General features: G+C 45.1%; 1 long non-coding RNA gene across 2 annotated transcripts; it reads left to right on the top strand.

Moving 5' to 3' along the window:
• Positions 1 to 7324: 7324 nt before the first annotated feature.
• Positions 7325 to 94562, top strand: LOC138666162 (uncharacterized). 2 transcript variants are annotated; one of them, XR_011318568.1, is made up of 5 exons: positions 7325 to 7399; positions 87187 to 87220; positions 90144 to 90413; positions 91106 to 91468; positions 91644 to 94562. It is a non-coding gene; the product is annotated as an uncharacterized lncRNA (long non-coding RNA). The 2 variants fall into 2 exon arrangements; XR_011318569.1 differs by lacking the exon at positions 7325 to 7399 and adding an exon at positions 81352 to 81482.
• Positions 94563 to 144179: the final 49617 nt, after the last annotated feature.

Raw genomic sequence — 144179 nt, forward strand, 5'->3', positions numbered from 1 at the left:
CGGTGCTTTTTTTAAAAAAAGGATCCCACATTGGGGAATTGGGCATGACATTACTTTGGGCCTACTTCTTAACTCGGTCTCCTGCAATCTGTCTTGTGCCTGCCAGTAGATCACCAGGGTGAACGTGCTTTGTACTGTTATAGGCCGGTGAAGTTTGGCCAAGGGGCCTGCGATGGCATTAGTCTATTTTTAAAAAAGGTACCCCCATTGGGGAATTGTTTGGCAGATCATGCACTGCATTACAAGTCTCAGAGACACACAACACTACACTGGGCCTGGTTCTTAACTCACTTGAATCACTGCCACTAGATCACAAGGGTGAACATGCTTTGTACTGTTATAGGCTGGTGAAGTTTGGGCAAAGGGCGCTGTGATGGCACTAGTATATTTTTTAAAAAGGTACCCCATATTGGTGAAACCACATCCTTGTTAGCAAACACTTCATAACATTTGTGTACATTAAAGAGCTCACTTGAAAAGCTCCTTTTTGTGTTGCCTGGTTGCTAACATTGGACACAATACACTTCATATAAATTTGATAAAGCAATGATGTTAGTTTGGCTGCCTCAAATGTACAAATGGCGAATATACAAATGGCGATTCGTAACCAAATTAAAAATACTGTACACCGAATGTATTCAGACAATCACATAGCTGCATTTGTTGCAAAACATTTACAGATGTGACAGACAATGCTCATAGTGACACAGTCTTGATAAATGTTTGTTTATTGACTTCACAAACAGTTCTAAGCCTCTATATGTTTGCTGCTGTTTGCCATTGTAAAACATTAAGGTTTACTGAAACCATGTCGGTGGTGGTTTGATCTAAATCCTTGTGGCTTTTATTTCCAGGGGTTCATGGCCCCTCGTCTGATGACTCCATGATATCTCAGTTTCATCCAACCTTGAAAAGCGGCCACTTGAAGGTGTGGGTTAAACTAGAGTTACTACATAGTGTTATTCACTATAAGACCAGAGAAACATGACTAAGGCAGATGCCAAAACTGGGGTACCTGTACATGTACAGTGTGCTGATACCTGCATAATTGGGGACACCCATGCAGTGTAGGTAATCTCCCAGAGATTCTCTGTCTTGGTGTTGATATTCCAGATGGATGATGTTTAAAAGCCTCTTGGTGATGATGTAAGTATACTGTATGTAGTTAATCTTCATATATAGCCAATTACTATATTTATTTAATAACTCCCCAAAGTCATTTCCATGGAGGATATCTCCAGGAAGTCCTCCCATAACTCCAATCCAACACAGTTTTTCTCCAAAACCATAATCCAAACATACAAAAGCTCGCTGTATATATTTGCAGACAAACCCTGCCAGGACAATGGGAATTCCCGGGCCCTGGTGAATTGCCTCAGGTCGAACCACACTGGGGTCAGTGATAGTCAGGAATGCCCCCATGCCTCTAAATCCCGACACTTTGTATCCATCATTTAAGACATCCCGCAGGTGGCAATGCCGTTGCTCTGTATTTCTGATGGACAAAGGCCGTAGTCTGTACACTCCAGGATGGGTATCTATGGTGCCGTGGTCGGTGGTCCACTCTGGTGGGGGTAGCTCTTCCTCAGGCGGGATGGAGTGCACAAGATGTACTGGACGAGGTGGGGCTGCGTGGGGCTCCCTCTGAATCCTTGAGCGACAAATGTCCAGATTGCCCACACCCATAACATCTCCTCTCTGTGATACCCCCAGGTCATGGTCGGAACTGTTGGGGCCCAGGATTGTGAGGTGTGACTGTCATCGGCTTGTGACTAGGTGGAAGGGCCGATATAATCGGAGGGGGGCAGGGTGTGGGAGAAGGCCGTAGTTCATTGTCCAGAAGTCTCCTACATTGCGGTCGGATAGTAAGGGCTTCATCGGCCAGGGCTGCAGCTCTATCCACTGTGCACGGCGTGCACTCCCGGACCCATTCCCATACCTCTGCGGGCACTTGGCAAGAAATTGTTCTATAAGAAACGCCTGTATAATATCTTCCACAGTAAAGGCGTTTTCTGCTTCCAGCCATCTCCAACATGCTTGGGACATCTTATGTGCATACATCCCAAACCATCCCCCCGTAGTGCATGGGAGGGAACTTGGCCCTATATGAGTCTGGGGTGGTAGCATAGTAATCCAGAATAGTCTGCTTTACAATGTAATAAACCCGATTCCCCCGTGAGTCAATGGTTCGGAAAGCCTCCGCCAGGCTACCATTCAGGAGTCCCACTAATAAAGGCATCCAGCCAGAGTGGGGCACCTCCATCACAGCACACTGCTGCTCAAAGTCCTTGAAGAACCCCTCCACATCTCCGGAAGCCTCATCAAATGGTTTAAACTCTGTCCGGGTGATCCGTACAAGCTCCCGGATAGTTGGGTTTACATTCCACATTGCGTTACTCCCTCTTTCAAGTTCCATTGCTTCTTGTCTCCACTGTGCCCGACGGGCAGCCTTCCTCCTTGTACTCCTGAGAGACGGCTGGGCCCAGAACCCCCATCTCTTCTTCGTACCACACCACCCACTGGCTTTTTGGGGTGGGGGTCCTCGTCTCCAGTGCTCGTCCTTCAGACATATGGGAGGAGGTGGCCGGGCTGGCACTCAACAGTAGGTCAATTAAGGCTCTCTCCTGTAAACTGGATACAGTCCAATTTCTGTACTCACTCTGTGTGTGGTTCTCCATTTGGTTACACTCTGTTGATCCCACTGCTTGCCACCAGTTGTCACGGGGTCCTTCTCCGGTACCACACAATCAACAGAGCAGAAGAAGAGTGAACAATCCCAAGACCTTTATTTAGGCAAAAATACGAAAGGTCCATATCCAATCCACCACACCAAGGATAAAATAGTCCAGAACACGAATGCAGTTCAGTAACAGGGTAAAAGTCCAACAATCCAGCAGACAGAGGATAGCATAGTCCATATACTCTTCTTTCTCTCTGAGATGCTGTGAACACATCATCATTCCACACAGGACTGATCTGTGTCTCACCTCCTCATTCACAGGTCAGGAGGGGGAAGGTCTTAGGGGCTCATTGTTTCAACAAGCTAGGTCAACATGTCATTAGCATATTAGCAAACAATACAGTGCTGTGGGGCTGATATCAGATGGCAGCAACAGAAATATACACAAAAATGATACCCACATAGCATATCACACCATCACAGGGAGTACAAAATGCATATTGTGAAGTGGATTTTCCTGGGCCCATCCAGTATGTGGGTTCCAAGGCCTAATGGGGTGTATATAACTGACTATGCAGCAGGGCTGGCTTTGCTGCCCATGTGTAAAACAAAGGAATACGGGAGTACAAAATGCATAATGTGAAGTGGATTTTCATGGGCCCATCCAGTATGTGGGTACCAAGACCTAATGGGGTGCATATGACTGACTATGCAGCAGGGCTGGCCTTGCTGCCAATATGTAAAACAAAGGAGTACAGGAGTACAAAATGCATATTGTGAAGTGGATTTTCATGGGACCATCCAGTATGTGGGTTCAAAGATTTATTGGGGTGCATATGATTTGGTAGCAGGGCAGGCCTTGAATTCAATGCAACATTTTTTCAGGAGGCCCTCCTGGACATCTTATGACGGGGGTATTGTGGTGCGTCGTAATTCTTGGCAGCCCATCCACTCACATCATAGGCTACAATAGTTTAGGAGACCCACTGTTTAATAATGTCCCTTTAAGAAGATTAATGCCGCCTGATGCACCAGTAATAATAGGCTCTGTGAAGAATCCTTCCTTCATAAATGAAACAAAATTGGTCTGCTTATGTGTCACACACCACATGGCCAGCTAGGGGTGTTAAATGTTACAATGACATTTCCCAATGCATTTGTAGTGGTTGAAAGCAATGTTAAAGTTAAAAAACACTTAAAAAATGCTGCATCTGAACTAAGCCTAAGTCGGGGAAGAACTTTTCGGTCTGGGGTTAAATATTTGGCCTTATAGGCAAGTCATTAACCTGCAAAGGATGTGCCTTGACATATTTCCCAGCAAAATCCGTTTTGGTTTCGTTTTAATGTGTTCTTTGTTGCACCGGGAAAAATGGCATGAATCTCGGAAAAAATTGATTAAAGCTGTGACCTAGGTGTCAGGAATGCTTCCAGAGGCGATCCCCATGATGTTCCTGTGTCATTTGAGCAGTGTTTCCATCATTTTCAGACGTTTTTAGACCTTTAAAGGACCCCCAGGGGGATTGCGGTAAAAATACTCTGGTCTCCCATAGACTTACATTTGGCTCGTTGTTCTGGCCGAGTACCTGAGTATTCCAATCTGCTCGACCCGAGCAACGAGCACCAGAGCATTTTAGTGCTCGCTCATCACTAATCTTCTCATCTTTTCTATTCATGGAAAATCTATAATATGATGACTGCAATATGTTAAGAGGATAAAAAATTTAATGGGAGTGCTTCTTTTGTAAACTTATACATTTTATTCCAGTCTTTTCTATACTGAGATTATCTTATAAAATGCTGGTCTTATTAAAAATGTCCCAATACTGTCTAATCATCAGATAGGATTAGTAAATCTGTATTTGAAAAAAAATTATAAAAAAAAAATACACAAGAAAATGCATGTACACAAAAAAAGAAAAGAAAAAATGTTAACGAAGGAAGTCTAAAATGTCACTAAATTAACAGAGTCTATGTGTGAATTAAAAATCACATTTCGGTAACAAGATAGCCAGTGCACCTTGCTCTTGTAGTTGGAAGTCTAGTCACTCTGTCGTCTATTGAGGTCAAATAAACTAAATACGACCACAATGCTGTTGCCCCCGTACAAATTCTCTGACATTACCCACTAGCCTCAGCATTTCTGCTGTTTAGCAGAAACTTTTAGGCCTTGGATATGAGAATGAAGTTTGTTTCCTGACTATTTACAAAAAAGAAAAGCTTTTTATTTGCCCATGACATTAAATAAGACACGTCTTTTAGCCTAGTGTGTATAATTCTGCTCTGTTGGACAGAACAGTTTCTGGGTGACCTTAACTCTTTACCTCATGTCATAGCTACTAAGAACAAAGATAAGGACAAAGTCCCAATATGTCAATAGACTAGTGAGTCTATTAACCCATCCTTATCTGAAAGTATCAAGACAGCTAAAGCTGAATGTAGATGGGAATTTGATCCTGATATTTCTTACTAATAGGATGCCATTCAATAAGGGAGCATACATGCACTACTATTTCAAAAGACAGGAATGCTGTGTCACCATTAAGCAAGTGGCACCAAACAACACCATGAAGACCAAAGAGATCTCCAAAAAAGTCAGGGACAAAGTTGTGGAGAAGTACAAGTCAGGGTTGGGTTATAAAAAATATCCCAATCTCTGATCCTCCCCCGGATCACCATCAAATCCATTATCATCAAATGGAAAGCACATGGTACCACAACAAACCTGCCAAGAGAGGGCCGCTGACCAAAACTGTCAACCCGGGCAAGGAAGGCATTAATCAGAGGCAACACATACACCAAAGGTAACTCTGAAGAAGCTGCAGAGTTCCTAAGCAGAGACTGGTGTATCTGTCCATATGCCCACAATAAGCCTCGCACTCCATAGAGATGGCCTTTATGGAAGTGTGGGCAGAAAAAAGCCTTTATTTACACACAAAAATTGTAAGGCTGCCGTCACACTAGCAGTATTTGGTCAGTATTTTACCTCAGTATCTGTAAGCCAAAACCAGGAGTGGGTGATGAATACAGAAGTGGTAACGTGTTTCTATTATACTTTTCATCTAATTGTTCCACTTCTGGTTTTGGCTTACAAATACTGATGTAAAATACTGACCAAATACTGCTAGTGTGATGGCAGCCTAAGGCTCGTTTGCCAAAAGACATGTGGGAGACTCAGTAGCGTAGCTCCCGGGGGGGCAGAGGGGGCTATCGCCCTGGGCCCCGCACTCTGGGGGGCCCACCAAGAGCTACACTAATGTAACTGCATTGGCGTGCATAGCATGCCATAGTTACATTCTGCGGGAGAGCAGGGAGAATCGATCTCCCTGCTCTGGCGCCCGGCCGCTATGAAGCCCCTGAGCAGGCGGGGGGGGGGGGCGGTGGGGGAGGGGGGGGCGCCCAGGGCACCCAGTGCCAGCAGTGGGCCCCCGCCCATCATCGCAGATTCAGCTGTTTCTGCATCTAGCCGATACAGCTCTCTCTCCCATCATCTCCCTGTCAGCGTCTGACGCCACTCATGTTTGCGGACACTCGGAGCAGCGCAGGAACCAGTAAAAAGAGAGGTGAGTATTGGATTTTTCTTTTTATGGAGGTGCATCATACTATCTACCTAAGGGGCTGCGTTATATTATAGAGTCTACCTAAGGGGGTACATTATACTATAGGGTCTACCTAAGGGGGTGCATTATACTATAGGGTCTACCTAAGGGGCTGCATTATACTAACGAGTCTACCAAAGGGGGTGCATTATACTATAGAGTCTACCTAAGGGGCTACATTATACTATAGAGTCTACCTAAGAGGCTGCATTATACTATAGAATCTACCTAAGGGGTTCATTATACTATAGAGTCTACCTAAGGGGCTGCATTATACTATAGGGTCTACCTATGGGGCTGCATTATACTATAGAGTATACCTAAGGGGCTGCATTATACTATATAGAGTCTACCTAAGGGGGTGCATTATACTATAGAAACTTCCTAAGGGGCTGCATTATACTATAGAGTCTACCTAAGGGGCTGCAATATACTATTGAGTCTACATAAGGGGGTGAATTATACTATAGAGTCTTCCTAAGAGGCTGCATTATACTATAGAGTCTACCTAAGGGGGTGCATTGTACTATAGAGTCTACCTATGAGAGTGCATTATACTATAGAGTCTACCTATGGGGCTGCATTATACTATAGAGTATACCTAAGTGGCTGCATTATACTATATAGAGTCTACCTAAGGAGGTGCATTATACTATAGAAACTACCTAAGGGGCTGCATTATACTATAGAGTCTACCTAAGGGGCTGCATTATACTATTGAGTCTAACTAAGGGGGTGCATTATACTATAGAGTCTAACTAAGAGGCTGCATTATACTATAGAGTCTTCGTTATACCAAGAAACAGAAAGATGATCGGCACAGAGCTTCACTATAGCGCAATTGGAGATTCGCTTAAACGATCTGTTTCAGAAGGACAGATGAGGTCTCCCTTGCTGTGAGCTGCGGGTGGTGCTATGCAATCGTCAGAGTTTTGTACAAGACCATATAATGAGAAGAAAAATGATGCAGCACTCACCCTTGCGCTTCTTCCAAGTGTGCTCTTTATTCAGCAAAACCGGTCTCTCCTCACTCCCGCTCCCTCACAGATCACTGCGTATGCCAGTTCATACTATGCATAGTATGTTTTGCTGAATAAAGAGCACACTTGGAAGAAGCGCAAGGGTGAGTGCTGCATCATTTTTCTTCTCATTATATGGTCTTATACTATAGAGTCTACCTAAGGGGCTACATTGTATTACAGTCTCCCTAAGGGGGTGCATTATATTACAGTCTCCCTATGGGGGTGCATTATATTACAGTCTACCTAAAGGGGTGCATTATATTACAGCCTGCCTAAGGGGGTGCATTATATTACAGTCTACCTAAGGGGGTCATTATATTACAGTCTGCCTAAGGGGTGTATTATATTACAGACTGCCTGAGGGGGTGCATTATATTACAGACTGCCTGAGGGGGTGCATTATATTACAGTCTGCCTAAGGGGTGTATTATATTACAGACTGCCTGAGGGGGTGCATTATATTACAGACTGCCTGAGGGGTGCTGTATATTACAGTTTCCCTAAGGGGGTGCATTATATTACAGTCTCCATAAGGGGGTGCATTATATTACAGTCTCACTAAGGGGGTGCATTATTTTACAGTCTGCCTAAGGGGGTGCATTATATTTCAGTTTGCCTATGGAGGTGCTGCATTACATTAGAGTCTGACTACTTGGGGCTGCATTATACTATATAGAGTCTGCCTATGGGGAGTGCATTTTAATATAAAGAGTCTGCCTATGGGGAGTGCATTACACTATATAGAGTCAGCCTATGGGGAGTGCATTATACTATACTAGATTGTGGCCCGATTCTAACGCATCGGGTATTCTAGAATATGCATGTCCCCATAGTATATGGACAATGATGATTCCAGAATTCGCGGCAGACTGTGCCCGTCGCTGATTGGTCGAGGCAACCTTTATGACATCATCGTTGCCATGGCAACCATTATGACATCATTGTCGCTGTGCCCGTTGCTGATTGGTCGAGGCCTGGCGGCCTCGACCAATCAGTTTCGCGGGATGTCTACGTCCTTTATGACATCATTGTCGCTTTGCCTAACGCATCGGGTATTCTAGAATATGCATGTCCCCGTAGTATATGCACAATGATGATTCCAGAATTCGCGGCAGACTGTGCCCGTCGCTGATTGGTCGAGGCAACCTTTATGACATCATCGTCGCCATGGCAACCATTATGACATCTACGTCGATACTGTGCCCGTCGCTGAATCAGAAACGTGAGATGTCTACGTCCTTTATGACATCATCGTCGCTGTGCCCGTTGCTGATTGGTCGAGGCCTGGCGGCCTCGACCAATCAGAGACGCGGGATTTCTACGTCCTTTATGACATCATCGTCGCTGTGCCCGTCGCTGATTGGTCGAGGCCTGGCGGCCTCGACCAATCAGAGACGCGGGATTTCTACGTCGATGCTGTGCCGGTCTCTGATTGGTCGAGGCCTGGCGGCCTCGACCAATCAGAGAGCCGGGATTTCCAGGACAGACAGACAGACAGAAAGACAGACAGAAAGACAGACAGACAGACAGACAGACGGAAAAACCCTTAGGCAATTATATATACAGATGGAGGCCTATGGGGAGTGCATTATACGATATTGAGGCCTATAGGGAGTGCATTATACTATATTGAGAACTATCTGGTGCATTATAGTATATGGAGGCTATCTAGGGCAGAGGTCCCCAACTCCAGTCCTCAAGGCCCACCAACAGGTCATGTTTTCAGGATTTCCTTTGCATTGCACACGTGATGCAATTATTACCTGGGCAAGACTAAGGAAATCCTGAAAACATGACCTGTTGGTGGGCCTTGAGGACTGGAGTTGGGGACCTCTGATCTAGGGGACCATCATAAAGTGTGGAGATTACAGTGACGGGGCCATCATACAGTGTTGGAGCCATCAGTTTGGTGGCTGCTAAGTGGACAGTATATTGTGTGGTACTATACAGTGAGGGGGCATTATACTGTGTATACGAGAGCATCATACTGTGTATAGGGGAGCTATACAGGGGGGGAGACTCGGGACACTATTAAATGTAAAGTGGGCACTCATTGTTATAGGGGAACTCAGGTTACTGTGACTATCAAAGGGTCACACACAGGGCATTATTATTAGGGGACAAAATATGGGCACTGTTTTCTAGGGCACTTGCACCCAGCATTACTACCGCATATACTTGAGTATAAGCTGACCCGAGTATAAGCCGAGACCCCTAATTTTGCCACAAAAAACTGGGAAAACTTAATGACTCGAGTGTGTGTAGGGTGGAAAATGCAGCAGCTACCGGTAAATGTCAAAAATAAAAGTAGATACCAATAAAAGTCAAATTAATTGAGACATCAGTAGGTTAAGTGTTTTTGAATACCCATATTGAATCAGGAGCCCCATATAATGCTCCATACAGTTCATGATGGGCCCCATAAGATGCTCCATACAAAATACGCCCCATATAATGCTCCATAAAGTTTATGAAGGGCCCCATAAGATGCTCCATATTAAAATATGCCCCACATAATGCTGCACAAATGTTGATTATGGCCCCATAAGATGCTCCATAGAGACATTTGCCCCATACAATGCTGCACAAATGTTGATTATGGCCCCATAAGATGCTCCATACAGACATTTGCCCCATATAATGCTGCACAAATGCTGATTATGGCCCCATAAGATGCTCCATAGAGATATTTGCCCCGTATAATGCTCTGTTGTGAGTTCTGTTTTTGGGCTCCCTCTGGTGGTTACTGATGGTACTGGGTGACTTGTCTTTCCTGGGTTTCTGGGTTCCACCTGTTCCATCAGCATATGGGAGTTTCCTATTTAACCTGGCTTTGCTGGCATTTCCTCGCCGGATATCAATGTATCCAGTGTGTCTTGTTACCTCTGCTCCCTGCTCCTAGTACCTTCTGGACAAGCTAGGTTTGGATTTTCCTGTGTTGTGTTTTGCTTAATTTGGTTTTTAGTCCAGCCTGCAGATATGTGATTCTCTGCTGCTGGTTGTTCTAGTGGGCTGAAATTGCTTTTCATGTACCATGAGTTGGCACATGAGTTCAAGTAATTTCAGGATGGTTTTTTGAAGGGTTTTTCGCTGACCGCGCAGTTCACTTTTGTATCCTCTGCTATCTAGCTTTAGCGGGCCTCATTTTGCTGAAACTGTTTTCATACTACGTATGTGCTTTCCTCTCATTTCACCGTCATTATATGTGGGGGGCTGCTATTTGCTGTGGGGTATTTCTCTGGAGGCAAGAGAGGTCTGTGTTTCTTCTGATAGGGGAAGTTAGATCTTCGGCTGGAGCGAGACGTCTAGGATCATCGTAGGCACGTTCCCCGGCTACTTTTATTTGTGTGTTAGGTTCAGGGTCTCGGTCAGCTCAGGTTCCATCGCCCTAGAGCTTGTTTGTATCTGTGCTTGTCCTTTTTGTGATCCCCTGCCATTGGGATCATGACAGTATAACCGGCCCTCAAAGTGTTAATTGTATTGGCTGAAGTAGGAGGATAAGTAGTCTGAGGAAGTTTTTTTTTTTTTTTTTCCCCTCAGAGTTTGCTGCCTAGCCTTATTGCAGCCTGGCTATTTCCTCCTCCTCTTAATCTTTGAATGGCTCTGATCTCAGCTGTTTATCATGGACGTCCAGAGTTTGGCTTCCAGCCTGAATAATCTTGCCACTAAGGTTCAAAATATACAGGATTTTGTTGTACATGCTCCTATGTCTGAACCTAGAATTCCTGTCCCAGAGTTTTTTTCTGGAGATAGATCTCGTTTTCTGAATTTTAGGAACAATTGCAAGTTGTTTCTTTCTTTGAAATCTCGCTCCTCTGGAGACCCTGCTCAGCAAGTCAAGATAATTATATCTTTCCTGCGGGGTGACCCTCAGGATTGGGCATTTGCATTGGCACCAGGGGACCCTGCGTTGCTTAATGCAGATGCGTTTTTTCTGGCATTGGGTTTGCTCTATGAGGAACCTAACCAAGAGATTCAGGCTGAAAAAGCTTTGTTGGCCCTCTCTCAGGGGCAAGATGAAGCAGAAATTTATTGTCAAAAATTTCGGAAGTGGTCGGTACTTACTCAGTGGAATGAGTGCGCTCTGGCTGCAAAGTTTAGAGATGGCCTTTCTGAGGCCATTAAAGATGTTATGGTGGGGTTCCCTGCGCCTGCTGGTCTGAATGAGTCTATGACTATGGCTGTTCAGATTGATCGGCGTTTACGGGAGCGCAAACCTGTGCATCATTTGGCGGTGTCGTCTGAACCGTCACCTGAGATAATGCAATGTGATAGAATTCAGTCCAGAAGTGAACGGCAAAAGTATAGGCGGAAAAAAGGGTTGTGCTTTTATTGTGGTGATTCAGCTCATGTTATATCAGCATGCTCTAAACGCACAAAAAAGGTTGATAAGTCTGTTGCCATTAGTACTTTACAGTCTAAGTTCATTCTGTCTGTGACTCTGATTTGTTCATTATCATCCATTTCCGTCGATGCCTATGTGGATTCAGGCGCTGCCCTGAGTCTTATGGATTGGTCATTTGCCAATCGCTGTGGGTTTAGTCTGGAGCCTCTGGAAGTCCCTATTCCTTTGAAGGGAATTGACTCTACACCTTTGGCTATGAATAAACCTCAGTACTGGACACAAGTGACCATTCGTATGACTCCCGTTCATCAGGAGGTGATTCGCTTCCTGGTACTGTATAATTTGCATGATGTTCTAGTACTTGGTCTGCCATGGTTACAAACTCATAATCCAGTCCTTGACTGGAAATCAGTGTCTGTGTTAAGCTGGGGTTGTCAGGGGGTTCATGATGATGCACCTCCGATTTCTATCGCTTCATCTACTCCTTCTGAGATTCCTGTGTTTTTGTCTGACTATCGGGATGTTTTTGAGGAGCCTAAGCTCAGTTCGCTTCCTCCTCACAGGGATTGCGATTGTGCTATAAATTTAATTCCGGGCAGTAAATTTCCTAAAGGTCATTTGTTCAATCTGTCAGTGCCAGAGCATACTGCTATGCGGGATTATGTTAAGGAGTCCTTGGAAAAGGGACATATCCGTCCATCTTTGTCCCCTTTGGGAGCAGGTTTTTTTTTCGTGGCCAAGAAAGATGGTTCCTTGAGGCCTTGTATAGATTATCGTCTTTTGAATAAGATTACCGTAAAATATCAGTATCCTTTGCCATTGTTGACTGATTTGTTTGCTCGCATTAAGGGGGCTAAATGGTTCACTAAGATTGATCTTCGGGGTGCGTATAATCTTATACGAATAAAGCAAGGTGATGAGTGGAAAACCGCATTTAATACGCCTGAGGGCCATTTTGAGTATTTGGTAATGCCTTTTGGACTTTCTAATGCTCCTTCAGTCTTCCAGTCCTTTATGCACGATATTTTCCGTGAATATCTGGATAAATTTATGATTGTGTATTTGGATGATATTTTGGTTTTTTCTGATGACTGGGAGTCTCATGTTCAGCAGGTCAGGAAGGTGTTTCAGGTCCTGCGGGCCAATTCCTTGTTTGTAAAAGGCTCAAAGTGTCTCTTTGGAGTCCAGAAGATTTCTTTCTTGGGGTATATTTTTTCCCCTTCTACTATTGAGATGGATCCCGTCAAGGTTCAGGCTATTTGTGACTGGACGCAGCCTACATCTCTTAAGAGTCTACAGAAGTTCTTGGGCTTTGCTAATTTCTATCGTCGTTTTATAACTAATTTTTCTAGTGTTGTTAAGCCTTTGACGGATTTGACTAAGAAGGGTGCTGATGTTGCTAATTGGTCTCCTGCGGCTGTGGAGGCCTTTCAGGAACTTAAGCGCCGGTTTTCTTCTGCTCCTGTGTTGCGTCAGCCAGATGTTTCGCTCCCTTTTCAGGTTGAGGTTGATGCTTCCGAGATTGGAGCGGGGGCGGTTTTGTCACAGAGAAGCTCCGATGGCTCAGTGATGAAGCCATGCGCATTTTTTTCTAGAAAGTTTTCGCCGGCTGAGCGGAATTATGATGTTGGTAATCGGGAACTTTTGGCCATGAAGTGGGCATTTGAGGAGTGGCGTCATTGGCTAGAGGGTGCTAGACATCGTGTGGTGGTCTTGACTGATCACAAAAATTTGATTTACCTTGAGTCTGCCAGGCGTCTGAATCCTAGACAGGCTCGTTGGTCACTGTTTTTCTCTCGTTTCAATTTTGTGGTTTCATACCTGCCAGGTTCAAAGAATGTGAAGGCGGATGCTCTTTCTAGGAGTTTTGTGCCTGACTCCCTTGGAAATTCTGAGCCCTCTGGTATCCTTAGGGATGGGGTGATTTTGTCTGCTGTCTCCCCAGACTTGCGACGTGCTTTGCAGGAGTTTCAGGTGGCTAAACCTGATCGTTGTCCGCCTGAGAGACTGTTTGTTCCGGATAATTGGACCAGTAGAGTCATCTCCGAGGTCCATTCTTATGCGTTGGCAGGTCATCCTGGAATATTTGGTACTAGAGACTTGGTGGCCAGGTCTTTTTGGTGGCCTTCCTTGTCGAGGGATGTGCGTTCTTTTGTGCAGTCTTGTGAGGTTTGTGCTCGGGCTAAGCCTTGCTGTTCTCGGGCCAGTGGATTGTTGTCACCTTTGCCTATCCCGAAGAGGCCTTGGACGCACATTTCCATGGACTTTATTTCGGATCTCCCTGTCTCTCAAAAAATGTCCGTCATCTGGGTTGTGTGTGATCGCTTTTCTAAAATGGTTCATCTGGTACCCTTGCCTAAGTTGCCTTCCTCCTCTGAGTTGGTCCCTCTGTTTTTTCAGAATGTGGTTCGTTTGCATGGGATTCCTGAGAACATCGTTTCTGACAGGGGATCCCAGTTTGTGTCTAGATTTTGGCGGACTTTCTGTGCTAAGATGGGCATTGATTTGTCCTTTTCGTCTGCATTCCATCCTCAGACGAATGGCCAGACTGAACGAACTAATCAGACCTTGGAAACTTATTTAAGGTGTTTTGTTTCTGCTGATCAGGATGACTGGGTTACCTTTTTGCCGCTGGCCGAGTTTGCGCTTAATAATCGGGCTAGTTCTGCTACCTTGGTTTCTCCTTTCTTTTGTAATTCGGGGTTTCATCCTCGTTTTTCCTCTGGTCAGGTGGAACCTTCTGATTGTCCTGGAGTGGACATGGTGGTGGATAGGTTGCATCGGATTTGGAGTCATGTGGTGGACAATTTGAAGTTGTCCCAGGAGAAGGCTCAGCAGTTTGCTAATCGCCGTCGCCGCGTGGGTCCTCGACTTCTTGTTGGTGACTTGGTGTGGTTGTCTTCTCGTTTTGTTCCTATGAAGGTCTCTTCTCCTAAGTTCAAGCCTCGGTTCATCGGTCCCTATAGGATCTTGGAAATTCTTAACCCTGTGTCGTTTCGTTTGGATCTCCCGGCATCGTTTGCTATTCATAATGTGTTTCATCGGTCGTTGTTGCGGAAGTATGAGGTACCTGTTGTTCCTTCTCTTGAGCCTCCTGCTCCAGTGCTGGTGGAGGGAGAATTGGAGTATGTTGTGGAGAAGATCTTGGATTCTCGTGTTTCCAGACGGAAACTCCAGTATTTGGTCAAGTGGAAGGGTTATGGTCAGGAGGATAATTCTTGGGTGGTTGCCTCGGATGTTCATGCTGATGATTTGGTTCGCGCTTTTCATAGGGCTCATCCTGGTCGCCCTGGTGGTTCTCGTGAGGGTTCGGTGACCCCTCCTCAAGGGGGGGGTACTGTTGTGAGTTCTGTTTTTGGGCTCCCTCTGGTGGTTACTGATGGTACTGGGTGACTTGTCTTTCCTGGGTTTCTGGGTTCCACCTGTTCCATCAGCATATGGGAGTTTCCTATTTAACCTGGCTTTGCTGGCATTTCCTCGCCGGTTATCAATGTATCCAGTGTGTCTTGTTACCTCTGCTCCCTGCTCCTAGTACCTTCTGGACAAGCTAAGTTTGGATTTTCCTGTGTTGTGTTTTGCTTAATTTGGTTTTTTGTCCAGCCTGCAGATATGTGATTCTCTGCTGCTGGTTGCTCTAGTGGGCTGAAATTGCTTTTCATGTACCATGAGTTGGCACATGAGTTCAAGTAATTTCAGGATGGTTTTTTGAAGGGTTTTTCGCTGACCGCGCAGTTCACTTTTGTATCCTCTGCTATCTAGCTTTAGCGGGCCTCATTTTGCTGAAACTGTTTTCATACTACGTATGTGCTTTCCTCTCATTTCACCGTCATTATATGTGGGGGGCTGCTATTTGCTGTGGGGTATTTCTCTGGAGGCAAGAGAGGTCTGTGTTTCTTCTGATAGGGGAAGTTAGATCTTCGGCTGGAGCGAGACGTCTAGGATCATCGTAGGTACGTTCCCCGGCTACTTTTATTTGTGTGTTAGGTTCAGGGTCGCGGTCAGCTCAGGTTCCATCGCCCTAGAGCTTGTTTGTATCTGTGCTTGTCCTTTTTGTGATCCCCTGCCATTGGGATCATGACAATGCTCCACAAATGCTGATTATGGCCCCATAAGATGATCCATAGACTATTATGCCCCATATTCTGTTGCTGTGATAAAAAAAAAAAAGACATACTCACCTCTCGTCACTCAGGCCCCCAACGCTTGCTATAGTCACCTTTCCCCGTTCCACCTCCGGTCGCCACTGTGTCTTCCCCGTCCTCCGCACTGACACTCAGGCAGAGGGTGCGCACTAACCACGTCATCGCGCCCTCTGACCTGAGTGTCACAGACAGATGACACGAATGATGGCGCCCGGCAGTGGAACGAGGAGAGGTGAATATCTCTGTGCTCCCCCTCCCCATTATACTCAAAGGCTCCTGACGCGGTCTCTGGCAGCTTCTCTGATGGACTCTCCGGGCACGGCAGCGCTTCCAGCTTTGAAAGGTCATTGGTACCGCTCATTACAGTAATGAATATGTGGCTCTATGGGAGTGGAGTCACGTCCATATTCATTACTGCAATGAGCGGTACCACGTGACCGCTCAAAGCTGGAATAGCTGCCGGTGCCTGGAGACCATCGGAGATGCAGGGTCCTCGCCAGGAGCAGGTGAGTATGTCACAGCCGCCACTCACCATCCCCCGCCGACCCCCAGGGACAATGACCCGAATATAAGCCGAGAGGGGCACTTTCAGCCTAAAAAAATGGGCTGAAAATCTCGGCTTATACTCAAGTATATACGGTATATTCTAGAGGGTTGTCTTAGAATTTAGAAGGCACATAGTGCCACACATCAGGTGCAGTAATAGGGAGACATACTGCAGCAGCGGCTCAGTATTGGGGTATCAGCAGGATGAGGAGTTTGTGCAGGTTGGGAATAGATGGTGATGGGGCTGGAATATGAGAAGTGAAATGTGTCTTTCTTGTAATCTCTGCAGCCGAGTCATGGCTGGAAGAAGTTGTCATGTCGGTCAGGGCCAGATGGAAAAGACGGGAAAAGTGAACGATTCCATCAGAAAGAACGTCAGCGGTAAGTCATCATCTGTAACTGTACTGTAATCTCTTATAAGGTCTGCCGGACCGGTATCTACCACTGACCATATGGCGGTAATATCAGTGTTGGTCGTTATATAGAGATTATTTTCAGTAACAGTGTGATCATCTGCTGAGGTTTTCCTCCACTATTAGGCCGCCGTCACACTAGGAGTATTTGGTCAGTATTTTACATCAGTATTTGTAAGCCAAAACCAGGAGTGGAACAAAAAAAAGGAAAGGTATAATAGAAACATATGCACCACTTCTGCATTTATCACCCACTCCTGGTTTTGACTTACAAATATTGATGTAAAAAACTGACCAAATACTCCTAGTGCGACGACAGCCTTAGGGTGCGTCACCCAGTTGTAATCAAGGTTACCTGGTCAGGGGTCCACTCAGAAGTTTTGCGCCCCTGAACCAACACCCTAGCTATGCCTCTGGGGCAGGGCCGGACAGGCCATCGGGCTGTTCTGGCAAATGCCAGAAGGGCCGGTGGCAGTCTCTGTCTGCTCCCCAGCGCCTACTCCCCCCCCCCGACTCACTGCCGCCGCCGACTCATCCCCCCGCCAGCGCTTCTGCATTCAACTGTACCGGCGTCTATGACGCCGGTACAGTTGAATGCAATGATGGAGGAGAGAGCGTCTGCTGATGCTCCCTCTCTCATCATTCCCCGCTCTGCCTGGCCCTGACACTGCGGGTGCGCGATGATGTCATATCATCGCGCACCTGCTGTGTGACCGGGCAGACTGCAGCTGCTGAGACTGGAGCCAGGAGCAGTGCTGGGCACGAGGAGAGGTGAGTGTTGTTTTTTTTTTCTTAAATATATCACTGAGTGATAACTGGATTGTGGGGCTATTTGGGGGGCTGCATTACATTCTATGGGGGCTGTGCTGCATTACATTCTATGGGGGCTGTGCTGCATTACATTCTATGAGGGCTGTGCTGTATTACATTCTATGGGGCTGTGCTGCATTACATTCTATGGGGGCTGTGCTACATTACATTCTATGGGCGCTGGCTGTATTACATTTTATGGGGCTGTGCTGTATGACATGCTATGGGGGCTGTGCTGCATTACATTCTATGGGGGCTGGCTGTATTACATTTTATGGGGCTGTGCTGTATTACATGCTATGGGGGCTGTGCTGCATTACATTCTATGGGGGCTGTGCTGTATTACATTCTATGGGGGCTGTGCTGTATGACATTCTATGGGGCTGTGCTGTATTACATTCTATGGGGGCTGTGCTGTATTACATTCCATGTGGGCTGTATTACATTCCGTGGGGGCTGTGCTGCATTACATTCTATGGGGACTGTGCTGTATTCCATTCCATTGGGGCTGTGCTGTATTACATTCCGTGGGGGCTGTGCTGTATTACATTCTATGGGGGCTGTGCTGTATTAAATTCTGTGGGGGCTGTGCTGTATTACATTTTATGGGGGCTGTGCTGCATTACATTCTATGGGGGCTGTGCTGAATTACATTCCATGCGGGCTGTGCTGTATTACATTCCGTGGGGGCTGTGCTGCATTACATTCTATGGGGGCTGTGCTGTATTACATTCTGTGGGGGCTGTGCTGTATTACATTCAATGGGGGCTGTGCTGCATTACATTCTATGGGGGCTGTGCTGAATTACATTCTATGGGGGCTGTGCTGCATTACATTCTATGGGGGCTGTGCTGTATTACATTCTGTGGGGGCTGTGCTGCACTGCATTACATTCTATGGGGGCTGTAATGCATTACATTCAATAGGGGCTGTGCTGTATTACATTCTAGAGGACCCTGCCCGCAAAGGCTCACAATCTACAAGGGATGGGTGAGGATACAGTAGGTGAGGATAGAGCTGATAGTGCAGCGGTTTGGTCAATCGGTGGTTACTGCAGGTTGTAGGCTTGTCGGAAGAGGTAGGTCTTCAGGTTCTTTTTGAAGGTTACATTCTGTGGCGGCTGTGCTGTATTACATTCTATGGGGGCTGTGCTGCATTACATTCTATGGGGGCTGTGCTGAATTACATTCCATGGGGGCTGTGCTGTATTACATTCCGTGGGGGCTGTGCTGCATTACATTCTATGGGGGCTGTGTTGTATTAAATTCTGTGGGGGCTGTGCTGTATTACATTCTATGGGGGCTGTGCTGCATTACATTCTATGGGGGCTGTGCTGAATTACATTCTATGGGGGCTGTGCTGCATTACATTCTGTAGGGGCTGTGCTGCATTACATTCTATGGGGGTTGGCTGTATTACATATTATGGGGGCTGTGCTGTATTACATGCTATGGGGGCTGTGCTGTAATACATTCTATGGGGGCTGTGCTGTATTACATTCTATGGGGGCTGTGCTGCATTACATTCTATGGGGGCTGTGCTGAATTACATTCTATGGGGGCTGTGCTGCATTACATTCTGTAGGGGCTGTGCTGCATTACATTCTATGGGGGTTGGCTGTATTACATATTATGGGGGCTGTGCTGTATTACATTCTATGGGGGCTGTGCTGTATTAAATTCTGTGGGGGCTGTGCTGCATTACATTCTATGGGGGCTGTGCTGCATTACATTCTATGGGGGCTGTGCTGCATCACATTCTGTAGGGGCTGTGCTGTATTACATTCTATGGGGGCTGTGCTGCATTACATTCTGTAGGGGCTGTGCTGCATTACATTCTATGGGGGTTGGCTGTATTACATATTATGGGGGCTGTGCTGTATTACATGCTATGGGGGCTATGCTGCATTACATTCTATGGGGGCTGTGCTGTATTACATTCTATGGGGGCTGTGCTGCATTACATTCTGTGGGGGCTGTACTGTATTACATTCTATGGGGGCTGTGCTGTATTACATTCTATGGGGGCTGTGCTGCATTACATTCTATGGGGGCTGTGCTGTATTACATTCCATGGGGGCTGTGCTGTATTACATTCCATGGGGGCTGTGCTGCATTACATTCTATGGAGGCTGTGCTGTATTACATTCTGTGGGGGCTGTGCTGTATTACATACTATGGGGGCTGCGCTGCATTACATTCTATGGGGGCTGTGCTGAATTACATTCTATGGGGGCTGTGCTGTATTACATTCTATGTGGGCTGTGCTGCATTACATTCTATGGGGGCTGTGGTGTATTACATTCTATGGGGCTGTGCTGTATTACATTCTATGGGGGCTGTGCTGTATTACATTCTATGGGGGCTGGCTGTATTACATTCAATGGGGGTTGTGCTGTATTACATTCTATAGGGGCTGTGCTGCATTACATTCTGTGGGGGCTGTGCTGCATTACATTCTGTGGGGGCTGTGCTGTACTACATTCTATGGGGGCTGGCTGTATTACATTCTATGGGGGCTGTGCTGTATTACATTCTATGGGGGCTGTGCTACATTACATTCTATGGGGGGCTGTGCCGTATTACATTCTATGGGGGCTGGCTGTATTACATTCCATGGGGGCTGTGCTGTATTACATTCTATTGGGCCTGTGCTGCATTACATTCTATGGGGGCTGTGCTGCATTACGTTCTATGGGGGCTGTGCTGTATTACATTCTGTGGGGGCTGTGCTGTATTACATTCTATGGGGGCTGTGCTGCATTGCATTTTATGGGGGCTGTGCTATATTACATTTTATGGGGGCTGTGCTGTATTACACTCTATGGGGGCTGGCTGTATTATATTCTATGGGGGTTGTGCTGCATTACATTATATGGGGGCTGTGCTGTATTACATTCTATGGGGGCTGTGCTGTATTACATTCTATGGGGGCTGGCTGTATTACATTCTAATGGGGCTGTGCTGCATTACATTCTATGGGGGCTGTGCTGTATTACATTCTATGGGGGCTGTGCTGTATTACATTCTATGGGGGTTGTGCTGTATTACATTCTATGGGGGCTGTGCTGTATTACATTCTGTGGGGGCTGTGCTGCATTACATTATACGGGGGCTGTGCTGCATTACATTCTAGGGGGGCTGTGCTGTATTACATTCTATGGGGGCTGTGCTGTATTACATTCTATGGGGGCTGTGCTGTATTACATTCTATGGGGGCTGGCTCTATTACATTCTATGGGGGCTGTGCTGTATTACATTCTATAGGGGCTGTGCTGCATTACATTCTATGGGGACTGTGCTGTATTACATTCTATGGGGTATGTGCTGTATTACATTCTATGGGGGCTGTGCTGTATTACATTCTATGGGGGCTGTGCTGCATTACATTGTATGGGGTATGTGCTGCATTACATTCTGTGGGGGCTGTGCTGTATGACATTCTATGGGGGCTGTGCTGAATTACATTCTATGGGGGCTGTGCTGTATTACATTCTATGGGGGCTGTGCTGTATTACATTCTATGGGGGCTGTGCTGCATTACATTCTATGGGGGCTGTGCTGTATTACATTCTCTGGGGGCTGTGCTTAATTACATTCTGTGGGGGCTGTGCTGTACTACATTCTATGGGGGCTGGCTGTATTACATTCTATGGGGGCTGTGCTGTATTATATTCTATGGGGGCTGGCTGTATTACATTCTATGGGGGTTGTGCTGTATTACATTCTAGAGGGGCTGTGCTGTATTACCATCTATTGGGGCTGTGCTGCATTACATTATACGGATGCTGTGCTGCATTACTTTCTAGGGGGGCTGTGCTGTATTACATTCTATGGGGGCTGTGCTGTATTACATTCTATGGGGGCTGTGCTGTATTACATTCTATGGGGGCTGTGCTGTATTACATTCTATGGGGGCTGTGCTGCATTACATTCTGTGGGGGCTGTACTGTATTACATTCTATGGGGGCTGTGCTGTATTACATTCTATGGGGGCTGTGCTGCATTACATTCTATGGGGGCTGTGCTGTATTACATTCCATGGGGGCTGTGCTGTATTACATTCCATGGGGGCTGTGCTGCATTACATTCTATGGAGGCTGTGCTGTATTACATTCTGTGGGGGCTGTGCTGTATTACATACTATGGGGGCTGCGCTGCATTACATTCTATGGGGGCTGTGCTGAATTACATTCTATGGGGGCTGTGCTGTATTACATTCTATGTGGGCTGTGCTGCATTACATTCTATGGGGGCTGTGGTGTATTACATTCTATGGGGCTGTGCTGTATTACATTCTATGGGGGCTGTGCTGTATTACATTCTATGGGGGCTGGCTGTATTTCATTCAATGGGGGTTGTGCTGTATTACATTCTATAGGGGCTGTGCTGCATTACATTCTGTGGGGGCTGTGCTGCATTACATTCTGTGGGGGCTGTGCTGTACTACATTCTATGGGGGCTGGCTGTATTACATTCTATGGGGGCTGTGCTGTATTACATTCTATGGGGGCTGTGCTACATTACATTCTATGGGGGGCTGTGCTGTATTACATTCTATGGGGGCTGGCTGTATTACATTCCATGGGGGCTGTGCTGTATTACATTCTATTGTGGCTGTGCTGCATTACATTCTATGGGGGCTGTGCTGCATTACGTTCTATGGGGGCTGTGCTGTATTATATTCTGTGGGGGCTGTGCTGTATTACATTCTATGGGGGCTGTGCTGCATTGCATTTTATGGGGGCTGTGCTATATTACATTTTATGGGGGCTGTGCTGTATTACATTCTATGGGGGCTGGCTGTATTATATTCTATGGGGGTTGTGCTGCATTACATTCTATGGGGGCTGTGCTGTATTACATTCTATGGGGGCTGTGCTGTATTACATTCTATGGGGGCTGGCTGTATTACATTATATGGGGGCTGTGCTGTATTACATTCTATGGGGGCTGTGCTGCATTACATTCTATGGGGGCTGTGCTGTATTACATTCTATGAGGGCTGTGCTGTATTACATTCTATGGGGGTTGTGCTGTATTACATTCTATAGGGGCTGTGCTGTATTACATTCTGTGGGGGCTGTGCTGCATTACATTATACGGGGGCTGTGCTGCATTACATTCTAGGGGGGCTGTGCTGTATTACATTCTATGGGGGCTGTGCTGTATTACATTCTATGGGGGCTGTGCTGTATTACATTCTATGGGGGCTGGCTCTATTACATTCTATGGGGGCTGTGCTGTATTACATTCTATAGGGGCTGTGCTGCATTACATTCTATGGGGGCTGTGCTGTATTACATTCTATGGGGTATGTGCTGTATTACATTCTATGGGGGCTGTGCTGTATTACATTCTATGGGGGCTGTGCTGCATTACATTGTATGGGGTATGTGCTGCATTACATTCTGTGGGGGCTGTGCTGTATTACATTCTATGGGGGCTGTGCTGAATTACATTCTATGGGGGCTGTGCTGTATTACATTCTATGGGGGCTGTGCTGTATTACATTCTATGGGGGCTGTGCTGTATTACATTCTATGGGGGCTGGCTGTATTACATTCTATGGGGGTTGTGCTGTATTACATTCTAGAGGGGCTGTGCTGTATTACCATCTATTGGGGCTGTGCTGCATTACATTATACGGATGCTGTGCTGCATTACATTCTAGGGGGGCTGTGCTGTATTACATTCTATGGGGACTGTGCTGTATTACATTCTATGGGGGCTGTGCTGTATTACATTCTATGGGGGCTGTGCTGCATTACATTCTGTAGGGGCTGTGCGGCATTACATTCTATGGGGGTTGGCTGTATTACATATTATGGGGGCTGTGCTGTATTACATGCTATGGGGGCTATGCTGCATTACATTCTATGGGGGCTGTGCTGTATTACATTCTATGGGGGCTGTGCTGCATTACATTCTGTAGGGGCTGTGCTGTATTACATTCTATGGGGGCTGTGCTGCATTACATTCTGTAGGGGCTGTGCTGCATTACATTCTATGGGGGTTGGCTGTATTACATATTATGGGGGCTGTGCTGTATTACATGCTATGGGGGCTATGCTGCATTACATTCTATGGGGGCTGTGCTGTATTACATTCTATGGGGGCTGTGCTGCATTACATTCTGTGGGGGCTGTACTGTATTACATTCTATGGGGGCTGTGCTGTATTACATTCTATGGGGGCTGTGCTGCATTACATTCTATGGGGGCTGTGCTGTATTACATTCCATGGGGGCTATGCTGTATTACATTCCATGGGGGCTGTGCTGCATTACATTCTATGGAGGCTGTGCTGTATTACATTCTGTGGGGGCTGTGCTGTATTACATACTATGGGGGCTGCGCTGCATTACATTCTATGGGGGCTGTGCTGAATTACATTCTATGGGGGCTGTGCTGTATTACATTTTATGGGGGCTGTGCTGCATTACATTCTATGGGGGCTGTGGTGTATTACATTCTATGGGGCTGTGCTGTATTACATTCTATGGGGGCTGTGCTGTATTACATTCTATGGGGGCTGGCTGTATAACATTCAATGGGGGTTGTGCTGTATTACATTCTATAGGGGCTGTGCTGCATTACATTCTGTGGGGGCTGTGCTGCATTACATTCTATGGGGGCTGGTTGTATTACATTATATGGGGGCTGTGCTGTATTACATTCTATGGGGGCTGTGCTGCATTACATTCTATGGGGGCTGTGCTGTATTACATTCTATGGGGGCTGTGCTGAATTACATTCTGTGGGGGCTGTGCTGTACTACATTCTATGGGGGCTGGCTGTATTACATTCTATGGGGGCTGTGCTGTATTACATTCTATGGGGGCTGTGCTACATTACATTCTATGGGGGGCTGTGCTGTATTACATTCTATGGGGGCTGGCTGTATTACATTCCATGGGGGCTGTGCTGTATTACATTCTATTGAGGCTGTGCTGCATTACATTCTATGGGGGCTGTGCTGCATTACGTTCTATGGGGGCTGTGCTGTATTACATTCTGTGGGTGCTGTGCTGTATTACATTCTATGGGGGCTGTGCTGCATTACATTCTAGAGGGGCTGTGCTGCATTGCATTTTATGGGGGCTGTGCTATATTACATTTTATGGGGGCTGTGCTGTATTACATTCTATGGGGGCTGGCTGTATTATATTCTATGGGGGTTGTGCTGCATTACATTCTATGGGGGCTGTGCTGTATTACATTCTATGGGGGCTGTGCTGTATTACATTTTTTGGGGGCTGGCTGTATTACATTATATGGGGGCTGTGCTGTATTACATTCTATGGGGGCTGTGCTGTATTACATTCTGTGGGGGCTGTGCTGCATTACATTATACGGGGGCTGTGCTTCATTACATTCTAGGGGGGCTGTGCTGTATTACATTCTATGGGGGCTGTGCTGTATTACATTCTATGGGGGCTGTGCTGTATTACATTCTATGGGGGCTGGCTCTATTACATTCTATGGGGGCTGTGCTGTATTACATTCTATAGGGGCTGTGCTGTATTACATTCTATGGGGGCTGTGCTGTATTACATTCTATGGGGGCTGTGCTGCATTACATTCTGTAGGGGCTGTGCTGTATTACATTCTATGGGGGCTGTGCTGCATTACATTCTGTAGGGGCTGTGCTGCATTACATTCTATGGGGGTTGGCTGTATTACATATTATGGGGGCTGTGCTGTATTACATGCTATGGGGGCTATGCTGCATTACATTCTATGGGGGCTGTGCTGTATTACATTCTATGGGGGCTGTGCTGCATTACATTCTGTGGGGGCTGTACTGTATTACATTCTATGGGGGCTGTGCTGTATTACATTCTATGGGGGCTGTGCTGCATTACATTCTATGGGGGCTGTGCTGTATTACATTCCATGGGGGCTATGCTGTATTACATTCCATGGGGGCTGTGCTGCATTACATTCTATGAAGGCTGTGCTGTGTTACATTCTGTGGGGGCTGTGCTGTATTACATACTATGGGGGCTGCGCTGCATTACATTCTATGGGGGCTGTGGTGTATTACATTCTATGGGGGCTGTGCTGAATTACATTCTGTGGGGGCTGTGCTGTATTACATACTATGGGGGCTGCGCTGCATTACATTCTATGGGGGCTGTGCTGAATTACATTCTATGGGGGCTGTGCTGTATTACATTCTATGGGGGCTGTGGTGTATTACATTCTATGGGGCTGTGCTGTATTACATTCTATGGGTCTGGCTGTATAACATTCAATGGGGGTTGTGCTGTATTACATTCTATAGGGGCTGTGCTGCATTACATTCTGTGGGGGCTGTGCTGCATTACATTCTATGGGGGCTGGTTGTATTACATTATATGGGGGCTGTGCTGTATTACATTCTATGGGGGCTGTGCTGCATTACATTCTATGGGGGCTGTGCTGTATTACATTCTATGGGGGCTGTGCTGAATTACATTCTGTGGGGGCTGTGCTGTACTACATTCTATGGGGGCTGGCTGTATTACATTCTATGGGGGCTGTGCTGTATTACATTCTATGGGGGCTGTGCTACATTACATTCTATGGGGGGCTGTGCTGTATTACATTCTATGGGGGCTGGCTGTATTACATTCCATGGGGGCTGTGCTGTATTACATTCTATTGGGGCTGTGCTGCATTACATTCTATGGGGGCTGTGCTGCATTACGTTCTATGGGGGCTGTGCTGTATTACATTCTGTGGGTGCTGTGCTGTATTACATTCTATGGGGGTTGTGCTGCATTACATTCTAGAGGGGCTGTGCTGCATTGCATTTTATGGGGGCTGTGCTATATTACATTTTATGGGGGCTGTGCTGTATTACATTCTATGGGGGCTGGCTGTATTATATTCTATGGGGGTTGTGCTGCATTACATTCTATGGGGGCTGTGCTGTATTATATTCTATGGGGGCTGTGCTGTATTACATTTTTTGGGGGCTGGCTGTATTACATTATATGGGGGCTGTGCTGTATTACATTCTATGGGGGCTGTGCTGTATTACATTCTGTGGGGGCTGTGCTGCATTACATTATACGGGGCTGTGCTTCATTACATTCTAGGGGGGCTGTGCTGTATTACATTCTATGGGGGCTGTGCTGTATTACATTCTATGGGGGCTGTGCTGTATTACATTCTATGGGGCCTGGCTCTATTACATTCTATGGGGGCTGTGCTGTATTACATTCTATAGGGGCTGTGCTGTATTACATTCTATGGGGGCTGTGCTGTATTACATTCTATGGGGGCTGTGCTGTATTACATTCTATGGGGGCTGTGCTGTATTACATTCTATGGGGGCTGTGCTGCATTACATTGTATGGGGTATGTGCTGCATTACATTCTATGGGGGCTGTGCTGTATTACATTCTATGGGGGCTGGCTGCATTACATTCTATGGGTGGCTGGCTGCATTACATTCTATGGGGGCTGTGCTGTATTACATTCTATGGGGGCTGTGCTGAATTACATTCTATGGGGGCTGTGCTGTATTACATTCTATGGGGGCTGTGCTGTATTACATTCTATGGGGCTGTGCTGTATTACATTCTATGGGGGCTGTGCTGCATTACATTCTATGGGGGCTGTGCTGTATTAAATTCTCTGGGGGCTGTGCTTAATTACATTCTGTGGGGGCTGTGCTGTACTACATTCTATGGGGGCTGGCTGTATTACATTCTATGGGGGCTGTGCTGTATTACATTCTATGGGGGCTGGCTGTATTACATTCTATGGGGGTTGTGCTGTATTACATTCTAGAGGGGCTGTGCTGTATTACATTCTATGGCAGCTGTGCTGCATTACATTATACGGGTGCTGTGCTGCATTACATTCTAGGGGGGCTGTGCTGTATTACATTCTATGGGGGCTGTGCTGTATTACATTCTATGGGGGCTGTGCTGTATTACATTCTATGGGGGCTGGCTCTATTACATTCTATGGGGGCTGTGCTGTATTACATTCTATAGGGGCTGCGCTGCATTACATTCTATGGGGGCTGTGCTGTATTACATTCTATGGGGGCTGTGCTGTATTACATTCTATGGGGGCTGTGCTGCATTTCATTCTATGGGGCTGTGCTGCATTACATTGTATGGGTGCTTTGCTGCATTACATTGTATGGGGTATGTGCTGTATTATATTCTATGGGGGCTGGCTGCATTACATTCTATGGGTGGCTGGCTGCATTACATTCTATGAGGGCTGTGCTCTATTATATTCTATGGGGTCTGGCTGCATTGCATTCTATGGGGCTAGCTGCATTACATTCTATGGAGGCTGGCTGCATTGAATTACATTCTATGGGGGCTGGCTGCATTACATTCTATGGGTGGCTAGCTGCATTACATTCTATGGGGTCTGGCTGCATTACATTCTATGGGGGCTGGCTGCATTACATTCTATGGGGAGGGCTGCATTACATTCTATGGGGGCTGTGCTGTATTACATTCTATGGGGTGATTTATTATATTCTATGGAGGGCCTACATTATATTCTATGGAGGACTGCATTATGCTCTATGAGGGGGCTACCATATGTTATATATGCATGGGCTGCATTATACTCTATGAGGGGGCTGCATTATATTCTCTGGGGGGTTACATTATACTCAGGGGGCTGCAATATATTCTGTGGGGTGGCTGCATTATACTCTGGGGTGGCATCATTATACTATATGTGGGCTGCATTATGCTGTATCGAGGACTATGGGGAATACATTATACTATATGGAGAACTATGGGGTGCATTATACTATGGGAAGTGAATTGTACTATGTGGATGACAATGGCGGGGCATTATACTATATGGAGCACTATGAGGAATGTATTATACTATTTGGAGGACTAAGGAATGTATTATACTATTTGGAAGACTGAGGAGTGTATTATACTATATGGAGGAATTGCAGTGTATTTTAATATATGGAGGTCTATGTTGGTGTAAAGAGGCCGGGAAACAAGCGAACGACTTCACTATTGTCGATCACACTCGTTTAGTGTCCTGAGATCAGCGCATGTAAATACAGCAGAAATGTTTTGCAGGGAGACCAGACAAGGATGATGACAGTTGTAGTAAGCACCCGGTGCCTGGGAATAGCGCTAACTCTACTGCTTTTCCCAGCCGCCAGAGCATTTAATTCTGGTATGTGTAATGATTTTTAGGGTTGATGTCAGCTGCGTAATGTCAGCTGCTATCAATCCCTGGTGTAAGTAATGGAGAGGTGTCTATCAGACACCCCCACTACTAGCCCAGACCTGGCGAGACCCAGCGACTCTGAAGAGCGGTGACAGTAGTAACAATACCGCTCTTCACAGTCGCCAAGCTCAGAGCAAGACCTGGAATATCTGAAGAGCGGTGACGTTACTGATGTCACCGCTCTTCAGAGTCACTGGATCTCGTACTGCGCAGCGGAACCAAAAGTGGCTGTAGGCAAAGTTTATGGAGCCTCAGAATGAGGCTCCATAGCCTTTGGTCGTCTCAATCCCTTCATTATCTACGAGATCCAGTTATGTAGGTAAGTAGCGGCTTTTCTTGGTACTGCAACTAAAAGCAATAAATAGGACCGAGCTGTAATGCTGGATACAGCTGTGATTATATGCTATATAGTCGTGTTACACTCCCCTCACTTCTTGTAACCTACAAGTGTACAAAGATATTATAGAGTCACCATGTGACAAGTGGGCCTGTGTACCTTCAAATGCCAGGGTTGAATTTTAGTCCCAGTCCGGCCCTGCTCTGGGGAGACTCATATGTATGGTGGAAGACACTGTGACCAGATGAGACCAAAATGTAACTTTTTGGCCACCAAGGTAAACGCTATGTCTTGGGCCAAACCAACACAGCTAATCACCCCAGAACACCATAGTTTTTTAGCAGCACGGACAGGGAAAATGGTCCAAGTCGAAGGGAAGCTGTATAGTGTCAAATACAGGTGCAAAACCTGATTCAGTTTGTCAATGATTTGAGACTGGGATGGAGGTTCACCTTCCAACAAGAGACTGACCCAAAGCATACTGATAAAGAAATACTCGGATGGTTTAAGGGGAAACGTGCAAATGTTTTGGAGCGGCCTAGTCAAAGCCCAGATGCTAATTTAATTGACAATCTGTGACCAGACAAGAAGATTGCTGTTCACCAGAGGAAACCATTTAATCTGAAGGAGCCAAAGCAGTTTTGCCTTGATGAATGGGCAAAAGTCCCAGTGGCAAGATGTGGAAACCGACAGACTTATCGAAAGCGACTTGCATCTGCAATTTCTGAGGCATTACAAAGCTTAGAGGGGTGAATAATTATGATACTGAAGTTTGCAGTTATTTTGTCCTATTGGTTACTTGCCTCACAAGAAAAAAACAAAACAAATGTTCACAGTTGCGGGCATGAACTGATGCAAACCCTAAAAAAAAGTAGTGAACACTTTTGCAAGCCACTGTACACTGTGTGTAGAATTATTAGGCAAGTTGTATTTTAGAGGATTATTTTTATTATTGATCAACAACTATGTTCACAATCAACCGAAAAGACTCATAAATATCACAACTTAATATTTTTGGAAGTTGGAGTGGGGTTTTATTTTATATTTGGCTATCTTAGGAGGATATCTGTTTGTGCAGGTAACTATTACTGTGCAGAATTATTAGGCAACTTTATGAAAACCAAATATAATCCCATCTCACTTGTTTATTTTCACCAGGTAAACCAATATAACTGCACAAAATTTAGAAATAAACATTTCTGGCATGCAAAATCAAAACCTCAAAAAATTGGTGACCAATATAGCCACCTTTCTTTATGATGATACTCAACAGCCTTCCATCCATAGATTCTGTCAGTTGCTTGATCAGTTTACGATCAACATTGCGTGTAGCAACCACCACAGCCTCCCAGACACTGTTCCGAGAGGTGAACTGTTTTCCCTCCCTGTATATCTCACATTTTATAAGGGACCACAGGTTCTCTATGGGGTTCAGATCAGGTGAACAAAGGGGGCCATGTCATTATTTTTTCTTCTTTGAGACCTTTAGTTGGAGGCATGTGATGGAGCATTGTCCTGCATGAAAATCATGTATTTCTTGAACGATACCGACTTCTTCCTATACCACTGCTTGAAGAAGTTGTCTTCCAGAAACTGGCAGTAGGTCTGGGAGTTGAGCTTCACTCCATCTTCAACCCGAAAAGGTCCCACAAGTTCATCTTTGATGATCCCAGCCCATACCAGTACCCCACCTCCACCTTGCTGGCATCTGAGTCGGAGTGAAGCTCTCTGCCCTTTACTGATCCAGCCTCTGGCCCATCCATCTGGCCCATCATGAGTCACTTTCATTTCATCAGTCCATAAAACCTTTGAAAAGTCAGTCTTAAGATATTTCTTGACCCAGTCTTGACGTTTTATCTTATGTTTCTTGTTCAAAGGTGGTTGTTTTTCAGCCTTCCTTACCTTGGCCATGTCCCTGAGTATCGCACACCTTGTGCTTTTTGTTACTCCAGTAACGTTGCAGTTCTGAAATATGGCAAAACTGGTGGCAAATGGCATCTTGGCAGCTTCACGCTTGATTTTCCTTAATTCATTGGCAGTTATTTTGTGCCTTTTTTTGCCCAACACGCTTCTTGCGACCCTGTTGGCTATTTGCCATGAAACGCTTGATTGTTCGATGATCACGCTTCAAAAGTTTGGCAATTTCAAATCTCTCTTCTGACCCATTTTGCCAAAGGAAAGGAAGTTGCCTAATAATTAAGCACACCTTATATAGGGTTTTGATGTCATTAGACAACACCAGAGATGCACACCACCTGATTTACTTAATTGGTAGATGGCTCTCAAGCCTGAACAGCTTGGAGTAGGACAACATGTATAAAAAGTATCCAGTGATCAAAAAACAACTTGCTTAATAACTCTGCACACGGTGTATTTGTCTGTAATTGATCAGGACTTTCAAATAGGTAATTGTGTGTTTTTACAGTGCCTTGAAAAGTATTCATGCCCCTGTAGTCTTCTGACCCTAAATAAACGCTGAGTGACCAATTGCTTACAGAAGTTACATAATTAGTAAATTAAGTCCACCTGTGTGTAATTTGTTTTCAGTATAACTACAGCTTTTCTGTGAAGCCCTCAGAGGTTCATGTGAGAATATTAGGGATCAAACAGCATCATGAAAACCAAGGAACAGACCAGACAGATCAGGGATATAGTTGTGGAGAAGAGTAAAACAAGGATAGTGTTACAGTCCTGAATAGGGTTGAGTGACTTTTACTTTTTTAGGATCGAGTCAAAAATCGGGTCGGGTGAAATCGGCCGATTATTTCGAAAAGTCGGGGGCCGACCGAAACACGAAACCCAATGCAAGTCAATGGGGAATCAAAGTTGGCAGTGAGTGGAGGACAGGAAAACACCTACAGTGCCCATTTTAATGCCAAAAACATCAATTCTTATTTCTTAAGCTTGTCAGCCTTAATTTACTTTATAATAATAGTTAGGCATTGAAAACAGGGGGTCATTTGGCTAAAGTTGTGGGGTGGTAGGGCTGGCTCAAGATTTTCGTGGGCCCAGGAAACGCGGAATACGTCACGGCGGTAGAGCAGGGAGAGGTAAGTATTTCAACTTTGCAAGTGCTGTGATCCTGAGCAAGCAGGGGGGCCCACTCATTGGCACTTGGCACTGGCACAGGGCCCCTCATAGTACGGCGGTGTGTTTGACGGCGGGTGGTGCCTCCCACTGCCAGAGACACTTTTGCGTACTATGAGGGGCCCTGTGCCAACGAGTATGCCCCCCCACCTGATGAAGGAACCTGCACTTTCATCTGCACCTTCCTCTTTGTCCCCGTGTAAGGTGGTATAGTATGTGGGAAGGGGAACCTGACTTTCAGCAGGGTCAGATTCTGGCTGTGTAGAGTGCAAGGGGAATGTAGTAGTCTGGGTCAATGTACCAGCAGACTCATCTAGCAGTGGCTGGGCAATGGGCAGGATGAGGAGGAAACACAGATATAGGCCCAAAATAAAAAAGTAGGCTAAATTCAGTTCAAAATTGGTAACAGGACTAAGCAGGCGGCATAGCTTTGTTCAGTGGAGGACAATTGTAATGAGTGGCGCAGACACAGGGAGTAGGCCCAAAATACAAAAGTAGGCTAAATTCAGTTCAAAATTGGTAACAGGACTAAACAGGTGGCATAGCTTTGTTAAGTGGAGGAGAATTGTAATGAGTGGCGCAGACACAGTTACTAGGCCCAAAATAAAAAGTAGGCTAAATGCAGTTCAAAAATGGTAACAGGACTAAACAGGCGGCATATCTAGGTACTGGGGTGGGCTCCTCTGCTGAGTAGCAGACATTGGTAGTAGGCGCAAAGTATTAACTGGTCTAAATGGAGGCCAGGGCCCCTGTATATTTTAACTATCATCTATCATTTCAACAAATTTGTATTGGCAGTGCCATTGAAGGATTTAACAGCACAGACTACACAGTGGTGGAGCAGGGAGAGGTAAGTATTGCAAGTGGTAGAGCACTGTTCGAGCTGGGGGGAACACTCTCTCGTGGGCGGCGGTACTGGCACTGGACCCCTCATATTACGACGGTGTATCTGACGTTGGTTGTGCACCACCACCTTCAGAGACACTTCATTGTATTATGAGGGACCCTGTGCCAGTGCCATCGCCCAAGAGTGGGCGCACCCACTTGTCCAGGCAAACGGCACTTGTGCCAGGTGGTGACCATGGCCCTGTGGGGGGAGTCAGCCCATTTAGGGAGGTATAAAAATGGCCTATGGTGGACATTCAGCAGTGGCAAATGGCGGAATTGGAGAAGTCAGTAAGAGGAGGCCAAAAGCAAGACATTTTTCAGGCAAGCTATGTGTCAGCAGGAGAAGGTGGGGCAAAAAAATTTGAAACCCATGATTGGTTCATTTTAATGAAGGTTAGATCATCAACATTCTGGGTAGCCAGACGTGTCCTTTTTTCGGTCAGTAGTGAACCAGCAGTACTGAAGACTCTTTCTGATAGCACACTAGAAGCAGGGCAAGCGAGCTCCTGTAATGCATATTCTGCCAATTCAAGCCAGGTGTCTATTTTAGATGCCCAGTAATCAAAGGGGAATGACCTGTGAGGGAGAACATCGATGAGGGAGGAAAAGTAGTTGGTAACCATACTGAACAAATGCTGTCTCCTGTCACTTTGAATTGATGCAGCTGTACTTGTCGTGTCAGCGGTCATTGCGAAATCACTCCACAACCTGGTCATAAAACGACTCTGTCCAACGCCACTTTGGATTTGTGCACCTCGAACTCCTCTGCCATGTTGCCCCCTACGGCTCGTGTGAGAACCATCACCGCCGCTGTGTGCCTGAACCAAACGGTCTACAAGAGTTGCTTGTTTGGTAGCCAATATTTGCTCAAGGTTCTCATGTGGCATGATATTTTGTAACTTTCCTTTATATCGTGGATCCAGGAGGCAGGCCAACCAGTAATCGTCATCGGTCATCATTTTGATAATGCGGAGGTCCCTTTTCAGGATATGCAAGGCATACTCAGCCATGTGGGCCAATGTTCCAGGTGTCAATTCACTGCTTGTGCTGGGTTGAGGAGCACTTTCTTGCAAATCAACATCACTTGTGTCCCGCAAAAACCCTGTACCTGACCTTGCAACGCCACCAGATTCTATTGCCTCCTGAGAAGCATCCTCCTCCCATAAATATTCATCCACATCATCCTCCTCCTCCTCTTCGTCCACCACCTCGTCCAGGAGAGTTCCCTGAGCAGACAATGGCTCACTGTCATCAAGGCTTCCCTCCTCCTCGGCTGCAGACACCAGCTCCTTAATGTGCAGTGCATCAAACTTTGCATCAGCAGATGCATTAGTGGGATGCTCATGCTTATGATGGTGTCGTCTGCACTTACCAGCTGTGTGCATTCCTCAAAACACTGAAGGACTTGACAGAGGTCTTGGAGCTTCGACCACTGCACACCAGACAACTCCATGTCTGCCTTCCAACTGCCTGACCGTGTATGTGTATCCTCCCACAAATTAATCACAGCACGCCTCTGTTCGTACAGCCTCTGAACCATGTGCAGTGTGGAGTTCCACCTTGTTGCAACGTCGATTATTAGGTGGTGCTGAGGAAGATTCAGCGATCGCAGATGGTTGAGCATACGGCTGGAGTGTACGGGCAACCTGCGGATGTGCGAGCAAAGTCTTCGCACCTTCAGGAGCAGGGCTGATAACTCCGGATAATTTTTGAGGAAGCACTGCACCACCAGGTTCAATGTGTGAGCCAGGCAAGGTATGTGTTTAAGTTCTGAAAGGGCTATGACAGCCATAACATTCCTTCTGTTATCACTGACTACCTTGCCTGCCTCAAGATGTACGCTGCCCAGTCATGACTGAGTTTGTTGCTGCAAGTACTCGGCCAGAACTTCCGTGGTGTGTGTGTTGTCGCCCAAACACTTCATTTCCAACACAGCCTGCTGACGCTTACCACTAGCTGTTCCATAATGGGACACCTCGTGTGCAACACTGGCAGCTGCGGATGGAGTGGTCGTGCGACTGCGGTATGTTGACAAGCTCTCGCTTCTGCTGGAGGACGAGGAGGAGGAGGAGGGGTGGCGAACGTCTACAGCCAACTGTTTCCTAGACCGTGGGCTAGGCAGAACTGTCCCAATATGGCTGTCCCCTGTGGACCCTGCATCCACCACATTAACCCAGTGTGCCGTGATGGACACGTAACGTCCCTGACCATGCCTACTGGTCCATGCATCTGTTGTGAGGTGCACTTTTCTACTGACAGATTGCCGGAGTGCATGGACAATGCGGTCTTTTACATGCTGGTGGAGGGCTGGTATGGCTTTTCTCGCAAAGAAGTGTCGACTGGGTAGGTCGTAGCGTGGTACTGTGTAGTCCATCAGGGCTTTGAAAGCTTCGCTTTCAACTAACCAGTAGGGCATCATCTCTAACGAGATTAGTCTAGCAATGTGGGCGTTCAAACCCTGTGTACGTGGATGAGAGGATGAGTACTTCCTTTTCCTAACGAGAGTCTCTTCTAGGGTGAGCTGGACTGGAGAGCTGCATATGGTGGAACTAGCGGGGGTGGTGGTGGACATGGCAGACTGAGAGAGGGTTTGTGATGGGATTCTTGCTGTTGGCCTACATACAGTGTTTCCTACCAAGAACCTGGTGATTCCCTGACTGCTTTGGCCTTGCGACGATACCTCCACATTTGCTGCAGGTGGTGTCGTAAACGGTGGGCTTACAGTGAGGGAAGGAATGTAGCGTTGCTGACTAGCTTCATTGTGAGCGGGTGCAACAACGTTACGGGACGTTTGGTAGTTAGTCCAGGCTTGCAATTGCATGGTGGTTAAATGTCTATGCATGCAAGTTGTATTTAAATTTTTGACATTCTGACCTCTGCTAAAGGTCCTTGAACATTTCTTACAGGTGACTTTGCACTGATCATTCGGATCTTGGTTAAAAAATTGCCAGACTGCACTCTTCCTACTATCGAATACCTTTTCAGGCATTGCACACTTTGCTACTTTAACCGGATGGCCACGCTGTCCTACAACTGTTTTTGGTTTTGACACACGTTTTTGGCTAGATACGGGCCTGCCAGATGAAAGCTGTTGCGATGTTAATGCCTGCTGCGGCTCCTCCTCCTCTGCTTCAGAGCTACTGCCGGCGGCACCCTGTTCCCCCAATGGCTGCCAATCGGGGTCAACAACTGGGTCATCTATCACCTCCTCTTCTATGTCCTGTGCACCTTCCTCTGTGTCACCGTGTAAGCCGGTGCTATAGCGTTCGGGACGGGGCACCATAGTCTCATCAGGGTCAGATTCTGGCTCAGTACACTGCAAGGGCAATGTTGTGATCTGAGTCAATGGAACAGCATAATAATCTAGCTGTGGCTGTGCATCTGTGCACTCCATGTCCGATTCATCTTGTAATGGGCATGGCCTGTTAACAATTTCCCTTTCTAACCCAGGCACGGTATGTGTAAAGAGCTCCATGGAGTAACCCGTTGTGTCGCCTGACCTGTTGTTCTGAGTGAAGGACACAAGGAAAACTTGTTCCTGTTGCTCCGGCTTTAAAAGCGGTTTTCCTATTCCCAGAAAAGGGAGCGTTCGAGGCCTTGTGTAGCCAGACGATGACGCTGTCTCAACAACTCGAGACTTAGGTGCTATATTGCTTTTCCCACGACCACCTGATGCTCCACCACCACTATCATCATTACCAGCTGGCAATGACCGCCCACGGCTACGACCTCTTCCACCTGACTTCCTCATTCTTGGAAAAATGTAGCCAAACTAACAAACGCTATATGGTACTGTAAAACCAGTTAGAAGGTGTACGTTAACTTGTTGTGAATTTATAGGTGTGTGAGACTGCTGGGAAAATCAGGCCCACTGTATTACACTACACAGTTTCTGTGTCAGAAAGTGGCTGACAGATATGCCACAAACAGGACTGACGCAGATGCACTTAGTGGCAATAGAAATTTCCCTTTATAGGTATGGGAGACTGCTGGGAAAATCAGGTCCACTGTATTACACTACACAGTTTCTGTGTCTGAAAGTGGCTGACAGATATGCCACAAACAGGACTGACGCAGATGCACTTAGTGGCAATAGAAATTTCCCTTTATAGGTGTGGGAGACTGCTGGGAAAATCAGGCCCACTGTATTACACTACATAGTTTCTGTGTCTGACAGTGGCTGACAGACATGCCACAAACAGGACTCACGCAGATGCACTTAGTGGCAATCGAAATTTCCATTTATAGGTGTGGAAGACTGCTGGGAAAATCAGGCCCACTGTATTACACTACACAGTTTCTGTGTCTGACAGTGGCTAGCAGATATATATATCTATATATATAATTGCCTAAAGGTTTTTCCGTCTGTCTGTCTTTCTGTCTGTCTGTCTTTCTGTCTGTCTGTCTGTCCTGGAAATCCCGGCTCTCTGATTGGTCGAGGCCGCCAGGCCTCGACCAATCAGAGACCGGCACAGCATCGACGTAGAAATCCCGCGTCTCTGATTGGTCGAGGCCGCTAGGCCTCGACCAATCAGCAACGGGCACAGCGACGATGATGTCATAAAGGACGTAGACATCCCGCGTCTCTGATTGGTCAAGGCCGCCAGGCCTCGACCAATCAGCATCGGGCACAGCGACGATGATGTCATAAAGGTTGCCATGGCGACGAAGATGTCATAAAGGTTGCCTCGACCAATCAGCGACGGGCACAATCTGCCGCGAATTCTGGAATCATCATTGTCCATATACTACGGGGACATGCATATTCTAGGATACCCGATGCGTTAGAATCGGGCCACAATCTAGTATATCTATATATATAATTGCCTAAGCGTTTTTCCGTCTGTCTGTCTGTCTGTCTTTCTATCTGTCTGTCTGTCTTTCTGTCTGTCTGTCTGTCTGTCCTGGAAATCCCGGCTCTCTGATTGGTCGAGGCTGCCAGGCCTCGACCAATCAGCAACGGGCACAGCGACGATGATGTCATAAAGGACGTAGACATCTCACGTTTCTGATTCAGCGACGGGCACAGTATCGACGTAGATGTCATAATGGTTGCCATGGCGACGATGATGTCATAAAGGTTGCCTCGACCAATCAGCGACGGGCACAGTCTGCCGTGAATTCTGGAATCATCATTGTGCATATACTACGGGGACATGCATATTCTAGAATACCCGATGCGTTAGGCAAAGCGACGATGATGTCATAAAGGACGTAGACATCCCGCGAAACTGATTGGTCGAGGCCGCCAGGCCTCGACCAATCAGCAATGGGCACAGCGACAATGATGTCATAATGGTTGCCATGGCGACGATGATGTCATAAAGGTTGCCTCGACCAATCAGCGACGGGCACAGTCTGCCGCGAATTCTGGAATCATCATTGTCCATATACTACGGGGACATGCATATTCTAGAATACCCGATGCGTTAGAATCGGGCCACAATCTAGTATATATATATAGGGACTGTGCTCCAATAACAATCTCCCTACAATGATCTCAGGAAAAGCATGACAGCCAGCAGTAAAAAGGACTGCTGCACACAAAAGTGTGGACAAACAAAGAAACAAGAGAACTGTGCAGAAAGAAGCAACAGGATTTTTGCTTTGAAAAAGGCAGTTGGTTTGCACAGCGGCGTACAAACAGCAATGCAGCTATCAGGGAGCCTTATAAGCTACAGAGCTGAACGCGTCATATGAAATGCGACTTTGGCGCAAAGATCGCCGACCGCATGGCCGATCCCACACTGGGATCGGCTCGGGTTTCATGAAACCCGACTTTGCCGAAAGTCGGCGATTTATGAAATTGACCGATCCGTTTCGCTCAACCCTAGTGTTGAGCAGGAAAAGCTTAACTTTACGCACAGTTTGGAGAAGACCTTTCACCAGTTTGAGGATGTTAAACTGATCACATCATGGAATAGTAGCTGCAGAACTGAATAAAACCTAGTTTTTGTATTTTAGTTTCTCATCTCTGTTACAGATATATTATTTAGTAAAGTTTGAATGCTAATTTTTGCGAAGACCAAGGCGGTATGACCAGAGACCTTTAATTACTTTGATCAGTCAAAAACAGGAGGTGTTATTCAGGTGGGAAAAGAATACACCCCTAGAGAATGTCAAACCCAGACATGCAATAACACACATTTTTGCAGCTCTCATTTAATGGTCAGTGTGGGAAAAGGGGAGTAGTCACATTCATATGTAGAACCTCAGTATAAAATTCCTTTTTATTATTAAAAACAAGGCAACAACCTCACCTACAGTAACCGACAAAAATCAAAAACCAACAAACAAACAAACAAAAAAAAGTGTGCTCAAAACGAATAAAAAGCAACTGATGGGGAACCTATAGCACCCTATTAAAGGCACCTATACTGCCCCTGCCTGGCTGCGGAGGTAGACGCCCTAGGGGGAGCGTTATGGCGCCCCTGCTCAACGATGACTCTCCCTATGGGCCCTAATAAGCCCTGCAGCCACTAATGTAAGCCACTACCCAGACATTAAGGGGTCCTCTAGCACTATACAGATGACTACTATGCTAGGGATTACATTGTTCCCCAACAGAAACAATCAAAATAGACACAACCGGATCTACTCATTTCTATGCATGGACTGAGCTATCTACAATCTGATGTGACACAAGATATCGGTGCATCTGGCCTCCTGATGAGCCTGCATAGGCGAAACGCGTTGAGGCGTGTTCTTTAGATGGCGTCTGTTGTAACACAGCGGCACAGATGAGTATCCACACTCTGAGTTTGTGGCTATATGTGGGAAATTACTAACATTGTTATAGTAAGACCGGAGCAGGATAGCAGGGACACATGATTTACGTGTCAGTCCATGCATAGAGATGAGTAGATCCGGTTGTATCTATTTTGATTTTTACCCACACTGTTCTGAGCAATAGCCCATGCAAATGTATGAGGTTGATCCGGCTGATGCATATCCACACTGAGCTAATGATCTCCGGGCCGCTGTGAATTAATAATTATCCAGTTGATATATATCTATCGCCATTTGTGTTTGTATATAGCTTGTTTCTGTTGGGGAATAATGTAATCCCTAGCATAGTAGTCATCTGTATAGTGCTAGAGGATCCCTTAAGCCCTGCAGCCACTAATGTAAGCCACTACCCAGACATTATTAGGGCCCATAGGGAGAGTCATCGTTGAGCGGGGGCGCCATAACGCTCCCCCTAGGGCGTCTACCTCCGCAGCCAGGCAGGGGCAGTATAGGTGCCTTTAATAGGGTGCTATAGGTTTCCCTATCAGTTGCTTTTTATTTGTTTTGAGCACACTTTTTTTTTTTGTTTGTTTGTTGGTTTTTGATTTTTGTCGGTTACTGTAAGTGGGGTTGTTGCCTTGTTTTTAATAATAAAAAGGAATTTTATACTGAGGTTCTACATATGAATGTGATGACTTATACCTCGTTTTTTTTGGATTTTGAGTTGGACTTATTTTGAAAAGGGGAGTAGAGCAGAGCTGTGTGTCATTACAACCACCACTTGTAGCTCCCCTATCCCCTTCACCACACTGATTGCCTTAAAATGCAAGAAATATTTAAAATGACTCACAGCTCTACTCTACAACCACTCTACTGCTGTGAGATGAGAGCTGTAGCTGCAAAGATGTTTGCAATGACGCACAGATCTGCTCTACTCCCCTCCCTGCTTGTAATCAAAGTAGGTAGCGGCAATGAGATAAGTGGGGAGAGCAGAGCTGTGTGTCTCACAGAAAAAGCTGGGGCTGACCTTTTCTGGTAACATTTGCTTTTTTTCGACCTGCATGATGCTTCCTGAATTTGATTTGTCAAGGTCATACAGGGGAAGAAGTACCACCCCCAAGGAAGAATCTCTGCTCATGCCCCCTTGTCTTAGTGAAAAGTTAGTGAATAGTTGCAACTACTAGAAGAGGGCTCTGACCTTGTTTTACCTGTGCATGTAAATGTGTTTTCCTTATATTTGATACAGATTTCTCACACCAGTTGTTCAAATTCAAATCTGTGCCAAAATCTATAACCTCCAGCATTAAAGGCAGCAATGCGAAAAACCTTCCATTCTGGCAGCTGGGCTTATTTACTTAAGGAGGAGAAGTACCATGTATGTTTGCCGAGAAAATGTCACCTTGACTTCCTGTTGCTTAAAATGTGAAAGCCCACCACACCCTTGTGATGAAAACCCAATGGAACTAAAGGCTTAATTTAAAAGGCAAAGCCATTCTCTATTGGTGTCAACAACTAGTTATATTTCATCATACAACTAAGATAAATAAACCTACAGGGGGGGCAATCAAAGTAAATACTCCGCCATAATGTATATATAAGAAAACCGACAAAAGATGGACACATGAGCTAAAATAAACAATTTTATTAAGGAGAAAATTCTAAAAATGTGTATAAGTACATAAATACAAACAACAATAAGAGCGATGCAATGATAAAAGATAGGCAACACTAGTGCCACGCGCAAGCACAATTAGCAGGTGGGCCGTACAAAAAAATACAAAAAATACATATATATATGGTAATATATTAATAAGTGCCTATGAAGGATCCAAGTGGGTGAGCAGGTTACTATGCATACAATTAAATCATATTGAATAATGGTACCAATAAATAACAGGGCATAGAAGCAGCCACACCACCAAGGTAAGGCTCCAGGACGTCATATACCTGTAAAAAGGTTCAAAGCCTGCATACATGCACATAAAATACTCCAAATACCATGGGGGACCCTATGCATCCTATACACCCTATACACAACAGTATATGTTCAGACAAATTCAGGGAAGTCCCTTTATAGTGTATAATGGGTAAGGTCAGAATTATTCTACCCTGGTAACAGTGAGTACAGAATGAGAATAAAGAGAATAAAGCTAACGGCAAATGAACCAACCTTGTGCTTGTGCGTGGAAAAGGAAGGCCCCGACGCGCGTTTCGCACACGTTGCTTCCTCGGGGGGCTAAGATAGGCATAGTAGATTGTGTAGATTATCTATTTTCAAACTTTATATATAAAATTCTAATTGTAGCGGTGGCATGTGAATAACCATTTTGGAGCTCAGTAACTGAAGTGGGCCAGTTGTTCTATTAAGAAGAAGTCTGTTTACTTGCGCTATGAGTCAGGGTGCATAAAGATGTACTACAATCAGAGAATTGGGCTTTTCATTCTTAAATTACCTGTTTAGATGTTGAATTATATTTTCATGTCTGTGCCAAGGTTCTGCAGATTCAGATTGAGTACAAAGCGGATTGCAATCGTACAGGTAGAGGCTAAGAGGAGAAACACACACTTGGTAATGGTGTTTTAAGCTGATTCAGGGATGTATTTACATATAATTGCACATGGTATTAGTAGTTTTTGTTAATACAGTACATTCTGCATGCAATATACTGTAGATGCCTCTAACATTCCTATGTGGTTTAGGATCTTACTTGCAGCAGACTCAGTGTGCTTACACTAGCGCCGCTATATATCTAATCTTTGAATTATACTATTTCAGTTGTTCTATTAGTGGTATATTATAGATGATGAGCAGTAACCTGTTGCGAGGACACGGCAGGCATAAGGAGAAAGAAGTGAAAATCTGAAAGATTAAGGGTATGTTCCCATGGTCAGTACATCCGCAGCGTCCACCCCACAGCGGCCAGATTTTACAGCATAGTGGTTGGGATTTCAAGAAATCCCATCTCCACTATTCGTGCACGGACGCCTCCGGCTGCCCTGAGGAGACGGACATGCGATGCGTCTTTCCAGTCTGCAGCATGTCTATTTATCTTGCAGAGACTCTCAGTCTCCGCAAGATAGATATCATCAGTCCAATGTATTGGGCGCCGTGATTCCACACAGTTCAATGAACACATGCGGAATCACCAGCGTTCAAAAGCCGGCAGCGCTTTGGAAGGAGCGGTCATGTGCTGCAATCAAAGCGATTACTGACCGTGGGTGGGGACATAGCCTAAAGGCGGCTTTACACTAGCCGACCTTCATAGTTAGATGTCTGCTGCTTGGCTACGCATCTGCTTATAAGTGCATGTTTTATAGCCTGTCACAGGCTGGGCTCCCATCCAATGCGCACAGAACAATCAGTAATAGATTGTTCTGTACCCATAGACTGTCATTGTTTTCGGCAGTGTAGGTCCTGTTTACACAAGACGATGTGTTGCCAACATAAAATTCATTTAGCTGATGAACGAGCATCTGGTTTACTCACAGAACACTTGTTCACTATAATCAACTCATAAATACCCTTAGTGTGCAAGAGAAGGAAAGTAATGGATTCGCTTACGCTATTATGCCATCACACATCTCTGTGCAAACTTGTCACCTTAAAGGGAACCTGTCACTTGAATTTGGCGGGACTGGTTTTGGGTCATATGGGCGGAGTTTTCGGGTGTTTGATTCACCCTTTCCTTACCCGCTGGCTGCATGCTGGCTGCAATATTGGATTGAAGTTCATTCTCTGTCCTCCATAGTACACGCCTGCACAAGGCAAGATTGCTTTGCGCAGGCGTGTACTATGGAGGACAGAGAATGAACTTCAATTCAATCTTGCAGCCAGCATGCAGCCAGCGGGTAAGGAAAGGGTGAATCAAACACCCGAAAACTCCGCCCATATGACCCAAAAACAGTTCCGCCAAATTCAGGTGACAGAGTCCCTTTAAACCAACTTTGTCACAAGTAAAGCCCTCCATACACCTTGGATGGCTGTCAGCTGAATCATTATTCGGCCGGCAGCTATTTCAGCCATATCTCCCATACATAGGAGCGCTCGGTCTTCTCTATGAGAGACATCTCTAGCAGCAGCTATTCTCAAAAATAACAAAAGGATTGTTAGTTCTTAATGTATCATGCTGAATACTTAACTCCCACAACAATATCTACAGCCCCATTCACATTAGACTGTCAGCCGAACCCATCCATATTGGCGTATAAATACAGTACAGACCAAAAGTTTGGACACACCTTTCATTTAAATATTTTTCTGTATTTTCATGACTATGAAAATTGTAAATTCACACTGTAGGAATCAAAACTATGAATTGACACATGTGGAATTATATACTTAACAAAAATGACAACTGAAATTATGTCTTATATTCTAGGTTCTTCAAAGTAGCCACCTTTTGCTTTGATGACTGCTTTGTACACTCTTGGCATTCTCTTGATGAGCTTCAAGAGGTAGTCACCGGGAATGGTCTTCCCACAATCTTGAAGGAGTTCCCAGAGATGCTTAGCACTTGTTGTCCCTTTTGCTGCTTTCACTCTGTGGTCCAGCTCACCCCAAACCATCTCGATTGGGTTCAGGTCAGGTGACTGTGGAGGCCAGGTCATCTGGCTTAGCACTTCATCACTCTCCTTCTTGGTCAAATAGCCCTTACACAGCCTGGAGGTGTGTTTGGGGTCATTGTCCTGTTTAAAAATAAATGATGGTCCAACTAAACGCAAACCTGATAGAATAGCATGCCGCTGCAAGATGCTGTGGTAGCCTGTTATGGAACTGGTGGTTAGGAGCACCAGGAACGACCTGATGGTTAAACTCACACAAGACAAGCTCTGGGAAGTGGGAACTCTGCTGACCGCAACCCCTAATCCTATCACACAACTAGAAATAGCCGTGGAGCGTACCTAACACAGCCTAGACGCCTCTTCACAGCCTAAGAGCTAACTAGCCCTAGAAATAGAAAATAAAGCCTACCTTGCCTCAGAGAAATTCCCCAAAGGAAAAGGCAGCCCCCCACATATATTGACTGTGAGTAAAGATGAAAGTCACAAACACAGAAATTAAACAGGTATCAGCAAAGAGAGGCCCGACTTACTAAACAGACTGAGGATAGGAAAGGTATCTTTGCGGTCAGCACAAAAACTACAAAAAGACCACGCAGAGTGTGCAAAAAGACCTCCGCACCGACTCACGGTGTGGAGGTGCCACTCTGCATCCCAGAGCTTCCAGCTAGCAAAACAAAATCATGATAGCAAGCTGTACCAGAAAACAATGAACAAATAATAACTAGCAGGACTTAGCTTCTGCTGGAGTAGACAGGTCACCAGAAAGATCCAAGAGCGAACTGAACCAGTACAAGAACATTGACAGCTGGCATGGAGTAACGATCTGAGTGGAGTTAAATAGAGCAGTCAGCCAACGAATAAACTCCGTCACCTGTGGAAGGAACCTCAGAAGCAGCAGCACCACTCACAGCCACCAGAGGGAGTCCATGGACAGAACTCGCCGAAGTACCATCCATGACCACAGGAGGGAGTTCGATAACAGAATTCACAACAGTACCCCCCCCTTGAGGAGGGGTCACCGAACACTCACCAGAGCCCCCAGGCCGATCAGGATGAGCCAAATGAAAGGCACGAACTAGATCGGCAGCATGAACATCAGAGGCAAAAACCCAGGAATTATCTTCCTGACCATAACCCTTCCACTTGACCAGGTACTGGAGCTTCCGTCTCGAAATACGAGAATCCAAAATCTTCTCCACCACATACTCCAACTCCCCCTCGCCCAACACCGGGGCAGGAGGATCAACAGAGGGAACCATAGGCGCCACGTATCTCCGCAATAACGACCTATGGAACACATTATGGATGGCAAAAGAAGCTGGAAGGGCCAAACGAAATGACACAGGATTGAGAACTTCAGAAATCTTATACGGACCAATGAAACGAGGCTTAAACTTAGGAGAGGAAACCTTCATAGGAACATGACGAGACGACAACCAAACCAAATCCCCAACACGAAGACGGGGACCAACACAGCGCCGGCGGTTCGCGAAACGTTGAGCCTTCTCCTGGGACAATGTCAAATTGTCCACCACATGAGTCCAAATCTGCTGCAACCTGTCCACCACAGTATCCACACCAGGACAGTCCGAAGACTCAACCTGCCCTGAAGAGAAACGAGGATGGAAACCAGAATTACAGAAAAAGAGCGAAACCAAAGTAGCCGAGCTGGCCCGATTATTAAGGGCGAACTCAGCCAAAGGCAAGAAGGACACTCAGTCATCCTGATCAGCAGAAACAAAGCATCTCAGATATGTTTCCAAAGTCTGATTAGTTCGTTCGGTTTGGCTATTTGTCTGAGGATGGAAAGCCGAAGAAAAAGCCAAATCAATGCCCATCTTAGCACAAAAGGACCGCCTAAACCTCGAAACGAACTGGGAACCTCTGTCCGAGATGATGTTCTCCGGAATGCCATGCAAACGAACCACATGCTGGAAAAACTATGGCACCAAATCAGAGGAGGAAGGCAATTTAGACAAGGGTACCAAATGGACCATCTTAGAGAAGCGATCACAAACCACCCAAATGACCGACATCCTTTGAGAGACAGGGAGATCTGAAGTAAAATCCATGGAAATATGCGTCCAGGGCCTCTTCGGGACTGGCAAGGGCAAAAGCAACCCACTGGCATGAGAACAGCAGGGCTTAGCCCGAGCACAAGTCCCAAAGGACTGCACAAAAGAACGCACATCCCGTGACAAAGAAGGCCACCAAAAGGATCTAGCCACCAAATCTCTGGTACCAAAGATTCCCGGATGACCCGCTAACACCGAACAATGAACCTCAGAGATAACTCTACTAGTCTATCTATCAGGGACAAACAGTTTCTCCGCTGGACAACGGTCAGGTCTATCAGCCTGAAATTTCTGCAGCACCCGCCGCAAATCAGGGGAGATGGCAGACAAAATTACCCCCTCTTTGGGAATACCCGCCGGCTCAGGAACATCCGGAGAGTCAGGCACAAAACTCCTTGACAGGGCATCAGCCTTCACATTCTTAGAGCCCGGAAGGTACGAAACCACAAAATCGAAACGGGAGAAAAACAGCGACCATCGAGCCTGTCTAGGATTCAACCGTTTGGCAGACTCGAGATAAGTCAAATTCTTGTGATCCGTCAAGACCACCACGCGATGCTTGGCTCCTTCAATCCAATGTCGCCACTCCTCGAATGCCCACTTCATGGCCAACAACTCTCGATTGCCAACATCATAATTGCGCTCAGCAGGCGAAAACTTTCTAGAAAAGAAGGCACATGGTTTCATCACCGAGCAAACAGAACTTCTTTGCGACAAAACAGCCCCTGCTCCAATCTCAGAAGCATCAACCTCGACCTGAAACGGAAGTGAAACATCTGGCTGGCACAACACAGGGGCAGAAGAAAAACGACGCTTCAACTCCTGAAAAGCCTCTACAGCCGCAGAGGACCAATTGACCACATCAGCACCTTTCTTGGTCAAATCAGTCAACGGTTTAGCAACACTAGAAAAATTAGCGATGAAGCGACGGTAAAAATTAGCACAGCCCAGGAACTTCTGCAGGCTCTTCACAGATGTCGGCTGAGTCCAATCATAAATGGCCTGAACTTTAACAGGGTCCATCTCGATAGTAGAAGGTGAAAAAATGAAACCCAAAAATGAAACCTTCTGAACTCCAAAGAGACATTTCGACCCCTTCACAAACAAGGAATTCGCACGAAGGACCTGGAACACCATTCTGACCTGCTTCACATGAGACTCCCAATCATCCGAAAAGACCAAAATATCATCCAAATATACAATCATGAATCTATCCAGGTACTCTCGGAAGATGTCATGCATAAAGGACTGAAACACAGATGGAGCATTAGAAAGCCCGAATGGCATAACCAGGTACTCAAAATGGCCCTCGGGCGTATTAAATGCTGTTTTCCATTCATCGCCCTTTTTAATTTGCACAAGATTATACGCCCCTCGAAGATCTATCTTGGCGAACCAACTAGCCCCATTAATCCGAGCAAACAAATCAGACAGCAGCGGCAAAGGGTACTGAAATTTGACTGTGATCTTATTAAGAAGGCGGTAATCAATACAAGGTCTTAAAGAGCCATCCTTCTTGGCCACAAAAAAGAACCCTGCTCCCAACGGTGATGACGACGGGCGAATATGACCTTTCTCCAAGGATTCCTTTATATAACTCCGCATAGCGGCGTGCTCTGGCACAGATAAATTAAACAGTCGGCCCTTAGGAAACTTACTACCAGGAATCAAATTAATAGCACAATCGCAATCCCTATGAGGAGGTAGGGCACCGGATTTGGGCTCTTCAAATACATCCCGGTAATCTGACAAAAACTCAGGGACTTCAGAAGGAGTGGAAGACGAAATTGACAGCAATGGAACATCACCATGTACCCCCTGACAACCCCAGCCGGACACAGACATAGATTTCCAATCCAAAACAGGATTATGGACCTGTAGCCATGGCAACCCCAAAACGACCACATCATGCAGATTATGCAACACCAAAAAGCGAATATCCCCCTGATGTGCAGGAGCCATGCACATGGTCAATTGAGTCCAGTACTGAGGCTTATTCTTGGCCAAAGGCGTAGCATCAATTCCTCTCAATGGAATAGGATGCTGCAAGGGCTCCAAGAAAAAACCACAGCGCCTGGCAAACTCCAAGTCCATCCAATTTAGGGCAGCGCCTGAATCCACAAATGCCATAACAGAATAGGACGACAGAGAGCAAATCAGAGTAACGGACAAAAGAAATTTAGACTGTACCGTACTAATGGTGGCAGACTTAGCGAACCGCTTAGTGCGCTTAGGACAATTGGAGATAGCATGAGTGGAATCACCACAGTAAAAACACAGCCCATTCCGACGTCTGTGTTCTTGCCGTTCAACTCTGGTCAAAGTCCTATCACACTGCATAGGCTCAGGTCTATGCTCAGAGAATACCGCCAAATGGTGCACAGCTTTGCGCTCACGCAAGTGCCGATCGATCTGAATGGCCAAGGACATAGACTCATTCAGACCAGCAGGCGTGGGAAATCCCACCATGACATCCTTAAGGGCTTCAGAAAGACCCTTTCTGAAAATTGCCGCCAGGGCACACTCATTCCACTGAGTAAGCACAGACCACTTTCTAAACTTCTGACAGTACACCTCCGCTTCATCCTGACCCTGACACAAAGCCAGCAAGATTTTCTCTGCCTGATCCAGTGAATTTGGTTCATCATAAAGCAATCCAAGCGCCAGAAAAAACGCATCTACATCACGCAATGCAGGATCTCCTGGCGCAAGGGAAAATGCCCAGTATTGAGGGTCACCACGCAACAAAGAAATAATGATTTTTACTTGTTGAACGGGGTCACCAGAGGAGCGGGGTTTCAAAGCTAGAAACAATTTACAATTATTTTTGAAATTAAGGAACTTAGATCTATGCCCAGAAAACAAATCAGGAATTGGAATTCTAGGCTCTAACATCGGATTCTGAACCACAAAATCTTGAATGTTTTGTACCCTTGCAGTGAGATGATCTACACAAGAGGACATACCTTGAATGTCCATATCTACACCTGTGTCCTGAACCACCCAAAGGTTAAGGGGAAAAGAAAGACAAAACACACTGCAAAGAAAAAAAAATGGTCTCAGAACTTCTCTTATCCCTCTATTGAGATGCATTAATACTTTGGGCCAGCTGTACTGTTATGGACCTGGTGGTTAGGAGCACCAGGAACGACCTGATGGTTAAACTCACACAAGACAAGCTCTGGGAAGTTGGAACTCTGCTGACCGCAACCCCTAATCCTATCACACAACTAGAAATAGCCGTGGAGCGTACCTAACACGGCCTAGACGCCTCTTCACAGCCTAAGAGCTAACTAGCCCTAGAAATAGAAAATAAAGCCTACCTTGCCTCAGAGAAATTCCCCAAAGGAAAAGGCAGCCCCCCACATATATTGACTGTGAGTAAAGATGAAAGTCACAAACACAGAAATTAAACAGGTATCAGCAAAGAGAGGCCCGACTTACTAAACAGACTGAGGATAGGAAAGGTATCTTTGCGGTCAGCACAAAAACTACAAAAAGACCACGCAGAGTGTGCAAAAAGACCTCCGCACCGACTCACGGTGCGGAGGTGCCACTCTGCATCCCAGAGCTTCCAGCTAGCAAAACAAAATCATGATAGCAAGCTGTACCAGAAAACAATGAACAAATAATAACTAGCAGGACTTAGCTTCTGCTGGAGTAGACAGGTCACCAGAAAGATCCAAGAGCGAACTGAACCAGTACAAGAACATTGACAGCTGGCATGGAGTAACGATCTGAGTGGAGTTAAATAGAGCAGCCAGCCAACGAATAAACTCCGTCACCTGTGGAAGGAACCTCAGAAGCAGCAGCACCACTCACAGCCACCAGAAGGAGTCCATGGACAGAACTCGCCGAAGTACCATCCATGACCACAGGAGGGAGTTCGATAACAGAATTCACAACAGTAGCCATGCTGGTTCAGTATGCCTTCAATTTTGTATAAATCAAGTTTATTAAAGCAAATGAACAATTCAGGAATGGTACGACGCTGACTCACAAATGGATAGATCAATAGGATACAACCCATTATTCAAACAAGAAGATAGAATCCCAGCTATTTCCCGGTGTTATTGGCCAATGCCAATGTTATCACTTTCAATTTAGTTATAATAACTTTTATTATTAAGACATGTAAGCAACACTGAAAGAAGAAAAAAAAACCAAAACAATCCTTCGTTACTCATTATGTTGAGTTGTTTGTTTTAGAAAAAAACACCACTAAGTAGAAAAGGTAGTTAGAAAGAGAGAAAGTGAAAGAAAAGAAAAGAGAAGGAAGAGAGGAGGGAATGCGGGTAGAATTAGGAGGGTACAATAGGTACGGGGAGTGCGACACCCCCCCCGGCTGGGTCCCAAACCCCATGCAGCGGTGCAGAAGCTGACATATCGCTGACATTGATTTAAGCCACAGTAGCAAGTTGGAGTAAAGGGGCGACATCCACCTCAAGGACACATCTGGAGCGATTTCATATGAGGGTTAGGCCCTGGATAGCCATGCGTCTAGCTCCGGGGTCTCCCTGAACACAATCCACGGAGCCCAAATGTTATAAAATTTCCCAGGATCCCCAGTGGACTGGTTTATCAATTGTTCCATTCTGTAAATATTGTTTAGTTCAGCAACAAAATCGGAGCATGAGGGGTAGCGATCCTGCTTCCAATATCGGGGAATCAAGTTCCTGACTGCCGTAAGAAAATGTCTGAGAAGACTCCTCTTAAACCCAGAGATCGATAGGTCGCACAGAGACAAAAGAGCTAGTTCTACCGTAGGCTGTATTTTGCGGATAGATAATCTATATATATAATTGTCTAAGGGTTTTTCCGTCTGTCTGTCTGTCTGTCTGTCTGTCTGTCCTGGAAATCCCGGCTCTCTGATTGGTCGAGGCCGCCAGGCCTCGACCAATCAGAGACCGGCACAGCATCGACGTAGAAATCCCGCGTCTCTGATTGGTCGAGGCCGCCAGGCCTCGACCAATCAGCAAAGGGCACAGCGACGATGATGTCATAAAGGACGTAGACATCCCGCGTCTGATTGGTCTAGGCCGCCAGGCCTCGACCAATCAGCAACGGGCACAGCGACGATGATGTCATAAAGGACGTAGACATCTCACGTTTCTGATTTAGCGTCAGGCACAGTATCGACGTAGATGTCATAATGGTTGCCATGGCGACGATGATGTCATAAAGGTTGCCTCGACCAATCAGCGACGGGCACAGTCTACCGCGAATTCTGGAATCATCATTGTCCATATACTACGGGGACATGCATATTCTAGAATACCCGATGCGTTAGAATCGGGCCACAATCTAGTTTATTATAAAGATCAAAGACTAACGTCCAAAGTCTCTTTATGGACGGGCATTGCCACCAGATATGGACGTATGTCCCCTTTTCTGATGCACATCTCCAACAGATATCTGGGATTATCGGGAACATAGCGTGAACATGGCAAGGGCATCTATACCACCTCAACAGAATGTTATAGCTCCTCTCCTGTGATACAGCAGACAACGAGGTCCTAAAAGTAAATAATAAAATCTTGTCCCTCTCCTCTCGAGACAAAGATATTCCCAAGTCATCCTCCCATCTCGAGAAAAACGTTGGAAAATCATGTGTTGGTGTTTGACTCTCCTGGAAAAGATTATATAACAGGGAGACCTTGCGGACCGGAGGGTCCCCAGCAAGACAAATTCTTTCGAAAGGAGTCAACGCTCCCATGGACCTGTTAATTTTGAACGTCGCACCTATGTAACTTTTTAATTGCTCATAGAAGAACCAAGAGCCCTCGGGAGGCTCCTCCCCCTGGTATATTTCGTGTAGGGGCTTAATACCTGTCTGATTTATGAAGTCATATATAATGGGCTTTGAGGCCCTGTTCTTACTTAGGTAGGTATCCCTGCGGAGTCCCGCAGGAAAATGAGGATTGTCATATATTGGGGTTAGTGGTCCTGGGGATGTAGAGGTTATTATGTTCCTACCACTCTGCCGGATAAGTAGGAGCATGTTCCTAGTCATGAAGGGTAGGTTAGACCCCCCCCTCCCGCGTTCCATAGTATCGTCTGAGGATCTCCACCAATAAGATCACCCTCCAAGCCGACCCACTTCTTATTATTTCTGCTGTGGTATAGGTCTAAGATGCAGGCACCGATTGAGGCGTGGCTATAGACTAGGAAGTCCGGTAGGCCAATTCCCCCCACCTTCCTGGATCTGCTTACAACAAAATGTGATATTCTTGATCTGGTGTGGGACCAGACAAGTCGGATGACCGCTTTCTTTAATCGCGAGAAGAAAGAAGCAGGAAGGTACAAAGGGATTGTCTGGAAATAATATAGAAGACGTGGCAATAAGTCCATCTTGATTACGTTGACTCTACCAAACCAGGACAGTTGGAGTCTATGCCACCTCTCCAGGTCCAGCTCCGCTTTTTGTAACGCCATTTTAAAATTTGCGTCATACAATCCGGAGATTTTGGCTGTCATCTTGACCCCTAGGTACTCAAGTGAATCAAAGCGCCACCCAAACGGGAAGGATGTGCGCAACTGGCCCACCTCGGGCAGTGGTAATAATATATTTAAGATCACAGATTTATGGGAATTAATTTTAAAATTACTTAGATGTCCAAATTTCGTTAATTCAGATAAAATATTGGGTATACTAGTTATAGGGGAAGTAATATATAAAAGGATATCATCGGCGAAAAGCGCCAACTTGTGCTCCTCCGATCTAATTTTAACTCCCCTGATAGAAGGATTGTTACGTATGGCAGTGGCCAGATATTCCATTGACAAAATGTACAAGAGAGGGGAAAGCGGGCACCCCTGCCTCGTGCCATTCCTGATTACAAACGAGTCCGAAAGGGCGCCGTTTACCTTTACCCGGGCACTAGGAGAGGCATACAAGGCCTTAATTCTATTCAACATATTTTCCCCCAAACCAATCCCAGCCAAGGCCTGGAATAAAAACTCCCAATGCACCCGGTCGAAGGCCTTTTCGGCATCAATCGACAGGATGCACATAGGATCTACCTCCTCCCGCCCCGCCCTGTCTATCAGAGAAATGGTCCGTATAGTATTATCCCGCGCCTCCCTACCCGGAACAAAGCCCACCTGATCTTGATTTATCACATCCGGCAGGAGAGGACTCAGTCTATTTGCAATCATTTTTGCATAGATTTTTATGTCTAGATTTATTAGGGATATTGGACGATAGTTATTGCACAACGAGGGATCCTTATCAGGTTTTGGTAGGACCGTGATATGAGCGGCTAGAGCCTGAGAGGGAAAGGAACCGCCGGAGGAAATAGAATTGCACATTGCAAGAAAGATTGGGCTCAATAATGTGGAGAATAACTTATGGAAACCAGCGGAATATCCATCTGGACCTGGGCTTTTCCCCTGCTTCAGATCTTTAATAGTTTCCGATACCTCGTCCAAAGTAAACTCCCTCTCCAGATCCAAAATCTTATCCTCCGAAAGGAGGGGTATATTATTTTGTTTTAGATAAACATTAATTTTGTTGTGGAGTGAGGATGTGGACATATCTTTATAGTGGCCATCTATGTTGTATAAATCCTTATAATAGTCACTAAAGCCCGAAATTATATCTCTAGTGTTGTGTACCTTCTCCCCTCTCCCGTTTTTAATAAAGGGAATAAATGTATTTGGGCCACGTGGATTAATATATCTAGCCAGAATCTTGCCGCTTTTGTTTCCAAATTGATAAAAGCGATTTCGGAGCCTTTCCCTGAGGTAGCGAGATTTTTGATCTAATAAGGCGAGCAACTTTTGCCTAGCAGTAGACAGGTGTGCAAACGTAACATCATTAAGATCTCTTTTATGTTGCGTTTCTAATTTATAAATTTGGTCTGATAGTTTGATTATTTCCGCAACCCTCTCCCTCTTCAGGCGTGCACCATGCGAGATGAGAACCCCCCATGCCTTCAATTTTGAATAAATCCCCAACAGTGTCACCAGCAAAGCACCCCCACACCATCACAAATCCTCCTCCATGCTTCACGGTGGGAACCAGGCATGCAGAGTCCATCCGTTCACCTTTTCTGCATCCCACAAAGACACAGTGGTTGGAACCAAAGATCTCAAATTTGGAGTCATCAAACCAAAGCACAGATTTCCACTGGTCTAATGTCCATTCCTTTTGTTCTTTAGCCTAAACAAGTCTCTTCTGCTTGTTGCCTGTCCTTAGCAGTGGGTTCCTAGCAGCTATTTTACCATGAAGGCCTGCTGCACAAAGTCTCCTCTTAACAGTTGTTGAACCAAAGAACACATGGGCTACTTGCACAGTGAACAAGTCTGTAGAAACCTGTTCACACCACCAAGAAACCTGAAGACACAAGAAGAGCACAGCAAGGTCAAAAATACTCTGTTGTAAAGAAGTCACAGTAAATGAGCAAGTGCTAGTCAAAAAATGAAAAAAATCTTAACAGTTGTTGTAGAGATGTGTCTGCTGCTAGAACTTTGTGTGGCATTGACCTGGTCTCGAATCTGAGCTGCTGTTAACCTGCGATTTGTGAGGCTGGTGACTCGGATAAACTTATCCTCAGAAGCAGAGATGACCCTTGGTCTTCCTTTCCTGGGGCGGTCCTCATGTGAGCCAGTTTCTTTGTAGCGCTTGATGGTTTGTGCCACTGCACTTGGGGACACTTTCAAAGTTTTCCCAATTTTTCGGACTGACTGACCTTAATTTCTTAAAGAAATGATAGCCACTCGTTTTTCTTTACTTAGCTGCTTTTTTCTTGCCATAATACAAATTCTAACAGTCTATTCAGTAGGACTATCAGCTGTGTATCCACCAGACTTCTGTACAACACAACTGATGGTCCCAACACCATTTATAACGCAAAAAATCTCACTTATTAAACCTGAAGTGAAAACCATTCCCGGTGACTACCTCTTGAAGCTCATCAGGAGAATGCCAAGAGTGTGCAAAGCAGTCATCAAAGCAAAAGGTGGCTACTTTGAAGAACCTAGAATATAAGATATAATTTCAGTTGTTTCACACTTTTTTGTTAAGTATATAATTCAACATGTGTTAATTCATAGTTTTGATGCCTTCAGTGTGAATTTGCAATTTTCATAGTCATGAAAATACAGAAAAATCTTCAAATGAGAAGGTGTGTCCAAACTTTTGGTCTGTACTTTGTCATCAGAATATTACATTTTTATATCACACAAATCTTCTATATACAGTATAAGAAACATCATCTAGTGTACTGTGCAAAAAGTTTTAGGCAGTGGTGGAAAAAATGCTGTAAAGCATGGATGTTTTCAAAAATACAAATGTACAGTATGGACCAAAAGTTTTCTGTGGTAGCCATGCTGGCTCAGTATGTCTTCAATTTTGAATAAATCCCCAACAGTGTCACCAGCAAAGCACCCCCACACCATCACACCTCCTCCTTCATGCTTCACGGTGGGAACCAGGCATGTAGAGTCCATCCGTTCACCTTTTCTGCGTCGCATAAAGACACGGTGGTTGGAACCAAAGATCTCAAATCTGGCCTCATCAGACCAAAGCACAGATTTCCACTGGTCTAATGTCCATTCCTTGTGTTCCTAAGCCCAAACAAGTCTCTTCTGCTTGTTGCCTGTCCTTAGGAGTGGTTTTCTAGCAGCTATTTTACCATGAAGGCCTGCTGCACAAAGTCTCCTTTTAACCGTTGTTGTAGAGATGTGTCTGCTGCTAGAACTCTATGTGGCATTGACCTGGTCTCTAATCTGAGCTGCTGTTAACCTGCGATTTCTGAGGCTGGTGACTTGGATAAACTTATCCTCAGAAGCAGAGGTGACTCTTTGTCTTCCTTTCCTGGGGCAGTCCTCATGTGAGCCAGTTTCTTTGTAGCGATTGATGGTGTTGCCACTGCACTTGGGGACACTTTCAAAGTTTTCCCAATTTTTTGGACTGAGTGACTTTCATTTCTTAAAGTAATGATGGCCACTTGTTTTTCTTTACTTAGCTGCTTTTTTCTTGCCATAATACAAATTCTATCTGTCTATTCAGTAGGACTATCAGCTGTGTATCCACCAGACTTCTGTTTAACACAAATGATGGTCCCAACCCCATTTATAAGGCAAGAAATCCCACTTATTAAACCTGACAGGGCACACCTCTGAAGTGAAAACCATTCCCGGTGACTAGCTCTTAAAGCTCATCAAGACAATGCCAAGATTGTGCAAAGCAGTCATCAAAGCAAAAGGTGGCTACTTTGAAGACCCTAGAATATAAGACATAATTTCAGTTGTTTCACACTCTTTTGTTAAGTATATAATTCCACATGTGTTAATTCATAGTTTTGATGCCTTCAGTGTGAATGTACAATTTCATAGTAATGGAAGGTCTGTCCAAACTTTTGGTCCGTACTGTATATGGCCTAAACTATTAGCAAGTTTATTTTTTAAATCATTCTTGTTTTGCAGCATTTTTCCAAAGTACTGTATTTTAAAACATATTTCTGAAACCTTGCAACTTTTACTCTTGACTACTTAGTCTTATGTTAGGCTGATGTCTTCGTCAGGAAGCGTGACGAAGACACGGTGAAACACGCGTAGGGGCGGCAGGCCGGGATCCTATTGCACTACACTCTTGAAAGTATTAGCCTAACATATGCACTTTACAATATCTTTGTCTTGCACAGCATGCACTTTATGCTTATTTTGACATAATGTATTTGATCACAATCTGACATCCTCCATCTCACATGAGGACTTTACCCTTTGCCTGGGTTTCATGAGTGGGTGCCAGACTTAACTAGGACTTCTGTGTTCACATTAACTCTTTACTGCTGCTCTGCTCATGTATATTGATTAATTTCTTGCTGACAGGTCACTTCAGTCAAGATTATTCCTATTTACAATTTAATATAATGGACAGGGCTTTGTGCTTTACATAAACATATTTATATTACACATCTGTACTCCTGGCTAAACTTCTATTACTGTTCCCTAACTAGTCCTGCTTTGGTAGTGATACTCTGTTTAGACTTGTTTTAATGTGTTCATTTATGCTAATAAAATGTATCATATGGTTGAATATACTGTCTGATCCCCTGCTGCTATAATTATGCTTATTGGGGTCCTTTGTGCTTTTACAGTGTCAGTTTATGTGGTAATGACGCTTAATTGCTTCAACAAATCCCAGTGATTTTGAGACTGTTTTTCGTGGCACATTATAATTTATGATAATGGTAAATTTAAGTCGACATGTTTTGTTTTTATTTTTAAAAAATCTGAAATTTGACGAGAATGTAAAAAAAAATGCAATTTTCAAAATTTTAATAATTATCCCTTTAATCCAGATAGTCATACCACAGAAAAATAGTAATAACATTTCCCTCATGTCTGCTTTACATCAGCACAATTTGCGAAATGTATTTCATTTTGTTAGCCTTTTAGGAGGTTTACGAAGGTAGCAGTCATTTTGCATTTTTTGATACCATTTTAAAAACCGCACCCATTTTAAAAACTGCTGTCAGATAGTTTATTAACCCTTCAGGTGCTTTTCATGAATTAATGCAAAGTGGCATGATAGGAATTAAAAAGTGTACTTTTACCACCTAAATGTCGTTAACTATAGCTGGCAGGCCGCTATTTGGTCATGAAATGTCATGGGAAACATCAGGGCCACACAATCATGATCTCAGGGTGCTGATGGGGATAAAGAGGAAGCCCCCACACTCTGTTAACCATTTATATGATGTAGTCACTATTGACAGCAGCATCTAAAGGGTTAAATGGCGATGGTCGTTGCCAGCACTGATTGTGGCTGATGCAGCAAGTTGTCAGCTATAGTGTACAGACGACAGCTGCTAGATTGTCACCTGTATGGGGAGGCTATTGTCTTATATCTCAGGTCAGTAAGAAAGACGTATTGGCGGCCATTAAGGGGCTAAAATGCTTTAGTGGCAAGGCAATTATTTTTTCTGATTTTAAGAAAAAATGCTCGCGTTTCCGATCACAAATCTAAATGTGCCATATTCATGCCGAATTTATGTTTGGCGATCGTTTTCTGAACATAGTCGCTCACCTTTAATCTCTATAATAATAATAATAATAATCTTTATTTTTATATAGCGCTAACATATTCCGCAGCGCTTTACAGGTTGCATACATTATCATCACTGTCCCCGATGGGGCTCACAATCTGGAATCCCTATCAGTATGTCTTTGGATCTATCCCTACATTGTACCGCTCTCAGATTAGGTAGCAAAAATCTGATGACAGATTCCATTTAACGTCTTTTAACGAAACCTTTGAAGTGGCTATATCAAAGTGACCTGACCAATTTTCTGGCAGCTTTCGCTTATTTATAAAATACTGAGTCTCTGAAAAAATTGGAGGAAAGGTGTGTTTTCCTGAAGAGTCTTCTGCTTTACAAACTATGCCAGTATGTCGGTGTCTGTAAGACACTGTGTGCACATAACTTTACATGTAGTCTAAAAGCACAGATTCACATTACTGTACTACGACTAAATACTTGTTAGGCTGCCGTCACACTATCAGTATTTGGTCAGTATTTTACATCAGTATTTGTAAGCCAAAACCAGGAGTGGGTGATAAATGCAGACGTGGTGCATATGTTTCTATTATACTTTTCCTCTAATTGTTCCGCTCCTGGTTTTGGCTTACAAATACTGATGTAAAATACTGACCAAATACTGATAGTGTGACGGCAGCTTTAGGCTACTTTCATACTAGCTTTGTTTGGCCTCCATCGCAATGCGTTGTTTTGCAGAAAAAACGCATCCTGCAAAGTTGTCTGCAGGATGCGTTTTTTCTTCATAGGCTTGTATTAGCGACCGATTGCCACACGTCGCAACCGTCGTGCGATGGTTGCGTCATGTTGCGTCGGACCGTCGGCACCAAAAAACGTTGCTTGTAACGTGCTACTTTCATGCTAGTGTGAAAGTAGCCTTATAGATGTGAAGCAATGTGGACGAGTCCGTTAACTGAATGCAGTGCATTCTTTTTGTTCGCAAAGAGATATATTGCAGGAGCATGGTTTTTTTCTAAGAATAGTGACAGAACTGTAACATCAAATCTAGGAAAAAAGTACAAGAAGTACACAAAGAAACAATGCTGAAAGCTTTGAAAAGCTGTGACAACGCTTTATAGCACTGCTGTACTTATAGAGTCTGTTCACATACTGTACATTTTAGGCTTTTGGATACATGCTTCAAAATCTAGTGCCTGTGGCAAATTTACAAAATGAGCACAAATTAGTGAAATCTTTTTAAAAACAAGCCCCATTTGGTCTCCTGTGTTACTCATGTCACTGTCATGAGAGTGCAAATTATTTTTTTTTACACTTTAATGAAGCCAGTTTTGGTACAGTGTAGTTGAAGATTTTGTACAACAGCAACTAAAAAAATCTCTCGTGCTACAGTAACAATCTGAAAGGCGGGCTGTTTACTTATTAAGCATTGTCTACAGCGGGAAAACCTGCATCCACGTCTCTTTACAGCAAACTAATATACTCAGTATGTAGTATGGGGAGGAATGAAAACTCAAAATATAATGAAAGTTACAAACCTTTTCTCTGGATACAGTGATTAAAGTGGTTTTCCAACCTCAAAACAACGTTTATGATATAATTAAGGTCACTGCTGTTACAGGAAGGTGCAGGCCGTGCATCACAAATTGCATCTGCTAAGCATGGCGTAGAATCAGCTACAGATTCCATTCCATACATGGGGACCCTATGTAGGATGTACTACTGTATTATATCATAAGTTGGTAAGGGGTTAAAGGGACAGACCTATAAATGTGCAGCGCCACAGAATCCTGGTCGTTGCAGTCATGTTATTCTCCCACCAGGGGGAGTGATGTTACATCTGAGGGCAATGAAGGAGATCTTCTGGCCAGGTATCACAACCACAAAACACACTTCACACTCCAGTCCGCCAGGGGCAGCCATGCTTCTATCTATTAGGTCATTCCTCACACTTAGGTAAAACTGGTGGGTTGGTTAGGAAGTTAGACAGAAGCTGACTGGGCTTCACCCAGACAGAAGCTGACTGGGCTTCACCGAGGCAGAAGCTGACTGGAGGAAGTAGGAGATAGTCAGTGAGTCCCGACCGAGTTTGGCAGAGGCTGGTTGAAGTGTGTTCCAGCCAGCTCCAGACTACGGCCTGTGGAAGACAAGGGTACAAGGAGCTGCGCCTGCATCCCATGCAGCAGCATCCTAAGAAAGGACACAAAAGGAATTGTATTGCAGTGAGTGAGCAACGAAGTCATAGCAACAGGAGAGGAACATCAGAGGGAGACCAGCTAGAAGCAGGCTGCCTCCTTCTGAAGCGCACTACCGGTAGCCAGAACACCGAGGGAGTAAGGATCTCTATGTCGTTACTTCAGAGACTGGCAGGACAGTTGATTCCACGTGGCTGCCCGACCATATACCCAGGAAGCAGGGTGGCAACTTGTGGGGGCTGGGGCATCTCCAGGGTCCCTATAAAAAGCCTCAGGCCACCAGTCATAGGGGTTTGTCCTATCCGTCAGGGGGACAGAGAGAAGAGACTTAACATCTACAATAGTTGTGAGGACCTTACCGAGTTGCTCAGCAGGGAGGGACTACAACGCCCAAGCGCTAGAGGAAGGCTATTGAATTCAACCTGGATAAGGGGACTCTGGATTTGCCTTCAGACCGGCCAGACTCTGCCTACCCTGTGGTCTCTACCCTGGACTGTGGATGCTGAAGCCTTCAGTAAAGGTAAAGAGACTGCAACCTTGTGTCATCGTTATTCACTGCGCCTTATGCAGCGCCCCAGAGACCTGGTCGTTACAGTATGGCACTCTGCCGCTAAGGAGAGAGAGGAGTTCTCCTGACCAGGTATCACCAGAACACATTACACTTCACACTCCGGCCACTAGGGGGAGAAAAAGGCTTTATTTATTGGGCCACTCCTCACATTGGTAAAACTAGGGGCTGGGGAGGAAGTTAGTCAGAAGCTGACTGGGTTGGAACCAGGCAACATCCCGTGGCAGGGGGTGTTGCAGGGAGAAGGCACAGGGGGGTCCCTGTCAGGCATGGGAACCTGGCAGGTGCCTAGCGAACAGAACAGAACGTAACGGAACCGCGCCTGCACACCCTGCGGCAGTATCCAGGAGAGAGACACGAAGGGAAGGATATTGTGGAACAGTGTAAACGAGATCAAGCACAAAGGAGAGCCAATAAGAGTCGTGCCGAGAGAGAGAGGCAACATCTTACTGAGGCGCTTAGTCGGTGGCCGGAACACCGCAGGAGTAACTGACTTCAGGCCTTACTTCAAACTCCGCCGGACAGTTAATTATAGGTTGGCTGTCTACCTTACTACACCTACGAAGACTTAGGGGGCAACGCGTGGAGAGGGGCGTCTCTATGGTCCCGGAAGAGCTCCGAGCCTTCCTGTCAAACGGGTGGCGTCCTAGCCATAACATACCTGGGGGACGTTAGAAACTAGTAACATCTGGAACCAAAGAACGAGAGAGCTGTAGAGAACGAACGAACGAGAACAGCAGTTGTGAGGACTATTCCGAATGCTCAGCAGGGTAGGACTACAACACACAGGCGCTAGTGGTAGGCAACGATTTCCATCTGCGAAGGAAACTCTGGATGTGCCCATCGGACCGGCCGGTCTCTGATAGCCCTGTTAAATGTGCTCTGGATTGAGGATCCTGAAGTCTTCAGTAAAGCGGTAAAGAGACTGCAACCCTGTGTCCTCGTTATTGCCTGCACCTTACACCATCACCATCCACCTTACTGGGAAGCCCTGGGGACATACTTCACCTGTGGGAAGTTATACCATCCAGCTGCCATTCCATCACCCCAGCGGACCCCACAGCAGCGTCGGTCACCCTGACCGAACACCACAGGTGGCGTCACGAGCCCCTGACAGACTGTACCACCACCTTCATTGGACGCCCCTTAGCAGGGTCACGGACCGGGTCTAGCCACCGTGACAGCCTCAGAACCGAACCAGAGAGGCCCGGTACTGAGAACCCGTAGCTCTGTGTTATGATCTGGTGGCCTATGAGCAGCATGAGACGGACTCTGGAGAAGGTGGTCCCTGTACTGACCGCAAACCCTGAACCTAGCAGCACAACTAGAAGTAGCTGTGGGGGGTACCTAACACTAGACCCCTCGGCACAGCCTAAGATCTAACTACCCATAAAGACAGAAACAGGAAACCTATCTTGCCTCAGAGAAAATCCCCAAAGGATAGATAGCCCCCCACAAATATTGACTGTGAGAGGATAGGGAAATAACATACGCAGATATGAAATCAGATTTTAGCATAGGAGGCCATACTAGCTAAAAAGAAAGAAAAGAACAGAGTACTATGCGGTCAGTATAAAAACACTAGAAAATATCCACCGCAGAAAATACGGATCACCACATCTGACTAAAGACATGGGGGGTATATCTGCATCTCCAGAGAAATATCTAGGCTGCAAAAAATCCTTCACAGACCAAGCTGGACAAGACAAAAACATGAAAATGCACAGAACTATAAAGTCCACTGCAGGTGGACAGCAAAAACCAAGCCAGGACTTATCTTTGTAGAAAAGCACGGCAAACTGGAGAGACCAGCAGGGAAGTGAATCCTTCCAGAACAATGGACAACTGGCACTGACTAAAGGATCCTGCAAAGCTATATACCCCAGTCAGTTTTGCAATTAGTAGATACACCTGTCCACTCCTGCAGTCCAGGCACAACTGCATTACCCTCTACAACCACCGGAGGGAGCCCAAAAGCTGAATTCACAACAGTACCCCCCCTTGAGGAGGGGTCACCGAACCCTCACCAGAGCCCCCAGGCCGATCAGGATGAGCCCGATGAAAGGCACGAACCAAATCAACGGCATGGACATCAGAGGCAGAAACCCAAGAATTATCCTCCTGGTCATAACCCTTCCACTTGACAAGGTACTGAAGCTTCCGCCTCGAAAAACGGGAATCCAAAATCTTCTCAACAACATATTCCAACTTCCCATCAACCAATACAGGGGCCGGAGGATCAACAGAGGGAACAACGGGCTCCACATATTTCCGCAACAAAGATCTATGGAAGACATTATGAATAGCAAAAGAGGCCGGAAGCGCCAGGCGAAAGGACACCGGATTAATAATCTCAGAAATCCTATAAGGACCAATAAACCGAGGCTTAAACTCAGGAGAAGAAACCTTCATAGGAACATGATGGAAAGAAACCAGACCAGATCCCCAACCCAAAGCCGGGAACCAACACACCGACGACGGTTAGCAAAACGCTGAGCCTCCTCCTGAGACAGCACCAAATTGTCCACCACATAAGCCCAAATCTGCTGCAACCTGTCGACCACAGAATCCACACCAGGAAGGTCAGAAGGCTCAACCTGCCCAGAAGAAAAACGAGGATGAAAACCAAAATTGCAAAAAAAAAGGCGAAACCAAAGTAGCCGAACTAGCCCGATTATTAAGGGCAAACTCGGCCAATGGCAAAAAAGCCACCCAATCATCCTGATCAGCAGACACAAAGCATCTCAAATAGGTCTCCAAGGTCTGATTAGTTCGCTCAGTCTGGCCATTTGTCTGAGGATGAAATGCAGAGGAAAAAGACAAATCAATGCCCAGCTTGGCACAAAAGGCCCACCGAAACCTGGAAACAAACTGGGAACCTCTGTCGGACACAATATTCTCCGGAATACCATGCAAACGCACCACATGCTGAAAAAACAACGGAACCAAATCAGAAGAAGAAGGCAATTTAGGCAAAGGTACCAAATGAACCATCTTAGAAAATCGGTCACAGACAATCCAGATAACCGACATTCTTTGGGAAACAGGAAGATCGGAAATAAAATCCATATAAATATGCGTCCAAGGTCTCTCATGGACCGGCAATGGCAAAAGCAACCCACTAGTGCGGGAACAGCAAGGCTTAGCCCGCGCACAAATCCCACAGGACTGCACAAAAGAACGCACATCCCATGACAAAGAAGGCCACCAAAAGGACCTACTAACCAAATCTCTGGTACCAAAAATCCCAGGATGGCCAGCCAACACAGAACAATGAACCTCAGAAATCACTTTACTAGTCCATCTATCAGGAACAAACAGTTTCCCCACAGGCTTATCAGCCTGAAATTCCTGAAGAACCCGTCGCAAATCAGGGGAGATGGCAGAAAGAATCACCCCTTCCTTCAAAATGCCGACCGGCTCAAGAACCCCAGGGGAATCAGGAAAAAAACTCCTAGAGAGGGCATCCGCCTTAACATTCTTAGTACCAGGAATGTACGAGACCACAAAATCAAAACGGGAGAAAAACAGGGACCATCGAGCCTGTCTAGGATTCAGCCGTTTGGCAGACTCGAGGTAAATCAGATTCTTATGATCGGTCAGGACCACAATACGGTGCTTGGCCCCCTCAAGCCAATGTCGCCACTCCTCAAATGCCCACTTCATAACCTTCATAGCCAACAACTCCCGATTGCCGACATCATAATTGGGTTCCGCAGGCGAAAACTTCCGTGAAAAGAAGGCACACGGTTTCATCAAGGAACCATCAGAATTCCTCTGAGACAAAACGGCCCCTGCCCCAATCTCAGACGCGTCAACCTCAACCTGAAATGGAAGAAAAACATCTGGCTGACGCAACACAGGGGCAGAAGTAAATCGGCGTTTAAGCTCCTGAAAGGCAGAAACAGCCGCGGAGGACCAATTCGTCACATCAGCGCCTTTCTTGGTCAAATCGGTTAGAGGTTTAACCACACTGGAGAAGTTGGCAATGAAACAACGATAAAAATGAGCAAAGCCCAAGAATTTCTGAAGGCTCTTCACAGATGTGGGCTGAATCCAATCATGAATGGCCTGAACCTTAACCGGATCCATTTCTATAGATGAGGGAGAAAAAATGAAACCCAAAAAAGAAACCTTCTGCACTCCAAAGAGGCACTTTGACCCCTTCACAAATAAAGCATTATAACGGAGGATCTGAAATACCATGCTGACCTGTTTCACATGAGACTCCCAATCATTGGAAAAAATCAAAATATCATCCAAATATACAACCATGAATTTATCAAGATAATTGCGGAAAATATCATGCATGAAGGATTGGAAAACAGATGGGGCATTAGAGAGTCCGAATGGCATCACAAGGTATTCAAAATGGCCTTCGGGCGTATTAAATGCAGTTTTCATTCGTCACCCTGCTTGATACGAATAAGATTATATGCCCCTCGAAGGTCAATCTTAGTAAACCAGCTAGACCCCTTAATCCTAGCAAACAAATCAGTAAGCAAAGGCAAGGGGTATTGAAATTTAACCGTGATCTTATTCAAGAGGCGATAATCAATACAGGGTCTCAAGGAGCCATCCTTCTTGGCAACAAAAAAGAACCCCGCTCCCAACGGTGAAGAAGATGGCCGAATATGCCCTTTCTCCAAAGACTCCTTGATATAGCTCCGCATGGCGGTATGTTCAGGCACAGACAGGTTGAAAAGTCGGCCCTTAGGGAACTTACAACCTGGAATCAAGTCAATAGCACAATCACAGTCCCTATGCGGTGGAAGGGAACTGGATTTGGGCTCATCGAATACATCCTGGAAGTCAGACAAAAACTCAGGAACTTCAGAAGAGGGGGAAGAGGAAATCGACATCAAAGGAACCTGATCATGAACCCCCTGACAACCCCAACTAGTCACAGACATGGATTTCCAATCTAACACCGGATTATGTAGCTGCAACCATGGAAAACCTAGCACAATATCATCATGCAAATTATGCAACACCAGAAAACGACAATCTTCCTGATGGGCTGGCGCCATGCGCATGGCCAGCTGTGTCCAAAACTGAGGCTTATTTTTAGCCAACAGTGTAGCATCAATGCCCCTCAAAGGAATAGGGTTCTGCAAAGGCTGCAAGGGAAAACCACAACATCTGGCAAATTCTAAGTCCATTAAGTTCAGAGCGGCGCCTGAATCCACAAATGCCATGACAGAAAATGATGATAATGAGCAGATCAAGGTCACGGATAACAGAAATTTAGGTTGTATAGTACTGATGGCAATAGAACTAGCGATTCTCTTAGTACGCTTAGGGCAATCAGAAATAACATGAGCAGAATCGCCACAGTAAAAACACAACCTATTCTGACGCCTGAATGTTTGACGTTCAGCTCTAGACAAAATCCTATCACACTGCATAGGCTCAGGGCTCCGCTCAGAGGGCAACGCCACAGTGTGCACAACTCTGCGCTCGCGCAAGCGCCGATCAATCTGAATGGCCAGAGACATAGAATCGCTCAGACCAGCAGGCATGAGGAACCCCACCATAACATCTTTAACAGATTCAGAAAGACCCTTTCTGATAATTGCCACCAAGGCATCCTCATTCCATTTAGTCAGTACAGACCATTTTCTAAATTTCTGGCAATACAATTCTGCCGCTTCTTTACCTTGACACAGGGCTAACAAGATTTTTTCAGCCTGATCCACAGAATTAGGCTCATCATACAACAACCCCAATGCCTGAAAGAACGAATCAACATTAAGCAAAGCAGGATTGCCAGATTCCAGGGAAAATGCCCAATCCTGTGGGTCACCATGCAGCAGAGATATGATGATTCTAACCTGCTGAATAGGATCACCAGAAGACCGGGGTCTTAATGCAAAAAACAGTTTACAGTTATTTTTGAAACTTAAAAATTTGGATCTGTCACCAAAGAATAAATCAGGAGTGGGAATCTTAGGTTCTAAGGCAGGAGTTTGAACAATGAAATCTGAAATACCATGTTCCTTAGCAGCAAGCTGATCCACCCGAGAGACTAACTCCTGAACATTCATGTTAATACTAGACTCCGTAGCCACCCAGAGGAAAAGAGGGAGGAAAATACCAAACAGGCTAAGGAAAAAAAAATGGCTCAAAAGCTTCCCGCCCTTCTTCTGAGATGCAATTAATTCATTGTAGGCCAGTTGTACTGTTATGATCTGGTGGCCTAGGAGCAGCATGAGATGGACTCTGGAGAAGGTGGTCCCTGTACTGACCGCAAACCCTGAACCTAGCAGCGCAACTAGAAGTAGCCGTGGGGGGTACCAAACACTCCCTAGACCCCTCGGCACAGCCTAAGATCTAACTACCCTTAAAGACAGAAACAGGAAACCTATCTTGCCTCAGAGAAAATCCCCAAAGGATAGATAGCCCCCCACAAATATTGACTGTGAAAGGAGAGGGAAATAACATACGCAGATATGAAATCAGATTTTAGCATAGGAGGCCATACTAGCTAAAATGAAAGAATAGAACAGAGTACTATGCGGTCAGTATAAAAACACTAGAAAATATCCACCGCAGAAAATACGGATCACCACATCTGACTAAAGACATGGGGGGTATATCTGCATCTCCAGAGAAATATCTAGGCTGCAAAAAATCCTTCACAGGCTAAGCTGGACAAAACAAAAATATCAAAATGCACAAAACTATAAAGTCCACTGCAGGTGGACAGCAAAAACCAAGCCAGGACTTATCTTTGTAGAAAAGCACGGCAAACTGGAGAGACCAGCAGGGAAGTGAATCCTTCCAGAACAATGGACAACTGGCACTGACTAAAGGATCCTGCAAAGCTATATACCCCAGTCAGTTTTGCAATTAGTAGATACACCTGTCCACTCCTGCAGTCCAGGCACAACTGCATTACCCTCTACAACCACCGGAGGGAGCCCAAAAGCTGAATTCACAACAGCCCTGTGTCTGGGGGCGATCCAACTTACATCATCCACCATCCACTATCTACACTCTGGGAAGCCCTGGGGATACACTTCACCTGTGGGAAGGTATACCATCTAGCTGCCATAACATCACCCCAGCGGACCCCTAAGCAGCATCGGTCACCCTGACCGAATACCACAGGTGGTTTCACGAACATTATCCCTTTTAAAGACCTTTCCCCCACAATTTACAGCGGACGTTCCCCTAGGGCCATGGACCCGGTCAGCCACCGTGACATCCCTGCTGAGTGCAGAAGAAGGGCCCGGATCCGAGTACCCCACGGCCCTTGGGGACGCTCCAAATATACTGTTGTACATCAGCAATACATGCCATAAATGTTTAATGGGTCCTAACATGGATGCTTTTGTGAATGTTCTGGAGGAAGGATTGAGTGTCAGAGAGTGCAAATCCTACCCATTGCTACTCACCTGTCCTGGCTCCGGCGCAGGGCATTGCTCCCTTCTCTTATTGCCAGCTCCCTCTGTACTAATCCACGGTGGGTTACTCTGGTAAACCAGCAAGTATCTCTGATGCTATCACTTAAAGCACCATTCCAGCATTTTTTTATGGCAGAACTGGAGTGGTGCTTCTAATCTAAGGTCTCTGCAACTGTTATTTTACTTACCTGCCACCATCGTCTATCAGTGCCACTCCTATTCGTCTTCAGCAGGTTGTGGCCTGCCGGCTTGCTCCAGTGTTTTTGGAGTGAGCCTGAGGTCACTTTTCAATGTAAGTCTATGAGAGCCTTGTTCCGGAGCTTGTGACTGTTAAACGCTGGAGTGGTGTTTTAAGGTCTTTTAATGTCAGCTCAGGCACCCATTTATGTCTGGGTATTCATAAAATTATATCACTCTGCCACCAAGGACTTTTGCAGAAGCTAACCTCAACTATCTCAACATTCTGCTCCACCGAGCTGGCTAATTATCTTCCAAGTAATGTAATCTTGCTTTCCAGCATCTAATTTCTATTTCCAATCTCAGACCTGTGAATCCTCAAACTTCAAGCAACTAGCTCATTTCTGCTATTAGCCATATAGCTGCAAGTTCTTGTTAGTATGTACTTTTCTGTTGTTTAAGTGTGTGACTGCCCTCCAGCAGTATCTAGGGCTTTCATATTCACTTGTCCACCTCATGTCTTGAATACCCTACTGTCCAGGTCCTTACTGATGCCCTTGCTGTCCTTTTCATGCTGTACATCTTTGATGTATCCACCTGGATGACAGATGAGCCCATAACATCTATGAGACATTTATGAAATACCCTTTAACCCCTTTCCGACATCAGGAGTAATAGTACGCCGATGTCGGACTCCCTCCCTTTGAGGTGGGCTCTGGCGGTGAGCCCACATCTTTCCTGGCATATGTCAGCTGTTTTGAACAGCTGCATTTGCCCGAAACAGCCACGGCTGGAATTGCGATCCATCCACAGCTATTAACCCTTTAAATGCCGCTGTCAAATGCTGACAGCGGCATTTAACACACGCGTCCGGCCATTGAGCCGGAAATCCGCCCACCGGTGACTCCCGACACGTGATCGCGGGTCACCGGTTCATTGGCATCACAACCAGAGGTCTCCTGGATACCTTTATGGTTGTCACTGCTGGATTGCTATGAGCACCACCCGGTGGTCGGCGCTCATAGCAAATGAGTAATTCCACTACATACATGTGATCTGATCATCGCCTCTATGTAGCAGAGCCGATCATGTTATGGTTGCTTCTAGTCTCCCATGGAGACTATTGAAGCATGCCAAAAGTAAAAAAAAATTTAAAAAATATAAAAGCTGAAATTACCCCCCTTTCACCCCATGCAAAATAAAACAATATAATTCTCAGTCGGCTTTGTCACAGCTTCCGGCGATTGTGTCGCTACCACAATCCACTGCGCCGGAAGTAGCCGACCGCCATATTGGAATACCCAAGTGATGGGTATTCCAATATGGCACCCGCTGGTGGTACCGGGCCCTTGCGCAGTACCATCAGCATGTCATATCATACTCACCTGCTCCCGGCGCGTCTCTGCGTGTCCCTGCTTCTCCGGCGCCGGCTGCTTCTTTCTTTGTTTAACGGTACGATGTGACCACTGAACATAGGAAGAAGCTGCCGGCGCCCGGATGCCATCTGTCAGTGAGAAGCAGGGACCGGTCCGGAAGCAGGTGAGTAAAACGGGGGAGGGTGAGCATTCTGATATTCACCTGTCCCTGTTCTACCGCAGCGCGCCGCTCCGTCTTCCGCATCCTCTGCCCGTGACGTTCAGGTAAGGGGGCGCGATGACGTGTTAAGTGCGCGCACCACCCACTGCCTGAACAGTCACTGTAGAGGATGCGGAAGACGGAGCGCTCAGGACAAGAGGTTAGTATGTCTTTTTTTTTTTATCGCAGCAACAGCATATGGGGCAAATTTTTCAATGAAGCATCCTATGGGGCCATAACCAACCTTTATGCAGCATTGTATGGGGCAAATGTTTCTATGAAGCATCTAATGGGGCCATTGTCAACCATTATGCAGCATTATATGGGGCACATTTTCTATGGAGCATCTTATGGGGCCATAATCAACCTTTATGCAGCATTATATGGGGCAAATGTTTCTATAAAGCACCTTATGGGGCCATAATCAACCATTATGTAGCAGTATATGGGGAATATTTTCTATGGAGCATCTTATGGGGCCATAATCAACCTTTATGCAGCATTATATGGGGCAAATGTTTCTATGGAGCATCTTATGGGGCCATTATCAACCTTTATGCAGCATTATATGGGGCAAATGTTTCTATGGAGCATCTTATGGGTCCATAATGAACCTTTGTGCAGCATTATATGGGGCAAATGTTTCTATGGAGAAACTTATAGGGCCATAATCAACCTTTGTGCAGCATTATATGGGGCACATTTTCTATGGAGCATTTTATGGGACCATAATCAACCTTTGTGCAGCATTATATGGGGCAAATATTTCTATGGAGCATCTTATGGGGCCATAATCAACCTTTATGCAGGATTGTATGGGGCAATTGTTTCTATGGAGCATGTTATGGGTCCATAATGAACCTTTGTGCAGCATTATATGGGGCAAATGTTTCTATGGAGCATCTTATGGGGCCATAATCAACCTTTGTGCAGCATTATATGGGGCACATTTTCTGTGGAGCATTTTATGGGGCCATAATCATCTTTTATGCAGCATTATATGGGGCAAATGTTTCTATGGAGCATCTTATGGGGCCATAATCAACCTTTGTGCAGCATTATATGGGGCACATTTTCTGTGGAGCATTTTATGGGGCCATAATCATCTTTTATGCAGCATTATATTGGGCAAATGTTTCTATGGAGCATCTTATGGGGCCATAATCAACCTTTGTGCAGCATTATATAAGGCACATTTTCTATGGAGCATCTTATGGGGCCATAATCAACATTTCTGCAGCATTATATGGGGTAAATATTTCTAAGGAGCATCTTATGGGGCCATAATCAACCTTTATGCAGGATTGTATGGGGCAATTGTTTCTATGGAGCATCTTATGGGTCCATAATGGACCTTTGTGCAGCATTATACGGGGCACATGTTTCTTTGGAGCATCTTAAGGGGCCATAATCAACCTTTGTGCAGCATTATATGGGGCAAATGTTTCTATGGATCATCTTATGGGGTCATAATCAGCATTTGTGCAGCATTATATGGGGCAAATGTTTCTATGGAGCATCTTATGGGGCCTTAATCAACCTTTGTGCAGCATTATATGGGGCACATTTTCTATAGAGCATCTTATGGGGCTATAATCAACCTTTGTGCAGCATTATATGGGGCAAATATTTCTATGGAGCATCTTATGGGGCCATAATCAACCTTTATGCAGGATTGTATGCGGCAATTGTTTCTATGGAGCATCTTATGTGGCCATAATCAACCTTTGTGCAGCATTAAAAGGGGCATATTTTTGTATGAAGCATCTTATGGGGCCCATCATAAACTTTATGGAGCATTATATGGGGCATATTTTATTATAGAGTGTCTTATGGGGCCCATCATGAACTTTATGGAGCATTATATGGGGCGTATTTTGTATGGAGCCCCCATCGGGACGTCACCACCCTCCCGATGAGATAGCATCGGGCCTCATCTAGTAAAACAATAAAAAAATTAAAACGCATCTTTGGTATCGCCACATTCAGAATCGCCTGATCTATAAAAAAAAAGATTAACCTGATCGCTAAATGGCGTAGCGAGAAAAAAGTCAAAACGCCAGAATTACATTTTTTTGGTCGCCATGACATTGCTTTAACCCCTTTACCCCAAGGGTGGTTTGCACGTTAATGACCAGGCCAATTTTTACAATTCTGACCACTGTCCCTTTATGAGGTTATAACTCCGAAACGCTTCAACGGATCCTGGTGATTCTGACATTGTTTTCTCGTGACATATTGTACTTCATGATAGTGGTAAAATTTCTTTGATAGTACCTGCGTTTATTTGTGAAAAAAACGGAAATTTGGCGAAAATTTCGCAATTTTCAAACTTTGAATATTTATGCAATTAAATCACAGAGATATGTCACACAAAATACTTAATAAGTAACATTTCCCACATGTCTCCTTTACATCAGCATAATTTTGGAACCAATTTTTTTTTTTGTTAGGGAGTTATAAGGGTTAAAAGTTGACCAGCAATTTCTCATTTTTACAACACCATTTTTTTTTAGGGACCACGTCTCATTTGAAGTCATTTTGAGGGGTCTATATGATAGAAAATGCCCAAGTGTGACACCATTCTAAAAACTGCACCCCTCAAGGTGCTCAAAACCACATTCAAGAAGTTTATTAACCCTTCAGGTGTTTAATAGGAATTTTTGGAATGTTTAAATAAAAATGAACATTTAACTTTTTTACACAAAAAATTTACTTCAGCTCCAATTTGTTTTATTTTACCAAGGGTAACAGGAGAAATTGGACCCAAAAAGTTGTTGTCCAATTTGTCCTGAGTACGCTGATACCCCATATGTGGCAGTAAACCACTGTTTGGGCGCATGGGAGAGCTCGGAAGGGAAGGAGCGCTATTTGACTTTTCAATGCAAAATTGACAGGAATTGAGATGGGACGCCATGTTGCGTTTGGAGAGCCACTGATGTGCCTAAACATTGAAACCCCCCACAAGTGACACCATTTTGGAAAGTAGACCCCCTAAGGAACTTATCTGGATGTGTGGTGAGCACTTTGACCCACCAAGTGCTTCACAGAAGTTTATAATGCAGAACCGTAAAAATAAAAAATCATATTTTTTCACAAAAATTATATTTTTGCCCCCAATTTTTTATTTTTCCAAGGGTAAGAGAAGAAACTGGACCTCAAAAGTTGTTGTCCAATTTGTCCTGAGTACGCTGATACCCCATATGTGGCAGTAAACCACTGTTTGGGCGCATGGGAGAGCTCGGAAGGGAAGGAGCGCAGTTTGACTTTTCAATGCAAAATTGACAGAAATTGAGATGGGACGCCATGTTGCGTTTGGAGAGCCACTGATGTGCCTAAACATTGAAACCCCCCACAAGTGACACCATTTTGGAAAGTAGACCCCCTAAGGAACTTATCTAGAGGTGTGGTGAGCACTTTGACCCACCAAGTGCTTCACAGAAGTTTATAATGCAGAACCGTAAAAATAAAAAATCATATTTTTTCACAAAAATTATATTTTTGCCCCCAATTTTTTATTTTTCCAAGGGTAAGAGAAGAAATTGGACCTCAAAAGTTGTTGTCCAATTTGTCCCGAGTACGCTGATACCCCATATGTGGCAGTAAACCACTGTTTGGGCGCATGGGAGAGCTCGGAAGGGAAGGAGCGCCGTTTGACTTTTCAATGCAAAATTGACAGGAATTGAGATGGGACGCCATGTTGCGTTTGGAGAGCCACTGATGTGCCTAAACATTGAAACCCCCCACAAGTGACACCATTTTGGAAAGTAGACCCCCTAAGGAACTTATCTGGATGTGTGGTGAGCACTTTGACCCACCAAGTGCTTCACAGAAGTTTATAATGCAGAACCGTAAAAATAAAAAATCATATTTTTTCACAAAAATTATATTTTTGCCCCCAATTTTTTATTTTTCCAAGGGTAAGAGAAGAAATTGGACCTCAAAAGTTGTTGACCAATTTGTCCTGAGTACGCTGATACCCCATATGTGGCAGTAAACCACTGTTTGGGCGCATGGGAGAGCTCGGAAGGGAAGGAGCGCAGTTTGACTTTTCAATGCAAAATTGACAGAAATTGAGATGGGACGCCATGTTGCGTTTGGAGAGCCACTGATGTGCCTAAACATTGAAACCCCCCACAAGTGACACCATTTTGGAAAGTAGACCCCCTAAGGAACTTATCTAGAGGTGTGGTGAGCACTTTGACCCACCAAGTGCTTCACAGAAGTTTATAATGCAGAACCGTAAAAATAAAAAATCATATTTTTTCACAAAAATTATATTTTTGCCCCAAATTTTTTATTTTTCCAAGGGTAAGAGAAGAAATTGGACCTCAAAAGTTGTTGTCCAATTTGTCCCGAGTACGCTGATACCCCATATGTGGCAGTAAACCACTGTTTGGGCGCATGGGAGAGCTCGGAAGGGAAGGAGCGCCGTTTGACTTTTCAATGCAAAATTGACAGGAATTGAGATGGGACGCCATGTTGCGTTTGGAGAGCCACTGATGTGCCTAAACATTGAAAACCCCCACAAGTGACACCATTTTGGAAAGTAGACCCCCTAAGGAACTTATCTGGATGTGTGGTGAGCACTTTGACCCACCAAGGGCTTCACAGAAGTTTATAATGCAGAGCCATAAAAATAAAACAAAATTTTTTTCCCACAAAAATTATTTTTTAGCCCCCAGTTTTGTATTTTCCCTAGGGTAACAGGAGAAATTGGACCCCAAAAGTTGTTGTCCAATTTGTCCTGAGTACGCTGATACCCCATATGTGGGGGGGAACCACCGTTTGGGCGCATGGGAGGGTTCGGAAGGGAAGGAGCGCCATTTGGAATGCAGACTTAGATGGAATGGTCTGCAGGCGTCACATTGCGTTTGCAGAGCCCCTAATGTACCTAAACAGTAGAAACCCCCCACAAGTGACACCATTTTGGAAAGTAGACCCCCTAAGGAACTCATCTTGATGTGTTGTGAGAGCTTTGAACCCCCAAGTATTTCACTACAGTTTATAACGCAGAGCCATGCAAATAAAAAATATTTTTTTTTCCACAAAAATTATATTTTAGCCCCCAGTTTTGTATTTTTCCAAGGTTAGCAGGAGAAATTGGACCCTAAATGTTGTTGTCCAATTTGTCCTGAGTACGCTGATACTCGATATGTGGGGGGGAACCACCGTTTGGGCGCATGGGAGGGCTCGGAAGGGAAGGAGCATCATTTGGAATGCAGACTTAGATGGCTTGGTCTGCAGGCGTCACATTGCGTTTGCAGAGCCCCTAATGTACCTAAACAGTAGAAACTCCCCACAAGTGACCCCATATTGGAAACTAGACCCCTCAATGAACTTATCTAGATGTGTTGTGAGAACTTTGAACCCCCAAGTGTTTCACTACAGTTTATAATGCAGAGCCGTGAAAATAAAAAATCTTTTTGTTTTCCCACAAAAATTATTTTTTAGCCCCCAGTTTTGTATTTTCCCAAGGGTAACAGGAGAAATTGGTCCACAAAAGTTGTTGTCCAATTTGTCTTGAGTACGCTGATACCCCATATGTTGGGGTAAACCCCTGTTTGGGCACACAGGAGAGCTCGGAAGGGAAGGAGCACTGTTTTACTTTTTCAACGCAGAATTGGCTGGAATTGAGATCGGACGCCATGTCGTGTTTGGAGAGCCCCTGATGTGCCGAAACAGTGGAAACCCCCCAATTATAACTGAAACCCTAATCTAAACACACCCCTAACCCTAATTCCAACGGTAACCCTAACCACACCTCTAACCCTGACACACCCCTAACCCTAATCCCAACCCTATTCCCAACTGTAAATGTAATCTAAACCCTAACCCTAACTTTAGCCCCAACCCTAACTGTAGCCCCAACCCTAACCCTAACCCTAGCCCTAACCCTAGCCCTAACCCTAACCCTAGCCCTAACCCTAGCCCTAACCCTAGCCCTAACCCTAACCCTAGCCCTAGCCCTAACCCTAGCCCTAACCCTAGCCCTAGCCCTAACCCTAGCCCTAACCCTAGCCCTAACCCTAACCCTAGCCCTAGCCCTAACCCTAGCCCTAACCCTAACCCTAACCCTAGCCCTAACCCTAGCCCTAACCCTAGCCCTAGCCCTAACCCTAGCCCTAACCCTAGCCCTAATGGGAAAATGGAAATAAATACATTTTTTTTTATTTTTCCCTAACTAAGGGGGTGATGAAGGGGGGTTTGATTTACTTTTATAGCGAGTTTTTTAGCGGATTTTTATGATTGGCAGCCGTCACACACTGAAAGACCCTTTTTATTGCAAAAAATATTTTTTGCAATACCACATTTTGAGAGCTATAATTTTTCCATATTTTGGTCCACAGAGTCATGTGAGGTCTTGTTTTTTGCGGGACGAGTTGACGTTTTTATTGAAAACATTTTTGGGCACGTGACATTTTTTTATCGCTTTTTATTCCGATTTTTGTGAGGAAGAATGACCAAAAGCCAGCTATTCATGAATTTCTATTGGGGGAGGCGTTTATACCGTTCCGCGTTTGGTAAAATTGATAAAGCAGTTTTATTCTTCGGGTCAGTACGATTACAGAGATACCTCATTTATATCATTTTTTTATGGTTTGGTGCTTTTATACGATAAAAACTATTTTATAGAAAAAATAATTATTTTTGCATCGCTTTATTCTCAGGACTATAACTTTTTTATTTTTTTGCTGATGATGCTGTATGGCGGCTCTTTTTTTGCGGGACAATATGACGCTTTCAGCGGTACCATGGTTATTTATATCTGTCCTTTTGATCGCGTGTTATTCCACTTTTTGTTCGGCGGTATGATAATAAAGCGTTGTTTTTTGCCTCGTTTTTTTTTTTTTTTTCTTACGGTGTTTACTGAAGGGGTTAACTAGTGGGACAGTTTTATAGGTCGGGTCGTTACGGACGCGGCGATACTAAATATGTATACTTTTATTGTTTTGTTTTTTTTATTTAGATGAAGAAATGTATTTATGGGAATAATATTTTTTTTTTTTTTCATTATTTTGGAATTTTTTTTTTAATTTTTTTTACACATTTGGAAAATTTTTTTTTTACTTTTTTACTTTGTCCCAGGGGGGGACATCACAGATCAGTGATCTGACAGTTTGCACAGCACTCTGTCAGATCACTGATCTGACATGCAGCGCTGCAGGCTTCACAGTGCCTGCTCTAAGCAGGCTCTGTGAAGCCACCTCCCTCCCTGCAGGACCCGGATCCGCGGCCATCTTGGATCCGGGGCTCGAGCAGGGAGGGAGGTGAGGAGACCCTCGCAGCAACGCGATCACATCGCATTGCTGCGGGGGGCTCAGGGAAGCCCGCAGGGAGCCCCCTCCCTGCGCGGTGCTTCCCTGCACCGCCGGCACATCGCGATCATCTTTGATCGCGGTGTGCCAGGGGTTAATGTGCCGGGGGCGGTCCGTGACCGCTCCTGGCACATAGTGCCGGATGTCAGCTGCGATAAGCAGCTGACACCCGGCCGCGATCGGCCGCGCTCCCCCCGTGAGCGCGGCCGATCGGCTATGACGTACTATCCCGTCCAGGGTCAGATAAGCCCAGGGCACCTCGACGGGATAGTACGTCTAAGGTCACAGAGGGGTTAAAATGCAATAATGGGTGATCAAAAGATCATATCTGCACCAAAATGGTATCATTAAAAACGTCAGCTTGGCACGCAAAAAATAATCCCACACCCAACCCCAGATCACAAAAAATGGAGACGCTACGGGTATCGGAAAATGATAAATACAGACCAAAGCGGAAGACATAAATAAATCTCTCACACATGCTCAACACCAGGTGGAGTTTTGCACGGTGTGGGTCCGGTTATACCACAAAAATGGGTAAGGAACCCAGGGTTTGGGAGGCCCGTATATTCATGGGTTATCTGAATGCAGGCTTATAGAACTTCTTTATTAACCGTACTTACCACCCTATCCTGGTGTTTTCTCCCATTGATTACTAAGCACTTTACTTTATATGATTGTGATATTTTTGGGATGCCACACTGTTTTGGTCTACCTTGATTTTTCCTCGCTGAACATGTAATAACTTTTGATACTATATTTTATTTATTGTTTTTTGTACTCTACATTCTTTCTTTGGGTGTAAGGGTATCAGAAAATGGTGCAATTTCTTTTTTTTTAAACAAAGTTTGGAATTTTTTTTCACCACTTAGATAAAAAAGAACCTAGACATGTTTTTAGCATTTAGTGAACCTAGTAAAAAAGCCAAACAAAAAACAAGTGTGGGATTGAACTTTTTTTGCAATTTCACCGCATTTGGAATATTTTTCCCATTTTCTGGTACATGACATGGTAAAACCAATGGTGTCCTTCAAAAGTACAACTCGTTTTGAAAAAAAATAAGCCCTCACATGGCCATTTTGACAAAAAAATTAAAAAGTTATGGCTCTAGGAAGAAGGGGAACAAAAAATGAAAATGCAAAACCAAAAATACCTCTAGTTGTTAAGGGATTAATCTTATTGCTGCTATTTAAATATTCAAATTCACCTGACTGCAATATTTAAATGCTACGAATGCAAGTGAGTGGGTGCATTCAAACCCATTAAACCAATACACAACACGATTGCAAGGTGCCAGTGGGTCGTCATAGTAGTTTGGGGCCTGCTGAAGGCCATCCATGGATGCCATCTTGGGCCTTCTGTAAATGTCATATTTTTGAAGTAGCAATAAATAACAGGTTCTATTCCTCTAGGGCAGGGGTGGGGTACCTATTTCTGCCAGGGACCATTTGGATATTTATATCATCATTCACAATTATCAATTTGAACTTTATCCTGCTATATTTGTTCAAGCAATTAGTCAACTCACCCCTAATGTGATGGCTGTAGCTGATTCTCTGTGATGTGTGTTGGCATTGCTAGTTGTAACTGCCTTTCTAGGTTTGCATCAGGCTGGAGTCAACTCTTTGTGACAAGTTTTGAAAAGAACTCACAACAGTACTGTAATTTCTGAACACAGGAGATACTGGGGGTATATATAAATATGACAGGAGACACTGGTGGCTTATACATGTCACAGGAGGGACTGGGGGCATACACACATCACAGGAGGGGCTGAGGGCATATACGCATCACAGGAGACGTTGAGGGCATATACGCATCACAGGAGGGGATGGAGGCATGTATGCATCACATTAAAGGTGCCAGCCACCTCTACAGTGGATCTGATCTTCAGCCTCTTGATAATCCAGTCTTTGGTCGCAGGGTGGATTTTTGGCAGGTTGTCAGAGCTCAAGTTGCAGTTCAAGTGAAGGTTTGGGGTGCTGGGTTTCTTTTTATACACACAAACTAATTAACCGATCATTTACTGAGCACAGGTGAGGATGTAAACTAGGATTGGGTGCATTATATGACCAGGCGACAAAACTTTTGTCTTCCCAAAATCTGACCATTCTGTGTCCATTAACTGATCAATATTTCTGCATTAATGGCAATTTATTTTCTTAATCTAAACCACATTTCGGAGGGTTTCAGCTTTCAAAAGAATTATTTATACAACCAATGGATGAATTTAACGTCACGTTATAAGCTTTTATTTACATAACATGGATAAGCGACATAACTTCTGTCAGGGAGTGTATAGATATCACAGGATGGGCTGGGGGCATATAGATATCATGGAACAGGCTGGGGCTGCCATTGCTGTCGTCATTGTTGGTGGAACGAGACTGCAGAGGTCATTGACTCCAAGGTAAGTCAGCGCTGTCAGTGCATGCGCCACAGCGTTCTGTAATGCATGCTTACTGTGCCTGCTCGCAGTCTCAGGAGCTATAAAAGGGCCCAAGGCTGGCAAAATGCAGGCCCGAGTACTGAGGCCCACGGGAACATGCCTAAGGGCTGTAGAAAAGGGTCTGTGAGCTGGTGGCTCCTCACCCCTGTCCTAGGGGGCCGAAAAAAAATAAAAAATAAAAACAGTTGAGAAAAAATACCCCTTCCTTTACATTTTTTTTTTAAAAAAAACATGGAAATAAAAAATAAGCATGTTTGGTATTGCTATATCCATAAACGTCTGTTCCATCAAAATATAAAATTAAACAGTGAATTAAAGATTTCACCAATTAGATAATAAAAAATGTATGTTTGGTGTTGCCATTTTTACTGTACAAAAACAACATGAAAAGGTATGTTGTGTGGCAAAATTTAAGTTGTCATTCAACAACAAGCCCACATACTTTGGTGTCAATGGAAAAATGAAAAAGTTACCGTATACCATTGGGAAAAAGGGAGGAAAAAGCTAAAGCACAAGAACAAAAATTGACTATGGAGGGAAGGGATCAACATATTGTGCCTGTCTGCTAAGACATGAATTCAACCAAGTTATTTTGTTCTCTGAACTACCGTATATTTCCTCATTGTCAGCTAATATAGTGAATGCTAGTGATATAATATCTGTAATACATGCTGCATGGGAATAATTTTATAGTGGGCCAGAATCATATATTACATGTGGAACTGATCTTTTCCTTGATGTCAGGCTGTAGCCCTTGGTGGTCTGGCCTGCGGAGTATAGATTGCTTAATGCCTGATCCGTGTGCAGTGCTAATATTTGCCCAGGTTCTGTACGTTGCTGCTCGCTTGCACAACAATGTTGACACTTTCTCCTGAAATAACATCTGTTCTTTTTCCCTTCCTCTTCATTGTAATTTCCATAGAACTGTGTAAAAGTCACAATGGTTCTCCACACCCTTTCTGCTAATGAAATGACCTTAATAGAATGTAAATTGAAGAACTAATTTTGCTAAAAGTCGATGTGCTAGCTGATGATGCAATCCTGAATTTGTTATGGCCTGTATAAGTAAAGCTTTTTTGTGATTTATTAACTTTTTATATATTGTTATATGTCAGGCCTGGGCAAAGTGCGGACCGAGACAGCCGTGAGGCTGGAAATCCGAGGTCCACGGGTCGCACGGTGCCCGCCCACTCGCTGTCTCCATGTGCAGCTCTGTGCTGCGCCCGCCGCTAACTCCTTTGGTGGAAGAGGGGCCTCCGGCCACTTCCTCCACCAATCAGCGTGTGAGCAGAGGCAGGGAGAGAAGCAGAGTGTCAGGGAACAGGACCAAGGTTAGTAAGTGGTGTTTTTTTTTCTCATGTGTATGGGCTGTTTGGGCGGGCATAGGAAGGCTATGGGGGGTGACATGGTGCTGCACATATGGGGCGACATGGTGCTGCACACATAGGGGCGACATGGTGATGCACACATGGGAGTGACATGGTGCTGCACACATGGGGGCAGCATGGTGCTGCACACGGGGGTGTGACATGGTGCTGCACCCATGGGGTGACATGGTGCTGCACACATGAGGCGACATGGTGCTGCACATGGGGGGTGACATGGTGGTGCACACATGGGGCGACATAGTGCTGCACACATGGGGCGACATGGTGCTGCACACATGGGGCGACATAGTGCTGCACACATGGGGCGACATGGTGCTGCACATATGAGGCGACATGATGCTGCACACATGGGGGGCGACATGGTGCTGCACACATGGGGGGCGACATGGTGCTGCACACATGGGGGGCGACATGGTGCTGCACACATGGGGCGACATAGTGCTGCACACATGGGGCGACATGGTGTTGCACACATGAGGTGACATGGTGCTACATGTGGGGGTGACATGCGGCACATGGGGAGGCTATGGGGGCGACATGCAGTGTTTATTTGGCGAGGCTGTGTGGGGGCTTATGCAGTATATGGGGAGGCTGTGTGGGGGCTTATGCAGTATATGGGGAGGCTGTGTGGGGCTCATGCAATGTATATAGGGAAGCTGTGTGGGGCTCATGCAGTATATGGGGAGGCTGTGTGGGGCTCATGCCGCATATGGGGGGAGGCTGTGTGGGGCTCAAGCCGCATATAAGGGGCTGTTGGGGAGCTCATACGATATACAGAAGGGGCTGTGCTCAAACGATATATAAGGGGATGTCAGCATTCTTAATTCTGCTCAATATTAAGTTATACAGTTAATATTAATAAAATCATCAATAATATAATAATTATATTATATCAATATTAATATTGAGCAGAATTAATTTCGGCCTATTGGTTCGGCCCTCCACAATGGTCACGGTCTCTCATGTGGCCCCTTGGGAAAATTAATTGCCCATCCCTGTTATATGCGAACTCCAAAATGGCTACTCGACAAACAACTTTAGTACTTATTTGTCAAGAGAACAAAGATCCAGGTACAGTGCTCAGCATAAATGCGTGCACCCAGATTTGTCAGAAAACCTTTAGTTTCCTTTCAGAATCAACATTTTCTATAGTATGCCATACAAAATACTATAAAAAAAAATTTGCACTCTGAAGTGCTAAAGCATGTCAATATGAAATATGAATAGCAATACTGCTTCTGGATACTAGGAAAAAATGAGAGGCTTAGAACATAATTTGGCCAATTCATGCATGCACAGCAAGCCAACGACAAGGCGGTCTCAAATCTGCTGGGTCCTAACATGTCTAGTGTGAATACCTCCCTAAGACTGAAGTCGTCTGAATTCCTAATTCCTAGGTAGATGTGAATGGATACCTCTCTTAAAAATGTGATTTTATGGGGAGGGCGGAGTGCTTGATCAGAGAGCATACACCAAATATGGTACATATCCCCATCAGAATCACAATTTCTAAAACACTTGTGAGAGTAGCCGGGAACTGCCTTGGCAACTCTATCTGTGGTTAAGTACCATCTAGTTATCACCTTATAGTTTGTCTCTAGCATTAAGGTATTTAGAATTATATTGGTTGAAGAAGACCAAATCTGAGATCATTCTGAGTCAGTAAGGACAGAGCCGATATCCGACTCCCAGCGAGAAGTGTAAGTTAAATTACACTTGTGTGCTGTGTAGTTGATATGTGGGAAGAGTAGTGAGATGGTAGCTGGGGTATGTGGATTCTGGTGACATCTTTGTGAATGTATAAGGCAGGGTAGAGTTTCTCAGAAGTGTGGTAATAAAGTACTTCAATTATAAATAGCAGAATATTTCTCTAGGAGGGAGTTTGTACTGTTTTTTTGGAGGGCTGGGAATGGAATAATACCATCAAAGTTAAATAGATGTGGACTCTCATAATCCCTGCGGTGACCCAAAGACGAAAGCTCCAGAGAGTCTCATTTCCCGTGGGGAACTGCGATTTGCCCCATAGTGGGGCGAGAGATATGAAGGGGAAAATTAAGTTTGAGGAATATTTTATGGAATCCCATATTTTGAGTGAATGTGATAGAATTATAATTTGTTTGCGTTGTGCTGGGAAGATCCATAATAAAGATTCAAGGGTCATTGTGTGACACTTAGGGGCTTCTAAGGAAAGCGATTGTGGGGGTTTTGAATAAGCATGGTATAGAGTTAACTGGGCTGCCTGGTAATATTTGGAAAGGTTAGGGACTCCCAGATCTCCTTTTAGGCTGCGTCAGTAAGAAGTTGCTCTGTTAACTCTAGGGAGACCACCCCTCCAAACAAAAGTGCTAACTAGATGTTGTGCTAATTTGAGGTAGCATGATGGAACAGGGATAGGCAATACACAAAATAAATAGAGTATTCTGGGAATAAAAGTCATGCTCATTGTCCGTATCCTACCCAGCCAAGAGAGATGCAGCTTGTCCCAATTCTGAAGTTTTTAACGATGTTTGTGGAGCATTTGAGGATAGTTGGCAGAGAAAAGGGACTCTAAGGCTAGTTTCACACTTATGTAGGGCAGAGCTGCGGAGGGCTGCATAGTTCCTCCGTTAAGCCCCACCCACTGCTGCACCTCTTCAATTCAGCTCCGCCTACGTCTGCATGCATCCTGAATACCTATCTTTAACATTGGGTACGCAGACCATGCGGATGCGTCCGCATGCGTTATTTTGACGCTGCACTGAACGCAACATGTTGCATTTTATTGCATTGAGTTCAGAATGTGCATGTGTGAGGTCATGGTATATAAAGGGAAGGACGAGTTCTTCATCTGGGACTCTAATTTTGCAACCTTATTCTCCAGAGCAGTTATTCTTGCATATCTTTCTTTCTTCTTATAATTCAAGAAGTATTGTTTCTCCTTGCGAAGATCGACATGCCAAGCATGCCGAGATGAAGAGACTTAAAGCCGCAATGCTCCTCTGGCAAATATGCAAATTATGCAAACTGTCTCTTCAGAGAGGAAGAGAACTAGACCTCTAATGCCACCTATTGGAAGGTAGCAATCCTACAAGTCAATGTTGACCCTTTAACGAGCCTTGTCAAATGACTTAGGATAATAGCCAAACCAATCTCAATTTGATTAGCATGTCGATCTTCGCAAGGAGAAACAATACTTCTTGGATAATGGTTGGACGCCTCTCACACAGCCAAACCAGATCTCCGCTTTGCACTGACGAGGGGCAGTACCCCGAAACACAGTGTCTGCAAATTGAGATTCTGGTTTGGCTATTATCCTAAGTCATGTGACAAGGCTCGTTAAAGGGTCAACATTGACTTGTAGGATTGCTACCTTCCAATAGGTGGCACTAGAGTTCTAGTTCTCTTCCTCTCTGAAGAGACAATTTGCATAATTAGCATATTTCTTCTTATGAGAAACTTTTTGAATGCAGAAGCCTCTCAACACTGCTTTATGAGCTTCCCAAAGGGAGACTGGGGAAGAAGCTGACTGAATGTTCAGAGAAAAATATTCATTGAGATGAATTGATCTTTCAATCTTCGAGCAATTTCAGGATAAGAGAGTATGGAGTCATTCAGGTCCAGTTGAATGAACAGAGTTGTAGGTGTAAAGTGGAGCAGGTGAGCTGGACTGGAAAGTGGTCTGACCAGGGAGTAGACTGTATAAAAATGCTTGTTATATTAGGTATGAATGATGGGTAGGCCAATATGTGGTCTATCCTAGTGTATACTAAATGTCATACAGAGAAATATGTATAGTCTTTGACAGAGGGAAATTGTTCTCTCCATAAATCCACCCATTGGTACTGGGAAAGGAGTTTGTTTAGAGCAGTTGAATCTGTAGAACGAGGAGCTATTGTGGGAGTTTGAGGGTTTGTAGACTTGTTGAGAGCAGTGTTAAGTATAGAGTTGGAGTGACCACATGGTAATGTAGTGCCTTGGGCATGTTTGGAGATTATATCAAATAGTTGAGAGAAAAAGGCAGATTGATAAGTATTAGGAGCATAGTAGGAGACAAAGGTCACCGCTCACCACCTCATCAGAACTAGAACCAGTCACCATGAGATAACGGCTCTATTTATCTGCAACTAGTAATTTAAAAATGAAGGGTACAGATTTCTTGAAGCAAATAGCAACAACTTTAGTTAGTTTTATTTGGGGCACTAGCTGTGTAGAAAAATGGGTAAGAGGGGGACAAAAACTTTGAGTACGATGAGGTAGAGAAATGTGTCTCTTGAAGGCAAATCACGTCTGCTTATTGGGATCTGTAATAGCGGAAAGCTTTGGTAAGTTAGTGCAGGGAATTAAGACCACTGCACATTGTGTGATAAGATGGTTATAGGCATATTGATAAGGATGTCAGGGTTATATAGAAAGGTCCCTCATGTGGCCAGTAATTAATAATGGGAGTATAATAATGGGAGTGGTAAATTACGTCCCCTCGGGCAGTTAAGAGGGGTAAGGGTTAGGGTGGGTAGAACAGTTAATGTCGTGTACAAGATATAGAGGACAAAGCGGGAAGGGAGTATGTAGCAAGTACTGAATATTGCTAAGCACAACGTGCTAAGCAGCAGTGTGTAGAAACACTAAAGGGTCATAGAGAATTGTAAACAACAACGCATTATGGGGTATAATGATCATATTTATGTTTTAGGAAGGGGGGAGATAAGGTGAACTGGGCGGATTTAGCAGGTAGTGAGCCTGATGTAGGAAGTGGGGAGTACCAGATTAACCTCAATTATTATGGTCTCTTAGATTAAAGGTACAGTCACACTCAGCAACTTTGCAACGAGAACGACAACAATCTGTGACGTTGCAGCGTCCTGGATAGCGATCTCGTTGTGTTTGACACGCAGCAGCGATCTGGATCCCGCTGTGATATCGCTGGTCAGGGCTAGAAGTCCAGAACTTTATTTGGTTGCTAGATCGGCGTGTATCGTCATGTTTGATATCAAAAGCAACGACGCCAGCAACGTTTTTACATGGAGCTAACAACCAGCGAGAACGATAAGTGAGTCGCCGTTACGTCACTGGATCGCTCCTGCATCGTTCTGGAGTTGCTGTGTTTGACGTCTCTACAGCGACCTAAACAGCGACGCTCCAGCGATCTAGTTTAGGTCGGATCGTTGTCTATATCGCTGCAGCGTCGCTGAGTGTGACGGTACCTTTAGAGACTAAAGGACAGATAGGGCTTCAGGACCCAGGCGGATGTCAGTTAAGCCGAGCCCTGAAGGGACAAGGTGTTAGTTTGGGTAAATTGAAACAAGTAGAAAGGTTAGGGACCAGAAATCAACACTGAATTTGACATAGATCAGGGAGATTAACATAATATAACATCAAACAGGTAATGACAATTTAAAAAAAATTAAGTCAGAGCCTCATATGTTCAATCTTGATTATTTCCTTCTTTTTTTATTTCTTCTATAGTTGTGCTACATTCTTAAGACCTCATTTAATTTCCCTTGCAGTGTTATAACTAACCCATCCGATATGTTTATAGCTAGAATAAATTATTATCAGTATTTTAGAAATAAAAATAAAATAAAACACAATGGTCAATAAGAGGTTAAAGCAGTCACATTACAATTTCTCCCTGCTCATAAATTCATCTATTTATTTGCTTTTCTTGTAGTTCTGGATCCACCCAGCCAGCTGCTGATAATAAGGTAAACTTTCTTTGTTTGATTATGGTGGCGACCCACAGAACTACGTTGGGAGAGGGCTACTTGGAAGAACATGACACATTTTCCATTGAAGGGAGAAATATTTTATCTAACATTAAAGGGAGTCTGTCACCCCCAAAATCAATACTAAACGACCTATACGGTGATATAGAGGACTTAGCCTCTGTAACAATCATACTAGCACTGTGCCTGTTAGTGGTTCTGCATGCAGATGAGGGGGCTTGAGTGCACCATTGGCATGGCCAAGAGTTTGATGCACCATTAAGCTTACTCATTTTGCATGTTTATGGTTCTGATTGACAGTAATCATTTCCCAGGCCATGCATTGTCTGAACTCAGCATGCGTGTGTGCACATGCACACTGACACTGCCTGAGCCCAGCCACACGCATAGTGTCAGTGTCGACACACACACAGTATATGCGAACGCGTTCCCCACCACTAAGGCTATGTGGACGTCGTTGACTACACTAAGACACCAAGAAGTGTAGCAAGTGTAGACATCCCTATACCACTGTGTAGATCATCTCATTTCTATTTTAGAGGTGAAAAAATCCCTTCTGCCAACAGAAAATGGAAAGGAATAAGCTATCTATTCCAGTGACATGGCAGAAACAAAACATTTGTTATAGTTTAGATATTACAATGCCAAATGGTGCAACAATGATCAAACTAATAGGAAGGCAGAAGTCTTATTTAAACTTTAAATTGAAATCTGTTTAACCCTAAATCTGTAACAAACCCAGCCAATCTCAATGTTTTGCTCCTGAGCTCAACTGAAACTAGAGAAAGACCCCAGGGCACAAAACTAATCCCCAAGATTTCTCCTAAAACCAAATGAAACCGGATGCATAAGGCTACTTTCACACTGGCGTTTTTTGCAATACGTCGCAATGCGTCGTTTAGGGGAAAAAACTCATCCTGCAAAGTTGTTTGCAGGATGTGTTTTTGCCCCATAGATTAACATTAGCGACGCATTGCGACGCATTGACGCACATTGCAACTGTCGTGCGACGGTTGCGCCGTGTTGTGGCGGTCCGCCGGGAGCAAAAAACGTTACATGTAATGTTTTTTGCTGCCGACGGACCGCTTTTTCTGACCGCGCATGCGCGGCCGGAACTGCGCCCCACCTCCCCGCATCTTACAATGGGGCAGCGGATGCGCAGGAAAAATGCATCCGCTGCCTCCGTTGTGCCTCCGTTTCACTGCTAGCGTCGGAACCTCGGCCCGATGCACTGCGACGGGCCGAGTCCTACGCTAGTGTGAAAGTAGCCTAAGTGAGGAGTTACAAAGATTAAACAAAGACTTATGTCCATCAAGTTCAACCTTCCTTGATCAGTTATGCATTCTCGAATGACAAATCTAAAACCTATGACGTCAATTGATATGAGAAAAGTATCTGTCCTCATTATTATCTCGAACAGTAACTGTAAAGAATCCTTTCCATTTAGCAGCTGGAAGTGCCCATCCTCCGCTCGTAATGAATTACACTTGTTCCTTTGCAAGGTCCTTGTACCTGGCGTTTAGCAGCATCTGAGGCCATTAGAGTGGGGATGGTGGAGAAGGAAATACTTTTTAATGCGCAAATTCAAGAGAGCTTTTAGTGATATGGTCAAGTGGATGCATTACTCAGGTGAAATACCGTAGTTCTGTATTTTTAGTTATAAATCACCATATTAATATTAGCTACATTATAATAAAAAGAACAATATATAATTTTGCGTATATCTTTCAGCTTCATGGACAATCAATCTTCTAATTCTAAAAATAATAATAACAAAAGACTGACTGGCACATCCAAGCTAGTGTGAATAGGTGCATACCAGGAGCAGTCACCTCCACATAAAATATACAAAAAAAGTCGCATTCTATCTTGCCAATGTGAAATACATGAAATATGAATAGCAATACTGCTTCTGAATACTAGGAAAAAATGAGATGCTTATATAATATATACTCTTCTAAATCTAGATACTGGTGACGCATCTTTTGGTTTAATCATGCCTGAAACAGCTTAGCTTCGATGATCAGTACCTTCATACTTTTATAACTGTCTTGACCTGCTACTTATTATGTTGCTCCTTACAAGGTGATTGAACAACCCCTTATTTTTAAGGGAAGACTAAAGCTGACCATATAGATGATTGTTTGCGGATCCATTCTCCAACCAACTGCCATCTCCGCCAAATCCCCCATACACAGGAGCACTCGCTCAGCAGTGATTGCCTGTGTTTTCTAATAGAAACATGCCAGCTGACATGGTACCTGAAGAAGAATGCGATCGGCAATCCAAAGTCGGACGTTTGCAATAGACATCTCTCCCAACTATCAGTCAGCCAGCTTCCCCATACATATTAGACTGGTGACCGAATCTGTCACTATTAGCTGGTTCAGATGACATTAGTCTAATGCGTACGGGTAATTAAAAGTAGAAAACTCTTAACCAGATCTCAAAGTTCATAAAGTTCTCATTCTTAGCCAAGGGGACCCCAAAAAAGATCCTAAAAAGAAACCGTTTTCAGCAGTAATTGATCCTGATTACCAGATAATGTACTGGAAAATTAGAAAAAAAAATTCCAAGAGCGGTGAAATTGCAAAACAAAATGCAATTCTGACATTGTTTTTTGAGAATTGCTAGCAAAATGATTCTCCAATACTATTACAAAGATACCAAAACTTGTCCAGCTTTTTATTATTTTCATTGTGAAAAAAAATCAAACATTGGAAAAAAAATTGTGTCGATTGTGTCGGCATATTCTGAGGCCCATAACGCTTTGATTTTTCAGTCGATGGAGCTGTGATTATGGCGTGAGATTACATTTTTTATACTATTTTGTGATAGATATGACATTTTGATTGTTTCTTACAGCATATTTTGCTTTACTTTAATTATTGCTTTATTGCAGCTTCGTTTATCTGAATTGAGCCAAAATCTTGATCTGTGCATGCTCCGCCTCCTGCGCCATTTTATTGAAGTCCTGCACACAGGATGCCGGCTCACACTCCACCCAAACAATGATGGTGATGGCAGCATGGAATTTTAAAAAGGAGGTAAACCACTGAATAATCACTGAACGCACAAGATGAAGAGGAGGCTGGGGAGGGGGCAGGGCACGAGAAGAAGACCCTGCACCAAGTCCCACCCCAAAGCACACAAGATGTCATTATTTCATAAGGTGAGTATTAAACAACCACTGAGTGAATCCCTTCGCATCAGGTATCATATTACTCAGCATCACAGCGCCATTATAGCCATGCCTTCAGTTTATAGGTCTCAATCCTGCTGACAGGTTCTCTTTAACTGACTAATATGTGGAAAGGGTGCAGAGACTAATGGCCAGTAGGGCTAAGTAAAGATGGCAGAAGCTGCATTTGTCTAGCTTGCTGCTTAATCCACATATGCACAAGCTGCGAGAGACAGAAGCTACTTAAAAGTAAGTGGGGGCTGCCATCTGTGGGAGGGGGTTAATTGTCACGATATGGGTGGAATAAAGAGATGACTAGGTCTAAGTCTAAATTAAGTCTAAATAGGAGTTGGAAGCATTATGCAGACAGCAAGCCCTTAGTAAGCACCAGGGATTCAAGGCTCTGTACAGGTGGGAAGGAGACTAGCTGAGCCCAGCCAGAAGGCAAGACTGCCATCTTAGGCTAGGTTCACATTCCGTTAAGTACATTCCGTTAAACGGATCCGTTAAACGCATGTACAGAAAAGAGCCAAATTTGTCGAAAAATCGGCTTCACATTAATGCTTGCGTTAACACACGTGACTGCGTTTATGTCATTTGGATGTCCGTTCGTGAAGTATCCGTTTGTCTGCGTTTGCCAGTGTCAATAAAGTTGTTCTTTTTTTTTTTTTTCCTTTTGTCAGCATCGGGTGTGGGTGCATACACATTCTCCATTTTGAAAGCATCGAGTGAACTTCTGCTAGCAAGATGTTTGTGTCTGAGCTCGTTAGATTTCACTTGATGCAGTTGCGACGTCGGCAGAGAAAGCGTAGTTCTCAAAGGAGATATTGGATCCATGAAGTGAATTTCTTACGGAATACATATGGTGCCTTTCACAGCCTGTATGTTCAGCTTCGGGATCCTCCCTTAAAATTCCAATGTTATCTTCGGATGTCCATTGAGACCTTTGATGTTCTGCTCTCGCATGTGAAGGATGAGATACATCATCAGCGCAGCACTTTCCGTGAAAGCATCTGTGCGGAGCAACGTTTAGTGGTGACTGTGAGGTAATTATAATTTTTTTATCATTCTATTGACAAAGACAAGATCTAATGTATCGTGAGGCATAATTATGTACATTTAGGCAATTGTATATTCCATTGTAACTAGCCTTTTTGTTAGTTGTCCTTTAAAATCCTAAACAAGTTTTTTTTTTTTTTATTCCTTTTTGATTGCCGACAGATATCTGGCTACCGGAGAATCTTTTGCGTCACTGCATTATCAATTTAGACTTGGGAAGTCAACCATTTGCCAACTGGTTCGGGAAACTTGTGATGCCATTTGGAACAACTTGCAACCACTTGTGCTACCAACACCAACATCAGAAATGTGGCTAGCGATTTCCCAACAGTTCGAGGATGTGGCTAATTTCCCCAATAGTATTGGTGCCGTGGACGGCAAGCACATTCGGATTCAGAAACCAGCGCATAGTGGGTCACTATACTACAACTTTAAAAAAATACTTTTCCATTGTCTTGATGGCTATTGCGGATGCAAGATACCGTTTTGTTACTTTGGATATTGGAGCGTATGGCCGGACTAACGATTCCAGAGTCTTCAGAGACTCCAACATGGGGAGATGTTTGTACAGCAACAACTTTAACATATCCTCATCACGACCTCTACCGGGGACCGAAGACCCAAGTTTGCCCTATGTTTTAGTTGGGGATGAGGCGTTCCAACTTGGACAAAATCTCCTCAAGCCGTACTCAAGCCGTAGTCTAAACTACACCAGGCGCATTTTTAATTATCGCTTGAGCCGGGCAAGACGTTATGTGGAGTGTGCCTTTGGTATTTTGACCTTAAAATGGCGAATTTTACTAACTTGCATGCAACTGCAACCTGAAAATGTGGACCGTGTAGTGAAGGCATGCATCTGACTGCACAATTTTGTTTCCAGACATGAACCCCAATAGGGATGAAAAAAAACATACACACGAAATTGGGTGCAAAAAAAATTAAACAACAAAACTGTAAACGCTGTAATTGCACCTGGTTGGGGACAGTGAACAGCAGGGGTGTCAAACTGCATTCCTCGAGGGCCGCAAATCATGCGTGTTTTCAAGATTTCCTTAGCATTGCACAAGGTGCTGTAATCATTATGTGTGTAGGTGATTAAATTATCACCTGTGCAATACAAGGAAATCCTGAAAACATGACCTGTTTGCAGCCCTCGAGGAATGCAGTTTGACACCCCTGGTGAACAGTACTATAGACTGTGGTATTGCGTGGGTGTATTGTCTGCCCAACTGTATGATGGACTGCTACATTGCCTCTGATGTTCCATGCTCGGTTCACCCCGGCCTCTGTATTGAGGGTTGTAGGCCGGCATGTCCATGCTTCTTGTTCTCGAGGAAGTGGGTTCCTGTGGGCCCAAAAATTCCTCCACAATTCAGTCTTTGCCTAAACATAATGTTTCTGTGTGCCGGGATATTTTGCACAACTGGCACATAGGACAAAAGCAGGAGCTTCCACTCATTGGCTGCATATACAGACTCACGGGATTGCAACTCTGTGATTTCCCGCCTCAGCTCCCTGTGTTCACTGCGACACATGTCCTCTACCCGTTGGAGTCCATCGACAATAATGGCATCAGCTTCATCTTTTTGTGATGCTCGCTTGTGTCCACGCTGTGCTTGCAACCAGGCACTCACACCAGCAGCAACAGTGCTTCTCTCCACAGATCGTGGCTCGCTGATGCCAGACACATCTTCAGCGCCCGTCTGCTGGCTTGGTTCCAGTGGAGATGGCTCCAGTTCCTCTGCCTCGCTAGGCGCAGCGGTACTGCATATCGTGCTGTAACCGAAAAAATAAAATTAATTACTTTTATTTAAACTATTTTGTCTCGCACACATACTTATTTTTACTTACGAGCGCTGAGACATTGTTTTTTGCAGAAAGAGCAATTGCTCGTAATGCACATATGGGGTCACCCGTTTGCCACCAGATCCGCTTGGTGCGTTTTGGCTGTTGCGGAAGTCACAGACAAAGCGATCCCTTATCGATCTCCAACAGGTATGGACAGCATCGGCTTTAAATTTAAAAAAAAGAAAAAAAAAGATATATAAATAGTAGATAGTTGATAAATATATAGATAGTTGATAAATAGTGGATAGATAGTTAGGTGTTAGATAGTTGATATATAGATAGTAGATAGATAGTTGATAGATAGTTGATATATAGTGGATAGATAGTAATTAGATAGTTGATAGACAAATAGTTGAGAGATAGTAGACAACAAGTGGATAGATAGATTTTAGATATTGAGAAAAAGTAAAAAATTTTTGTTGATAGTTTATTATATTTTGTAATTAAAAAAAAAAAAAAAATAGACAAAACCAACAGCTGTTTGACTGTTTCCATACGTTACATTTTGCAATTTAACGTCACCAATATTTACCAATTATTTTCTTGGAGGTTGCCTACTTCTCCATGTATCGAGGATCAAAGTGGCATATAATTTTATCCCACAACTTCCGGTTCTTCACGATGTCATGGTGGGAGCTGTCGCTTTGGTCCCATATGGAGGGGTTGGCTTCCACAAGATTGATCAGTGTCTCGTTGTGAATGTCCAACGGCTCTTCGTCAACCACAATCCTTTTTTATTTCGTGGCTGGCTTGGACTATGTAAACACAAAATGTTATGTTGAAAGGTTCAATTTCACTTGATGGATAGAGAGATAGATAGAGAGATAGATAGAGAGATAGATAGAGAGATAGATAGAGAGATAGATAGAGAGATAGATAGTTTATAGATATAGTAGATAGAAAGTAGATAGATAGATAGATAGATAGATAGATAATAGAAAGATAGTGGATGGATAGTAGATAAATAGTCGCAATGTGTTGGTTTTTTTTTCTGTCGATTTTATTAGCTTTTTTTTTATACTAAAAAAATCGTAGATTGTTAAATACCCCGAAAAAAAAGGGACTTTTTTTAGTTTCTTTGTGTCGAAAAGGAAAAGTACTAGTTTGATATTTACCACTGGCAGTTGTGGTGATGACAGACGGCGAGGCTGCTTCTTTTTCCTATGTCCTCCTTGTGCAACAACCTATGGTGTAGTTTAAGGAAAAAAAATACAATTCTTGGATCAATAAATTTATGCCTGCTAAACAAAAAATGTGTGCCATGTACCTTTGTAGTTTTTGCCTGTTTCTTTGGGGGGGCCTAGCAGACTCAGGCTCCGAAGACTCCTATTTGCAATAAAAACATGATTATACACGTGCTTATCTCAATACACTGGAGTTTCACACAACATTATTGTGGTTTTTTAAAGTGCAAGCCTACCGATTGAGATGAAAAAACCGCATACACGCAGCTGCTGCTTGACTCACTATCCGACATCTGCGTGCAACAAAGCAATACATTTTTAGTACACACACATCCGACGGACAATACAGACTCCCATGCTGTATACAGAGATATATAATATATAGAATTGTACTTACATTTCCTGTGATCTCTTGCACGACACTCTCACACTCTCACAAGGTGCTGCAGGAGTCTGGAAAATGTGTGGTAGGGACACTCCTCCTAATGGCCGAAATCATATTTCCTGTCACATGACCACATGGACCACCCTCAAACGCTATTCAAACGTATGGTTCTATTTGGAAATTTTTCAGGATTTGCGTCTAGTTGTGTTTGCAATAGCCTTCTATGGCAGAATTAACGCTTCCGTTTGTCTTGCGTTAGCTTGGCCGGACCCGAAAACGCTGCTAGCCGCGTTCCAAGGTCCATCATGAAAAAGTTATGTGACAAACGCATGCCAATTTTGGCATGCGTCACGATGCGTCAGACAATGCAAGTCTATGGGTGCATTACTATGTCCGTTATATTGCGTTTTCACTACTTAAAAACGTGTCCATTAGACGGACTCATCTGGCGCAATGTGAACCTAGCCTTAACTCCCAAGATGCTACTTTGAGTACAAGGTCTCCAATGGCAGCCTCTTGTACGCCATACCTGCTGGTATCAGCTACAGAGTAGGCAGCTGGAAAGAGGCAGATACTTGGAGACATTATGGGGTCTTGAATACACAAACCAGTGAGGGGAATCATATACGAGGATTGTTATGAGTCCCCCAGGATGCACATAGAGACATACTGAACCTGCTGGAGAGCATTGTAATTACAGCCTTGCCAGTGGTAATAATGCAAAATAAAAGAGAGCGTGGATTTGGTCCCAAAGTATTTGTCTAACTCAGATTCAAGAAAACCTGACATGGGCTTTTATGTTTGGAGAGCTCTATAGAATTGGTAATGGGATGCATCTCTCCCTCCATTTCCTCCAGTTCAGGTTTGGATGTGTCAGTTTTGTGTTTGGTTTTACATGCAGCAGGGCTGAAGGTGCTGTGGTTGTATGTCTGACTGTGTGAAGCTAATACAAGCCAGTGCCAGCAACGTGACGTACATGGCAGCGCCCGATCAATTACGGCGTGCTCCCGGTTGCGATCCGGAGGTGAGCAATTCCATGTATGCAGTATTTAGACATTAAAGGACATTTACTTAACTTGTTGAGTTACTGTGTCACTAAATTCACTTTTGTTAATGCCTCTGCTCTGCACAACACATTGTAAGATCTTTCCAGAGAGCTCCTCTATGTCTATCACAAGTACTGTATATAGCTTATTAAAAAATATTGTGGTGCAGTGACCAGTGTTACAGCCAGGGGGCACTGTGAGTGCGCTTCAAGATGTGCTTGGAGGCATAAATGTGATGAAACAGTGACTGGCAGAGTTGTGAATGGCCGATATGTGTCATAGAGGGAGTATGCGTGGTAAGTCCGATGCAATGTTGTTGTTCTGGGACCTGTAGTCCCTCAAGAGTTTGTATAGTTATGAAGGGAGACTTACTAGGCTAGTTATGTGAGATGGACGGGACAAACTAGCCACACATCCACACTCCCACCCAGGGGAGTGGTTAAAAGGTATATAATGTGACCAGGGTGTGGGTCACATGTTCCTGTGTTTGGATCTGAATGGTCCAAGTGCAAGGCCCTGGAAGCCTGTGTTGGAAATCCTGGGAATTCCTGAATAACACATGGTTGGGCTTTTGCACTGAGTAGCCTGTGTGCTGTAGGTCCAGGACGGTCAGTGTTGGAGGCTCCTGTGAGTGGAGTCGTCCTGGAAGCACTGTGAGACCGTCGACCTGGACGGTCAGTCAGTGTTGGAGGCTCCTGGGAGTGGAGTCGTCCTGGAAGCACTGTGAGACCGTCGACCTGGACGGTCCTGTTGTGGACCTTGGACTGACGTGGAATCAACCTGTGGAGAGAAGCCCACTCTAGAGGTAACCCCTGGTGCGGGGAAAGAACTGTGTGCGCTAACATAGGGCAGTTGCTGAACTGCGTAGTCATCTGGTGTCTGGAGAGAGATACCAATGTGACCACTGAAGGCTATGTAAAGCCGTATGTGACATTCTGATATGGCGATATAATGAACTGTTCGAGATACGGTTTATGCTGTATTTAATAAACCGAATGGACCATTATGTGTGAAAAACCGTGCCTGTATGGGTTAATCCCGTGCCAAGCGAGTGTCCCCCAAGACCTGAATTAAGGGAAATGCTACAATATGTACAATTCTTTGTCATTATGGTCAAATCTTTGTTTAAAATTATGAATAAGGACTCCAATAAGGTTAGGGTCACATTGCGTTAGGGCAGTCCGTTTAGCGCATAGCGCTACGGACTGCGCTAACGCAATGTCCCAAAAGGGATCGCATTTGCCGATCCCACTAGCGCAGATCCCCGATCTGCGCTAGCAAGAAACGGACCGCGAATGCGGCAAGCAGCGTTCGCGGTCCGTCATTCAAATGACGGCACATCGCTAGCGCACGCCCAATGTGGGCATGCGCTAGCGATGCGTTCGCCATTACAATCAATGGCAGCGTTAACGGACTACGTTACACCGCGTTATGCCGCGGTGTAACGTAGTCCGTTAAACGTACCACCATAACGCAGTGTGACCCTAGCCTAAGTAGACAACGAAGAAGCTGAGCTAGGACCATTGTCAACAGGATGGGATTACTGAATGGTTTATTGACTGAGCATTATTTTCAAAGAAACTAACCACCTGAAAGACAAGCTTTGTGAGAATGGACAATTTAAACCAAATTTAATGTCAATAACATGTCCAGGTTATGTTTACCAGAGTAAGATTTTCCAAAGCCCTTTATTTATACAAGTCGGTTATGTATTTCTAGTCATGCCAAGATCTCTAATATGCCTCACTGTGCAGGATAAAGCTGAGAAACAAAACATGTGGAGCATGGAGAGAGGAAATACACACACAGTGAAAGACATTTAAATAAAGGTCATTCATAAAGGGATTATTATGCGCCATTGAAGCAGTTAAAGCTGAAAACTAAACTTTTTTGCTTGTCTGGGAAGTGCAAAAAAGTTCCTAATCAGACAAAACTGTCATAATCCAGAGATAATGAACAATTGAGAATAGAGTGATATCAATGCACCCAGCGATCATTTCGAACTCACCTAGATTAGATAGCATAGACAAGAACACAAGGATCACCAAGCTATGACATGCCTACTATGGACACAAAGAGAGCAATCAGTGGAGAAGGACATCACGGTCGGAAAAATAAAAGGAACAAAGGCGATGAGAAAGACCAGCAACTCAATGGCTTGATACAATCAAGGTAACAGCGGAGAAGACCCTGGTGGACCTATGTAGGCTTGCACAAGATTGATCTTCCTACAGATCATTCATCCATCAAGTCACCATGACTTGAGGTGGAGCGGAAGGCCGTTAAAAAAATAGAGCAGAAGAATACTAGCAAATTAGCTTTCTTTTATGATGAATAGGGTTGAGCGAAACGGATCGGTCATTTTCAAAAGTCGCCGACTTTTGGCGCAGTCGGGTTTCATGAAACCCGACCCGATCCCTGTGTGGGGTCGGCCATGCGGTAAGCGACTTTTGCGCCAAAGTCGCGTTTCAATGACGCGAAAAGCGCCATTTCTCAGCCAATGAAGGTGGACGCAGAGTGTGGGCAGCGTGATGACATAGGTCCTGGTCCCCACCATCTTACAGAAGGGCATTGCAGTGATTGACTTGCTGTCTGCGGTGTCACAGGGGCTATAAAGGGGCGTTCCCGCCGACCGCCATCTTACTGCTGCTGATCTGAGCATAGGGAGAGGTTGCTGCCGCTTCGTCAGAAGCAGGGATAGCGTTAGGCAGGGTCCATTAACCCCCAAACTGCTTGTGCTGTAGCGATTTCCACTGTCTAACACCACCTTTTGTTTGCAGGGACAGTGGAAGCTACATTTTTTTTTCCTCAGCGCAGTAGCTCATTGGGCTGCCCTAGAAGGCTCCCTGATAGCTGCATTGCTGTGTGTACGCCACTGTGCAAACCAACTGCTTTTTTCAAAGCACAAATCCTGTTGTTCCTTCCTTTCTGCACAGCTATCTTTTCTGTTTGTCAACACTTTTGATTTAATTTGTGCAGCAGCCCACTCCTTGTTATTGCTGCCTGCCATACCTGGCTGAGATTACTGCAGGGAGATAGTAATTGTAGGACAGTCCCTGTTTTTTTTTTTTTTAAATTCTCCCTGAAAAAAAATCAATAGTGGGAGATTAATCTTGGCATTTGTGCTTGAGTGCCAGTCCTGTGTGCCATCTCTCTCAAATAGTGGGCCACAGAAAGCCTAGTGTCTGCTTTTGGTTTTTAAATTCTCCCTGAAAAAAAAAATAAACAGTGGGAGATTAATATTGGCTTTTGTGCTTGTGTGCCAGTCCTGTGTGCCATCTCTCTCAAATAGTGGGCCACAGAAAGCCTTGTGTCTGTTTTTTTTTTTTTTTGGGGGGGGGGTTTAAATTCTCCCTGAAAAAAAAAAAATAAACAGTGGGAGATTAATATTGGCCTTTGTGCTTGTGTGCCAGTCCTGTGTGCCATCTCTCTCAAATAGTGGGCCACAGAAAGCCTAGTGTCTGTTTTGGGTTTTTAAAGGGAACCTGTCACCCCGTTTTTTCAGATTGAGATATAAATACTGTTAAATAGGGCCTGCGCTGTGCGTTACTATAGTGTATGTAGTGTACCCTGATTCCCCACCTATGCTGAGAAATACATTACCGAAGTTGCCGTTTTCGCCTGTCAATCAGGCTGGTCAGGTCAGGTGGGCGTGGTGACATTGCTCTTTTCTTCCCCAGCTTTCCGTTGGTGGCGTAGTGGTGTGCGCATGTCGCAGTGACGAATCCACTGCGCGCACGTGAAGAAGCAGCGCGCGATCTGCGCTATTACCCCCTGTCATCGGTGGGGGCAGCCATCTTCCTGGGGCCGCGCGTGCGCAGATGGAGTGCTCTGCTGCACGGGGCTTCAGGAAAATGGCCGCGGGATGCCGCGCGTGTGCAGAAGAGATCGCGGCGGCCATTTTCCCAAAGCCGAGTAAATTCTCCCTGAAAAAAAAAAATAAACAGTGGGAGATTAATATTGGCCTTTGTGCTTGTGTGCCAGTCTTGTGTGCCATCTCTCTCAAATAGTGGGCCACAGGAAGCCTAGTGTCTGTTTTGGGTTTTTAAATTCTCCCTGAAAAAAATAAATAAACAGTGGGAGATTAATATTGGAATTTGTGCTTGAGTGACAGTCCTGCGTGTGTGGCATCTCTCTCATTTGGTGCCACAGAAAACCGAGTGTGTAACATTGTGCCTGATTTTCCTTGCAGTCTCACCCACCTATAAAGGGATATCTAAATCCTACAGAAGTTTGAGTTCACCTTGTAAGTTGTTTTACAGTAACAAATACCGTTACTTTGGTTACGTTTTTAAAACAATGAGGAAGTCTGGTGGAAGAGGTCGTGGCCGTGGGCGTTCATTGCCAGCTGGTAATGATGGTAGTGGTGGTGGAGCATCAGGTGGTCGTGGGAAAAACAATATAGCACATAAGTCTCGAGCTGTGGAGCCAGGTTCGTCGTCTGGCTACACAAGGCCTCGAACGCTCCCTTTTCTGGGAGTAGGAAAACCGCTTTTAAAGCCGGAGCAGCAAGAGCAAGTTTTGGCTTACCATGCTGACTCAGCCTCTAGCTCTTTTGCCTCCTCTTCTGAAACTGGTAAATGTAAAAGCAGCGCGTCGTTAGTGGATGTTCACGGTCAGGGACAGGGACAAGTCGCTTCCTTGTCCTCTTCAGCAAAAACAACAACAGAGAAGGATGCGTCAGGCGACACAACGGGTTACTCCATGGAGCTCTTTACACATACCGTCCCTGGGTTAGAAAGTGAAACAGTTAACAGACCATGCCCATTACAAGTTGAATCGGACATGGAGTGCACAGATGCACAGCCACAGCCAGATTACTATGCTGTTCCTTTGACTCAGACCACAACATTGCCCTCGCAGTGTACTGATCCAGAATCAGACCCTGATGAGACTATGGTGCCCCGTCACGAACGCTATACCACCGACTTACATGGTGACACAGACGAAGTTGCACACGAGATAGAAGAGGAGGTCATAGATGACCCAGTTGTTGACCCCGATTGGCACCCATTGGGGGAACAGGGTGCAGGCGGCAGTAGTTCTGAAGCGGAGGAGGAGGGGCCGCAGCAGGCATCAACATCGCAACAGGTTCCATCTGCCAGGCCCGTATCTGGCCCAAAACACGTGGCAAAGACAAAAACTGTTTGAAGGACAGCGTGGCCATCCGGTTAAAGCTCAGTCTGCAATGCCTGAAAAGGTATCCGATGCTAGAAAGAGTGCAGTCTGGCATTTTTTTAAGCAACATCCAATTTTATCAGCGCAAGGTCATCTGTCAAAAATGTTCAACTATCTTAAGCAGAGGTCAGAATCTGAAAAGTCTAAATACCAGTTGCATGCATAGACATTTAACCACCATGCATTTGCAAGCCTGGACTAACTACCAAACGTCCCTTAAGGTTGTAGCACCCTCAGCCAATGAAGCTAGTCAGCAACGCAACATCCCTTCCGTCACTGTAAGGCCACCATTTTCCGCACCACCTGCAGTATCTGTGCAGCTTTCGTTGCCAGGCCAAAGCAGTCAGGGTCAGGGAATCACCAGTTTCGTAGTAGGAAACACTGCATCTAAGGCACCGGCGGCAAAAATACCGTCTCCAACCGTCTCTCAGTCTGCCATGTCCACCGGCACCCCCGCTAGTTCCACGATCTCCAGCTCTCCAGTCCAGCTCACCCTACATGAGACTCTCGTTAGAAAAAGGAAGTACTTAGCCTCGCATCCGCGTACACAGGGTTTGAACGCCCACATAGCTAGACTAATCTCGTTAGAGATGATGCCCTACCGGTTAGTTGAAAGCGAAGCTTTCAAAGCCCTGATGGACTACGCTGTACCACGCTACGAGCTACCCAGTCGACACTTCTTTTCGAGAAAAGCCATCCCAGCCCTCCACCAGCATGGTAAAGAGCGCATCGTCCATGCACTCAGGCAATCTGTGAGTACAAAGGTGCACCTGACAACAGATGCATGGACCAGTAGGCATGGCCAGGGACGTTACGTGTCCATCACGGCACACTGGGTGAATGTGGTGGATGCAGGGTCCACAGGGGACAGCAATTTTGGGACAGTTCTGCCTAGCCCATGGTCTAGGAAACAGTTGGCTGTAGCCGTCCGCACCCCCTCCTCCTCCTCCTCGTCCTCCTGCAGAAGCGAGAGCTCGTCCACAGACCGCAGTCGCACAACCATTCCATCCGCAGCTGCCACTGTTGCACACCAGGTGTCCCGTTATGGGGCAGCTACTGCCAAGCGTCAGCAGGCTGTATTCGCTATGAAGTGTTTGGGCGACAACAGACACACCGCGGAAGTTCTGTCCGAGTTCTTGCAGAAAGAAACACAGTCGTGGCTGGGCACTGTAGATCTTGAGGCAGGCAAGGTAGTGAGTGATAACGGAAGGAATTTCATGGCTGCCATCTCCCTTTCCCAACTGAAACACATTCCTTGCCTGGCTCACACCTTAAACCTGGTGGTGCAGTGCTTCCTGAAAAGTTATCTGGGGTTATCCGACCTGCTCCTCAAAGTGCGCGGACTTTGCTCGCATATCCGCCGTTCGCCCGTACACTCCAGCCGTATGCAGACCTATCAGCGGTCTTTGAACCTTCCCCAGCATCGCCTAATCATCGACGTTGCAACAAGGTGGAACTCAACACTGCACATGCTTCAGAGACTGAGCGAACAGAGGCGTGCTGTTATGTATTTGTGGGAGGATACACATACACGGGCAGGCAGTAGGATGGCAGACATGGAGTTGTCAGGTATGCAGGGGTCGAAGATACAAGACATGTGTCAAGTCCTTCAGTGTTTTGAGGAATGCACACGGCTGGTTAGTGCAGACAACGCCATAATAAGCATGAGCATCCCCCTAATGCGTCTGCTGATGCAAAGTTTGACGCACATAAAGGAGCAGGCGTCTGCAGCAGAGGAAGAGGAAAGCCTTGATGACAGTCAGCCATTGTCTGGTCAGGGCAGTGTACAGGACGAGGTAGCGAGCGAACAGGAGGACGAGGAGGACGAGGAGGATGATGGGGATGATTATTTTTGTAATGAGGAAGCTTCTCCGGGGCCAATAGCAACTGGTGGCGTTGCAAGGCCGGGGTCAGGTTTTTTTAGGGAGACAAGTGACTTAGATGTGCCTGAAACTGCCCCTCAACCCAGCACAACCGCAGATTTGACAACTGGAACTTTGGCCCACTTGGCGGATTATGCCTTACGTATCCTCAAAAGGGACACACGTATTTGTAAAATGATGGCCGATGATGATTACTGGTTGGCCTGCCTCCTTGATCCTCGCTATAAAGGCAAATTGCAAAATATTATGCCACATGAAAACCTGGAACAAATATTAGCAACCAAACAATCAACTCTTGTTGACCGTTTGATTCAGGCATTCCCAGCACACAGCACCGGTGATCGTTATTACACGAGCTGCAGGGGGCAGCAGGCCAGAGGTGTTAGAGGTGCACAAATTAGAAGTGGCGTTGGACAGAGGGGTTTTCTGACCAGGTTGTGGAGTGATTTTGCTATGACCGCAGACAGGACAGGTACTGCAGCATCAATTCAAAGTGACAGGAGACAACATTTGTCCAGTATGGTTACTAACTATTTTTCATCCCTTATCGACGTTCTCCCTCAACCGTCATTCCCATTTGATTACTGGGCATCCAAATTAGACACCTGGCCAGAATTGGCAGAATATGCATTGCAGGAGCTTGCTTGCCCAGCAGCTAGTGTCCTATCAGAAAGAGTATTCAGTGCTGCAGGTTCAATATTAACCGAAAAAAGGACTCATCTGGCTACCCAAAATGTTGATGATCTAACCTTCATTAAAATGAACCACAACTGGATTTCGAATTCTTTTGCCCCACCTTGCCCGGCTGACACCTAGCTTTCCTATGAAAAGGTCTTGCTGGTGGACTGCTCTGACTGACTTTTCCAATCTCGTAATTTGCAGCAGCTGTTTGTCCAGCATACGAAATGTTTACACCTCCCTAAATGGCCAAACTCCCCCCACGGGGCCGTGGTCTCGCCACTTGGCGGAAGCACCCGTGAGAGTGCCGTTTGTCTGAAGAGGTGGGTGCGCACGCTTTTGGTCGACGGCACTGCCACTGGGTCCCTCATAGTACAATAAAGTTTCTCTGGCGGTGGTGGTGCGCACCCAATGTCAGACACACCGTTGTAACATGAGGGGCCCTGGGCCTGTACCGCCGGCCACAAGAGAGTTCCCCCCCCAGCTCAAACAGTGCTCTACCACTTGCAAAATTATCTCTCACAGTTCCACCAATGTTTAGTCTATGCGCTGACATCCTTCAATGCCTGGCACTGACAATACCAATGTGTTGACATATATGATGGTACTTAAAATAGTCAGGGACAGTGTCCTATATTTACACCAGTAAATACTTAGCGCCAAATTACTAGGTCTGAAACTCAGCAGAGGAGCCCACCCCTGTACCTTATTATTCCACCCTTTTGTGTTTTGGTTTTGTTGTATTGCGAGACATTAACATCTATTTATTTTTTGTGAGTACTAACTGTCAGACACTCATTACAATCAGCCTCAGCTGACAACACCAATGCTGCCTGTGTACCCCTGCAAGAGAATTCCAAGTGTCTACAGCCCACTTTTGTTATGGTAGGCCTACTAAGCCTGTCTGCGGTCCCTCCTTCCAATAGTCCTCCACTGACCAGACCACTGCTGCCCGTGTACCCCTGGAACCTCTTTTAAAGTGCCTACAGCCTAATTTTGATATGTTAGGCCTACTAAGCCTGTCTGCAGTCCCTCCTTCCAATAGTCCTCCACTGACCAGACCACTGCTGCCCGTGTACCCCTGGAACCTATTTTAAAGTGCCTACAGCCTAATTTTGTTATGTTAGGCCTACTATGCCTGGCTGCGGTCCCTCCTTCCAATAGTCCTCCACTGACCAGACCACTGCTGCCCGTGTACCCCTGGAACCTATTTTAAATTGCATAGAGCATCCTTTTTTTAATAGTAGGCGTACAAACTCTGTTTGCGGTCCATAATTGAAATTGTCCTCCACTGAAGAGACCAATGCTGCCTGTGTACCCCTGTAACCTTTTTTTAAACTGCATTGAGCCAAATTTTGTGTTTAAGGCCTGTTTAAGGTGTCTGTCTGCACCACTCAATACAGCTGTCCTCCTTTTAAAAAAGCTGAGCGTCAATAGGCTGGTTTTCAGCCTATAGGAATTTGAAAACTACATTGGGGCTACTACTACTACTTCGGTAGGGCCTACTAACGGTGTCTTCCGCTCCAAGGTGTTCTCCAGGTTTCCTCTCCATTGCTTCAATTTTAAAGCTCTTGTTTAGTAGTTGTTGAAAACAACACTGCATTAGGCCTACAAGTTGGGTCTGGGTCGTAGAGACGGTGTCTGCCGCTCCAAGGTGTTCTCCAGGTTGCCACATAATCGAAGCTGCATAGAGCCTATTTTGTAATTTTACGTCTACAAAGTCTTTCTGCGGTCCCTCCTTCCAATTGTCCTGCACTGAGCACACCAATGCAGACCGTGTACCCATGTAACCTTTTTTAAACCTGCGTCGAGCCAACTTTGTGGTTTAAGGCCTACTTGTAGTGTCTGGCTGCGCCACTCAATACAGCTGTCCTCTTTACAAAAAATGACCTACGGTGTCTTCCGCTCCAAGGTGTTCTCCAGGTTTCCTCTCCATTGCTTCAATCTTAAAGCTCTCATTTAGTAGTTGTTGAAAGCAACACTGCATTAGGCCTACAAGTTGGGTCTGGGTTGTAGAGACGTTGTCTTCCACTCCAAGGTGTTCCCCAGGTTTCCTCTCCATAGCTTCGAGCTTCTAGCTCTCGTTTAGTAGTTGTTGAAAACAACACTGCATTAGGCCTACAAGTTGGGTCTGGGTTGTAGAGACGGTGTCTTCCACTCCAAGGTGTTCCCCAGGTTTCCTCTCCATAGCTTCGAGCTTCTAGCTCTCGTTTAGTAGTTGTTGAAACAACACTACATTAGGCCTACAAGTTGGGTCTGGATCGTAGAGACGGTGTCTGCCGCTCCAAGGTGTTCTCCAGGTTGCCACATAATCGAAGCTGCATAGAGCCTATTTGTAAGGACTGAGACTGCATACCTGTTTTTGTTTGTTCTTGCCCTTAGTTCTGTTGGATTCTGCCCTTACCCAAGATGGAGTGGCTGGCTTCATGGGGGCCATCTTGTTTCCTGTCTGATACTCCTTGTTTCCTGTCTGCTGCATATATAAAGGAACTCTGCACACTATACCTTGCTTGTGTATCTTGTATCTCACTTGCTGCCAAGCTCAAGGACTTGCAACCTGCTTGTTCTTCTACTCCTCGGGATACCCCGCTTGCTTCTGGATCTACGTACCACCGGAAAGACTCTGTTACTCTTCACCTGCTCTGCACCCACCTCTGCTATGGTCTGCCCCTCAGCTGGGAGCCAGCCTGGACTCTGACCTCTGGATACTGCATTGCTGGACTTGTACTTGCACCCTCGGTCTGTACTTCTAATATCTGCATATTCTTGAGACTGTTTAATTGCTTATCTGTAAAGCTGCAGTTTGCATCAGTTATCTGAAGTTCATCTTCCTACAATATATATATATATCTTGAACTGTGATATACCGTGTTTGTCGTCATTCTGACTCATGTCATCGGTCTCCATAGAACAATAGCATAATCTTATTACACTATTTTGTAATTTTACGCCTACAAAGTCTTTCTGCGGTCCCTCCTTCCAATTGTCCTCCACTGAGCACACCAATGCAGACCGTGTACCCATGTAACCTTTTTTAAACCTGCGTCGAGCCAACTTTGTGGTTTAAGACCTACTTGTAGTGTCTGGCTGCGCCACTCAATATAGCTGTCCTCTTTACAAAAAATGACCTACAATTATCTGGTTTTCAGCCTATCGGAATTTTAAAAATGCAGTGGGCCTACTAGTTGGGTTGGGGCCTTCTATCTGTGTCTGCCGCTCCTTGCTGTTCTCCTACAGTGAACAAAGCTGTGCCGCCTGTTTACTACTGTTGCCAATTTTGAACTGCATTTAGACTACTTACTGATTTGGGCCTACTCTCTGTGTCAGCCTCTCATTCCAGTTGTCCTCCACTGAACAAAGCAATGCCCCCTGGTTAATCCTGTTACCAATTTTGAACTGCATTTAGCCCACTTTATTCTTTGGGCCCATATCCGTTTCCCCCTCATCCTGCCCATTGCCCAGCCAGTGATAGATGAGTCTGCTGGTACATTGACCCATAACGCAACATTCCCCGTGCATGCTACACTGCAAGATTCTGACCCTGTCAGGTTCCCCTTCCCGCATACCATACCACCTTACACGGGGACAAAGAGGAAGGTGCAGATGAAGGTGCAGGTTCCTTCATCAGGTAGGGGGAGGAATACTCGTTGGCGACGTCACTGGCACAGGGCCCCTCATAGTATGCAAAAGTGTTGCTGCCAGTGGGAGGCGCCCCCGCCGTGCAAACACACCGCTGTACTTTGAGGGGCCCTGTGCCAGTGCCAATGCCAACGAGTGGGCCCCCCCTGCTTGCTCAGTATCACAGCACTTGCAAAGTTGAAATACTTACCTCTCCCTGCTCCACTGCCGTGACGTGGTCCAGATTTCCTGGACCCACTAAATACTTGAACCAGCCCTACCACAACTTTAGCCAAATGACCCCCAATTTCCAATGCTTTCTATTATTATAAGGTAAATTTAGATTGACAAGCTTCAGTAACAAGAATGTATGTTTTTGCCATTAAAATGGGCACTGTAGGTGTTTTCCTGGCCTCCACTCACTGCCGACTATGCTCCCCCATTGACTTGCATTGGGTTTCGTGTTTCGGTCGATCCCCGACTTTTCGCGATAATCGGCCGATTCCACTCGACTCGACTTTTGAGATAGTCGGGTTTCACGAAACCTGACTCGACTCTAAAAAAGTCAAGGTCGCTCAACCCTAATGATGAAACCTACCTTGCAAGTACTGCCAGAGCTGGCTACAAAACTAGTAAACTCATATCCTGAAACGCATTCTACTTTGATATTTGTGCTGATGTCAAAAGGTGCATTTATAATAAGAGATTCTTGTAATCTTGGCTGGACAACATGTGTTCAATGTTATAGCTTCATCTACAGACTGAATAAGAACTCAACTGTACAAGCAAGATGGAAATTACCTTAAACCGTCAGAAATGCTCATTATTAGATGTAAAACTACTAATTAGATTAATCGCAAGGGGTACAGGACATCATTGAAAGTGGAAGTTTTTCATTGAAAAATTGGCACATTTTAGGATCTTGTTCAAAATTATCTATATGTGAATTTTCAATTTCTTGGTCGTCAAAACACACTTTTTACATGATCCAAACTGATTTAAGAAATGACAACAAAAACAAAAGCTAATGTGAGTGATTTATAGAAAACAAGTGGAAATTATAAAAAGTGACTGTTACCTGATTTATATTGGTTGTCATTCGTTTTGCATGACAGTTTGAGCATGCGGAGTGGCCCATAAAGTCAACTATGTGGCCAATAGTACCACTGTCCTTTAACAAGACTTTCCCCGGCCAGAGAGAAGTATATCAATGGATGGAATTTTACTGATGTCCATAAGGCGCATATGAATATATTAGGCAAACATTTTAGGCTAACATTATCCATGTAAGCGGAAAAGGCCAACAGTGTAATGTGTGTCAGGACATAACTTTCCGCTAGAGTAGTTGGCAGTACCGGGGGGCAGAGGGCGCGGGCACCCCGGGCCCGGTGCTCAGAGGGGGCCCACCCGGAGCTATGCTACTGGAACTGCATCGGCGCGCGCAGCGCCAAAGACATAGACTCATTCAGACCAGCAGGCATAGGAAATCCCACCATGACATCCTTAAGGGCTTCAGAGAGACCCTTTCTGAAGATTGCTGCCAGCGCACATTCATTCCATTGAGTGAGCACGGACCACTTTCTAAACTTCTGACAATAAATCTCTATCTCATCCTGACCCTGACACAGAGCCAGCAAATTTTTCTCTGCCTGATCCACTGAATTAGGTTCGTCGTACAGCAATCCGAGCGCCAGAAAAAACGCATCAATATTACATAATGCAGGATCTCCTGGCGCAAGGGAAAATGCCCAGTCTTGAAGGTCGCCACGTAATAAAGAAATAATGATTTTAACTTGTTGAACTGGGTCACCAGAGGAGCGGGGTTTCAAAGCCAGAAACAGTTTACAATTATTTTTAAAATTCAAAAACTTAGCTCTATCTCCAGAAAATAACTCAGGAATAGGAATTTTAGGTTCTAACATAGGATTCTGAACCACTAAATCTTGAATGTTCTGTACTCTTATAGTGAGATTATCCATCAAAGAGGACAGACCCTGAATATCCATGTCCACACCTGTGTTCTGAACCACCCTGATGTAAAGGGGAAAAGAAAGACAGAACACAGTGCAAAGAAAAAAAAAATGGTCTCAGAACTTCTCTTTTCCCTCTATTGAGAAGCATTAGTACTTTAGGCCTCCAGTACTGTTGTGAACAGGTAATTCAGAACCACAATGGACCTTGAAGTTCAGACCACACAAGGTGACCTGACATTTACCAAAAACATAGGACAAGCTCTGAGACGTGGAAACTCTGCTGACCGCAATCCCTAATCCTAACACACCACACTAGAGGTAGCCGTGGATTGCGCCTAACGCTCCCTATGCAACTCGGCACAGCCTGAGAAACTAACTAGCCCTGAAGATAGAAAAATAAGCCTACCTTGCCTCAGAGAAATTCCCCAAAGGAAAAGGCAGCCCCCCACATATAATGACTGTGAGTAAAGATGAAATACAAACACAGAGATGAAATAGATTTAGCAAAGTGAGGCCCGACTTACTGAATAGACCGAGGATAGGAAAGATAGCTTTGCGGTCAACACAAAAACCTACAAACAACCACGCAGAGGGGCAAAAAGACCCTCCGCACGACTAACGGTACGGAGGTGCTCCCTCTGCGTCTCAGAGCTTCCAGCAAGCAAGAAAAAACCAATATAGCAAGCTGGACAGAAAATATAGCAAACAAAAATAACACAAGCAGAACTTAGCTTATGCAGGATAGAGAGGCCACAGGAACGATCCAGGAGGAAGCAAGACCAATACTAGAACATTGACTGGAGGCCAGGATCAAAGCACCAGGTGGAGTTAAATAGAGCAGCACGTAACGACTTAACCTCATCACCTGAGGAATGAAACTCAGAAGCCGCAGTACCACTCTCATCCACCAAAGGAAGCTTATAGACAGAACCAGCCGCAGTATCACTCACAACCACAGGAGGGAGCTTGGTCACAGAATTCACAACAGTATACTGTGTGGATGGTACTATACAGTGAGGGGGCATTATACTGTGTATAAGAGAGCATCATACTGTGTATAGGGGAGCTGTACAGGGGGGAGACTCGGGACATTATTAAATGTAAAGTGGGCACTTAATGTTATAGGGGAACTCAGGTTACTGTGTCTATCAAAGGGGCACACAGGGCAATATTACTTTCTAGGGGGCAAAATATGGGCACTGTTTTCTAGGGCACTTGCATCTGGCATTGCTATATTATAGAGGGGTGCCTTAGAATTTAGAGGGCACAGAGAACCGCACAGCAGGGGCAGTAATAGGGACACATACGGCAGCAGCGGCTCAGTATTGGGGTATCAGCAGGATGAGGAGTTTGTGCAGGTTGGGAATAGATGGTGATGGGGCTGGAATGTGAGAAGTCAAATGTGTCTTTGTTATATTCTCTGCAGGTGAGTCATTGCTGGAACTAGTTGTCATGTTGGTCTGGGCCAGATGGAAAAGACGGGAAAAGTGATGATTCCATCAGAAAGAACATCTGCGGTAAGACATTATTTGTAACTGTGCTGTGATCTCTTATATGTTCGGTAGGACTGGAATCTACCACTGACCATATGGTGGTAATATCCATGTTGGTCTATATATAGAGATTATCTTCAGTAATAGCGCGGTTATCTGCTGAGGTTCTCCATTATTAGGAGGCGTCACCGAATTATAATGAAGTTTACCTGGTTAGGGGCCCACTCCGAAGCTTCGCCACACCTGAACCAAAACCCTAGCTATGCCTCTGGGAGTTGGCCATTGATATTGGCTCTCTTCATAAAGCCGAATATTCCTGTGCATGGGTGAGGGAAAAGAAGTAGCTGTCAGACAAATCTATTGTTTATGGGAGGATTTAGATTGATAATACTTCTAATGAGGCCGGTTTCACACGTCAGTGGCTCCGGTACGTGAGGTGATAGTTTCCTCACATACCGGAGACACTGACTCACGTAGACACATTAAAATCAATGTGTCTCTGCACATGCCAGCGTGTTTTCACGGACCGTGTGTCCGTTTGGAAAACATGGAGACATGTCAGTGTTCGTGGGAGCGCACGGATCACACGGACCCATTAAAGTCGATGGGTCCGTGTAAAACACGTACCGCACACGGATGTTGTCCGTGTGCAGTCCGTGTGCCGTGCAGGAGACAGCACTACTGTAAGCGCTGTCCCCCCCGCGTGTGGTGCTGAAGCCCCATTCATTTCTTCTCTCCAGCAGCGTTTGCTGGAAAGAAGGAATGAATAATGTTTTTTTTTAAATTTATTTTTGTTTTTAAAATAAAGTTGCCCCCTTCCACTCCCTGTGCGTCCCCCGCTGGCATTAAAATACTTACCCAGCTCCCTCGGCGCTTACATGCTCTCAGCGTCGCTGCTTGCCCTGTATGAGCGGTCACGTGGTGCCGCACATTACAGTGATGAATATGCGGCTCCACCTCCCATGGGGGTGGAGCCGCATATTCATCACTGTAATGGGTGGCACCACGTGACCGCTCATACAGGAGAAGCTGCGGCGAGGAGAAGAAGCAGCGAGGGAGCCGGGTAAGTATTTTATTAACAGCGGGGGGCGCACAGGGGGTGGGAGGAGGTTGGGGACAGGGATCTTTGTTTTAAACACCAAAAAATAAAAAAATAAAGATTTTTTATATCTTCTCTCCAGCGAACGCTGCTGGAGAGAAGAAATGAATGGCGGCTTCAGCACCAGATGCAGGGGACAGCGCTTAACTGTAGCGCTGTCTCCTGCACTGTGCGTGTGGTACCCAGTCGGCACACGGGCGGTACATGGATGCCGCACGTGTGCCACGCTGATGTGCCACGTGAGCACACGGACACACGGACACGGATAATTCCGTTACCGATTTTTCCGGTACCGGAATTATCTGGACGTGTGAGACTGGCCTGACATAGAATTCACATGGATGTTTTTTTTTGTGTGGAGTTCAGGTTTTGCTAGAAAATGTCCATTAATAAAACCGTCAAATATTTTATTCATAATCTTCCTATTGGTATTAATGGGAAAACACACCTATAGTGGACATGAAGCTGTTTTCGGGTTACGTTCCCACGCCACAATGAATTTTAGGCCACATTCACACATCAGTATTTGACATCAGTATTTGTAAGACAAAAACCAGGAGTGGGACAATCAGAGGAAAAAGTATAATAGAAACACGTCACCACTTCTGTATTTCTGAACAAATACTGATGTAAAATACTGAACAATACTGAACGTGTGAACATGGCTTTAGGTGAGTTTTTAATAATAATAATAATAATCTTTATTTTTATATAGCGCTAACATATTCCGCAGCGCTTTACAGTTTGCACACATTATCATCACTGTCCCCGATTGGGCTCACAATCTAAAATTCCTATCAGTATGTCTTTGGAATGTGGGAGGAAACCGGAGTGCCCGGAGGAAACCCACGCAAACACGGAGAGAACTCTTTTGCAGATGTTGTCCTGGGTGGGATTAGAACCCAGGACCCCAGCGCTGCAAGGCTGCTGTGCTAACCACTGCGCCACCGTGCTGCCCTAAATAGTTTTTGATTATATATTTGAACACCAGTGGTGCTTGCTACACTAAATCCTTTCAGCAGATAATGACACAGTACAACTCCTCTGTGTTGTTTTCTAAAAATGATATAGGTGGTAATATATCCGCGCTAGAGATAATCCCCCTCTTGTTAGTATGGAACAATAGTCAGAGGCCCTTCTGTGTAGGCTATCAGATAATCCTGGTTTTATATTAGGATTTACCTTATGAAGCACAGTATGATCTTCCAATTCTTCCAGCACCAACTAAGCTTTCAGCAGTATAAATCTAATTATAAAGGAATAGATGCTGAGAAATGGAAGTATAAAATGTCATTCAATGATATACAAGCCCATAAAGCAATGTTATAAAAATGTTAAAAAATATAAAAAACACACATAAGGATTTTTTGGAGGAAATCTTGAGGTGTTACTGGGAAATGTTTACCTCATGTGACTCAGTTTGCTCCTCCACTCCTCGGTTCTTATAGTGATTGTCCGTGCAGTGGATCCAGATATGAAGGCGGGTGTATTCCCGGAGAGAGTGCCGGTAGTAAGCGCTGCATCGGCCGGCGGCAGAACTCCCCGAAGCCATCACTCTTAGTCAGCAGCGTGGAGTAGATGCACGCTGTAGTGAATAGCCGCTCGGTTTCCTGACAATGCAGGACCTTGCGTGACGTCACGTGATAACACGTGACTGGCTATGGATAGCGCAATGGACCAATTCCAATGCGTTTCGGAATAAGCGTATTCCTTCCTCAGGGATGGTCCATATGGGGCATTTTATGGAATAGATAACTCATTCGGTGTTGCAGGATATGTAGTCTTTAATTGTCCACTCAATGGGCCCCTTAGAGAGCGATAGTTGATTTTTACAGTTTAGTCGCTTACACGGTTTACATTTAAGGCATGGATAAAATCCTGGATGCATACAATGAGGGGGATACAAAATCGAGGCTTGTGGATTTGGAACCGTGGGAGCTACTTTATTTGCCAAATTGTTAGCCTTTCTATATATGAACACTGGACGTTCAGATATATTTTCTCCTATGATTTTATCTTCTTTTAGAATGTCCCAGTGTTTGTTTACTATCTTCCTAAGTAGATGAGTGTTGTCGTTAAATTGTGTAATTATAGGAACCACCTCAGATGTTTTCTGATTCTCTTCTTTTTCTTTGTTTTGTAATAATTGGGTTCTAGGTAGCCTTTCGACCAATTGTTTTGCCCTGGATAGATAGTTCTGAAAATAGCCCTTCTGAACAAATTTAGTGGTCAGGGTTTCCACTTCCTGGTTGAAGTCCTGTGTATTTGAACAGTTCCTATGGGCTCGGATAAATTGGCTTCTCGGGACATTAATTAACCAGCTGGGAAGATGACAGCTTTCCAAAGATATATAATTATTAGCGTCTGTGGGTTTGTGAAAAGTCTTGGTATGGATTTTACCATTATCAATAAAAATAGTTAAGTCTAAAAAATTAATAGATACGGAACAGGTGGTGCCCGTAAAATTTAAAAAATACTCGTTTTTATTTAAATTAATGATAAAATCTGACAGTGAATCAGGGCCCCCAGACCATATAAAAACAATATCATCAATAAAACGTTGCCAGAGTACAAGGTTCGCACAGCTAGATTCCCTATCATAAATGGTTTGATACTCCCATTTTCCTACATACAGATTTGCATAGCTTGGTGCGAACCTGGTACCCATGGCTGTACCCCATTGCTGGGAGTAGTGGTGCACCTCATATCTAAAATAATTGTCAGTTAATATGAACCTTATACAATCTAAAATAAATATGACTTGTTCCTCTGGTAGTATTCCTTGCCTATCTAAAAATAATTTTGCTGCCTCACAACCTTTATTATGCTGTATAATTGTATACAGTGAGGTAATATCTTATGTACCCATGATATAGTGTTCCTTCCATTCCACTTTCCCCATGATTCTAAGGATGTGGGTACTGTCTTTAAGATATGATGGGAGCTTAGGGACCAATTTCTGAAGATGGCAATCTACATATTTTGACATATTGGCGGTAAGACAGCCTACTCCGGATATGATGGGTCTCCCGGGCGGATTTGTTGGACACTTATGAATCTTCGGGAGATAATAGAAGTATGGTGTTCTTGGATGTTCTGTGTTCATGAAGTCGAATTCCTGTTTGGTAAGGATTCTTTGTTCTCTTCCCCCTTTTTATCAGATGTTTCAGCTCATCGACGTATTTGTCTGATGGGTCACTTGGTAGGACACTATATGTATGTCGGTCCCCTAGTATTCATAAGGCCTCTTTTGCATAGTCATCTGAATGTAAAATGACTATGCCTCCCCCTTTGTCCGCTGATCTAATTACAATTTGCTTGTTATCCTGCATCTGCCTTATGGTTTTGCGTTCCTCATTTGTTAAATTATTCTTAAATTTCATACACCTCTTGTTTGAAATTTTTCTAATGTCACCTATTACATTCCGTTGGAATACCTCAAAGGATTCTGAATATTCTTGAATCAGATTGAAGTTAGATTTTACCTTTAGAGAAGTGTGTACATACATAGTAACATAGTTAGTAAGGCCGAAAAAAGACATTTGTCCATCCAGTTCAGCCAATATTCCATCATAATAAATCCCCAGATCTACGTCCTTCTACAGAACCTAATAATTGTATGACACAATATTGTTCTGCTCCAGGAAGACATCCAGGCCCCTCTTGAACCCTTCGACTGAGTTCGCCATCACCACCTCCTCAGGCAAGCAATTCCAGATTCACACTGCCCTAACAGTAAAGAATCCGCTTCTATGTTGGTGGAAAAACCTTCTCTCCTCCAGACGCAAACAATGCCCCCTTGTGCCCGTCACCTTCCTTGGTATAAACAGATCCTCAGCGAGATATTTGTATTGTCCCCTTATATACTTATACATGGTTATTAGATCGCCCGTCAGTCGTCTTTTTTCTAGACTAAATAATCCTAATTTCGCTAATCTATCTAGGTATTGTAGTTCTCCCATCCCCTTTATTAATTTTGTTGCCCTCCTTTGTACTCTCTCTAGTTCCATTATATCCTTCCTGAGCACCATAGCATAGGGGTCTGCTGATTGAGGGGGAATATTTGGGGTGATGGCTTTATTTTTTAGGAAATATTTTTTGGTAGCTAGTAGCCTCATGAATAATTTAATTCCAATAAAGGCCTGGAATTTGTCAAATTTTGTATTTGGGGCATATTAGAGTCTTTGATTATATGTATTTTTGCTGTGCTGAAACACAGAATATTAACGTTCCAGCAAAGTAGATGGGACTTATAGAAATCTGTGCCTACTGTGTTTTTTTATGCAGAGTAAACGGACCTGTAGTGCGTGTTTGAAATACTCAGAATGTCAATTTCTCTTGCAATTACATTGAATTTTATGTGTGTATTTAACCCACATTATTGCAGTATGTTTTTAGTGTATTTCTGCTGCGAAAAACACACTAAAATGTATGTGATCTGCACACAACTATATCAGTAAAGTTTTGTCAAAGCCAAATACCAGGAAACATCAAAACCAAAGCAGTAAAAAAACAGTACCTAAGTATGTAAAAAAAAACTCACTCAAAAGCACAATGAAAAAATACAAAAGATGCAGAAAATCTGCTACATCAAAAACTCACCAGTTACTCATCATTGGAACAAAGCATTCAGGATCTGTTATTAAAATACATATAAAAAAAACTCTGTGTGCATATATCCAAAACAACCATGTCAATGTTATTCTGTGACAGCATACCCTAAAAAGAGGCTACATGTCACTTTTAAAGGCATTTTTGCATACCTCCCAACTGTCCCGAATCCAGCGGGACTGTCCCAATTTTGACAGTCAGCCCCGCGATCCCGGGCGGGACATTAGTTGTCCCGCAGTGGTTGGGAAGTGTGCTGCAATATCAGCTGGTCAGCCTCATCCTCGCACCCGCAGAGCAGCCTGAGCACAGCACACCACATATTGGCTGCTCCACGCGCACAGGACCTGTGATGAGGTCACAGGAGGGGAGGAGTCAGGGGTCACATGATCGGGACCTCCATGGATTGCAGGACTCGGCTGTGCTGGTTGCCAACTTCCTTGCCATGGTGCTGCTGGATGAGGTAAGTAAGCTGCCTGTTATGTGTGGGGTCAGGAGGTGTTTACAGTGTGGATGTAGCAGAGCCATGTGTGTAAGAGGTGTACGGAGCGGAGCCGTGTGTGTATGAGGTGCATGGAGCGGAGCCATGTGTGTATGAGGTGTATGGAGCGGAGCCGTGTGTGTATGAGGTGTATGGAGCGGAGCCGTGTGTGTATGGGGTGTATGGAGCACAGCTAAATGTGTACAAGGTGTATGGAGTGGAGCTGAATGTGTACGAGGTGTATGGAGCGGAGCTGAATGTGTACAAGGTGTATGGAGCAGAGCTGAATGTGTACAAGGTGTACGGAGTGGAGCCATGTGTGTATGAGGTGTATGGAGCGGAGCTAAATGTGTGCAAGGTGTATGGAGCGGAGCTGAATGTGTATGAGGTGTATTGAGCGGAGTTGAAAGTGTACGAGGTGTACGGAGCGGAGCTGAATGTGTATGAGGTGTATGGAGCGGAGCAGAATGTGTACGAGGTGTATGGAGCGGAGCAGAATGTGTACGAGGTGTATGGAGCGGAGCTGAATGTGTACGAGGTGTATGGAGCGGAGCTGAATGTGTACGAGGTGTATGGAGCGGAGCTGAATGTGTACGAGGTGTATGGAGCGGAGCTGAATGTGTACGAGGTGTATGGAGCGGAGCTGAATGTGTACAAGGTGTATGGAGCAGAGCTGAATGTGTACAAGGTGTATGGACCAGAGCTGAAGGTGTACGGAGTGGAGCCATGTGTGTATGAGGTGTATGGAGCGGAGCTAAATGTGTGCAAGGTGTATGGAGCGGAGCTGAATGTGTATGAGGTGTATTGAGCGGAGCAGAATGTGTACGAGGTGTATGGAACGGAGCTGAATGTACGAGGTGTATGGAGCGGAGCTGAATGTGTACGAGGTGTATGGAGCGGAGCTGAATGTGTACGAGGTGTATGGAGCGGAGCTGAATGTGTACGAGGTGTATGGAGCGGAGCTGAATGTACGAGGTGTATGGAGCGGAGCTGAATGTGTACAAGGTGTATGGAGCGGAGCTGAATGTGTACGAGGTGTATGGAGTGGAGTCACGTGTGTACGATGTGTATGCAGCGGAGCGCGTGTGTACAGAGCAGAGCCGTGAGTGCAAAATGTACGGAGCGCAGCCATGTGTGTAGGAGTAGCTATGTGTGGCCATTATACGGTAAAAAGTATCATGTGCGGCCAATATACAGTATGGAGCATCATGTGTGGTTATACAGTATGGAGCATCATGTGCAGTCATACAGTATGGAGCATCATGTGTGGCCATTATACAGTATGGAGCATCATGTGTGGCCATTATACAGTATGAAAGCATCATGTGTGGCCATTATACAGTATGGAGCATCTTGTGGGGCCATTGTACAGTATTGAGCATCATGTGGGGCCATTATACAGTATGGAGCATCATGTGTGGCCATTATACAGTATGCAGTCATTATACAGTATGGCGCATCATGTGTGGCCATTATACAGTATGGAGCATCATGTGTGGCCATTATACAGTATGAAGCATCATGTGTGGCCATTATACAGTATGAAGCATCATGTGCGGTCATTATACAGTACGGGGCATCATATGTGGCCATTATACAGTATGGAGCATCATGTGTGGCCATTATACAGTATGGAACATCATGTGTGGCCATTATACAGTATGGAGCATCAGGTGTGGCCATTATACAGTATGGAGCATCATGTGTGGCCATTGTGTGTATGAGGTGTATGGAGCGGAGCTAAATTTGTACGAGGTGTATGGAGCCGAGCTGAATGTGTATGAGGTGTGTGGAGTGGAGCTGAATGTGTATGAGGTGTATGGAGCAGAGCTGAATGTGTATGAGGTGTATGGAGCGGAGCCGTGTGTGAGGTGTATGGAGCGGAGCCGTGTGTGAGGTGTATGGAGCAGAGCTAAATGTGTACGAGGTGTACGGAGCGCAACCGTGTGTGTATGAGGTGTATGGAGGAGATAAATGTGTATCAGGTGTATGGAGCAGAGCTGATTGTGTACGAGGTGTATGGAGCGCAACCGTGTGTGTATGAGGTGTATGGAGGAGATAAATGTGTATCAGGTGTATGGAGCAGAGCTGATTGTGTACGAGGTGTATGGAGCGGAGCTGAATGTCTACGAGGTGTATGGAGCGGAGCCATGTGTGTATGAGGTGTCAGGAGTGGAGCTGAATGTGTACGAGGTGTACGGAGCTGAGCCGTGTGTATGAGGTGTATGGGGCGGAGCTAAATGTGTACGAGGTGTACGGAGCGCAACCGTGTGTGTATGAGGTGTATGGAGGAGATAAATGTGTATCAGGTGTATGGAGCAGAGCTGATTGTGTACGAGGTGTATGGAGCGGAGCTGAATGTCTACGAGGTGTATGGAGCGGAGCCATGTGTGTATGAGGTGTCAGGAGTGGAGCTGAATGTGTACGAGGTGTACGGAGCTGAGCCGTGTGTATGAGGTGTATGGGGCGGAGCTAAATGTGTACGAGGTGTCTGGAACAGAGCTGAATGTGTACGAGGTGTACGGAGCAGAGCCGTGTGTGTATGAGGTGTATGGAGCGGAAATAAATGTGTACGAGGTGTATGGAGCGGAGCTGATTGTGCACGAGGTGTATGGAGTGGAGCTAAATGTGTACGAGCTGCACGAAGCGGAGCCATGTGTGTATGAGGTGTATGGAGTGGAGCTAAATGTGTACGAGGTGTATGGAGCGGAGCTGAATGTGTACAAGGTGTATGGAGCGGAGCTGAATGTGTACGAGGTGTATGGAGCGGAGCTGAATGTGTACGGGGTGTATGGAGCGGAGCCATGTGTACGAGGTGTATGGAGTGGAGCTGAATGTGTACGAGGTGTATGGAGCGGAGCTGAATGTGTACAAGGTGTATGGAGCGGAGCTCAATGTGTACGAGGTGTATGGAGCGGAGCTGAATGTGTACGGGGTGTATGGAGCTGAGCCGTGTGTATGAGGTGTATGGAGCGGAGCTAAATGTGTACGAGGTGTATGGAGCGGACCTGAATGTGTACGAGGTGTATGGAGCGGAGCTGAATGTGTATGAGGTGTATGAAGCCGAGCCGTGTGTGTATGAGGTGTATGGAGCGGAGCTAAATGTGTATGAGGTGTATGGAGCGGAGCTGAATGTGTACGAGGTGTATGGAGCAGAGCTGAATGTGTACGAGGTGTACGGAGCAGAGCCGTGTGTATGAGGTGTATGGAGCGGAGCTGAACGTATATGAGATGTGTGGAGCGGAGCTGCGTGTGTATGAGGTGTATGGAGTGAAGCGCTTGTGTATGGAGAGGAGCCGAGTGTGCAAAGTGTACGGAGCACAGCCGCTTGTGTAGGAGTAGCTATGTGTGGCCATTATACGGTACGAAGTATCATGTGCGGCCAATATACAGTATCATGTGTGGTCATTATTGTTGTGAATTCTGTTATCGAACTCCCTCCTGTGGTCATGAATGGTACTTCGGCGAGTTCTGTCCATGGACTCCCTCTGGTGGCTGTGAGTGGAGTTGCTGCTTCTGAGGTTCCTTCCACAGGTGACGTAGTTTATTCTGTGGCTGGCTGCTCTATTTAACTCCACTCAGATCGTTACTCCATGCCAGCTGTCAATGTTCTTGTACTGGTTCAATTCGTTCTTGGATCTTTCTGGTGACCTGTCTACTCCAGCAGAAGCTAAGTCCCTGCTAGTTAACTATTTGTTCATTGTTTCCTTGTCCAGCTGGTTATCATGATTTTGCCTTGCTAGCTGGAAGCTCTGGGATGCAGAGTGGCACCTCCGCACCGTGAGTCGGTGCGGAGGTCTTTTTGCACACTCTGCGTGGTCTTTTTGTAGTTTTTTGTGCTGACCGCAAAGATACCTTTCCTATCCTCAGTCTGTTTAGTAAGTCTGGCCTCCTTTTGCTGAAACCTGTTTCATTTCTGTGTTTGTGACTTTCATCTTAACTCACAGTCAATATATGTGGGGGGCTGCCTTTTCCTTTGGGGAATTTCTCTGAGGCAAGGTAGGCTTTATTTTCTATCTTTAGGGCTAGTTAGCTCTTAGGCTGTGAAGAGGCGTCTAGGTTGTGTTAGGTACGCTCCACGGCTATTTCTAGTTGTGTGATAGGATTAGGGGTTGCGGTCAGCAGAGCTCCCACTTCCCAGAGCTTGTCCTGTGTGAGTTTAACCATCAGGTCGTTCCGGGTGCTCCTAACCACCAGGTCCATAACACATTATACAGTATGGAGCATCATGTGCAGTCTTTATACAGTATGGAGCATCATGTGCAGTCTTTATACAGTATGGAGCATCATGTGTGGCCATTATACAGTATGGAGCATCATGTATGGCCATTATACAGTATGGAGCATCATGTGTGGCCATTATACAGTATGGAGCATCATGTGCAGTCTTTATACAGTATGGAGCATCATGTGTGGCCATTATACAGTATGGAGCATCATGTGTGGCCATTATACAGTATGGAGCATCATGTGCGGTCATTATACAGTATGGAGCATCATGTTTGGCCATTATACAGTATGGAGCATCATGTGCGGCCATTATACAGTATGGAGCATCATGTGTGGCCATTATACAGTATGGAGCATCATGTGCAGTCTTTATACAGTATGGAGCATCATGTGTGGCCATTATACAGTATGGAGCATCATGTGTGGCCATTATACAGTATGGAGCATCATGTGTGGCCATTATACAGTATGGAGCATCATGTGCAGTCTTTATACAGTATGGAGCATCATGTGTGGCCATTATACAGTATGGAGCATCATGTGTGGCCATTATACAGTATGGAGCATCATGTGCGGTCATTATACAGTATGGAGCATCATGTTTGGCCATTATACAGTATGGAGCATCATGTGTGGCCATTATACAGTATGGAGCATCATGTGTGGCCATTATACAGTATGGAGCATCATGTGTGGCCATTATACAGTATGGAGCATCATGTGCAGTCATTGTACAGTATGGAGCATCATGTGCGGCCATTATACAGTATGGAGCATCATGTGCGGTCATTATACAGTATGCAGCACCATGTGTGGCCATTACACAGTATGGAGCATCATGTGTGGCCATTATACAGTATGGAGCATCATGTGCAGTCATTATGCAGTATGGAGCATCATGTGTGGCCATTATACAGTATGGAGCACTGTGTGGCCATATTTTTTTGTTTATAATTATTCTTTATGAAACAGTGTGATCAGCAGTGCTAAATGGGTGTGGTTGGGACGTGGAAATGGGTGTGACTAGTTATGAATGGGTGTGGTCAGAGGCGTGGCCTAAAATTTGTCCCTCTTTCCCATCTTCAAAAGTTGGAAGGTATGTTTCTGCTTGAATAAAAATGCACTAAATTCGATCACTGAATGAATTAAAGCAAAAAAACTCTCAATACACAAAATATATGATACCACAAGTGCTCCAAAAACCTGGTTATGAGTTCTTAGGCCATGGAATTTTGAAGCAGAAAAAAAAAACACAACAAAAAACTATATATACTCACACTTACCCATGTATATCCTCTTTCTCCTGTTGACCACACTCATTTCAGCAGATACAGGATAGGCTGGAGCGAGCCGCCCCACCCTCCCCCACAGGCGGCGTATGTGGAAGCCAGCATGACAGGGAATTTGGAGGAGAAGGGTAGGGGGTGGGTCATTTTAGGGGGAGGAGTACACAGGAGAAGGGGTTATAGGTATTGGGGTGGGGGTTACTCACTTCCCACTCTGGAGGCCATTGAGCAGGACATCTCTACTCATCGAAGATGAGTTCTGTGGACCAGGTGCTGGAATGGCTGTGGTGAACCAGCCTCCTGGCTGATTGGAGTCCCAGTTGTCCGATATCCTCGGCGGTGGCAGTGAGAGTCCCCCGGCGGGCGCTACAGGGGAGCAGCGTTCCCGGTGGGTAAGGCCTCCGGAGCATTTATCTCCTGACCTGCCTCAGGTGCCTCAGCGGTTTGGATTCCGTTATACATTATTTGGATGACTTCCTATGCATTGGGCCGGGTCAGTCTCGGCGATGTGAAGTCATTTTAAAGACGGTTATCTGGATTGCTGAGCGTTTTGGCATCCCATTGGCGCCGGTAAAAACGGAGGGTCCGTGTACGAGCCTATCTTTTCTAGGTATTGTTATTGATTCAGTTAATTGGGAGTTCAGGTTGCCTGAAGAAAAGGTGACAGGTTTGAGGTGTGAAGTGGCTCGAGCAAGGCGTTTGAAGAAGTTGGCGCTGCGGGAAGTTCAGTCGCTTCTTGGGAAACTGAATTTTGCGTGTAGGATTATCCCAACGGGGAGGGTCTTTTCGTGACGGCTGGCTAGTGCTACGGCGGGGGTTAGGGCTCCACATCACTTTGTTCGATTATCATGTGAGCACAAGGCCGATTTGGAAGTTTGGGACTGTTTTTTTGGCATGTTACAACGGTCTATCGTTGTTGATGGAGGAAGTGGTGGGTTACGTGGATTTGGATCTTTTCACTGACGCTTCTGGTGGTGTTGGTTTTGGGGCCTTTTTCAGTGGCTGGTGGTGTGTCGCTAGATGGCCTGAGGAATGGTTTGTAGCCGGGTTGGGGAAGAATATTACTTTGCTGGAAATTTTTCCAATTCTGGTTGCGGTCCATCTGTGGAAAGGTGATTTACAAAACAAACGGGTTCGCTTTAATTGTGACAACATGGCTGTTGTCTGTGCCATCAACAGTCTAACGACATCTTCGCCTCCAGTTATTAAGGTCCTTCGACAGTTGGTTTTATCTTGCTTGTCCATTAATGCGCATTTTATGGCGTCTCATGTGCCTGGAGTTAAAAATTCCATTGCCGACTCTTTGTCTCGTTTTCAGTGGGAGCATTTTCGGTCCCTGGCTCCGGACGCGGAGGAGTTGGGTCTGGAATGCCCTCCGGAGCTTTGGAGTGTGGCATCAGGGCTGCAGAACCTTTGATTCAGGCGTCATTGGCTCCCAGCACGTGGTCTGCTTATTGGTAGGTAAGGTGTTCTTGGGAGACTTGGTTGGTGTCATGTGGGGCTATCGATGCTGGAGACGATCAGGTGGGAGCTTTGTTGTTGTTTTTGAGGCGTGGCGCCGATGAAGGTTGGTCGGTGGCGAAGGTCGATAGAATTAATGTGGCTTTGGCTTTTGGTTTTCGGCTTCGGGGTGTTAGGGATTTGACGAAGGTATTTTTCGTGAAACAAGCGGTTAAAGGGTTTAGAATATCAGGGGACCAGGGAGATCGCAGGCATCCGGTTTCTTTTGGAGTCTTAGAGCTTTTAGGCACGCGTTTGGAGGAAATTTGTGTATCTAGTTTTGAAGTGGCCCTTTTTCATTTGGCTTTTTCTCTTGCATTTTTTGGAGCTTTGAGGGTTGAGGAGATTGTGTCTCCCACTACTTGCAGGCAAGGGGGGCTGTGGGCTAGGGACGTGTTGGTCTAGCGGGTAAGGGTAAAAAGGTGGTGCTGGGTTCGGTCCCACGTTCTGCCATGTGTCCGATTAATTGTTGGCGGGTTTTCGAGAGTTTCCAGCCGCGGAAAAATGGGCCTTTATTGTGTCATGAGGATGGGTCCTTTCTTTCTAGATTCCAGTTTGTCGCAGTTTTTCAGCGAACATTGTCGGCTCCTGGTCTCGATTATTCTCGGTTTGCATCCCATTCTTTTTGTATCGGGGCAGCGACTGAGGCAGCGTTGGGAAGTTTGGCTCCTGAAGTGGTGCGGAGGATTGGAAGATGGGAGTCTGCCCGTTCTAAGTTGTTTCTGTTTTTCCTAGGTTCAAATTCTCTGTTGGTTTGGATTGTCAGCCATTCTTACGTTTACTGGGGTGTGAAGCATGCAGACATACAGCATGATGGAAGACAACTTGGTTTTTCCAGGGAGGTGCCCGTCATTAGGTGGTTGGGTTTTAGGGGTTTGAATTGGAACAGAGTTTTGCAGGAGGTACATAATGGGGTTTGGCTAGATAGGCCTCCTGACATTTTGGTGTTGCATGTTGTGGGGAACGATTTTGGCGTTCGCCCAGTTCGCGAGCTAATACGGGATATTAAGCACGATATGCTCAGGCTATGGGTTTCTTTTCGGGAAATGGTTGTAGTGTGGATATCGTGCCTCAGAAGTGTTGGAGGCATGCCAGATCGGTGGTCAAGATCAATAAAGCTCGCATTAAGTTAAATCGGGTTGTATCTGGTTTTGTGGTCAGGAATGGGGGCCTAGCAGTTCGTCATGTGGATTTGGAGAATGGGGTGAAGAATTTCTTCTGGGAGATGGCGTGCATTTGAATGCGGTGGGCATTGATTTATGGGCCCTTGGGTTACAGAATGGCATTGAGAGAACCATAGCGGTTCAGGGTCGGGGGGTCTTGGGTACTTGAGGTGGTCAAGTACCCTCTTTGTAGCGGTGGGAGGGGTCCTTGGAGTTGGTGCTAAATTGGCCTGGGGATCCGTCGGGATATGGATTCTTCAGTTGGTATAAAATTTTGGTTACGGGTCTGGTGTTTTGGGGGAATCTTTGCAAGGGTGGGCCAGATTCCCAAGTTGTAAGTGGACAATGGTAACCCTTCGGGGTATTTTTGGCCCTTTGAGCCAGTGGGGTAACAGCTGAGAGTAAACTATGGTTTGTTTATGTCCACTAATTTTCACGTATGGTTAACACCAGATTTTGAGCTTCAAGGACCTCTCCCCAGCTTATATTACTGTTACATGTTTTGTACGTTTTATAATAAAGGCCGCTGTGGCCAATTATTATCCAATTCCGGTGTCCTGTCGTTACTTGGTTGGTGGGGAGCTCTGATTAGGGGCTTGGGGGTTTACTGATTTAAGAATATAACCCCCTTATCTGGTTATCGACAATACCAATGTCAAGTCCATATATATTTGGACAGAGACAACATTTTTCTAACTTTGGTTATAGACATTACCACAATGAATTTTAAATAAAACAATTCAGATGCAGTTGAAGTTCAGACTTTCAGCTTTCTTTTGAGGGTATCCACATTAAATTTGGATGAACTGTTTAGGAGTTTCAGCTCCTTAACATGTGCCACCCTGTTTTTAAAAGGACCAAAAGTAATTGGACAGATTCAATAATTTTAAATAAAATGTTCATTTCTAGTACTTGGTTGAAAACACTTTGTTGGCAATAACTGCCTGAAGTCTTGAACTCATGGACATTACCAAACGCTGTGTCTTCTCCTTTTTGATGCTCTTCCAGGCCTTCACTGCGGTGGTTTTCAGTTGCTGTTTGTTTGTCGGCCTTTCTGTCTGAAGTTTAGTCATTAACAAGTGAAATGCATGCTCAATTGGGTTGAGATCAGGTGACTGACTTGGCCATTCAAGAATATTCCACTTCTTTGCTTTAATAATCTCCTGGGTTGCTTTGGCTTTATGTTTTGGGTCATTGTCGATCTGTAGTATGAAACGATGACCAATCAGTTTGGCTGCATTTGGCTGGATCTGAGCACACAGTATGGCTCTGAATACCTCAGAATTCATTCGGCTGCTTCTGTCCTGTGTCACATCATCAATAAACACTAGTGACCCAGTGCCACTGGCAGCCATGCATGCCCAAGCCATCTTTGGATCATGAGCTGTACCACGACTTCGCCATACTTTTCTCTTTCCATCATTCTGGTAGAGGTTGATCTTGGTTTCATCTGTCCAAACAATGTTCTTCCAGAACTGTGCTGACTTTTTAAGATGTTTTTTAGCAAAGTCCACTCTAGCCTTTTTATTCTTGATGCTTATGATTGGCTTGCACCGTGCAGTGAACCCTCTGTATTTACTTTCATGCAGTCTTCTCTTTATGGTAGATTTGGATATGGATACGCCGACCTCCTGGAGAGTGTTGTTCACTTGGTTGGCTGTTGTGAAGGGGTTTCTCTTCACCATGGAGATTATTCTGCGATCATCCTCCACTGTTGCCTTCCGTGGGCGCCCAGGTCTTTTTGCATTGATGAGTTTACCAGTGCTTTCTTTCTTTCTCAGGATGTACCAAACTGTAGATTTTGCCACTCCTAATATTGTAGCAATTTCTCGGATGGGTTTTTTCTGTTTTCGCAGCTTAAGGATGGCTTGTTTCACCTGCATGGAGAGCACCTTTGTCCGCAAGTTTACTTCACAGCAAAACCTCCAAATGCAAGCACCACACCTCAAATCAACTCCAGGCCTTTTATCTGCTTAATTGAGAATGACATAACAAAGGGATTGCCCACACCTGTCCATGAAATAGCCTTGGAGTCAATTGTCCAATTACTTTAGGTCCCTTTAAAAACAAGGTGGCACATGTTAAGGAGCTGAAACTCCTAAACCCTTCATCCAATTTTAATGTGGATACCCTCAAATGAAAGCTGAAAGTCTGAACTTCAACTGCATCTGAATTGTTTTGTTCAAAATTCATTGTGGTAATGTATATAACCAAAATTAGAAAAATGTTGTCTCTGTCCAAATATATATGGACTTAACTGTAGATACAGAATTCTGCCATTTTTGAGCAATTTAGAAAGATATAAGGTCTTCAAATCGAGGAACATTTCACTGGTAACGAGGAGACGATTTGTACATAGTTTGGTATTTTCTGTGGTAACATACGGATGCGAAATGTGGTCTATAAAGAAGCAAGACAGGAAAAGAATCGGCGTCTTCAAAATATGGTGCTGCAGAAGAAGTTATCAATACCATGGATGGCAAGATGTACAAACAAAACAATCCTGGAACAAATCAAGCCTGACATGTCACTCGAAGCAAGGATCACCAAGCTACAATGTGCCTACTTTGGGCACATCATACGAAAAGGACAATCATTGGAGAAGGACATCATGGTTGGAAGAATAGAAGGAACCAGGCAAAGAGTAAGACCAGCAACCCGATGGCTTGATACTAGCAAGATGACAGCAGAGAAGACCCTGATGGACCTATCTAGGCTTGTACAAGATCGATATTCCTACAGATCATTCATCAACCAAGTCGCCATGGCTCAAGGTTGAGCCGAAGTCCGTTAAATAATATAATAATAATTAAAGAGATAAATCAAACAATGGGCATTGCCTTCTTTCTCTTTTCTCAGGAATATAGTTATACATGATAATATATATTCATACATGATGAACTCAGACTCAATACTTAAAGGGAATCTGTCACCAAGTTTTTAACACCTTATCTGAGGGAAGCATAATGTAGAGACAGAGACCCTGATTCCAGTGATGTGTAACTAACTGGGCTGCTTGCTGTAGTTTTGATACAATCTCCGTGTTTTCAGATTATCATTAGAGGACTAGTAAACCTTCTGCCACATAGTCAAGAATATTCGTGATCTCTGTATAACCCCACCTCCTCCACTGATTGGGAGGTTTCTGGGTACTCTGTACATGGGCAGAAAGCTGCCAATCTGTGGTTTTGGCGAGGTTATACAGAGCTGAACATTCGGAGAACTGGTAGATCTGCAGCAGATAAATAGTGATTTTATTAAAATGACAGCAAACAGCTCAATAAATAATGCAATGCTGGAATCGGAGGCTCTGTCCCTACATTATTCTGCTCTGAGATGGAGCAGCAAGAACCTTCCTTTTAACTGAGCGTCAATGGATTATATAACAAGTAATTATACAAGCCTATGTCTATTGGAGTCAGATCTATCCTCAAAAATGTATTTCATACATAAAGATTACTGAAACGACACATATATAATCAAAAATCTACATTTACATCTTGTAATTTTTACTTTAGGCTTCACTAAAATGTAATGTTTGATACCTTTCTGACTTTTCTTATCTTTAAATTCTTCTAATAATCATATTTTAAAAAACGTGTAAGAGACCAGAAGAACGGAACACAGTTACTGAGCGACAGGGACATGAGTAATTCTGTATCTCACTATGAAATGTATATGAGAGATGAGACTAACCATGCACCACACAGCAGGTGTCAGGTGGTTACAGCTTTCGGGGGAAATTAGAAGACACTAAGCTAAGATTCTCAATCCTAAAAATAACTAGAAATTTTGACTACTTAACGGGAACCTGTGATGTCCTTTTTAGCATTTAAACAGTCCTCAGTGAGTTAGTGATGCAATGTGCATCAACATGACTTTTTCATGAAAAACGCGGTCTGGTCATGTGCAAAAAGCACTTTATAAAGTTAGATTGTACCTGCTCATCTAGTCATAGGGGTGTGCATCATTTCATTCAGTGACAGTTGTCGCCGCCCACGCCATTTGAATGATGTTCCCGAGGTTGCGCCAACGTCACTCAAATCCTGCGAAAAATCCAGGAAAAATCCTGCGCTTGCGCAGTGTGTATAGTGGACGAGCGACACATAGTCAGTGATGCTGGGTACTACGCACAGCTTCAGTGTGCATGCGCAGGGAGCCAATCGACACTGCAAGCATGGCTCCATGATACATACTGCGAAAGCGCGGCTCTATGATACACACTACGAAAGTACGGCTCTATGATACACACTGGGCAAGCGCGGCTCCAAGATACACACTGCACAAAGATGGCTCTATTATACACACTGCGCAAGCGTGGCTCTATGATACACACTGAGCAAGCACGGCTCCAAGATACACACTGCACAAGCACGGCTCTATGATACACACTGCACAAGCACGGCTCCAAGATACACACTGCACAAGCACGGCTCTATGATACACACTGCACAAGCACGGCTCCAAGATACACACTGCACAAGCACGGCTCTATGATACACACTGCACAAGCACAGCTCTATGATACACAGTGCACAAGCACGGCTCCAAGATACACACTGCAAAGCACAGCTCTATGATACACACTGCACAAGCACGGCTCTATGATACACACTGCACAAGCACGGCTCTATGATACACACTGCACAAGCACAGCTCCAAGATACACACTGCACAAGCACGGCTCCAAGATACACACTACACAAGCACGGCTCCAAGATACACACTGCACAAGCATGGCTCCAAGATACACACTGCACAAGCACGGCTCCAAGATACACACTGCACAAGCACAGCTCTATGATACACACTGCACAAGCACAGCTCTATGATACACACTACACAAGCACGGCTCCAAGATACACACTGCACAAGCACGGCTCTATGATACACACTGCACAAGCACGGCTCTATGATACACACTGCACAAGCACAGCTCTATGATACACACTGCACAAGCACAGCTCTATGATACACACTACACAAGCACAGCTCCAAGATACACACTGCACAAGCACGGCTCTACTATACACACTGCACAATCACGGCTCTACGATACACACCGCACAAGCACGGCTCTATGATACACACTACACAAGCACGGCTCTAGGATACACACTGCACAAGCACAGCTCTATGATACACCCTGCACAAGCACGGCTCCAAGATACACACTGCACAAGCACGGCTCTACTATACACACTGCACAAGCACGGCTCTATGATACACACTGCACAAGCACGGCTCCAAGATACACACTGCACAAGCACGGCTCTATGATACACACTGCACAAGCAAGGCTCTATGATACACACTGCACAAGCACGGCTCTATGATACACACTGCACAAGCACGGCTCTATGATACACACTGCACAAGCACGGCTCTATGATACACACTGCACAAGCACGGCTCCAAGATACACACTGCACAAGCACGGCTCTACTATACACACTGCACAAGCACGGCTCTATGATACACACTGCACAAGCACGGCTCTATGATACACACTGCACAAGCACGGCTCCAAGATACACACTGTACAAGCACGGCTCTACTATACACACTGCACAAGCACGGCTCTATGATACACACTGCACAAGCACGGCTCTATGATACACACTGCACAAGCACGGCTCTATGATACACACTGCACAAGCACGGCTCCAAGATACACACTGCACAAGCACAGCTCTATGATACACACTGCACAAGCACGGCTCTATGATACACCCTGCACAAGCACGGCTCTATGATACACACTGCACAAGCACAGCTCTATGATACACCCTGCACAAGCACGGCTCTATGATACACACTGCACAAGCACGGCTCTATGATACACCCTGCACAAGCACGGCTCTATGATACACACTGCACAAGCACGGCTCTATGATACACACTGCACAAGCACGGCTCTATGATACACACTGCACAAGCACGGCTCTATGATACACCCTGCACAAGCACGGCTCTACTATACACACTGCACAAGCACGGCTCTATGATACACACTGCACAAGCACGGCTCTATGATACACACTGCACAAGCACGGCTCTATGATACACCCTGCACAAGCACGGCTCTACTATACACACTGCACAAGCACGGCTCTATGATACACACTGCACAAGCACGGCTCTTTGATACACACTGCACAAGCACGGCTCTATGATACACCCTGCACAAGCACTTCTCCAAGATACACACTGCACAAGCACGGCTCTATGATACACACTGCACAAGCACGGCTCTATGATACACACTGCACAAGCACGGCTCTATGATACACACTGCACAAGCACGGCTCTATGATACACCCTGCACAAGCACGGCTCTATGATACACACTGCACAAGCACGGCTCCAAGATACACACTGCACAAGCACGGCTCTACTATACACACTGCACAAGCACGGCTCTATGATACACCCTGCACAAGCACGGCTCTATGATACACACTGCACAAGCACAGCTCTATGATACACCCTGCACAAGCACGGCTCTATGATACACACTGCACAAGCACAGCTCTATGATACACACTGCACAAGCACGGCTCTATGATACACACTGCACAAGCACGGCTCCAAGATACACACTGCACAAGCACGGCTCTACTATACACACTGCACAAGCACGGCTCTATGATACACACTGCACAAGCACGGCTCTACTATACACACTGCACAAGCACGGCTCTACTATACACACTGCACAAGCACGGCTCTATGATACACCCTGCACAAGCACGGCTCTATGATACACACTGCACAAGCACGGCTCTATGATACACCCTGCACAAGCACAGCTCTATGATACACCCTGCACAAGCACAGCTCTATGATACACACTGCACAAGCACGGCTCTATGATACACACTGCACAAGCACGGCTCCAAGATACACACTGCACAAGCACGGCTCTACTATACACACTGCACAAGCACGGCTCTATGATACACACTGCACAAGCACGGCTCTACTATACACACTGCACAAGCACGGCTCTACTATACACACTGCACAAGCACGGCTCTATGATACACCCTGCACAAGCACGGCTCTATGATACACACTGCACAAGCACGGCTCTACTATACACACTGCACAAGCACGGCTCTGATACACCCTGCACAAGCACGGCTCTATGATACACACTGCACAAGCACGGCTCTATGATACACCCTGCACAAGCACGGCTCTATGATACACACTGCACAAGTACGTCTCTGTGATACACACTGCACAAGCACAGCTCTATGATACACACTGCACAAGCACGGGATTTTTCAAAGGGGATTTGAGTGACGTCAGAACATCATGCAAATTGCGGGGGCAGCAACAACCATGACTGATTGAAATGAAGCACACTCCTATGACTAGATCAGCATGTGCGATCTAACTATAAAAAGTGCTTTGTAGAGATGATTACAGTGCCATTTTTAATGAAAAAAACATGTTAGCGAGGCAAATTGCATATTCCTTACTGAAGGATGGTGACTATTGCAGATGTTTATTTATAAGAACTGCATTAAGCCTCATTCAGATGTTTTTGGATACGAGTTCTGTGTTTTTCACAGAAATAACTCGCACTTATTATAGTCCATGTCCATAGTACTATTATAGTCCTGTCACATGTGCAGGTATTTTTGTGGGCTGAGCGGTCCACACAAAATGAGCAGAGAGATGTCTGGTTTTGATGCAAATTACGGATCAAAATTATTAATGCAAGTTTATGGGTCCGTAAACAAATCAGACAGCATTTAGATGCCTTTCGGCTTCTGTCCGTTTTTTACTGTTTGATATGAGAGGGTTGAAAAATCTTTATAGTTCTTTGTAATTTATTTATTAATCTATATGTGAAAATCACTGATGAAACACTGATGGCAAAAACTGACACACTGACCTAACACTGACGAAACTCGGATACAAAACACTGCTGACACTTGGAGTACTTTTTTGCGCACGTGAAAAGTCACTGATGTCTGAAAGAGGCCTAATAATAAGGTTGTATTTGCATTAAATAGCCAAAATTGGGTTCAGTCCTTATTTTTCTGGTAATTAGAAGCTTGCAATATTGACACTCTCAGTGAATTTACCATTCCTAATTCATATGCATCATTACTTTATGCATTTATGGTACAAGTTCTGTCTATGCATAAAATATTTACTGACTGTTCATTGTCAAATAAAATCACTTGACTATTACATGAGAAGCCTGCGTAGTTTTTACAGTTGAACTAACTTCCCTTTCGCAGGCATTTGGCCAAAACATGCAAATATTGTAACCGTCCTTGCCAACTGATGCAATCATTCAAAGAAAACATTTTCAGAGAGCAGTGAGGCCGTGAAGAAACTGCTCCACTGTCCACATCCAGTGTACTATTACTTAAATGTAAGGACAGTCTACGCAAAGCGGAGATAAGATTCCATATCATTAAACTGTCAGATCATCTAGACACACCGAGTTATTTCACTCAATCTAGGCCACATTTACTGTATATGCAACTACCACTTAGTTCAGCAGCTCAGAATAGACATTATGTGGGGGTCTGGCAGATTTCCCTCTCAACAATTTCATTACCCATCATTGTGCTTAAGAAGAACCTGTCATCAGGATTGTATACCCCAAACTAAAGCCACACTTTCCAACTTTTGAACAACAGAAAGAGGTACAAACTATGCGGCGCACGTAGTGCGAAGTGGCAAATTTTGGCCACAACCTAATCCACAACCAATTACCATTTCTTTCTATTCTGGCAGAAGGAGATGTCAGAGGGGCAGTGGCAGTGAGGAACCATCAGAAGACGTCCGGGACTGCAGTGCTACTAAAAGATGCCAGCATAGAGAGTGGGGGCTACAAAGGGGGCCATCATACAGTGTGGGGACTACTAAGGAGGCCATCAGACAGAGTGGGAGCTATTAAGGGGGCCATCGTACAGTGTGGGGGATACTAAGCAGGCCCATCTATATCAAAGGGATTGCTAAGCTAGTCCATCAATCAGAGTGGAGACTACCACTGCCACTACCAAGGGAGGCGATAATACAGTGTGGGGGTCAATAAGGAGGTCCGTCGTACAGTGTGGAGGTTACTAAAGGAGGCCATTATATAGTACAGTGGGGATGACTAGAGGGACCATCACACAGACTGGGGCTAATAAGGGAATCCATTATACAGAGTGGAGGGATGCTAAGGGGGCCTTCAGACAGTGCAAGTGATCCTAAAGGGTGCCATAAACTGAGTGGGAGCTTCTAAAGAGGCCACCATCATACAGCATTGGGGATGCTGTGGGTTCCATTATATAGCATTAGGGCTTCTAAGGGGTCAGTCATACAGTGTGGAGGCTACTCTGGGGGACATCTTGCAGGACGGGGGCTAGTAAAGGAACAATCATACACAGTAGAGGCAATAAAGAGAGCTATCATGCAGCATGGAGGCTACTAATAGGGGCATCATACAGTAAGGGGACTAATGAGGGGGCCATCCTACACCATAGGAGCTACTAGGGTGGCTATCATACAGCATGGAGGCTCCTAAGGAGTGGCCATCCACAGAGTGGGGCTGCTAAGTTGAGCTATCACAGTCTGGGATCTACTAAGGAGGGCCATCAAACAATGGGGTGGCTACTAAGGGAAGCCATCATAAAGAATAAGGCTGACAAATTCGGACATTATACAGTTTGGGAGCTACTAAGTGGGCCATCATACAGATGGGGTCTACTAAGGGTGTCATCATACAATGTGTGGACCATCATACAGTGTGGAGACTACTAAGGGGGCCATATAACAGACTGGTGGATCCTAAGGGGGCAATCATAAAGTGTGGTTACTAAGGGGGGCCATCATACAGTGTGGGGACTATTAAAGGGGAAATCATACAGTGTGGTGGTTTCTAAGGGGGGCCAACATACAGAATGGGGACTGCTAATGGGGTATCATACGACATAAAGGCTACTATGAGGGGACAATCAATAGTGTGGGGGCTACTAAGGGGGCCATCATATAGTGTGCGGATGCTAAGGTTGGGTCATCACAGTGTGTGGGCCACTAAGAGACCTTCATACAGGGTGGGGCTACTAAGGGGGCCATCATACAGTGTCGGGAGTACTAAAGGGGCCATCATACAGAGTGTGTGCTATTTAGGGGGCTATTATACAGTATGGGGGCTACTAAGGTGGCCATCAAACAATATGGTATACAGAGGGGGCGATTATAAACCATGTGCGCTACTAAGAGGGATATCATACAGTCTGAGGGTCATAATACAGTGTGGGAGCTACCAAAGGGCTATCATACTGAAAGGGATTAGAAAAGGGGCTTTCAAATAGAGTTTGGGCTGCTAAGAGGGCTATGAACAGCATGCAGGCTACTAAGCAGGCTCATCAATATGATAGTGGCTGCTAAGCTGGGCCAAAATACAGAGTGGGGGCCATCATGCAGTGTGGGGCCAATAAGTATGGCCATTGTACAGTGTGGAAGCTATTAAAGAAGGCCATCATACAGAGTGGGAACAACAAAGGGGGCCATCATACAGTATGGGGACTACCTAAGGAGGCCATCATATAGAAGGAGGCTACTAAGGGAAGCCATTATACAGAGTGGGCACTTCTAAGGGAGTCTTCACACAGTGTAAGGGCTCCTAAAAGGAGCCATAAACTGAGTGTGAGCTATTAAGAGGGCCATCATACAGCATTGAGGATGCTAGGGGGGGCTATCAACTGCATGGGGACTACTAAGCAGGCCCATCAATATCATAGAGGCTGCTAAGGTGGGCCATCATACAGAGTAGGGGCTATGAAGAGGTCCATCATGTAGCATGGGGGCTTCTAAGGGGTCCATCATACAGTGTGGGTGATACTCTGTGGGCCATCTTACGGAGTGGGGGCTACTAAATGGGCAATCATAAAGAATAAGTACTACAAAGGGGGCCATCATATAAAAATATAGATCAGAGCAATAATAGTACTATACAAGATCTGGCAACATTGGAATAAACACAATATGCCAGTGCGACAGAAAAACTCCCAAACATATGCAAAATTCAAAAAAATTGGAGTCATAAAAACATTCTTCAAAGTAAATACAAAAACTAATTTATTAAATACCAATATCACATGAAATAGTATAAACAGTACAAGAGTAAAATTTGATATACATAAAGTTCAAATGGGTATCTAAGGCATGAAGGACACAGGGAAAGAGAGTCCAAAAGACAACAGTGATAAAAACTAAGTGAAGTCCGACCAGAGAAATCAAGTTCTTTAGGCTATTAGACCATAAAATATAATTTGCATATACCTTTAAGAGCATCTAATAAATTTGGCTAGCCAACGATTGATCCTCACCCATATTGGTCGCACTACCAGCCCCTTTGTGCGTTTCGTGTAGGTTTCTTCAGGGGGCTGGCAGTCCACGTAGGGGCCACACTGCGACCAATATGGGTGAGAATCAATCTTTGGCTAGCCAAATTGATTAGATGTTCTTAAAGGGACTCTGTCACCTGAATTTGGAGGGAACAATTTTCAGCCATGGAGGCGGGGTTTTCGGGTGTTTGATTCACCCTTTCCTTACCCGCTGGCTGCATGCTGGCTGCAATATTGTATTGAAGTTCATTCTCTGTCCTCCGTAGTACATGCCTGCACAAGGCAATCTTGCACAGCGCAGGCGTGTACTATGGAGGACAGAGAATGAACTTCAATCCAATATTGCAGCCAGCATGCAGCCAGTGGGTAAGGAAAGGGTGAATCAAACACCCGAAAACCCCGCCTCCATGGCTGAAAATTGTTCCCTCCGAATTCAGGTGACAGAGTCCCTTTAAAGGTGTATACACATTATATTTTATGTCTAATAGCCTAAAGAACTTGATTTCGCTGGTCGGACTTCACTTTGATTTTATCAGTGTTGTCTTCTGGACTCTCTTTACCTGTGTCCTTCATGCCTTAGATACCTATTTGAACTTTATGTGCATCTAATTTTACTCTTGTACTGTTTTTGTATTTACTTTGAAGACAGTTTTTATTACTCCAAATTTTTTAAATTTTGCAAAGGGGGCCATCATGTAGCATGGGGGCTGCTAAGAGGGCCATCATACAGTGTGGGGGCCATAATACAGCATGCGGACCAATAAGAGGGCCATCATATAGCATAGGGGCTACTAAGGCGGCTATCATACAACATAGGTGCTTTTAAGCGAACATTAATACAGTGTAAGGGCTCCTAAGGGGGCCAGCAATGGAGTAGGGCTGTTAAGGTGGGCCATCACAGTCTGGCAGCTACTAAGAGGGACCATCATACATTGTGGAGGCTACTAAGGGAGGCCATCATACAGAATAGGGGTTACAAATACGGCCGTCATACAGTGTGGACTGTGGAGCACTTAGTTTGCCTTCTGTCACTCTGGGTAAGGGAGAAATAAGGTGCAAAACAACGGGGAGAAGGAGGGGGAAGACCAAACACTAGGGAAGAGGGGAGTGGAGACCCCCTAGCCAGATCTAACAACACCCTGTCTACCCTAAACATCCCTAAATAGGTTCTGCACATATAGCCAAGTCGGAACCTAATCCCTGCCTGACCATAACGATTGACCGTGGATAGGGAAGGGACGGGGTGTTCGTGAGTCAGCCCCCGCTACAACTAATGACACAGAGGGTGGACAAACAAGGAGATACACTTAGCTTGAGAAGAGCACCGAGATATCACACCAGCAATGTTCCAAGAGTGTCCAAGAAGACACTAGCCAACTGCTAATACTTCGAACAAGACATAGGGAAATTGAGCTAACACCACCGCCCTGCTGAAGAAATTGAATGTATTTAAACCTTCAGCAAAGGTGTGTTGATTCAAAAATCAGTCAGGTGTTTGTAGAGCTAAATGCAATGACCTTCTACAGCTGGTTTCAGGATGACTGTCTGTCACACCCGACACACCCTTGATACCTTCATACAAAGTTGGTCTACTAAGTGGGCCATCATACAGTGTGTGGGTCATCCTACAGTGTGGAGGCTACTAAGGAGGCCATATAACAGAGTAGGGGATGGTAAGGAGGCCATGTTAAAGTGTGGTGGTTACTAAGAGGGGCCATCATACAGAGTGGCAGCTTCTAAAAGGGGCTATCATACAGCATAAGGGCTACTAAGCAGGGGCAATCAACAGTGTGGAAGTTGCTAAGAGGGTCATCATACAGAGTGAGGATGCTAATGTGGGACATCACAGTTAGGGGGCCAGTAAGAGACCATTAGGCAAAGTAGAGCTATCAAGGAGGCCATCATACAGAGTGGAGGGTACTAAGCATGCTAACATGCAGTGTGGGGGCTACTAAGGTTACCATCATACAGTGTTGCGGCTACTTTGGGGGCAATAACACAGTATGGAGGTCATAATACTGTGTGGGGGCCATCAAGCAGTGTGGGAGCTGCTGAGAGGCCATCACACAGGTGAGGACTACTGCGAGGGCCATCATACAGTGTGAGGGACAACATATAGTATGGGGGCTGTGATGAACACCGTACCAGACTCACTACCAGAGACTGCACGTGTCCAGGAATGTGTTGGGGAACCCCGGGGACAAGTCCTACAGAGTCATGTGAGCGTGGTTGTGAATGTGCAGCAGGTGAACAGGACCTGCAGCACATGACCGCCGGGGGAGTGTCTGGAGGCGGAGCAAGGTCCTGATCTCCTGGGGATAATCGCTGGACAGGCAAGCCTGTAGGAGTGTCAAAACTAGCCGAGGTCAGAAGCCAGAAAACAGCGCAGTAACCAAAAGGGGCAGACGAGTAGAGTGGTAAGAGATAAGCCGGAAGAACAAGTAAGATGGAAGTCAGGAGACATAGTCAAGGTCAAAACAATTAAGTTTGGTGCCCCCTCCCATTCACAGGGAAGCATGCAGAGCCAAATCCTGATAGTGAGTATATTGCAGACTTTTAGGATTTGGCATGCCACAGTGCTTAATTTTATAATTGATGTTCCTGACATAAATACAAATGTAATAATCTTTAACTTGTTAGATGGCAATACTTTGTTAAAATAGCCATGTATCAATTGTCTGACAAGTTATGGATTAGTAAATGTGATCAGGATCAGAACCAATAACAGTACATGAATATATCACTAGAATCACCATCAGTACATGAATACAGAATCAGAAGCACAATCAGTACAAGAATACAACATCACAACCACCATCAGTACATCAATAGAGCACCAGAACGACCAACAGTACATAAATACATCACCATACCCATCATTAGTACATGAATAAATCACCAAGCTCAGTAAAGCGATCAATCCCAGTGTCAGATCAGCTCCATTTACAATTTTAATGGTATGCAGCTACTGAGAGTTATTGTTAACAGCCATCATCCGACTGTGGACCATCTGGGCACAACAGTACTGACGAGACATAATCCCAGGGCACCAGCAGCATGATTCTGCCGATGCAGTAACTGAACCTGCGTCCGAGACGCAGGTTCAGTTACTCTATTGCCTTGCGGGCCTGTGCAGGCCCACAAGGTTATAGTTAAAGCCTCCAGCCAATCTGGCTGGCAGCTGACGTCAGCATGCACAGCGCCGGCATATGACATCATTGTCATTCACCGGCGAGTGAGTGCCTGAAACGCCGGGAGGGATCTTCGTCACAGGAGCACGGCAAGGTAAGGAGAGATTTCTACTTTTTTTAAGATGGATTTACAGCGTGGGACGTGACAGATCATCAGAAGGTATGGGATATTATTGTTTTTTTATTTTTCCTTTGTTACAGATCGAGAGTCTTCAGGTGGATTAAGAGTCTAATAAAATATTCCAACAACCTGTGTGTTTATTTCATTAAAAGACTTTGTAATAATGTGTGTGTTTTTTTGTTAACCATTTCATGCTATTGGATTAATAATGGATAGGTGTCATAATTGACGCCTCTCCATTATTAATCTGGCTTAATGTCACCTTACAATAGCAAGGTGACATTAATCCTTCATTACCCCATATCCCACAGCTACACGGGAATGGGAAGAGAGTGGCCAAGTGCCAGAATAGGCGCATCTTCCAGATGTGCCTTTTCTGGGGTGGCTGGGGGCAGATTTTTTTAGCTAGGGGGGGGCAATAACCATGGACCCTCTCCAGGCTATTAATATCTGCCCTCAGTCACTGGCTTTACTACTCTGGCGGAGAAAATTGCACGGGAGCCCACGCCAATTTTTTCTGCCATTTAACCCTTTAATAGCTAGAGCGCCCAAATTTTGCACATACACACTACTAACATTAGTAGTGTGGAATATGCAAAAAATACTGTGTGTAAACCATGTCTCATATCATGTCGGGTTTAGGAAGGACATAGCAAAAGCCGGCAATTGAATTACCGGCTTTTAAGCTATCTAGCGCTGAGTGAAATATTAATATATATACATATATGTGTCTCAATGACATATATATATATATATATATATATATATATATATATACCTATTCCATGTGTACACATTTATTCTACCTATTCTATATTTGTAAGCTGTCAGTGAGATTTTACTGTACACCGCACTGACTTGCCGGCTTTTCTCTCCGTTTCGCTCCGTATTTCTCGCAAGTCACACTGCTGGTTCATGTGTAATCCGTATTTTTCTCGCCCCCATAGACTTTCATTGGCGTATTTTTTGCACAATACGGTGACAAACGCAGCATGCTGCGATTTTGAACGGCTGTAGAAAGCCGTATAATACGGGTGCGTAATATACGGCTGATAGGACCTGACCCTTTGAGAATCATTGGGCCGTGTGTAATGCGTGTTTTACGGACCTATTTTATGCGCTCATACGTCCGTAAAACTTGCTAGTGTGACGCCGGCCTAATAAGCTGATGCTGTTGATGTTGCTCTAACCCAAGAAGTATCGGCATTCAGGGCTTCAATCACACCTGAGAGACACAAGTTTAACTGAATTTAGGGATCTGGGATTTTACATGTTCTCTGAACATGTCAGTCTGACAACCGGCTCAGAGAGCAGTCACTTCTCACTTGCAGGGGGCAGCAGAATGCTGTTATGTGGGAGTCACCTCTTAGGCTACCGCCAGGGCTAATGTCTGACCTGCTTCCCCCATCCACTTGCCTTAATTATCTATTTCCAAGGATTCTTGAATGACATAACAAAAAATGTGTTGCAATTTCGGAACTCTGGAAAGTTATATAATTTCCATTATTGTCTTTTTAATTTGCCAGCATTGTCATTCGGATAAAGCACAGCATCAAATAAATTTGTCTTTAAGACATTATGGCACAATAAAAAAATACAGACACTTTCACAGGCAATAAAAGTACGATATTTACAAAGGTATGGTTTGTTTTAGTAATGGGAGGGACATGTAAAGAGTTTGCTTGATGTGCTATAAATGATGAGAATTGTAAATTATCTCTGACGTCAGAGATATGGTATAAGTTTAGTGTAAGTCCATGGGACAAGGCTACTTGTGTTTTCACACATTAAGTATCCTGTTTCGCAGACTTCTCTAGTTACCTTTATCGCAGACTGTTTAAACTGCGAGCCCTGGGTGTGGACACATATTAAACAGAGACTCATTCATAAAGGTGTGAAAATAATAAGGCATTATTCATTACTTACTGCACACCTTTGACTCATAGAAATTTATGCTTAAATAGTCATTTGATTACATATTGATATGGATATCTAAATCAGCTTGTGGTAGAAGAGTATTACGATCTGTGAACATGATATGTTTTTCAGATGGGTCGACTCAAAAACCCGCCAGAAAAAGCTTTCAGAAATCACTCAAATGAATGAACATATAAATCTCTATGTAAAATACTTAGGCTACACTTGTGTCGTTTGGCCTCCGTCGCAATGCGTCGTTTAGGGAAAAAAACGCATCCTGCAAATGTGCCCACAGGATGCCTTTTTTTCCTATAGACTTGTATTGCCGACGGTTCGCGACGTATGGCCATACGTCGCGTCTGTCGTGCACTGGATGCGTCGTGTTTTTTGGCGGACCGTCGTCATGAAAAAACATTCAAGGGAACGTTTTTGCGTACGTTGGGTCCTGCATTTCCTACCGCGCATGCGCGGCCAGAACTCCGCCCCCTCCTCCCCAGGACTTTAGAATGGGCAGCGGATGCGTTGAAAAACTGCATCCGCTGCCCACGTTGTGCCGAATTTTCACAACGTCCGTCGGTACGTCGCGCCGACACTTAGCGATGGCCCCGGACCGACGGAAGTGTGAAAGAAGCCTTATTGTTCATATTATCAGTGTTTTGAGCGTGTTTTAACTGTTTGGCTGCCGTCACACTAGCAGTATTTGGTCAGTATTTTACATGAGTATTTGTAAGCCAAAACCAGGAGTGGGTGATAAATGCAGAAGTGGTGCAGAAGTGTATGTTTCTATTATACTTTTCCTCTAATTGTTCCACTCCTAGTTTTGGCTTACAAATACTGATGTAAAATACTGGCCAAATACTGCTAGTGTGACGGCAGCCTTTCAGGTTTCCAAAAACACCAAGCAGTTAAAAGAACTGAGACGAAAATTCTTCACATGCTTTCCATTGTGAAGATGTGTAGGAGAACGGAGCATAGGAGATGAAATACGGCAATACCATATGGCTTCTAGGCCTCAACAAAAAGCTGCAGACCTGATCTGGAGGAAAGACGTTGCAGGAGGGATGGAATTAGTCAATGCTCAGAGTCAGATGATAGCAACAAAGCCAGCCTTGTAAAGGAAAGGCCAGAGCGCAAAAACAGAAGATTGGGCACCAAGGGAAGTGACAGTTGGTCCTGCTGCAACTCCAGCAGCCATGATAGTTTACTGCAGCCGTATATACCAGCAAGGTCCAAACTCAGACTATGGCGATCAAGCACCGAAGACCAGAGCTACACCAGTCAAGGACCAGACTTCACCGTTCGACGGTCAAGCACAAAAAAATGAACGGCGCCGATCAACAGCCAAGGAACAGCTCCCATTAATACGGACCAAGGAGATACTCGTCAGCGGTCAAGTACAAAAGAAGCCCTGAGGATACTCGGCCAGAGAACCGTAACTGGACCAGTGATCAAAGGAGACGTGCGGGATAGGCCGTCACTTTCATCAAAGACTTACATTACTGGGTGTGGGCAGAGAGAGGGCTGTGTACCAGACTGGGTCTGACTGATGCTAGAGTGCTAGAGTGGCCCAGAAGCAACTGTTAGACTTTGTTCAGAAAATGTGCGGCTAGTGAGACGGAGCAGCGGCCCATTTCAGGCCCAGAAAGCCAAGGAGGTTCTTGCAGACTGTTCACACCAAGTACAGCATTTACCCTTCTCCGTACTAGAATTAGGTTATAGACTCTGAGTTTATGCTGATATTCCCCATTGTACATTAACCAATATATTCCTGTTTATATAATTATTTTGGCATTGATTCTGTGAATACGGTGTCTCTATAATCTGCCTCTGGAATGCCCGCCAGGGCCGTGGGGTACATGGTACCAGGTCCGGTACTTAAAGGGATGCGTCACGGCGGTGGGGACTTGGTCCGTGGCCCTGGCCGCCCATATTAAGGGAAAAGGTCTTTAAAGGGGTTTGAATAAAGTTTGTTTGTGATGCCACCTGTGGTACTCGGTCAGGGGTGACTGACGCTGCTTAAAGGGGTCCTCTGGGGTGATGTTGTGGCAGCAGGGATGGGATGGTATGGCTTCCCACAGGTGTGTTTGGTAAGGATGGTTTGGTGCCGGAAAGAAACGGAGGACACGGGGTTGCAGTCTCTTTACTGAAGTGTTCAGGCATCCACAGTCCAGGGTACCGAATCACAGGTGTCGATGGTCTGGCCGACTTGTAAGCGAGTTTGAAATCACCCTTAGCAGGTGAGGTTGGAAGCCTTCCCTCTGATGCTGTGGTGTAGTGTTATGATAGGCAATTCAGGAACACAATGTACATAGCGATCAGAGCACACACAGTGATCTGACAACAACCCAAAATAACAGAACGAGCTCTGAGACGTGGGAACTCTGTAGACCGCAATTCCTGATCCTCTCCAAACACAACTAGAGGCAGCTGTGGATTGCGCCTAACGCTCC

This window comes from Ranitomeya imitator, chromosome 1 (genome assembly GCF_032444005.1).
Source record: "Ranitomeya imitator isolate aRanImi1 chromosome 1, aRanImi1.pri, whole genome shotgun sequence".
Classification (NCBI taxonomy): domain Eukaryota; kingdom Metazoa; phylum Chordata; class Amphibia; order Anura; family Dendrobatidae; genus Ranitomeya; species Ranitomeya imitator.